Source organism: Trachinotus anak, unplaced genomic scaffold (assembly GCF_046630095.1).
Source record: "Trachinotus anak isolate AG129_WGS33_773 ecotype Australia unplaced genomic scaffold, CSIRO_AGI_Tana_v1 ptg000019l, whole genome shotgun sequence".
In the NCBI taxonomy this organism is placed as follows: domain Eukaryota; kingdom Metazoa; phylum Chordata; class Actinopteri; order Carangiformes; family Carangidae; genus Trachinotus; species Trachinotus anak.
The window spans coordinates 3,339,984-3,444,717 of record NW_027273870.1 but is presented as its reverse complement, the minus strand read 5'-3'; the positions used below and the strand labels follow the sequence as shown (position 1 = coordinate 3,444,717).

Genomic DNA, 104,734 nt, shown 5'->3' with positions numbered 1-104,734 from the left:
TTTCTTTGTTGTTCAGAGGCAGAAATTCATCATTGAAGACAAGATGATATTAATAACTGATCACACTGATGTAGCTGCGAGACATGTTATGTTTGAATTCTGGGAAATGTAGGAGAAGTTTTAATGAATGTTGCACACATTTTGTTTGGTGCAAGTCACTGTGTGTGTTCAACAACTACTTTTATTCTGAAGAGGCTGCAACAACATTATGGAATTTGAAAAAGCAAACCAATGTTTCTCTCAATAGCTTTACTGCACTGTTTTACTTTCATGGATATTTTGTCTCTTTTCTGTCTGGTTAAGTGGGTGGGGGCCAACCTGCTGATGTCAACACTGCTGGAAATAAAACAGATGAAAAAAGCAGATTTCTTCGTCTTTTCTTCAAAATGTCTTCACTTCATCACAAGCCAACTATTTTCCTCATCCAAACAAAACCTGGGATTTCCAAAAATATTGTATTTTCTTCATTGTCATTTTGGATGGATACTTGTAGATTGATGACGTGTAGGCTGGTAGTTTTATCCCCTTAAGATCAGATGTATGCGTGACACTTTTATGTGTTCGGTCTGTTCACATCTCAACATGCATTAATATAGACACACATTTCCCAGAGATGGGGTTTCTTCACATTCACAGGTGTTCCTCATTACCGCCGAGCAGACGGTAGCTTCCACACACATGTCACTGTCATACCTGGAGACGGGAGACTTGTTAAAAAGGTGGGAATGTATTTCTAATGGTGCAGGGGTGCACGTGGCCTCTTATCATTTGATATGTAACACATCAGTGATTCCTCTGCCCTTCATTCAGCTCCCTACAAAGGCATCAGTTCAGTCCTGTCCCACCCATAGACAAGGAGAAAGAGAGAGAGCGAGAGAGAGAGGAGGATAGGCAGTGGGTCCCAGTTTAATGTCATGTAAGTAGACAGTGAATTAGTCTGCACTGGTTTTAGCTATGTGGACCTAATAAAGTGACAACTGAGTGTATTTAAGTAGGCAAGATATGCAACATAATTTTGTCAACACATTAGAGTATACATGAAATTTATTCTATCATTCCTATTGGTAATAATAACATTGCACTTCACGAGTAAGTTGTTAACATCATTGGCAACAGTGCTAAAAAAAAAAAAGTCAGCTAGGGCAATGAACATGCACAGTCAGACAAGTTTTAAACAAAGTTTGAGTTTAGTCAAACGTATTAAATCCTAATAAAATTATACTAAACTGTAAAATTATTACCAAGACTGTAAACACCATCACAGACCACTGTCCTTATTCAGCTGTCTGTGCTTGCAATAGTTGAGCAGGCACAACATTTACTTCTGCGCAATGAGGGATTATTAGTGATTTGTACCTTTTTTTCTCTCCAAATACAGTAATGTCAGTGTGATGTAGTTTGTACAGTCTAATCTGAACTGAGAGAAATGAACTATGACAACAAGTAGCCTTTAATAAATTGTATTTATCTTTTAAGTGTCCTTGAAAAATACATGAGAAAACACCACATACTCAAAACACAGTAAGTAAAAGTACGTGGTATGTAGACCAGGAGGTCAGGTGTGTGTGTGTGTGTGTGTGTGAAACAGTGCGGGGGAGCAGCTTCTTATGGGAGAGCCACAGAAGGGTTTGTTGGCTTGTCGCTACACACAGCCAATGACCTGTCGCCTGTCACCGAGCCCCCGCCGTGTCTCTCAGTGTCTTCCTCTTAATTACCCATCATTCCTCTCGCGGCAAGGCCCCTCACAAATTACAGTGCATTGTCCCACGCCGATCAGCCTGTCATCACGCGGCTCCACGTTTCAGAGCGCGCCTCATTGTGGATGGAGAGCAGAGCTGGGGGGCCCAGGGAGGGACTCACAAACACACATACACACACACATACATATGCACACATATGCACAAGACCTTTAATGTGTATCTGCATGCACACCCACCGATTAATTTGAATAGACATGCATGCAACAAAACCATTAGTGTGTCCACATTCAGGCACACACACACACACACACACACACACACACACACACACACACAGGGGCCAGGCCCATTAGCTCTGGTGCCAGCTGACTCTGTGACCCAGACGGTTTTCTGCCATGTCAGCAGGACCAAATGACAGTGCTATGGTAGCAATACCCTCTCTCTCTCTCTCTCTCTCTCTCTCTCTCTTTCACACACACACACACACACACCAATACACAGCACTGCCCAGCAGAGAATCAGACGTCTTCTCTGTGGACTGCCTCACCTCCAGAGATGAGCAGAGAAGAAGTGACCCTGTGTTTGTGCCGCCGGTCAGCGTGTGCAGCAGGATTTTCCTCACAACGCTGCACACACGGTACACGCAGATGTGCTTGAGGTGAAAATCCTAAAGCTTTGATGGATGGAAAGCTGAATCCATCAGGGTACAATGAGCTTTAATTTTCTTTGTTTAGAGGATAAGGAAGTGTAGGCTATTACATAGAATTTTTCTTTCTGTAAGCAAAACCTACAGTTAGTCCATTTCTCTGCCTCAAACACATTCATTCCTAATGAAGTTGAAGATATTTTCATTTTTAAAAAAAGCTAAAAGAGATTTCTTAGCAACAGTTACTCAAAAGCAGTTAATAGGTTAATTGCTGGGAACTATTTTCAGCTGTGGATTAATACACATTTGTTGCTGGAGTCATTATTTACAGCAGCACAACTGTACAGTTTTTAATAGTTTTCATATGATACACAGACGATACTCTGATGTATTGTGTCCAAATACGTCTCCGATCTGCTTGTACGACATGAAGCATCCAGACCCCTCAGGTCATCTGGGACAGGTTTACTCACTGTTCCCAGAATCAGGAGCAAAAAGGGGAAGCAACTTGTAGTTTCTATGCTCCCCATCTGTGGAACAAGCTTCCTGAACACCTGAGAGCTGCTGAAACTGTCAGCTGATTTAAATCAGGGCTGAAAACATTATTTTTTGCACCTTAACAATAATACACCATGTATGTAACATTCTTTTAATCTTGTTCCATGTTTGCATTTGCTTGTTTTTAATGTTTTTATCGCTGCAGTGCATCTTTTAAAATAGTGTCTTAAGTTTCCAACCTGATGATATGATTTGTTCAGATATTTTTATTCTTCATTTATTGAAATTTGTTTTTAAATGCTATTTTAATGTCATCTTAATGTTGTATTTTTAATGTATTTCCATGCCTCGGTAAAGCACTTGACTAGCAAATTTATTTATCCTCAGTGTAATGGTACAATATTTTGTTGAGATCTTGTTGAGAGGAACTTGCCTTGGTGAGCTCATAGTGCAAGACAGGCATGTATCATGCATAAAAACATCTAATAATTAAAACATGAAATACATAATATCACCAATAATGTATAAAATATTTGTGCTACTGTGGAGTGAGGCTTTATTATTTTTTAAATCCCAGTCAACTTGTTTTTTTGTTTAAGTACTAAACTGACTCAAGATAAATTTTTTAGAGGTTGAGCTCCTAGTTTCTATTTTTGAGTTGAGGCGATGTTTCTTCACAGTTGCTCTCTCCTCCCGCTCACCTTGAACAGGTCACAGCCACAGCGAGAAAGATACTTGCGGCCACACCGTCCTTCAGCTCCATTCTCCTTCGTTCAGACTTGCTGCAGCTCTGTTTTTGTCTTGCAGGAGGAACTTTAGCTGCTCTTGAGTCTGCATCTGCCAAGTTGTTGCATCAGTTGAACGTTAAAAACCTATTGAAAAACAAACACATAGTAAACTTTAATTGTAGGCATTCGCCTTGGGTATGAGGGCTCGCAATTTTACTGGTTCTCTCTATTGTTACCTAAAATGCAGGCAAAACACTAATTAATAATCACAAGCATATGCTGGGTGAAGTGTGGAATTCTTTTACTGTGGCATTAGGTGCAAATGAGATTAAAAGTGCAGTAATGGCTGTGCAGACCCTCCATCCACCTCTAAGCACATCTGACGGCCTGTTTTTCTTGCAATAGGCAAAAATGGTGGTAACAACTTTAATTTGATTTCAAATGACATTTAGAATACATTATCACATTAATATCGCCAAGAAAACGGAAGGCTTACAGTATTTTTTGAGCAGCTCTTGAGCTCAGTTTTCGTACTGCGTCTGCACTGGAGAGTTTGTCCGACAGTGTTGCTAATATGACAAAAAAGTGCCATGTGTATGAAGAATCTCGCACCCCACAGCTCCCAAACAAATACCTCTTAATTATAAGCAATTGGCCCCTTCTTCCCCTCCGACCGCTGACTGGGACACATGAAAGCGTCGGTAATTGTAAGAGTTGCTGCGTTTATGTGGTGGGTGGGTTGGGAGGGTGGTGGTGATGGGGGGGGGGGGACTGAATGTGACGCGGCTGTAAAAAATAAAAATGGAGGGTTCTCATTGAATACTTCCCTCCTCTCTCTCTCTCTCCGTCACTGCCTGTATTTTAAGCAAGAGAGCAAGGGAGGGAAAAAAAAATCCATTTGGCACTGATTAAGGAAGAGGCAAATTTGAAGGAGGGGGCTTGGAGACCACAGGGGTTACACACATGTATCTGAAGCCACGACACTCCAGGCCCCCTCTAATTTAGATGTCTAAGAATTTGCTGTATGTGCTGCCTCATGCCAGTAAGTCTCAGCCTCACTGTAAATAAATGGCACAGGGCAGTGTGCAGTCACCCCCATTTGTAAGTCATTAAAATATTTTCTCTGTGACATATTAATTAGAGTGTTGCATTTGTGTCTTCTCGCCTGTGCAGGAGAGCCGGAGTTCTGCGTGCTTGCAAACAAATGTGTGTGTTTATTTGTGCCTCTGGCTTAATTCATGCAAAGTTGTGTACTGAACGGGGACAAGACAGCTCCACACCTCTTCCAGCCATCTGTAACTCATTGGCCTTGGTTTAAAAAACAAAGGCTCAGATGTCTCACGATGACTCGCGCTGGAAGTTTAACTGCAACTGCGATAAACGTTGCTCCTAACAAACAGGGCAGCGCTGGGAGTGACGCATCCTCAGAATATCCTCAGAAAATATTGATCAGACACCAAATTCTTGTCTACTGTTTGGTGCAGAACAAGTTGTTTATAGTGGGTTTTAGAGCGTTTTGGGTTTTTTTTGTTATTTTGCTGCTCTCAACTACTGATGGGAGCGATGAGACTTAACCAGAACAGTAAAGTTGTGGCTTGTAAAACTAAAACAATGAGCTGAAAGATGCTGAAACACTCTGTAGAGCTGAGGGGAACTGAAAAGCTGTGTATTCATTCTCAGTGGGCACATCGCTACAAGTGACATCTTTCACTTACTCATTTGTTCCAATATTAACATACACATATTGATTAGTGCAGCTTTAAAGACTCAAAAAATACTTATTTGTCGTTTTTAAACTGTTGGTAAAACACTGGAATTTCCAGACAAAAAGGAAAAAGAAAAATTTGGATGTTTTTCTCTTAATGCTTTGATACTGGATGTTCGTATATGTATTAAATCATCGAGATAACTCTGGGGAAATATACTGCAAATATGTTTACTTCTCCCTCATCGACTTTTTCAGAGATTAAAGTGTAACACAGTCGGCACGCTAATCTATTTCAGCCTCACTCCTTTTAACTGGAACTAATTGAAATTGAATTTCTAGATCTCTGCATCTCTTTCTGTCTCAGATGCAAGCACAGCGCTGATTCCCCTCTAGCGTATCTTCTGTCTCTTCATGTCGATTATCTTTGTATCTCTTGGCCCCGCTGAGAGAATTATGGCTCTAATAACTTTCATTCGAGGCCCCTGTAGCATCAGTAAAATGTTTACAACAAGAAGGCAGAGAGGTCCTTTGGTGAAGCCATGCATTCGTTACAGAGCCTTTGACTCAATTCAATGTGTATAAATATACCCATTTCATTATGGAGGCCGGTCAAATATTTGTTTCAGCGGTTTTCCCCCCATATAATGTAAATTGCTGCAAGCTGTTGCACTTGGAAAATGTTTTCTCATAATGCTTTTCTGCCTTCACATAAATCACAGCTAAATGTTGCATTCAAATGACTACAGACAGGCAATTTATTCTTGGCTTCCCCCGTCCCCCTTGAGAGAGGTTTGTGGTGAGAGGGTCGCTTCGGTTTTTAATAGCGACTGTCATTATTTGTTGACAGTTGTTCATCATCGTTTCCAAATTTATTGTGTTCTCCTGAAAGTATTTCTTTGTTTTGACCACTGTCAAATGAAGTGAGGGGTGAAAACATGTCAAGAATTAGGCCACTGTGAGACAATGAGCACATGAGATGACATCTTTTTTTTTTTTATAGTGAGGTTAGGGGTGATTCTTATAATAACCATCCTTGTGTGTTGCTGTGAATCTTGCTCAAGAGATACTCTTGTAAATATCAAGAACATTTGAACAAGAATTACTTGTTCTTCGTTCTTGTCTCACATTTGGCTCCCACGCTACACCACGCAACCAGAACCAGAGACCTGGAATCCCACCTCGTACCGACAGCGACATTTTCGTTCCTTTTACAAAGGAGAATAACTTAAATGATATATTATCTACAGTAAGAAGATCCAGCGGTGAAACTGTAGTTGCCTAATAACAGAGCACCACGACTGTCCCGTGCAGTGTGAGTTAGTGCTGCTGCTGAGCGGCTCTGTTGTCAGCCTTAACTGAATCTCAGTGGGGTTTGCCGACCGTCGGCTTGCTGTGTGAGTGGCCCCAAGTCACCCCAGCGAGGGATTTTGGGGGAATCTGTCAGCAGTGGCAAGCAGAGTTAATCCTGCAAAAACCTGTATATTAGCTGTCTGTCCACGGACGTCCTACACGATAATGACAGTGTGGAGCAGACGTGCAGCTGATGGCGGGTTGAGGTAGGCCTGTGCAAAGTGCACCCACTTCTGAAGCTGGATGTAATGAAGTGGACCCACCTGCTAATGTTGGAAATGCTGTTAATACAAGCTGCAGGTGGGGGAAAAGACCTTCATGTCAGGCTCCTTGTGGTAATTACATGCAGGATATGAGGGATTCAAACACACGTCCAACAAAGGCTGAAGACGGCGGATTTGCCTCTGAGATCTTTCCTGGAAGTCACCATGAAAATGTGAAAACGGGAAGTTCAGTGATGGTTACAAGTCAGAAGATGATGATATTTCATAAACAACAATAAAATGATATGTACCTGCAGATGATGCTGTAACGACGGGGGAGCAGATAAAAGGGGGCTGTCAGTATTTGCTTGGTCGCAGGTTTAATAAAATGGTGGATGTAACAGAAGCTGCATTTTCTCCTCTTGATATCTTCAACATTTCTGAAGTTTTACTGAAGAGCAGAGATGTCGCTTAGTGGCAATTACCACCAAAAACCAGTGACATGCAAAAACGTTAAATAAATAAATGATCATTTGGTTGTGGTGCATATGTGATGGTTTTCAGTGATTCTTGGGTTGTAACGCCTTTTTCAGGAAGCCCAGTCCCTGGACCGGGTCCCTGGAACATGTCAATGATTAGAAACTCATTGGGGGTTGTGAGATGTTGTCAGGGGTCCCAGAATTTGTAGCCACACCCCGGCCCTGCTCATTGGAAACTGGAAAACTTGTCATATCATTCAGAACAGCTCTTGGATATAAGGTCATGAGGAAAAAGCGAAGAGAAATCTGATTTGATTAATTTTGAAGATTATGTTGATGAGTCCTAATTCAGTTAAATCAGGAATGTTTGGCTCAGAGCTGATTCAGGGTCAGTTTGTAAAGAGCATTCAGAGCAGACAAGCAGCCAGCTCAATAAATAAGTATGAATATTTGGAGGGAGACAAATTTATCATTTTCATTTAACACAGGATGCTGTAGTCACATCATCGCCGTGTATTTAGAGATGAGTGGAGGAACATGTCGGGCAGCTTGCCGAAGAGAGAGCAGGGGAAAGTTTGCAGAAATATAGACCAACTCTATTTCTTTACATTAAGAGGTTTTTGGCAAAATAAAGTCAGCTGTTGTTTTAAAACATAATGGTGTTGAACTGATGATGAAGCGTAAGAAAATGTTCCCTAAACAAGAAAAACTCAATACTTCACTTTTCTATAGTGGCAGATAAATAGAGATTTCAAACATCCATCCAAACATTCAACATCAAAAGTCAAAGTCATTGCATTGTGTCATTTTCAGCAAAAAGTATTTCACTCAAATAATATGTCAGAAAGTAAACAGTGAATTATGAAGCAAATAGGGAGCGATTTCAGACATAGCCTCTATTTTATTGACTGTAAAAGAGAAATATAAGAGAATCAACACTGAGTGTTCTGGTACATTTAATTCAACACAGACACTGTGTTCCTTTAATTCAATGATGGAATTTGAAATGTGGTTTGTGTGTCAACACTGACACCAGCAGAGAGACGGGATAAGAAACACAGAGGGAGATAAAGACAGGACTTCCTGAAGTAAAGAGAAAGACACAGGAACCTCATCAGTAACAGCTCTTCATGTTGATATTTGAACATTGGCGACATCACAAATCATTACACACACAGACCACAAGCTGAACTCTAAAACTGCTAGAGGTGAAACAAGAAGAAGAAAAAGAAGAAGAATTAATTTTGATACTATTTTGAAGAGTGGCTCATTCTTTTTTCAACCATCATCATAAAATCATGAAGTCAAATTTGCAAAACAAAATTCAGAATGTGACCCGTCCATCAAGTTAAACACAAACAAGTATACAAACACTTCAAAGTTGTAGAAACGAGATGTAATTATGTTTTTCCACATGGTCCACTCTGATGTGAACATGGTGTAATTAACAGTGATGATCATAACGAGCGGTAAGCTCACAGACAGTTTATCCATCTTCATAAAACTACTGATACACCACAGCTCTGGTGTTTCACAACACACAAACCAAACCTCTTGTCTGAATACGTTTAGAAACCATGTTGACTGAAAAACAAATGTACTGTTTGGTAAACCCACTTTGGTTTAAGTATCAGTTTGACATTAAGTTTGTTTTATACTCAGAGTTTCCATCACTCAAGCTGCATTTCTGCTGCATCATGCTCTGCATTCTTCCTGCAGATGTTCATTTGTTGATAACTCGTCCCCTGCTACGTCTTAGCCGGCCGAGTCACGGATTCAACAGATCACCATTAATCACACCGTGACCTTCCTCTCAACCAGGCCCATCTAAAGCTCATTCATCCCCATTTGCCATGCAGCTCTGCGGGTCGATAATTGGCAAAGCAAAACACAGATTAAACCCAATTTAGAGGGTTTCATCTTGAAGCTTAGCAGAGACAGCCGGGCTCAGGCTGAACTGGAGTTCACTGCGCTCTGGTCCTCTCTGCCTGTCTGAGGCTGCACCGGGAGGGGACCGCAAAACCTAAATCAAACCAGTCTGTTCTCTGTGTTTGTGTTTGCATGTGTGTGTATGTATGTCTGTGGGAGAGAGAGAGAGAGAGAGAGAGAGAGAGAAAGGAAAAATGTGTGTGTGTGTGTGTGTGTGTGTGTGTGTGCAAGGCATGCAACAGTGCACTTCTCCCTGCAATGCCATCACTAATAGAAACCAACTTCCAGTGTTCAAACTCCATTTGCCTCCATTAACCTATTAGTTTAAAGTTTAATTGCAGGATGTCGTAAAATGATTTGGTCTATGAGTAATGACAATATTTCGGCTCTGTAATGGCCAGAACAAAGCAAACTAAAGCTAAGCTAAGCAAATCCCGTTGTTTTTTTCCTCACGGCATGTCTGGGCTGCAGCTTTGGGCCTTTACATCGCTGTGTCTGTCAGATAATTGTTTACTGGCAAGGTTTTTGTTGCATGAGGGCAACATCACGGCAGGATAACAAACTAATAACTAATTTCATGGCTTTTAAGTCATTTTAAAAAGGCCATCACGAGGATCGACTTTAAAGAGCAACTGTGACTAATCCGACAGCAGGTATTCAAGGTATGGACAGTTGCTCATACGGGGGGAAAAACAAGGGCATTAAGACAACTCGTGACTTTAAATGCTTTTAAGAAAACATGCACCACTTAAATTCTGTTTATTAAACAAGTGGTTCAAAATAAGCAGAGGGGGCCACATTCCTCTCTGCAACCATGGGAGATGACCCCTAGGTGGCAGCGTACCTCATGAAACCTCCACCACTGTAACAACATCACTCCAATCACAAAACCTCCTCAATCGTGCAAGCTTTTATTTGCCCCGCACGACAACGAAACTGGATGACAGTGCGTCCGAGCGCTCGGTAAGTTATGATCAGCTGCCCTGGCTCTCCGCTCCCACCCTTTAAACAGCAGCTTGATAGGATCTGTGAGGCACGCTGGGCATGTATAGTGTTACTCCCATCAAAGGGGACTGAATGGAGGATGATGTGTGTACTGCCTCTGCTTAGTGGAGGCATTTCCAGCTGGCGCCAGGGCAGAGGAAACCCACTGAGACACACAACAACACACACAGACACTGGGGTCAGCCTGGATTCACCCTCCCTCTCCTCCTCCTCCACCACCACCACCTCCTCCATGCCTCTTGGCCTCCACCACCTCCTCTTCTTCTACCCAAACCCTCACCCCCCGCCTTCACTTCCCAGGCCTGGCCGCCTCTCATCTGTTCTTTCTCTCTTGTTCATCCTTTTTCTTCTGTTTCTCCCTCCATCTCTCTGCTGTTTCCTTTTCTATTCCTCTCTTTCACCTCCTATTTATCAAACCTCTAACAATTGCACTTTCTCTAAATTAAGTTAAACAGCTAAAAAAGTTATTTGTGGAAAGTAAATAACAAGGCATATTTATTGATATACTTCAATTAAGTGTAGGAGCAACTCTAGAGTAATCATATGATTAATCACATGTATGCTTGAGCAGCACCAGCCAATCAGAGACAAGGATTTATCCTTCATCTGCCATCCTGCAAAAAAATTAAAAATAAAATTTTAACTTTAAAACATGAATTTTATTTGTGTGAAATTTTAAATGTTAAATACCAACACCAGTTAACTTATATCTTCAGCAACTACATATTAAATATTCATAACACATGTATATGACTATATGAAAAGGGATGAAATAAATGAAAGTTTTTGGCTTCACTGGAAACAAAATCTAAATCAATTTGAAGCAGCAAAGAACTTCTAGTGATAGTAGATGAAGCACATTTTAAAAATTCATATGACAAGGAGAATTTAATACCATCTTGCACCGCAAGTGTCGATAATGAATATGTTTGGAAAGTGACTGCGACACAAAATGAATAGAAACTTTGTCCTTGTACATCTTGCACATGTGAAGAATGTAAAAAAAAAAAAATGCTTTAACATCCTGTTAATGTTAAAAAGCAAAGAGTGAATGAAAACTACCTTACTCACCATGATACACTACAGATATTAGTCATAATGACCAACAATATTTTGCACTTTCACATCTGTCAGTTAAATTTAAGGACAAACAGTGAGAAGCCAATTAGCCTAGCTTAGCACAAAGAGTGGAAACAAGGGGAAACAGCTAGCGTGGCTCTGTCCAGTGTCAAAACTCTAAAGCTCACTGATTAACACCTTACATCCAGTTTGTTTAAACCGTTCAAAAAACAAAGTGTAAAAACAAGAAAATTGACGTTTATCAGGGATTATGCTGAAATTTCCACTGGTTGCCTGGCAACAACCACAACCCATAACCCCATGAAATACCCCAGCCATCTGTTTCTATGAGCTCCCATCTTTATGCTAAGCTAACTGGCAGCTGGCTGTAGCTTCATATTGATTGTGCAGACATAAGAGAGGTGTCAATCCTCTCATCTAACTCTCTGCTAGAAAGAGAATACGCGTATTTCCAAAAATGTCAAACTTTTTCTTTGACTTTGTGTGTTAAGTTAACTATTTTTACTATTTTTCCCTACTTAATTCAAAAAATGTTACTTTTGGCAGTTTGATAAATGCACCTTCCTGTCTGTTTTCTTCTCCTTCTGGTCCCTTTGATCCACATCTAATCATCTTTTTGATCTTAGCTTCCTCGTATTTGGAAACAGTGATGCTGCTGCAGAGGGAGCTGCATCTTCACGCCTCCTGTCTGATCAGCGTCAGATACACAGGGAAGAGAAGACGAGGAAAACAGTGCTTTCATCACCATGAATCCTCCCTGTTTCTCCCCAACGTTCGAGTGACATCAGGGTTTAGAGGAATCTGATTCTGGTGGGATGTTAACAGCTAAATGACTTTGACTCAGACCTCCTTCCCGGTTTTCAGGGGGAACGCTGGGGAAGGGGGGGGGGGGGGGGGGGGGGCTCCGAATGGTCAGGACAAATTAAAAAGCCAACCTGCTATTTTACTGTTCAGATCTGTTGATGCTATAAAGCGGGAAAATGGGGCTTGGCGGCCTTTACATGACTACTCGGGTGATTTTACGTGATTTTCCCCCGGCCCTGAATCCAAGCCTTTTTGGCACAACATGCTCTGTCTTGACCAAGCATGGGTTCTGTAAATGCCCTAATAAAGATTTTTTAGCACTTTATTTAGTTCCATGCCCTGGGCCAGCAGCGTCTAAAGTATGTCACCCAGTAACAGTGGAGAGAAGAAAAAACCCTAAAGGCTAAACAGGGCGTAATGTAGATTTAATTAACAAGCCAGGCATCAGCTCTCTCTCACACACACACACACACACACACACACATCAAGGCATAAACACACACTCCAACAAACACAGAAGCTCAAAGATGCACGTGTTGAAACACTAAGACACTCACACACAAACTGTAGCAAACACACACATTACTGTAGGTTAATGATTTCATAGTCACACACAAACTTTCTAACAACGCAACACACACTCGCACAAAAACATAACGCCACACATCCCTGGGTTTAGAGCAATGGTGTGAAAATATGTGAGTGTAAATGAGATGCAGACAGGCTCTCAGCAGTGTACCCAACAGAGAGAGAGAGAGGGAGAGAGAGAGGGAGAGAGAGGATGTGGCTTGGCTTTGAATTGCTAAACTAAAGTTTGAGGCGATGGAAGGAATCATATTCCAAATTCTATGCATACTGATCATCTCTGAGCAACAGAGTGTAAAAGGAGCTGTACGTTTTTCTTCTGCTGGTCATTTAGGACAAGATATTCTTTTCTAAAAAGAACCACAGAAACGTGATGTTGCTCCCTCGTGTAGCTGCAGTAGAGGTATTCACATCCTTCACTTGAACAAAACTGCCATTCAAGATTGTGAAAATGCTTCATCACAAGTTAAAGTCCTGCGTTTGGAATTTTACCTCAGTAAAAGTATGTCATTTTTATCAGGATATTGTGCTCTAAGTACGAAAAAGTAATATTTATCACTATACACAACAGCATTGTTAAATGGTTAACACTCAGCAATATGGGAGGAACAAATCAGGAACTAAGAGATAATGAGTCCTGCTGTCGTTCAGGAACTGCTTATGAATTACAAGTGACAACACAGTAAACACAGTAGCTACGTGTTAGTTTTATGAGATGATGCCTTATTTTACGTGAAGCGGCAGAAAAAGGGTAAGTTTACAATAAGACAATCCTGACGTGATGAAGGGTTACTCATAACTTCACATCACTTTACATGTAGGGGCTGTAGCTAATTTAGGTAATCAGTGATTAATGAGTCATTATTAGTTTGTGCCGCTAAGTATCTGATTCAGAGTTAATGAGGAATGACTCAGGAGGAGGGTTTTCAGTCGGTCACTTCACCAACCTGATTCACAGATACCAGTGTGTAATTTACACTAAGATACTATCTCCTGATCTGTTCTCAGATATCTCATCATCATCAATATAGTTATTAATTCAGGGTTATTCTAATAACTAATCGTCACCAATTCATCCTGATTTGTTCCTCACTTGTTCCTTTATAACTTCTCAATATTTTGTGTAGCTTATCACTAACTGTTTCTGTAATAGTGTAGTATTTGATTATTCCTGTTGATGCATTAAGCAGCATTTTACTTTTGCAGCTGGTTGAGGTGGAGACAATAAAACTATTCTTGTCAGGTAACTGAATCTACAATGAGTCAAATCTACATTGTAAGCTCTGTATCTAATATGTAAAGTAACTACAGCTGTCAAGTTAATCTATTTCCATTTAAGCTACTTTATATTTCTTCACAATCTGACATGTATAGTTACCAGTTACAATACTTTATGGATTAGTCTAATAAAATGTCTTGTCTTGTTGTTGAGTATTTATAACTTGGGGTTTTGATACTTTTACTTAAGGACACCAGAAGAGTACGTAAGTAAAATATCTACATAAGTATTTTCAAGTCGTGCATTTATCTTGCAACTATAGTTAGTTACTGATTTCACCTGCAAAACACATGATGGACTCTAACTGCTCAGGTTAGTCGTAAGGTTCCTGCAGCAGTTTGGTTAATAAAACCTCATGAATGTTTTTTGTTAAATCCAACCACCAATATTTCATCAGTCTCGGTGAATCATTAATTCTGCTCATTAGAGCCAAAGAATCCGAATCACTGTGAGGGAGAGAACTCGACACTTAAGTCATTTATTCCTGTTCAGTCAGTGACATCAGAGCAGATGGGTCTGATGTAAATGTTTGGCATCTGAACCCGGGGGACAAGCTGTGCTGTGATCTCACATTCCTCCCACTCACATGCAGACTGTTGTTTCAAAATAAGATGTCCACTATTTGAAGTAAAGGCCGGACAAAGAAAACTGATCAGTCAGACAAATCACAAGACTTGTCAGGTGACTGTGGGTATTTTCTGGTCGATAAAAAACAATAATGTCTGTTTTTGAATGATTGTTTTTCCTCACTTGTATGTAACAGTGCTGACATGATTTGCAAACACAGATTTTTCTTTTCAAAAGACACCAAATAATATGTACATAAATAGTCTGTTAATGAAATAAATAGAAAAATGTAAAGACTATAGACTTGTTTAGGTTGTACATTCTGAGCAATAATTACACCTCTTGCATGATTAAAGCAGCTACATTCATATAAGGATTATGAAGAGTTAACCCTGTGGTTATTACATGTACATGTTGATTTACAAGGCTGTTACAGAATATTTACAGCAACATAAATCCAAAATTAGTAGCAAAAACTCAGATGGAGCATAATTGGCTAGTTTTTACAATCACCTCACACACATGAACATATAGCATTACGGAAACGTAGAGGTACATATTCTCAAGTTTCATCCATAATTACAGTAAGTAGCACAGAGATTGTAACATAAGATTCTTCAAATTAAGACTTGCACAGTGGCCTGGGAAAGTATTCAGGCCCCTTTACTTGCTGCACACTTCATTGTGTTAATTTAGAACAGATTAAATGTATTTTTTGGTGATTAACTCCACACACAACCCAAGAAAAAACACATTTTTTCAGATTTTTGATGATTTGATACTTTCCAAAGCCACTGTGTGAGTCTGTTTTAAAACAGGCAGAATGCTTGTTGTTGTGTAACTCAAGTCACCTATTGTGTAAGAGCAAGGCTTGACTAAAAACACACTTTCAGCTGACCGTAATTTGCAGTTTTGAGATAATAAGATGAAGGATCAACTCATTTCATCAAATACTAAAATGGACAATTATAGCTCCCTGTCTTAATGGCTGAAGAGTGAGCACATTCACTCCCGATTTCATACATTCCCCTCGAAGACTAAATGAATAGACGGTGAGAGAACACGATGAGGAGTGATGAGGAGTGATGAGGAGTAATCTCATTAAAAACTTGTTATCTTCACTTCGTGCTCCGAGCTCTCACCTCGCTTCTCTTCTCTCTCCTCCAACTTCCTCAGACAAGTACACGAATCATACAGTGTATGCACACAAACACATACACACCACACATGAATGTTAATATGCATTTACAGTGTATTTACACGAGGACACATACACACACACACACACACACACACACACACACACACACACACACACACACACAGAATGCAGTTGGCGGAGTTTTCTCATGACTTAGTAACACTGTAAAAGTCAGGCACATTCTCCAACACTTTAATAACATTCCTGCCTCTAACCACAATAACTCATGACATACACACACATTCTCACACACACACACACACACACATTCTCACACACACACACCGCCACAGTTGGGTATTGGCTTATATTAAATATTAACAGATTATAACTGGGCTGAAGTAGAGTAAACTTGTGGTTTACATTGTTGATTCAAAATTTTGGCAGAGAATCAAACACTTTTAAGGTTTGGGAGCAGCAGTATCGGTAAAAGAGTCAATGGACTGTCTGGGAGAAGGAAAAAAAAAAATTCTGAACACACACACCCACACACACCCACCCACACACACACACACACACACATCATTTCCTTCTCTAACATCTGCATTTCCATCAGACCCTTCACTCCTCTCCCTCCAGCGCTCCTTTTGGCAGCTCGCTGCCTTGTTTGGCCACCTCAGCCTCCTTCAGAGCACTGATGACTGGTAACCATGGAGATGCCAGCTCAGGTCCAGTCCTCTTGACCTGGTTGAGGTGGCTGAGAGCAGCGTACAGCCCGGTGTCGGTGCCGCCGTGGACGCCTGGCTCCTGCTGCTGTTGCTGCTGCTGCTCTGTGTAGTACATCTCCAGAGCTGCCGGGGTGCAGTGCTTCTGCTGTGTTAACGGAGAGACAAGAATATCTTCATTTGTTTCTATCTAGGTGACACACTGCTCTGACATGAACAAAACAGAACAAAGTCTCCACCGGAGGGTCAACACAGATGAAACTCCGGAGAAGAGAGAGGTGAAATCACGGCTGAAGATGCCCACGTTCACATTAGCAGTTTCCACAGAGGTTTCTGTCTGCAGAAAGACTGTATTGTGTTGTGGTGCACGTCAGGGTCAAAACTTGAAAAAGTCTCAGGGTAAAAATGTCAAAGTAATTAAAACTGATTCCAGCAGCAGCAGCAGCTTTTTCTGGAGGGTTCACCTTGTTCAAATTTTATTTGCTGATGTGTCAAATAGTCACGGATGAGTACGGCTAATCTAGAGCGCTCTGCTTTTTCTATGACAAGAACATAGTGGAAATGTAATGAAACATGTAGAGACTGTCACAGGTTCTTCCTGCTTTGTGCAATGAGCAGGAGAAGATCCTGAAAATAAACACCAGCCCTGCTCAGGAGCTACAATCAGCAACAACAAACCAAAAGACTGGACAAAGCACTCCAGTGTCAAGGTTCTCTTACTATGATTTTCATCTGCATCTCATTGGTCTTAATCAGCAGATGGAGTTTGCTCAGTTTCTCATGGACTTCACTCATTTTCAACTCCAAAACTAGAAAGTGAGGCTTGAGTTAAGATTATTCTGTCAAACAATCTACAAGAATAAGAGCAAACTTTCAAGCTCAAATTAAAAGGTGGTCTGAAAAACATACTGAAAAGAGGAAACAAGATTGCAGAACATCAGGGACTGAAATGCAGAGAGGAGCAAAATGTGAAACAACAGAAGTAAATGTGAGGCAGTGGATGCAAAAAAAAAAAAAAAAAAAAAAAAAAGCAAAGACCAGCCTCAGTACGTTCTTAAATGTTCCGGTTCTTTAAAGTTTCACACCACAGGTTTTATGATGGAAAACCAATCATCAGTATAAAATGTTGCACAAATGCTGCACAAACCACTGCATCAACAGAAACCTGTATCATAAAGTCTTGACTGTAAAGTCAAAGATGGAGAAAAACAGATTCAGATCTGTTACTAACCTGTTACAACTCTGTGGGGAAACAAGTGAGAACAAATGCTAGTGTGATGGACAACCCGAGTTTTCCTTTCATAATCTGCCCAGCAAATGTTTCCACAAATCAGATCAAAGGAGTGAAAATGCCGTCTGACAAAGGAGTTTTTCTTCTTCTGAGTGCACAGATAAAGTTAAGGACTTACAGTAGCTAATACACCACGGCTGCCAGGCTCAGCCCTGTTTTCACTTAAGGAAAAATCATCCTTTGCGAGATATTGAGAAACCAAAATGTGCTTGTTTTTGAAGCGCGGGAAAGCTGTGCAGCATGAGACAACTTGGGTAAATTTAATCAAGCAAACCCAATGTCCAGCCTGAGCTGTGCTGACCTCACAAGCGTTTCCCCCTCGGAGGATCCACTACCTGACCTTCTCTCACGGTGAGGGGCCGAACCTCTCAAAAGCACAGCAGTGACTACGCCACCCTCCATCCTCTCTCCTCTTTTCATGTCTCCAACAACACATTAACAGGAAAAAATGCTGAAAGCAACTGTAACCGGCAAAAACTTCAAAAGCCTTGCCGGAAGGTCCCCCCCTCCCCCCTTCCCTTCCTTGCTTCCCCCCTCACTGTTAAGCCTTTAATCACAGTTTAGTCACGCTCAGCCCTAATTAAAGACCCCTCCAATTCACAGGCAGGCGTCCCAATCTCTGCCTGACCAGAAAGCGGGCTGTGTCGCTCCCTCTCCCTCCTTCTTCCTCCTTCTCTGCGTCTCTCTCGATCTCTCATTTTCTTCTGCGAGACAGGCTCTTTAACTAACACGCATGGCACCGCTGGCTCAGTACGTGATGCCTCCAAGGTGTCATTTGGAGATAATGAGTTTGGTTTCAATCTCCAGTTTTCTGAGAATCCTCCTGGAGTCACTGACGTGTGGGTGTGCCGAAAAACAGGGCATCAGATGAGCTGCACTGTAGACTGTGTAAGTTCCCTTTGAGTGGGTGTTGCTCAGCCTGATTCAGCCTGGATAATGTAATAAGAACCCTGATGTCCGGGGACGAGACTCTGATGTGAGCTGCTTTTGTTAGTCTCTAAATTTACTACAGGAAGACAATGTAGCAGACAGATATTTATCTTTCCTTTGATCATGTAAATCCACAAGTTTATGGATCTGTGTGCATATGTGTACACTCAGGTTTAGCAAATACGGTATACATGACAAAAACATGTGTGTGTGTGGGTGCGTGCCTACCCTAAGAATAAAACCCTCTGGGCAGGTAAGTTGGTCGTACCACATGGCTTTATACATGAGCAGGAGGAGCAGGCTGGTCAAGAAGGCCAACGTGATGAGGATCAGACCTGTGATCTGGACAACAACACACACACATGCACATGAACACACACACGCATGTAATATACACATACGTATCTTTATGTAATATACACCTCTTCAGCTACAAATATCATCAGTACTGAAAAGATGAGGCTGGTAATATAATTTTGTTATTAGTTGCTCTCGTACCTTGGCTTTCTCTGAAACATCACTGTAGAAATTGATATTCAGTTTCTTGATGTTCGGCACGTACAGCTTGTTCTTCTTCTTCTGCTGCAGCTGGTACTGTGTCGATGTCTTGACAATGATCTGAAGAAGAAACAATGATCTCTCACTGTTACTCTCCTGGGAAAAAAAGCTCAGCTCGTCTACTGTTAGCAATTATCCGCTATCTATCTCTCTGCTGAAAACATTGTCCTGCATGTCTAAAAATACATGTGCATCATTTGCAAGAGCAGCCAGTTTTAATTGATGTCTTAAACACACATTTGGGAGCTAAAAGTGTTTTTTATGTTAATGTTTTAACACCTTCTAATCAGCCTGTGGAACATCCCGTGCTGCTGAGTGCATCACCCAGCCGAAATATGATTGTGAGAGCTTTCTTTGTGCATTATGCATTCGATGAAGTGCTTACATCGGCATGGGCTGAGGCCAAGGTTTTAACCCGGTACAATAAGTGAGGGAATGTAAATACAGCGCTCTCAGTGTTGGGGCCTATGCTGCAAAGGTAAGTACGTCCACATTAATTTTAATGGCGTGTGTCCATCGCTATTCTGCAGTGAGATGTAATCTGTTGGCTATTTCTGCAGTGCTGTAAGGCATTGTTTCGTTGTGGTTGGTGTGCAACTTACAAATGCAGGATCTCAGAGGAAAACAAATGTAAACAGCAAGGCACATAAACACACACTGAACAGGCTGTACTTACTTTGTCTGCGAACGGCTGCTGGAGCTGGTTGACCTCCAGGGGTGTGATTAGGGGGATGTTATCAAAGCCGTCGTCCGAAAACGGCTGCTTCTCCAGCTTCTCAGACAGATTACTGCCCAGCTTCACCATGGCTGCTCAGCTGCCCGAAAATGCCTGGATGGATCTGGAAAGCAGGGACGGACAGCTCGAGTCAGACTGACTCAGACCGTGTGTGTTAGGACCAAATGTGACAGCACTGCCTGTAGTTTGAACCGAGGATCCTGCCGGGACATGGAGGAAGGCGACGAAAATGACAGTGTGATGTGTAAAAGCAGGGCACAATGGGAGTAATATATCACACCAAAAGAAGAAGCATTTTTAAGTTTGGCCGTGGTAGGAGAACAGCTCTGGAGATGGCAGTGTTGGTCAGTCCATCACTTCAGTCCAGACTGAAATATCTCAAGGCCTCCATGGATTGCCATGAAATTTTGTGCATAATCAAGTCAAAATTCAAACGTGTCCAGCACTTTGGTCTGTGACCAAATGCCTGCAAGATTAGTGGCATCTCCATCACCCGCAGCTGTTCTTTGTGTTGTGCTAATTAGCAAATGTAAGCAGGCTGTGAAGTGGTTATTCTTGTTAGCTTGTTCAATCAATCAATACAAGACATAAACTTAAACTTCAGTGTAAAAATGACAATTACTGGGCTCAGCCAAGATATAGCCCGACACATACTGTATCCAGCCTGTAAAACCTCACTGTGTTGTTTTTAGACTCGCGTTGTTGCATGGATTTAACTAATGATAAACAGCGTGTTAATTAGTGACCTTTAGAGGTGCTGAGAAGTGGATTGTGTTATGTTTGAGCAAAGCAAGGCTAGTTGTTGTCCCCTTTTTTCAGTCTTTATGCTAAGCTAAGCTAACTGGCTGCTGGTTCCAGCTACATATTGACCGTAGAGACATGAGAGTGTCATCTAACTTTTAGCAAGACAGCAAACAACCCTATTTTGAGCTGTTCCTTTAATATTTGCCTGGTGACTAATTCAATGAAGTTATGCTAAGCAGAATTATAATGATGTGGTTTAAAGTGGGGGCGTATTTAAATAATTGCAGACTTCAGTGTTGCCATACTCACAGGGAAGCCTGTTGTCTTCCTGTTTATCAAACCAATCAGTCTAGAATAAACATGTTTCATAACTACTGTGTATGATTCATCTTGTGTAACTCAGCCCCATCCCTTCCACCAGGCTGTTATCTTTAATCAGCGTGTAAATCCAAATGAGCCACCGACGCGGCTCCGAACGCCTCCCTGCTCTGGTTATACTCCATTTTCTCTCCCTGATCAAATGCTCATCTAAAAGTGGAGGGAAGAGGTGAGGAGCCACTTATCTCATTCACACAGTGCAACACAACACCTTCCCCCAGCCAAGGACCCCACGGGCCCGCTGACGCCAATGACTCACAATGATGATACACACTCCAGGAGGCGAAGAGCTACAGTTTTTATGCTGCAGGAGAAATCCCTGCTGCACAGGAAATGTGTTTTTGGAGGAGATGCAGGATCATTAACAAAGGCCACAGAACACATTTACTGTGGATGAATGATCCGCTAAAGAAGGGATTATACACAGTATACAGGCTGTCATCAAGTGAAAACCGTGTATGATAATACTGATGATTTTTAATGTTTAATGTTTTCATTTCAGGCTTTTCTGTTGGTTTAGAAACTCTGCAACATGCTTTCATTAAACACTCCCAGAATTTAAAAACCTGTGTTAATTCTGAACAATAGTTATTTTGGACTTCACCAGACCTACAAACCAATCAATCAGGAATACAGGCACAAAATAATCACCTCTGCTGTACGCTGTGTAAAAGACAGAGATGTGTCTGTTATTTGTTCACATAGGTTATTTCTTTTACATTTTAAGCAGTTAGAGAGCAGCTTTTGTCAGGTGAAAGATACGGATATTGAATGAGCATATTACTCAAGATTAGTGTACGTTGTCCTTGGTGTGTGGTGAGTGGGCGGTTCAAGTGGTCATCCGTGCTGACCACCATTTTTCCTCCCCACAGTTGGAGTGAAATGTGGGTTCGATGAATCATTAACAAATGAGGCGAGGGTTGCTGTCAAACACCCAGTGCTCCCGCAATCTGACAGGAAACAAGTCCAGTCACTGAAAGAGCTTTCACATTCACAGCCACCACTTTTTTTAAAATCCGTTTTATCCACTGTAAAAGATATGATGTGATATCAGAATGATGGCAGGACCTTACAGTTGAATTCACCGGGATACCTTCACGCTCACTCCTCAACAAGCAGGGCAGTGAAGACACGACTTTCTGAGGGTGAATACATGCTGTGTTAGGAATAGGTAAGAGCGGGCTGTTTGCAGCCTGTGCTTCTCAAGTTCTTCAGGGTTCACTGGCCATGCATATCTGAACTTGCTGCATTGAAGACTGCTGCAACAAGATGTGCAGGCTGTGTAACCAGAGGAATCAGAAAGCACAGATATACAGCAGCCACACATGAAACAGATAACAGGCTGATAAAACCCATTTTCTATGTAATTATGGTTCTGAATGAAGTGTTCCTGCAGCTCGATTTTGCATAGGTTATGTGGATGATCTTCAGTCTCACACTGTACATTTTTTTCCACGAGGAGACTTGTTTTGTGGACTTAATTAAAACAGCCCGAAGCCATAAATCAAAACATACTTATACAGACTATAATTGTGGCTTCTTATATAATGTGTCGGTAGCCTAGCGCAAATTACAACGCAGTTCAGCCTGTCACAGAAACACAGCCCCAGAACACCCAGATGAAGGTGGGATGCTTGTCAATTCGTCCCCTAAAGCAGGCAGATGGAAAAAACCGTGAACTATCTGCCCTAAAATCACCAGATCGCATCATCTCTCATGTATAGCGACATATTTTGGGCTCTTTATTATTATTATTATTATTATTATTATTATCATCATTTCTTTAAAAACCCGCAAGCGCGTCTGCACAATGCACAAAGAAACCACAGAAACATGAGAGAAGAGAGCATGAACTTACTGTGGTTCTCCGTGCTCTCCGCTCGCCTGTGGATGGGTCGGGTCGGACCTGGCGGATGCTGACGGGGACGCGGTGTGAGCGCCGGTTGCCGTGGTGATGCGTGATTCACGGCAGGACTGCGCATGTGATCCAGCCCGGAGCGGCTCCGTCCTCCGGAGGAAGCTGGCAGCGCGGCGTGAATGCGCATCTCGACCGACGCGGCTCACAGGGGCACTGTGGCTGATCAGGAAACTGCGTTTTTGTCTGGTGGGAAAATAATCATATCTGAGTGTTTGTCACCAGTGCGGTACGACACAGTGTGGTTTCCCTTAGAATGAACAAAAAAAAAAAAAAAAAAGAGGCTGAATTACAAACCACGCATTTATTCAGTAGCTGCAAAGTATTTAACCTTTATTTAAGTGTGTTTAAACGGATCAACAAAATAAAGAACAAAGGCCGAATTAAATAATATACTGTAAAATAGCAAAAGATAATAAATAATCTTACTATGCAAATGAAACTGGCTATTTCAACCCAGACTGAAAATACACTGACTCTCTGGACTCATGCAACAACTTATTCTGTATTTAGAATTAGTTTTGAGGGAATTAAAACTTTTTCTCAGTTAGGTTAGTTTTTGTAAAGTCCAGACTGAGATTTCTCAACATTTCCCTTAAATTTCTACACTGTCCTGCAGCATCATGTGTGCGTCTGCTGACCTCTGGAAAGTGTTGGAAAGTAACTTATTGACATTTATCCCAGAATAGACCACCATTCACTTTCTACTTCTTCTCCACTATTTTCTTTTCCATTTTCAATTTTATTTTGTAGATAAATATAATAATATAAACTGATTTCTTCATACAACTACTTTATAGAGTTCTATTAGTACATGCTTATATCCCAGTGCTTACAAATGCTAAATAGATGCTAATGCTAAATATTTACTTACATATTAATGTGTCTGTATAATCCAATACTAGGCCTACAGTATAGCTCTCTAAAAGGGGCCTTAACATTTCATACTTTAATTACATTTTGATGCTAATGTCTCTGATTTTTTTTTTTTCCAAAATAGAATTGAATTGTAATGGAGTATTTTTATTCTGAGGCAGTGAGTCTTTTACTCAAGTATAAGAAATATTCACCCAAGCTGTGCCTGTAGTGATTTTTGATGGTGATACCTAAAGGTAGGAAGGAAATATTCTTGATATGTTTCTGTGTAATATGTTGCACACATTTCACTTGAATGTAATATTAAGTTCTGGGGCTTAAAAACAAGAGTTGGTAATGATAGACAGGAGGTCAAAGGTCAGTGGAAGTGGTGTAGCTTAGTGTTGCCTTTGACCTAGTAAAAGATGTCCCGTGACCTGGATGACCTGAGGAATGTTCAAAGACACGTTCAGGCATTTCTGTACGTCTGGGGTATTTTCACTTAAACCGAAAGTGTCTCACTGTGAGGAGGAGTTAGGTGGAGCGGCTGCACGTCTCTCGGTGAAGGTGGGGGTGAGATATATGCAGAGGTGCGTGTCGGAGAGAAGGGAAAGACAGAGATGTTTGTGTGTATGTGAGTGTGAGACAAGCCTGTGTTCGAGAGAGACAGGAGAGAGCGATGTGCTGGAGAACGAGTGGGAAGCAGGAGCCAGGCTCGTCTGCAGATTTAGATCAACCTTTTCATGGAAAGAGGACTCATGCTGTTTCCCTCTTTGGCCGTGCCTGACTGTATGAATTCATTATGCCTTTAGGGGAGCACTCGTCCAAAAATCAGCACTGAACCCCCCGCGCCCCCCTGCCAACCCATCAATTGGGCCTACATTTATTATTTTGACCTTTCCTTTGCAGGGGAGAGACATCAAAGTGAATCCTCGACTTGTTCCTCTGTGAGGAGACGGAGGTGTCATCCTCACAGTGTGAGAGGCAGACTGCTGGCCTGCGCTGGTTTTGTTGCCAGTGAAAAAGAGAGAGACAGAGTCTGGCTCGACATAATTAAAATGAGAATCAATTAGGCCACAGTGGATGGAGGAAAACTGGGGGAAACCGGGCGTGTTAATGTGTGTGGGCATGCATGCGTATACTGTGTTTATAAACCTTTCTGACATCCTGATTATTTGTCATTTTTATCATCAATTCTTTCTTGAAAATATTACAAATTTTCACACATGTTCATTGACAAAAACATCATTTCTATTTATTGCAAATTCATCTTTCTTATAATCGTGACCAAACACAATTAGCTCTGTTTCTATTTATTGTGTGATAGTAACATAAATATAATTTTATTAGCTTAAATATTATTTTATTTGTATGACAATAATTTTATTCCTGTTCATATACAAATCTGAACATAGTTGATTTTTCCGTTTGTTCTAAAAAAAAAAAAAAGTGCCAATGAACATATCAAGCTACAATATGAAATCACATAGAAAAGCAGTTTCATTAATGGTAATTTCAGGACCTTTTAGCAAGTTTAAGCAGGCAAAAAAGTTTTCCTCGGAAGGACTGATGAAACAAAATCTGCTCCTACAGTTCACTACAAGCTCCAGAGATATTTTGCATTAAACTGGCTTCAGGTGGCAAAGTGATATTTGACATTTTAAGGTCAAATAAGATAAGAAAAATTAAATTAGTTTAGATTTTAACACACAATAATCATCTTAACTGATCACAGTATTAAAATTAAATCATTTCAAAAAATCATATGTTTACTCAGTTTAGACTGAGTTAAAATCGTGAGTTTGATGAGGTGAATGGACTTCCTTGTACTGCGCTTTTCTCACACTGAAAAAGCAGCACTTAAACTGTGGATTGTCGTTTTTATTTGAGGCAGAGCAGTGGTTAAAAGAAAAAGAACAGGCGTTGGTGTTCACCATAAATAATATAGGCACAGTGCTTCCTTGGGTCTCCAGTGTTTTCTGACAGCCGTTAATTTTGCATGAAAAGAATTTTTAATATGATGCAAAAGTGACAGGCCCATTTTAAGGATAACTACAGTTTTTTAAATATAAATTTTACTTCAGTTTAATGTAAGTTATGTTGAAGTTTGGTCATAAATTTACTTATTTCGCCTAAAAGTTACACTGGGGCCTCCACCTCCATATAATACATATCAGATCATTTTATTTTCATACAAATAACTGTAGATTTTCTATGAGAGGTGATGCATTGATTTATTCAGTGTGATTAAAGTGCCCAGTGCTCTTTGACAGGAAAAGCTTAGAAACTGCACAGAAAACAAAAAAACTAACAAAGCCAACTATCATAGTTAAACTCAGACCCTCATTTCCAGACCACACCTGTAAATGTCAGTGAAGTATACTGTAAATCAAGGTAACCTAAGGTACAAAGACACTTATTTTAGCAGTTTCTAACCTTAACATAGGGATGCATGAGACACTGGGGCAGGATCAGCAGGAAGCACCAAGTGTAAGATGGAGTCCTACACTGCGGCTGCTGTACTGACCGCTCAGCTTTCCTCTGTCAATCTTCTCCACGCTGGCCAACAAAGCACTAACCATCCATGTCTTCCCCCCTGGACTGAAAACTCGTCTTCTAGACAACATCGCCCTCTTCCCACGGAACGATTTAACCTCTCTTTGCTCTCTAAAAATATCCCCTGTCTCTCTCTCCTCTGGCTTCATTCTGCCTCCCTCTCAGCATTCACCCCTCGTCCTCTTGTCACACTAGTATAATAAGGACACTAAGGCCTATAGCTTTTCCTATTTGGCTGCTCGTGAGTTGTGGATAGTGGTGAATTTGGGCTCATTCTGTAGCAGTCCACTCAAAATTATGAATGAGCCTGAATGCCTGAAATAAAAGATGCATGATAATACAAAGAAAAACAGTAGTGGGATGCCCAACAACACTGGTGTTTGTGATTGATTAAATATCAAAACCTGAAACTAATCAAACTGGTTGATGTATGAGATGCCTGTAAAAAGCTCACATATTATGCTCATTGCAGAAACGTCTTTCTGTTCAGGCTTACAAACAGGGTCTTTTTAAGTATAACTTTCTAGGAGCAAAGTGCAAGAAGTTGTCAAAGTTTATTAGATCAGTGTCAACAGCTTTACCAACAGGGCCATCTAGTGTCTGATTATCCAAATAACAACTCCAGTAGAGGCCAAGTGAAGCTTCGAGTTCAATGTGAGCAGGTCCACAGTGGGCTGCATTAGTGGGTCAGTTGTTATTCATCATCAGCAGATGGCAACACCACATCAGGGAACTGTAGTGTACGTCAACAACTGTCACAGACTGATCCCAGACCAGTTTATTTTATTTAGTTTATTATCATGCTCCCCTGTAAACTTTACATATCACAGTTGTCCAGTGGAAAAACGCATCTCCATATTTACCCTCTTTTAAGTTTCATTTTATGGTTTAATAGAAACCTCCCACTTCAAAGTAAAAAAAACATTTATAAATACATGAGATACATGAGAGCTAAAGCTTTGGAGATACATGGTTTTCACAGGACAGCTATGGTAGTGTATTATAACTAATCATATAATAATGACGTACTGATGGAAATCAGGAAAAACCTTCCTTTTGAAAACAGGAAACTCACAGTAAATGCAGACATATTTAAAGGTTCAGTCAAAGCACGGTCACAAAGCTGCCTATGCTTCTGATCAGGTTTTGTTGATGTGGCCAAGAGGAATGGCAGCAACACTTGATACACAGTGCGATCTGTGTCAACTTTATGTCTTAAATTTGACATAGTTAAGACACAATTAATGCATGCAGTGAATAATAAATATTAAAAATCACATGTTTTTAATTCCTTACACAACTGAAACTAAACTAAGGATGAGGACATTCTGTGTTTTGTTAGCCTGATCTGACATTTAGTTTCACTTCATTCCTTCCTGTTGTATTTGAATAAGTGAACAAATCTGAGACGTGAGCAGCAGTTCAGAGGTCTGGGGCCGGGGTGACATTTTGTGGCATAAGCTGAAACTATACAATCAATGTGTCAATTAATGTTGAGTGCACTATTTGATAAATAAAAAAAATGACTCCGAACTGGAAAAAACAAAAAAGATAACAATATGACAGTGGTAATCAAAACTAATTAAAATCAGAGGTACAGCTTCTGTTCTGCTTGAGCACACAGCAGTAAATATGAATGTCGGGAAGACTGTTCCATTAACCTTCATTAAACAGATTTTAATACTACCTGGTGTAATATAGTTAACTATTTATCATGTTTCATAAGACAGTGATTGATTTTGATGCAGAACATAATTCTGCAAAACAATTGGTAATTACAGCATCAGGTGAATGTTGTAAAACTAGTCATAAAATCAGTCACTTTCTAAACAACAACCAATCCCCAATGCCGCAGCCCACTACCTGTGTCTGTGGCCAAGAACTCTCTAAAAACTCTGGAAAAGGTCGACAGACTCTCGGAATCTCAGAGGATTGACCTTAACCAAGTTCAACTAAATGGCTGAATCACCAACCAAGACATTATTTAGGCCCGACACGCTCATAAAGCCATCAAACTCATCAGCACCTCAGAGGACACATTCGTTTCAACATAGAGAAAAACAAACAATAAAGTCGACGGCTGTGTTGTGTACCAGTGGGGCATGTTAACACCTTGTAATAATGTCTGATAGCACATTAAACCACAGGTGAATTCCAGTCAAAGGTGTTAATAAACACAATAAACACATCAACAAATGATGCAACCGCTATTCCCTTTGCAGATGTGAGCCACGACCACAGCTGGCTCAGACAACAACAGCGCACCTCTCAGTACGGCGTCACAACCTCGGCGAAAATGGGACAAATAGATTCAAAGAAGGAAGAAAGAACTACAACTTTGTTTTATCTAAAGTTCGACCGTTTATATTAGCTTAATAGTCTCACATGAGCTCATGACAGGATATCAGTTCATCTTCTCAGTGACATGTAGAAGATGGACAACTGTGATTATCATTCACACACAGTTTCTCAGCAGCACTAAGGTACAAATAATACAAACTGAATTTTTAAAGTCATGAACAGTTAAATTGGTAAATGTGTAGAGCATACAGACGATTTGAAACCACTGCAGCTGTGACGGGAGCACCTAAGTGTTTTAATATTTAATACTAAATCAGTCGATTTAACAATTGTATTGAATCAACTGATTACACACAGCTGCAGAAGCACTCAAACACAAAGCTGATGGGACAATATCATACACAAACACAGGTCCCAGTTTGTAAGGTACTAAAAACTGGTTATGGCTCTGACTCAATAAAAGCTGAACCAAGGTTGAAATCCACTACTGAGCCAAACTGTGCCATCACCCCCCATCAGTCACTCAGGCTGTGTGTGTCAAGATCCTGAGGCGTCACGTGACCTTTCCTTCCCCCAGTTACACAGAAGACAAGTGCAGCAGTAGACCGCCGCCTGGCTGACTGCTCACACGTCCTCTCTGATCTTTGTGCCTGGGCCGTGGGCCACATGGAAGCCAGTGGCTTCTCCTAAAGGGCACTAACTGTCCTTCTATACAGCGCTGCCACACTGGCGCTGAGAACTGAACCCCCCCACCTCTCAGGGCTGCGTCCTCTGGCCAGTGCAGCCTCCTTATTTGAGACACAAGGGAGAAGAAGTTAGGGTTTGTGTTGTCTGTCAGTGGCTCATCACAGAGTTGGCTTTCAGAGTCGTAGATACCTGCTGAGGCTTCTTCATATTTTTGGCTGGTCTGGAACCAGTCAGTTAACAGCTGTGGACAAAGTGGTGACGGTATCTGGCCAGAACTATAAAACCACCTCCCGTCTGTTTTGGGGTCAGCTACATCACACACTGTTCCTCAAACAACCAAAAACATACAATTTTTCCAGGTTGGGTTTATCAATCTTAATAACGATGTGAGCAAAGTAAGAAGAAACTTACACAGGTCCCAGAGTGTCAGACACATTGGCTGTGGCTCCATAGCATTCCTGAGAAAAGAGAGGTGTGTTGGCCTTTTGTTGTAGTTTGTGGAGAAAGTGGACTGTGACTACAGGGGAATCTAGACGGCAGTAGCAGGATTCAGATGGGCAACAGACTGTGAAATCTGGGGCTGAAACTAATTATGTAGTCCAACATTTTAATAAATAATCAAGTGTTATATTTATAAAATCAGTTTCCCAGAGCCCAAGTTGTCAGTTCAGATTGGTAGTTTTCTCTCACCAGCAGTCCAAAAGCCAAAATTATTGGAGTTCCACTGATTTAAAACAGAGAAAAGCAACAGAAGCCAATATTTTTGCATTGATTGGTTGATTAAATACTTGCAGATGCAAATCTACACAGATTTGCAGAGTTGCAATATTGATGTTTCTGGATTTAATGGAAGTTTTGTTTGCAAGTTGCTGCTGAATTGAAGCTTCTTAGCTTTGCTTTGTCCATTCTCTGGTTTTCTCTAACAACACGAAAGATTCATCAAGGTTGTCTGCAAACAAAGGATCTGAAGACCGATTTACAAATGATACAGTCGTAAAACTGTCAAGATTGAAACTTGCATCTGTCTTAAAACTACAACAAAGTTGAGAGAAAAGTTTTCCATCACTTGTTATGAAAGCCACATGTTGCATCATGGAAAGAGATGGTGAGAGGGGAGCAGGAAAAGGGAGGAGGGGGGAAGGGGGGAAAAAAGCAAGGGAGAGGTGAGCAAGAAGAGAGGAGATGAGGAGAAACGTAAGTGACACCCAATAGGCTGACAGTAGAGGGAGGAGAGAAAAGTAGGAAGGAAAAAGAAAAGTAGATAGACATGAAAGAGCAGAGGAAAAAGGAGTGAGGCAGGGAGTGACGGAGAGGATGAAGAGGAAGGAGTAGGGAGCGCTGTCAGAGATAAATGAGCTACTGTGTGTCTGGTACGATCAGAGAGCTACTCAGCAGGTTCAGGTCAGCAGGTCCTCAGTGCTGGATGATGGACGAACTGGAGGGAGCTGAGCTCTGCTACCCTCAGCTCCACAACTCCTCCTGCAGGGCTTTAGTGCGTCCTCCCTCTGAGGCCGTCCTCTTCTATGCCCTCCTCTCCTCCATCACTGTGCTCACCGTGGCTCTCAACCTGCTGGTCATCATTTCCATCTCCCACTTCAGACAGCTGCACAGCCCCACCAACGTGCTCCTGCTCTCCCTGGCCACCTCAGACCTCCTCGTGGGGCTGCTGGTGATGCCGGTGGAAACAGTGAGGTTCACAGAAAGCTGCTGGCTGCTGGGTGATCTCATGTGCGCTCTGTCTTACATTATCGGCTTCACTCTCACCTCGGCCTCTGTGGGGAACATGGTGCTCATATCCATCGATCGTTATGTAGCTATTTGTTACCCTCTGCAGTACCCCAACAAAATCACTCGCAGCAGGGTCGAGGTGTGTGTGTGTCTGTGCTGGGCCTGCTCACTTCTCTACAACGGCTTGATCTTAAAGGACCATCTCAGCCAGCCAGACAGACAAAGCTCCTGCCACGGGGAGTGTTTGGTGGTGATTAACTACGTCCCCGGAGCCATTGATCTTGTGTTCACTTTTATCAGCCCCTGCTCGGTCATAGTCGTTCTGTACATGAGAGTCTTTGTTGTGGCGGTGTCTCAGGCTCGTGCCATGCAGTCTCATATTACAGCTGTTGCAGGTGGTTCAGTCACAATCACTGCAAAGAAATCAGAGAGGAAAGCAGCCAGGACCCTGGGCGTTGTCATATTGGTGTTTTTGATGACTTTCTGTCCGTATTACTACCCGTCTCTCACAGGACAGGACACCTCAAACAGTGCTTCATTTTGGCCCATTGTGTCCTGGCTGTTGTATTTTAATTCTTGTTTGAACCCTCTCATATATGCTTTTTTCTATCCGTGGTTTAGAAAATCTATCAAGTTCATTGTCACCCTCAAGATATTAGAGCAGGACTCCTCTCAGGCAAATATACTTTGAAGTCACTAAACACTTTTTCTTGACCTGTATAGAGAGAGCGTACCAAAATGAAACTGCTGTCGGTCCAATGTGAAACATCACAAGTGCAGGATGTGATATATGTTTGACTTCATGTTTGATCTCACTGACATCTTATATTAGATATTTATATCTTTCATATATTGTATCTATAGCTTATATATTTTTAAATTAATATCAAAGTCCTATTTCATTTGTCTCCTTTTTTGTCTAGCACCTCAGTCTGTCAGAATTAGTACTCAGCATAAATGTAGGAGCTGTTTAGTCTATCGACAGAAAGTTAATCAGAAATGTAATCACAGACGTAATCATGCTTTGTCATTTCTGAAGAATCAATGGCAAACATTTGATGTTTTCAGTTTCTTCTTCCTCTCATTTTACAACATGACTCTATAATTGTGAGCAGAGTTGCCTGTGTCACCTCACATTGTGTTTAGGGGAAAGAAAATGTTGTCTTATTAAGTCTTATTAAGCTTCAGGGAAATGTATTTTATCATTATGTCTGCAATTCCATTTAACAGGATTATCATCTTAACAAGTGAATTATGAATCTAAGCTTCCAGCAGTAATGCAAAACTAATGTCCAAACAATTATCAGGTTTATGAGAAAAATAAGTTTAACAGCAGACTTTATGACTTTGTGTTACATCTCTGTTCCAGGGTCTTGTAGGAAGGTAAAGAAAGTTTAGACATAACATTTATAAAATTAGCACCTAGGAAACTGCCTGATTTTGTTTTTTTAATGATTGTGTGAAAATAGACATAGTAAAGACATTTCAGTGAAACATTCTCATTTATTTTTGTAAAAATAAAGATATTTATATTAACTGTTTGGTTTATCAAAAACGTACATTAAAAACACTAAACAATTTCAACCAACAAAAACAACCATGAGCTTGTGTCCTTATCTCCTTGTCTGAGAGTGGGGCCGTCTGACTTCTGTAACGAACAGAACAAATAATGTGTCAAACATACAAGCAGGGAGTGTGTCTTCTTGTTTGAGCCATATGCCATGCATTGTGACTCATGAATACAAAAGGCAACACGAAGGAAATGCAGATGAGAGACAGTGCTTTTCATAAATCCAGTTTCTATAGATAATACAGAAAATTTAAGCAGTAGATCAGAATATTGAGAAACAAAATTCCAAACCTATAATAACTTGACAAAAATGAAAATAGGATATGAGATGTCCTGGGAATGGATCAGGACCAGTAAGTGTATGATAATAAAAGGTGAGATTTAAAGGGATATAAATTATTACTGTGTGTAAATACAAATATAAATACCAGGGATTTCATGTGGCCAGAAGTCATCACAAGCCGGACATCGTGGCTCTGATCTTCCTTTGAAGTACCTGGCCACACACGGGTTGTGTATTTTTATGCCACATGTAGGATTTTCACAGATTTGGCACTAAAAAAAAAGATACAAATCAGATTACATTAATTGAGTTAGAAAACCCATAAAGAATAAGGTAAGGTAAGATTTTACATACATGGTGAAGCAAAACTAAAATGATATCTGCAGTTTTCAAAGAATATATTAAATCATCATTTAACACGTGAATTCTTGCTCATTTCTATTTATGTAGTTTATGTAGTTACTGTGTGGCCTTTAAAGCAATTCCCTTCTTTACACTGTAATCATAATTATTATTACCCTTCAGATGCTTTTTTTGAGGGCTGGATTTGCCCATTTAGAGCCACAACCATAAAATGAGATATTGATTATTTTAATTGTCTTTCAATGACAATTTTGCTCAAAAGATAATCTTCATACTATCAATTATGAATGTAATCATGCAACTATAGCAGCCTTCAATTACACAGGAAAAACTGTTCTCATCAGTAAGGCATAGCTTTATAGCTATAGCTTTAAGTTTATAAATGATAAAAATTATAATTTATTTTATTCAGGTACTTTCAGAGAAAGAGAACAAAATTTACCTGGAAAGCGATGTTGTGACAGATTTGGCACACTTTGACCTGGTCTTGATACATTGTGCGGATATATGGCTCCATCTCTATAATACATCTGGTGGACAAGGTGTATTCGCCCCGTTTCTAAATTAACAGAAAGTTGTCAATGACATACCAAATAAACCAACATCCAATGATTATTTGTGTCGACCCATTTCTCATCGTCATGATTTGAACAGCATTTTGGGATTTGGGAATATGAACAAATCTGTGAAAGCTACACATGAGTTTCAGATGGTGCGGCTGGTTTATTTCTGTTGCTTGTTTTTATATTTTCATTGTAAACTAAATATTGCCATCTAATCTTTATCTTTCACCTCACTGAATCCTAAAACTGTTTCCTCTTTCAGTGACCTGATTTTTAAAGGGGAATCAGCTGTTTGATTGATACAGTATTTTACCTGATTGAGCCATTTGTCGTGCACGAGTCGGTTCAGGAGGTGCTCTGTCTCGCTCTTCTTCAGCTTTTTGCTGGTCAGGGTGTCGGTGCTGTTCAAGATGTCAGTGGAGCAGGCCTTGCCGTTCTCAGAGCCCACGATCAGATCCATCTGAGTTGGGACAGCTCAGGTTAGTCATGACATGATATACTGGTACTGACGATTATTGTGATATTTAAAAAATGGACCTGAATTAAATTGATATTGTGCTAATTGTACATATTTAATATTGTGATGGCAGATGTTAGGCCTTGTGAATATTTTATCAGTTCATCTTGTTGCTTTTTCTCTATCCATTAAGTATAAATGGTCGTTTGTTCGCTTTTGTACAGTTGTGGTTACAGACTCGTATTTGAGTCTAATGAATTACACTGATCAGATGACAGTGTAATTATTATTTTTAATAATTCTATATAACGGTTTTTAAAACAGCTCAACACTCTGATTACTGCTGATACATTAGAAGTTCTGCTCTCTTCAGAATAATTTCTGCATGTTGACATATATACATATACATATATAAAAATATAACCAAAGTTTCCCAAACTACAGCTGCCACTCAGCTCTATCTGGTCACTACTTATTGCAGTTAAGTTACATTTTGGGTGGTAGAAGATTGGTGACATGTGTGACATGTGATCCGATAAAAACACAAAGTTGGAATTTTATTAGGAGTCTGTTGCACTGGATTACATTACAGTGTGCAGGGTCTTCTGTTCTTCAGGTCAGGTCACTCACAAAATGTTGCTGTGCAGGAACGTTTCCTTCACTGAACTCACCGTTTTCCTGAACAGCTCCAGCTCGTTGTCGGCATAATCTGAAGACATTCTGGTGACGTCGGTCTCAGCCATGTTCACCTGGACAGGATTGGAGTAAAACTGTGATTAATAATTCCTCAGGAGGATCACTGTACTTTCAATGCAGACAACTGTTTTCTAACAGTATGGGTTTATAAAACTGTTTATCAATTTGTAACTAGTTGCAGAATTTCAAAACTTTAGCCTCTCGTTTGTTGTCACTTGCCATGAGATCACACAGGGAAAAATAAGTTTTTTGTAACCTACTGTAGTTGTGCTTCACATCCCTAAACCTGTATACTGTGACCACACAGGTGCTTGTGCTGTGATACTAAACTAATTACAAAACAGACCTTCCCACAAAGGCAGGAATTGAAGAGACTAACCAAGGCGTAGTACTGTTGACCGCTGTCTTCAGACATCCCTTTTCTAATCTGCATGAACATGGGCTGCAGCTTTGAGTTGATGGTCTCAATGAACTCGTCCAGTTTGTCAGGGGCGTACTGTGCTGCGCAAAAAAAAAAAAAAGATAACCCAACAACCTGGAAAACCTTGGCAACTTTAGTTTTAGATGTTAAATGATAATAAAGCAAAAATGTCACTTTTGTTTTAAGAAAATGAAAATGAAAGCCCATATCAATGTTAAATTACATAATAAATTGTGCAGTTACAGAAATACACTGGGAAGTCCCCAAATCCACTGCCTCTGAGTTTTGCTTCTTATAGTTCAATAGAGGAATAATTAATTGATCCCTTGGGGAAATTAAAAATATTCAAATTATGCTTTTCACCCCTTGTTTTAAGGTCATTTTGTTTTCAATTTCTGTCAGATTTAACATTTACAGAATCAAATGTCAGGCAAATTATTGGTCAAAAAGCTGACTTATTTTCAGAACCAAAATCATGTGTGAAATGTATATGTGCATAAATTCACAGTTTATTCAGTTTATGTAGAAAACAATGGAAATATTCTGTTAAACTTCTAGGATAAAAATTACAGTTTGCACAGGGGACTTTAGGTATTTCTACATTTATCACTCAGGGATCTGCACAGGCCTTGACTTGCTATAAATCAAGTCTCCTGATGCGCTTTCAGTTACTCTGAATTAATTGTATGAATATAAAAACACTCACTGTTGTGTTTTTCACAGCAATGCCGATAAAGTGCCCGTGCTCCTTGTTCATCAACAATGCCATTGGCCATCATGGTCTGTAGAAACCTTCGATGGCTGTCTCCCATCTGTCGTGACATGGCTCTGGACCGAACTACACACACAGAGTAATGGTGGTTGGATGGTGAAACACTCTTTCAACAGTCACATGTTTCACACAGAGAAATCCCCACAGAGGCTTAAGAAGAACAGTTTGGTTAAGTACAGTCTCGGACCCATGAGTAAAAGAGTGTTTTCACTTGAACTGGATCCAAAGAGGACATTTTCCCTTTTTACAAGGAAAACTGCTCATCATTCACTGCTTGTCTTTGTGTAATATCAAAGTAAACTGAGTACATTTGAGTTTTAGACTGTTGGTCAGACAAAACATTATTAGGGCTGCAGCTAATGATTATTTTCTATATCTATATAATGTTGACTAATCAATTACCCATTGCAATTTCCCACAGACCAAGTTTGCGTCTTCAGTTGTTTTGTCTTACCAACAGTTGAAAACCCAAAGATACTCAGTTTACTATTGCAGCCTACATGAGAAAGAAAAGTGTAGCTTCTCACATTCAAGATGCTAAAAACCACATAATACTTTCCATTTTTGATTTCAATAAACAACGAACAATCATTTTATTGTCAAAATAGTTGCAAATTCATTTTCTGTCAATCAACTCAACAATTATTGTTGACATAAATGTTGATATAAACAGGATTCAATTGTGTGCTAAATGTATTTGTGCATAATTTCAGAGTTTATTCAGTTTATGTCGAAAACAATGGAAATGTGCAGGACTGCTGTATTACACTGCTTTAATTTTAGCTAAGTGGACCTAATAAACTGCCGTCATCCGAGGGGTCACAGATTTCAGTGCATGTCAGATTAAAAGTGAAACGTTTGTTTTAAAGTTTGTTAGTTTTCCCGTTATTTTATTTTAACGGAGACCTGCCGATTAAACATGGCTAACGGTTAGCTGCTAACAGCTAACGGTTAGCTGCTAACAGCTAACTGCTAACGGTTAGCTGCTAACTGCTAGCTGCTAACGGTTAGCTGCTAACTGCTAGCTGCTAACTGCTAACGGTTAGCTGCTAACGGTCAATCTGCGCCATTGTAGAGACCTCGTCGGTTATCTGCGGTTTAATTTTACGGGGACTTGCGTTTTGAACACTTTGCAGAGAATAAATGCTAAAGTGATGAACAAGTTTACCAGCTCTCCTTCAGCAGTGCGCGCCTTCCTGTTGTCCTCCTCGCAGATTTCCGGTAGTTTGTGATGCACCGTGAATTACCGCCACCTGTGGCTGTGGAGGCCGTAGAAATCATCCATCAACCACCGGGGGGTCTGTTGTTTACCATGAGGGGGTATATCATTCTTTTCAAGTAAAGCACAAATTTGAGTTATTTGCTAGTGGTTAATTTAAAAAAAAAAAAAAAAAAGAACAATTGCAAGTCACAGGCTTAATCTAAAATCACGAGCAAGAGTCTATAAAGGTGCACAGGTCAGAGTCAAGTTACTAGTAATGATGAATACAGCTCAGCCTGTGCAAAGCTGTATTATGTTTCTGTGGCTCTGGGAAAGCTTTGACTAGTCTGTGACAGCTTGACAACTACAAAACTCTGAGCTACAAACTAGAGGTGTGGGGAGGTGCATTGTGGGAAATGTAGGATCCAGTGTTTTTGGATTATTGAGTACTTTTTAAAAGTGGAGGAAGCATATTACACATTTGCTTGTTGGAGATCTGCACTAACGCACTGATCCTTCCGGAAACAGAAGAGTGATGAAATAAAAGAATCGTAATAATGGATGGAACCGATTCATGGTTCCACTACTGTTCTTATTGGATTGCTCTCCTACCTGTTGGCACCACTTCTCCTAAAACCATTGCAAGACACAGACACAGAGTGAGCAAACCTGTACAAGTGAACAAGAGCAACATGGTACGACACCAGAGTCAACTCCACGCTGAAGTGGAGATTACTGAGAGCATCAGGAACCTGAAGCCTGAGGAGAGAAAGAGGCATCTCCGAGAAAAAATGTTCAGAGAGCTGAGAGAAGTAGAGATGGAGCGAAGAACAAGAGCCGCTCAGCAAGAGCTTGAGAGACGCAGGAGAGAAAAGGAGGAGAGAGACAAAGAAACTGAAAGAATGAAGAGGCTGAGAGAAGCGGTTGAGGAGGAGAGGAGGAGGCAGGAGGCCAAACAGAGAGAGGAGGCAAAGAGGAGGGCAAATGATGAAAAACAAAAACTGGAGGAACTTAAAAACGAGAGGCTTCGATGGAAAAAGGTGATGATGGTGAAGGAGGAGCCCATCACAAGACCCAGACTCACTCTGAGTGATCTGAAGAAGGAGCAGCAGAGGAGGCGCGAGGAGGCCGAGGCGGCTGAAACCAGCTTAAAGAGCCTGACCTCTGAGGTGAGCGGCCAGGAGCAGAGTAAAAGAAAGACTCTGATTAACAACTGGGTCGGAGAGCAGGAAACACACAGTGTGACTGTTCAAGAGGAGATCCACCCAACCGACTGCACCCACCGGCCCACTGCTGAAAGAGCCAGCCGCAGGTCTGGAACTGCATCGAGGTCCTCCAGGGCCCTGCACTGGCTGCAGAAGAGGCTGGAGTCTGGACTGTTTGTAAAGAAACAGGAGGAGATGGAGAAGAAGAGAGAGGCCAGCAGACTCACAGATCTGTATGGAAAGAACAGGAGCCACTTGTACGAGCAGGCCAACGGTTACTGCTTGTCCAGGAACAGCATCCTCAAAAAATCTCTCTTCTGAACATCTCTCCCCCTCTCTAACACCCCCACCCCCTTCCCTCTCTCTACCCTCCCTTCAACCCCCATCCCCTCTCCAACACCCCCAACCCCTTCCCTCTCTCTACCCTTCCCTTTACCCCCCCCCACCCCCCTAGAGTACGGTCTGAAGAAAAAGTATGTTGTCATTGTTTATGTTAATGTTTTTATATTTCTAGTCTTGGATGTAACTTTTGATATTGAATAAAACTTTATTACATTGAAAAAAAAAAGTTTCAGGCAGTTTTCATAAAAAAAAAAACATACATTTAAAGCTTTTCTTGAGATAAAACAGCATTTTGTACTCCCTTTTTGACTTGTGACCTCTGCAGTGTCCTTCATGTTTCAAATTGGTATTTTTTGCAGTATTTCACAGAAAATTCAAACATACGAGTATATGTGTATTTGGTATGAGACCACATGTTTTTCCTCTGTTCTCTCTGATTAATCATCTCACAACCCTCAGATTTAACTTGTGACCTTTTGTAGGGGCCTGGCCCCTTGGTTGGGAACCACTACACTACACATTACTGTAGATAAAGAAGTTAAAAGTATCTCAGTTTCCACAAGCTATAACTGATAAATGCTGCTTGTATTTATGCATCAGTATCGATCTAGTTATGTCATGCATACGTCACAGGGAACATTTTACTGCAGAATGAGTACTTTTGACACCAAGTACTGAAAATACTTTTAATTAAGAAAGATTTCAAAATAAGCTGAATGATGTGTACAGAACGGCTCTTTCTGAAGCCCAGGATACACTGTGGATTGAGTCAGTTGTATATTACTTACACAATGATTTTAATCTACATGAATTTTATTGTTGAAAACCAACAATTTGTGCTGCTGATCAACTGCTACAAGCAAACACACCCTGTATCTTTCATTTCAAAGTCATGTAATGGCCTGATAATGCTCATTAATATATTTATCCCAGTGACCTTAGTTTCACAAATGTCTCAGTTCTCTACTAACATATTTGGTTGCATCATGTGTTAAAGCCGGCAGATGTCTACTAACCTGAACAGGAACGCCCCTGTGGCTTGACTTGTTAAGGTGTGTGAACATGCTCCTTTGGTCGTAGGATGCACAACACAGCAACAGTTTGACAAGTGATTGCTTATTGACGTTAAATATATCCTTTAAGAATTTTGGTATCACGCTTTCATCTGGCAAAATATAACTGAATTTTAAGTCCCATTATGAACCATGCCCGTTAAACAAAGCGCTCCTACAAGTTACCATAAGATACCGTGCTGATATCATGCTGCAGAGGTGCTGGTAGTGCTTAATAGTACAGCCCACAATTGAGGGTCTAATTTTGTTGTATGAATCAGGTACCAGTAAAATACTTACAAGTTCCTACTGGTAGTGTTGGCTGTAATACAATATCTGTCTGTTTACCCCTTTTTACTCTTAATTCAGTCCTCAGTTGTTTCTTGTTCCAGCACTGTACCCTGTTGGTAGCCAGTATTCACAAAATCACCTGGGTATATTTTATTTCCCCTTTCCTCTAAAATGACTAGTTGTCACTACCTTGTTCCCCATAGTCTTGTTTTTGTCCACTTTAACTACATGTTGGTGCCAGAAGGAACCAGTATTTTATTGGTACCTCATTCATGATTCATCCAGCAAAACTACACTATGAATCATATGCTGCGTTATGAAGTGTTACTGAAACACTTTGTGGGATACAATGGGAAAGTTAAGATGATGATGTGTAATACTGTCAAGTTCGTTTTTTTTGTTCTGATTTATCAAACAGCACGTAATACAACCCAGATTTATTCTAAATGCTTTATTACTCTAACAAATTAAATAAGAACATATAATACAAGGTGTCTGAGTCTTTGATTACAATATAGCCTATTATCAACATTATTTAAATACAGTATCCAATGTCATCGAGTTTTACTGCAGCATTTTATCTAATGTTCATCAACGTTATCCCAAAACTTCTGAGGCCCTTCATACATTTCAAGTCCAATAGTCAGGTTATCATAATGATGCTTATCAGTGAAAAACAGTCATCTGTGTGTAAACACAGACACAAATAATTCGATTATTGTAAAAAGCATGGAATTAAGGTAATGGTGAGATCAAACCATTTACAGTCCTCTGATTTCCCCTTTAGATGACTTTATAGCATTTATTTGTTAAACTGGTCAATGTCTGTAATAATCTGTGGTAGTTTGTGTTCATTTTCTCCACTGATAAAATGAATCAAAACCACGAAAAGAAACTCAAAAAAACATATAACTGTTATATGTTATTTGGTCTCTTATTTGGTTTATGTCGACTTTGAAACAAAGTTGTAACAACATACAGTAGATACACAACAGGGTGTTAACAGAGTATTGTCTTCATGTGTTTCATCGAATTATTCATGTTTGTGCCAACACAGTGATATTTAGGATGCGTTCAGGAAATTGCAGAAGGGGAGAAATGTAACAACTTAATAAACAAACAACCACTTCCCACAGTTAAAATGCACAGTTTCAATTTTAACAGCCCAAGTTAAAAACACTGCTCCATCCTTGCTTCTTTTCTTTCATTGGTAAATCCCAAATTTGTTAAATTACAGGATTGCCATGGACAGATTGACATTGATGAGATTAATGCAAATGGTTAGAACAACCTTTCCAATGTAAACAGGAGATTTAATGTGCAAAAGTTGCTCCTTGTGTCTGTCCAGTAGGAATAAGACCTTTATGGGCAATAAAGCAAGGACAGGACAATGATCTCAGAAACTGGAAATACAGACGCAGACGTTAGCATTTTAACAGTTCATTTATAGTGAACTCGATCACTGCATGGAAAAATGTAAGATTGGAATACTGTCCTATTTGCAATTTGTACTTTCTGTGAAATGTGTTCACATCACCAACTTCTCTGATCAGGTGCACTACACGAATCCTTGACAGAAGCAAAACTCCTTGTCATCATTGTCAAGTCAAAACTGGACAAACAGAATGTGAAATAAAAAATCATCCACAATGTGATCAATCCTTAGTGATGTGGTTGAACAGCTAGGCATGTGTCAGTCATTCCTCCAATTTCCCAAATCTGACCACAAAGGGCTTCTTTTTTTAGCCCACCATTGCCATCACCATCGTCATATTTCTCCAAAGTGCCCCTTGTTGACTCAGTGTGCTTTTTGTCCTCTCTAATGTCTTTATCCTTTAGTTGGCAGCAGTCGGCTGAGAAAACACCAAACCTGAGGACCAAACATAAGAAGCGGAACTAAGTATGAAGCAGAATGAACAGATGACGATGACAACTTGTTTTTGCTACATAAAAATGGAAGGAAGCTTGGCTGTAAACAAAAACCATGAGGGCTGCCCGTTGTGAAACTGTCAGTAGAGACCCAGCAGTTTCCCTCCGACTGACTGAATGTTACAATCTTGTGTTTTGCTTGGCAGCTAATTGTGTTATTTGTGTTTGTGTGTTGTACCTTGTGTTCTAGTGGCTGGTAGGAAATTGTCCATGTGTGTTGATGGACTGTTGCAACTTCTCCTCTTTGGCCCTTCTGCTGTGGCAAATCTGTTGAATAACACAAGAGCCATCAACACACATTTCTTCTTCTCATCTTGTGTACTGCACTTCTGATAACATTCAGATTCATTCAAAACAAGATACTACGATTATCTTCACACGTATACTGCACTTTAGGCCTCTCACCGTTCTCTTCTCCATGAAGCTGGTCAGGAATTCGTCTATATCCGTGCGCCCCTCCAGAAAGTTTTCAGCCGTCTCCTCCGACTCCTCCTCTGCCTGGTGGGCTGCAACTTTTAACCGAGCCTGTAAAGTACTAAGACTGCAACTCTAGCAGGGAATAAAAAGAAACAGAGTAACAGACATTTTCAGTTTAAAGACATGTTCAAACATGTTTGGGTTGGGCTCTTTAAACTCGTCAATATTTTCTGCTTTGGCTTTTTCATTAGACAAGACAAACAACAATGTGGTCACAGCCTTCTTTCCTCTTGAAACTGACCAGTTAAAAAGTACTACAATGATTTCTCAGTTCTGAGCCCTCAAAATCAAAGATCAAAGACTAAAGATAAATGTTAATCATAAAATTTGAAAGCAGGTGAACAGTGGCTGTCTGTCCAACAATGTCTAACATCTGTGATGAGTGCAGCCTCTTACCTCACTGAGTTCATGCTGTCTCTGCATCTTTGTCTCAAAGGCCGACTTCATCTGAGTCAGCTGTTCGTACTGTCAACACAGCAGACAGACCCCTTGATCATTAAGCTCCTAGACACTGGCATGAATGCGTTTGTTGTGTATGTGTGTCCAGTTAACAGGAAATTATATGAGATCAAACCTTGTAGAGCATTTCCTGTCTTTTCCCTTCCAACTGCGGCTCCATCTGAAGGTTTTTCTCTGTACATGACAAAAAGAAAAGTGCAGGTCTTTGTACAGCTCAACTCCATTAGAGCTTCTATTTCATGACTGGCCAATGACGCAGGGGAGGAACTTACTAGCCATGTCCACTATGCTGGTGACTAGCTCTTCTTTATCACTGGTGATCTGCTTGAGCTGTGGCAAAGTCACAAAGAACTCCAGTAGCACATCTTCGTTTTCAGACATATCTGACAACCGGGTCAGACTGGTGTGGGATGCAGTGGGTAAGAGAACAAGAGAACAAAGACATGATTAAACTATGTCTCAGTCATAAAATATCAAAGATATTTGAAGTTGACAATATCTTGGAATACTTTACTTCATGTCACAGAGTTCAGGAAAAGACTCAGGAATTTCAGGCATCTTGTACATATGTCCGTTCAGTCCAGCCTGAAAGAGACACAAATAGTGTAAGAGAGTGACATCCTTCAGTGAACCTGGTTTCTACACTAGATTTGTCTAAACCCAACTGATGAGTTGTAGGAAAAGATAAAGCCATCTTATTCCCCTCAATGGCCTCAACCATAGCTGGATTGGACAATCTCAGTTTGTCAGTGTTTCAGAGATTTTAATCATAGACTTTCTTCATCTGTCTTGGTGAACCTTAATCTTAATCCTTGACTTTGCATTTGCTTTTCAAAACACTGCAGCTTGGAGGTGTGTTCCATGTTTACAGTGCTAAAAAATAAAAATGCAACTTTCTTCAAAATTCACTGGACCGTCCCCAGTGTGTGTGTGTGTGTGTGTGTGTGTGTGTGTGTGTGTGTGTGTGTGTGTGTGTGTGTGTGTGTTCACAGACTGGATGTTACCACCCACTCGTGTACATTATCCATCATCAGTGCACCTGTGAGTCTCCAGTAGGCACAGGCAGCGGCAGGTCAGAAATCAGTCCATATGGAGCTGGAGCACGAGGGGGGCCGTGGGCACTATCAACCCCTGGGTGAGGCATGGGAGCTGGAGAGGGAGCTGGGCCTGGGCCAGGAGGTGGCGTCTGACTGGGACCCACATGACGAGAACCATAGTGGAAAGCTTGAGTGGGGTAAGGAGCGATGCCTGATGGTTTGTACATACTGCTGCGATACATGGGGGAGGAAACAAGATCAAATGTATTTTTAGAGAAAATTAGATCAAGAAATATTGTTTTTCTTAAACAACTTATTTTATTCATTTTATTCACCATGTTTTAATTACTGGCCAAAATACTTCAATAAGACACATACTGCAAAACACATGAGTTTTCTGCTCTAATAAAAATATAGTTAGACACAAGTGTCTGATATTCTCCATGAATGCAAGATTAAACTCACTATGGAAAGCCAGTAGGACCAGTAGACATCAAGGCAGGAGGACTTTTCCAGAACTCGTCCAACAGACTCTGAACGACCTTACCCAGATCCGAGTGCATTCCAAACTACAACATACACAACAAGACGAACTTAATCCTTGAAGATAAAGTATGAACTAGCAAAAACTAAAGAAGTGGATTTTCTTAATGGAGAAGACAGGGAATGAGAAACAACCAGGAAACAAGACTAGGTCACCAAACTTAAATTAAAGACAAAGACCATGCTGTGATTTCAGCTATATTTACTTATAAAATGATCACTCAGGGAGAAAGTTAGAAGAGACAGACCATCTTTCTTTCTTTACGTTTTTTCTTTTGCCTTTATTACAGCTGCAGTAAGACAGAGACAGGAAAATTGGGAAGAAAGAGGATGACATGCAGCAGAACCCGAGCTGCTCCAGCATGGACTAAGCCCAAAAAGCACACGCTCTACCAGGGCTCACTGTCACATGCAGGCTATCTGTCTTAATTTGTGTCACACAGAGCACAGCTTCCGTCTGGGATCCATAATACTTTAGCCTTTATTTACTTCCAACTCCAGATCCTAACAGACTTTTATTAGAGGCAGGTCTTTATTTCTAACTCCCTTGGTTTTCTATGTAGAATTTGTCATAGTGATGAGTACAAAGCCTTATTACAGATGACTTCTCTCTCTCCCTCCCTCTCTCCTGCTCTCTCTGCTCGGTGTGTCAGTTGTTAGTTGTTTGTTTGAAAAAAAGTCTCCAAATCTAGCGATAATGTGCTAAGTTAGCAACACTGCAGACTGTTACCAACCCCCTTAATAGAACCTGTTTGCAATAGAAACTCAGTGCTGAGGTATTCCGTGGAAATATCATCAGTCAGCCAGTCAGGGACAGCCCCGCTGTTGTGGTCCAGCCATAAAAAGAGTTTACATTTCTACAGTTGTACACCACACCAAGTTGTTATAAGAAAAGATAAGTAATTTACTTGATTACTGTAAAGCCCATGTAAAACCCCAGCTGGTCAGCAATCAGACCCCCCCACCCCCACCATCTCTGCTTTGCTCTGCAAATTAGTGCTGCTGCTGTGATCAGGGTTCTGAAGTATGATGATTCTTAATTTGTGCAAGTAAACAACACATCTTAGCTTCAGAAACCTAAATGAACCATTTGGCTTTGGTTTAGAAATGAGAGCTAATGGCTGGGATGTTGTAATCATGAACAGAGGAGGTGGAAAACCAGACCATACTGTATGTTTCTCATAAACATAATATCCTGAAGACTTTTTCTCCTGGTCAAATAAAGATGACAGGCTCTGTGCTGAGAAAGCACAGTTGTTGTTTTTTTTTTTACCATTCACAAGGGTCTGAATCTTGTAAAGACCAAATGTTCACTTGTGGAAATCACCTTATTTTGACTATTTTCTGTTTCAGTTTTAGTCTGATGTGATTTAATTATCTGGGACGGAACTATGAGTAATAACCTTTCCTTTCAACCCAGGCCCTGTCACAGCAGTAGCGTTCCCATGCTGAGTTTTATGTTCAGTTTCTCTTCCTTTACACATACAAAACTATGAAAACCATGGCCATGAATTGAGGTTAACAACAATGTAAATGCACAAGAAAAGTTTTGTTACTGAGTGACAACAGTCAGTGTTGTGTCAGCTCACCTCTGCCACTGTTTTAGCTGTATCACATAATCATAGTACTACTACTGACGTGCTTCAGTGCAAAGATAAGCATACACCATGGCCATCTACCCAGCCAACAAAATGGCCAATAGTGGCTTTTTTACTTGTTTCATATCGCAGATCTAAAAAAAAAAAAAAAAAAAAAAAAAGCCAAAACATTAATCTACTTCCCTTCAATGTTCCTGGAAGCACCTGAAGAAACCAAATTGGAAACCACCAGTTTAACCAACCCACTCAAAATTAAAACTCAAAAGCCTAGGCAGCTACTTACATTAGTGATGAGGGGACTAGTGATCATGGTGCCATTATTGCTGTCAACTAAATGATGGCCAACAGGGGGGTAGACACTAAGCACCGGCTTCTCCTGTGGGAACTGAGGAGGTAGCAGTCTGAAAAATAGAAAAGAGCAAAGTATGCCACTTTAGCTTTTAGCTTCAACAAGATATACATCATGTGATATATATTAATATTGTAATATGATGACAATGTAATATCTATTTATCCCCATAGAACAGACCTATATCCCCTAAGGCTTCACAAGTGATAAAATTGGAAGCCTTAGCATCACTAACAGCTCTAAACAGCATAAAGAATTCAATAGTTCAATAGTTAAATAGTTCATGGTGTGGGGACTTAAACCAATGCAATTTACTGTTGCAGTTGCTAACTGGCTTTTCCTATCTTTCTTGTGTTTCTTCTCTAAAGGTCTTATGAAAATATGACAATTTTAATCTAGTACCCGGTGTAATGCACATAGTCCTTTGGATTTAGTTTCATTAATGGGTTCCCGTCCTCTTCTCACACTCCTCGCTTTCATAATTTGTAAATTGCTAATAAAACATACTTAACATACTGAACATAACTTTTAAGCACTATGCTTGTCATGAATGCATGTCTATAGGTTTGTTTAGAAATAGAATAAATAACATTTTTTAATTTTTTTTTTAAAACCATTTACTATAGCTGCTTGTGTTTATGTTATATTATGTTATAGTTCATGTTTTAAGTAGATTTAAGTAGATTAGACAGTGAAGCGCCTCTTTTCTTTGATGCTATTACACTGTGGCTGTGTGTGCAAAGATATACTCACATGTTAACACTGATGGTGGAGCTGTTGACTGTGAATGGTATTCTGTACTCAACATCCTTCTGGATCTCTGCAAGGCTGTTGAGAAAGAGAAACACAGAAATGTCATGATCTGTAATCTCGAATTTGTAGTCATGTTTGGTACAAATTGCAAAACTTATTATATGTCTTGCATAAATGTTTAGAGAGAGAGAGAGAGAGATTAATAAAGAGACCTTTATAGCCTGTCATCACTGAGTAACTCTATCTCTTAGTATGACAACGTAACAAAGCCTGTATTGTTATTTTGATAATTCCATTAACTCACACATGTATTGCACTTTATAAAAGCATTTCATTGTTATGGCATAAAAAAATCACTATCCCCGTAACAGTGTTACACTGCTTATATTTGAACTTGAAAGATGTTTTATTAATGAGAAAACTTTTTTTTTCATGCATTTTCTTTTTTCTATTTTAAAATCATACAGTTGTTTTTTTTTACCAATATCTGACAACTAGCAACTCCCATGTTCAATGTGCCCAATTCTGATCCCTGTATTTATATGTCTCATTGCATTACCACTGCATGACTATGATCCAATAGTGATATTCATCTGCAATCACTGAATGCAATGACTGTAATGCTGTACTATTTACTGTACTCATCAGTACAAAGAGTTTATGTCAACTCCACAAAAGAAGTCAGTGGCTAGTGGTGTTGATATTGGTCCGAAAGTCAATATCAGATTTTTAAACAATCTTATAATACGCCCAACAATAAGTCATTTATTCCCACAAAACTCAAGACATGGTCTGTTGAGAGCTGCATGTCAAGAAGCCCTGGCCTTACACCCTGTCCTGTACACAGTCTTTTAAGAGTTTGAATTCTCTTTTCCCGTCCGCTTACCCCTTAACATCACTGCCATGCCATGATCAGCATTCCCCACAGCACATTAGCCATGTGGTCTCTACAATCCCATGAACTATACTTCCATAGGAAACAAACAGTACCATCACAAACACTTTGTAATCCCCATTTCTTGCTCGTACACACACACATTATACATTACAGCAGGAGGGTGATGACTATGATTTAAGGCATCTAGCTCACAAGACATGTTAGAACAGTCTGTTCATGCCAGCAGCTCATGTCTCACTGAGTTGAAAGATAAAAACAAGTAAGTCACTGAGATGACAGAGCTCCTTAGTAAACAAAGGCTAATACTTTAATCCCCACATCTAATTAGAAGGCTCCTTCTGAAACTACATGCGTGACAAGTTGGCTGGACAAACACTAGTACGATCACAGAATACAGCCAACCGGTCACAGCTTGTGTCATAAACCCTAAAAATAGAAACTGTAAATGTCACTTGACTTCTCTTGATTAGCTAGCCAGCTAGCACAGCGCCCTGGGAAGCCACATCTAGCTCGTTAGCTGTGAAGAAAGGTTAGCAATCACTAGCCGTTCAACACTCACACGGCCAAAGCAGTGGCGTTGTTTTGACATATTTACACAATAGCAGGGATAAATGTGGACGAAAAACGAGGCTTTGAGCCTGACGCGTTTCCTCTGATTTTCCTGAGAACCAGGTGGCTAACAACGCTAAGTAAACATCAGCTGTGTGTGATAACCGAGTCAACATGTTCCTCTAATGAACATTAGATAAATGGCCAGGAACATCGTGATGGTCATACTCTCAGCTTGAGAAGATAATGTTTATGTTAACAAGCTAACAAGCAGCACCAGGCTATGGGTTTTAGGTGACCAGCCGCCGCGCACATTACCTGGGGTGAGCGGCTTTGAGTGACTCGATCTGCCGCTGTCTTTGTTGCTGTAGGCTGTTCAGAGGAGGGAGAGGTCCGGAGCCTTTGGACAGGGGGAAAAACCAGTTCATCCTCTCCTGGCGACCAACCACGGACTGAACTAGGTGACAGAAGCTAAAGGCCGACAACAGACGAAGACAAAGTGGAAGAGAAAGTGAGCATGAAGAGCGCACAGGGTACAGATTTCTGGTGCTAACCGCTGTTAGCCGACTACCGACACGGTTTGTTGTCCACACGATGCTCAGTTTGTAGTTACGTTACAAAGTCAGATAGCATATCCGCACTCGTCTAATAAAACGACAGCTCCGTTTTATCTCCGCGGATTTGTCTGTAATTTTAGTACTGTCATTAACACTGACAAAACGAGACAGTTGCTGCTCAAGGAAGACAACAACCTTGCGTGTAAAAGCTTCATCAACTTATTTACGTATTACGTCAAGCAGCAATTCTACGTCAAGCGCAACTTCCTGTTTTCACCAAGATGAATATTATAAATATAAAAAATGTAATTTATTTTTAATAGATTTCAAAGAAATTTCAAATACATTGTATAGAACCGTTCAGGAAAAAATGTACACGTCCTTAGAAATGTTATGATCCTGATTTTTGTATGAACCCTACCTTTCCGGACTTTCCGAGAGACCCTGCATATTATTCATAAAGTATTGTATTAAATTATTATTATTTTGCGCTTCAACATTTGGCTTAATTAATTTTGATTATTTTAATTTATTGCCCCTTTTGTTTTACGCATCGTTTGCTGTCAAAAACTGAAAACGTTTTTCCACTGATGATTATTTTGAGTATTAAGACATTGTTTTTTTGTTTTTTTTGGTGTGTTGTTTATTTTCTTTCTCTGTTTTTTCAGCAAAGGCTGAATTAATGTTTGACATACAGATAATAAATCAGATAATAATTTGGGATGACCAGATGCAGTTATTTCCATCTCATTAGATTGTAGAGTAAAAAGTATGCCCCATAAAATAGAGGCGAGATTCAACATTCAGTGATCAAGTTTAGTGGGATATTACACTGAAATGTGGTGTATTTATGTAACAGAAACATGACCACAGTAAGGACAGTGCTGGGTTGAATAGGAGGCCCTCAACCCTGCAAAACATGAGGACAGCACAAATGTTGTTAACAGCAGCTGAGTGACTGGGCACCTCATTCAGAGACCACTGGATGGCTGAGCCTGCTTTTGCCATTGTCTCATTCTCCACAACTGAATAATGTGGAAAAAAACACATAATTCAATGTCAATAAATCACCTTCTGCACATGCCCACACAGTCCTGGTAGAAGGTCAGATCAAGTGAAAACACCTGTGGGGGTGTAACAATTTTTTTTTTTCAACAGAAGAGATTCTGACATGTCACATTACACAGAACACAAGTGTAATTAATCAAACTAATCATGGCTTTCCATTTAGCTGCTTTACTTTCAGGTATTTCCTGGTATTGTTAATGCTGTCTCACTATCACAGTGTCATGACTTATTGTAACACTTGAATCCATCAGCGTTGTTGTTAATGTTATCAGTAACACCTGTGCTTCTCCTACTATGACTAGTCGAAAAGTCTGCTCAAGTTTGTGATTAATTTTGTTGGAAAACACAGTGCCAGTGAATTTTAATTCATGTAGTAAGTGGACAGCACAACACCAGACAAAGCCAGTCTAGTTCACATGTAACTGAAGAAGTTGGTTAATTCATGTTAGATGCTAAATAGACTGAGAAGTAGGCTATAGCTTTGTGCTGCTACATTATAATTCTATGAAAAGTAATTCACAGAATTCAATTGCTTGCAGGGCTGCTACACACTTTAGTATTGAATTACTATACAGATTATTATCTGTATAATATATAATAATATACCCATATTGAATATTTAATATAGTGAATTTCTGTCTCTTTTTTAAACTGATTTACATTCTTATTTTCCATAATTTTAAAACATACAAGACATTACAATCCAAAGAACAGCACTAATCACTATTCTACTCCTTGTGGTTAGCACTCCCTCAAATAATCTTGACCATTCCCTGAGCCACCAAATTTTTAAATACTTTAAGACTGAATAGGTAAAATATGAAGCCCGTTTCAAATCAGTACAGAACCTTTCATTACCACTTTAGTATAATTTTTTGGTTATCTTAATTTACTCCACTATCACAATAAATTACTACCACTCTGATCATATTCCCTCCACAAAGCAAAGAACAGTCATCAATGACAGAAAACAAACGAAATAAATCATTATTCTCTGTCCACTTCACGCTCAGAAGGGAATATCACGACTCATCATCGTGGTTAGCGAGACCATACACTTAAGAAACACATTTCTCAAGTTAAAAACTATAGAAATGATCCCTGAAAGTATAGTCTTAGTTTGAACATAGGTGAAAACAGCATCCCACTCACAGGACAATCATTCTCACTCATGGTTCAGACGTAGACAAGTCAATCATTATGTGCCTCTGATTGTACAGCTGTTACACACAGAGCATGCAGACTGGAGGAAAGCCATATTAAGAGGGGTAAGGGAAATGTGTGTGCAGAATGTTCAAAGATTTCAAAGTTACACTGACTGCATTTATTCAAACTGCATGTTAGCGACAAGTCAAGTGTCTAATTTCTCCCACTGTTTGGGAGAGGTAAATCAATCCCAGGTAGAAGCCCCATTATACATTCATGACCCTATACAGTTAGAGCTTTATCTGTTTCTATTTCAACCGATCTTTTTTGTAATCATCATCAGACCTCAAGCTGTTTTTGATAAGAATAAATGTACTATGGAGTCTAATGTTCAGTTGTTAATTTATCCTCATAATTCTGTTTCATCCTTCTCATTTTCTACAACAGAGGCTGTATTAGGCCCTTTTTGACTGCTGGTGGAGTAGAGAGCCAAAGTTAAACAGGAACTGTGGCCAAGAGTATTATGTGTTTGGGTTGTCCGTTCATCCATACATCCATTCTTGTGTATGTGATATCTCAAGACTGTCTTGAGTTAATTTCTTCAGTTTTACATAAATGTTCATTTGGACTCAAAAATGACCTGATTAGATTTTGGTGGTCAAAGGTCAATGTCATTGTCACCTAACAAAACATGTTTTTGACTAGAACTCAAGAGTTCATATGATAATAATGACACAAGTTGACACAAATATCTAATATGATAAAATGAAGACATGATAACATTTTATATTCAAATTGCCAAAGGTCAACTTCACTGTGACATAATAATGTTCTCTAAATACACTTCAGGCCATTATATTTCTAGCAATTAAACTGGTTGGCAGAGGCGTACAACTGCGAGGCAGTAATTCTTGTTTAAAAAACGATCTGATATAATAGTTGCTAATTCAATATTTATGTTTTTAGTGGCCTTTGACAAACCCCATTTCCAATAAGACCTAGATGTTTGTGGGCTAAATGTCACGACTTGACAGAGGAGGTGAGTCCATGAGCAAGTCGCTTCTGCGCTTGCAAAGTAACTGTTGTTTCACCCTCGTTAAAATCACAAAGGTTTCAATTTCTTATAGGGACTGCGGTAGTGGACACCAACTTGTCTGGGAATATGGACAGCAAACCCCAGGAGCAAGCTTCATTTTTTCAGAAAGGATGAAAAAAAATACTAAATCACAGATTAATGGAGCTGCAGATGCTAAGCTGGAAGTGGTATCACAATCTCTACTTCTTCTGAATACATAAATTCATTTTTTTAACATGAAAGTACTACCACTCTGATCATATTCCCTCCCTCAATACTCCACAAGGAAGCAAAGAACGGTCATCAATGACAGAGAACATATGAAATGAATCATTATTCTCCATCCGCTTCACGCTCAGAAAGGAATAGCACAACTCATCATCGTGGTTAGCGAGACCAAACACTTTAGAAACACATTTCTCAAGTCAATAACTATAGAAATGATCCCTGAAAGTATAGTCTTAATTTGAACGAGGGCAAAAACAGCAAGTCATTCACAGGACAATCATTCTCACTCATGGTTCAGAGACAGTCTCAACAACCTCCTCCAGTTGCTGCGCCTCGTCCAGTCACAAGGGTTTATGTAAATAACTCAGCACAGCACAGCCAATCACTGCATGACTCTGTCATACAGAGACCCCAGACAGGACAGAAAAACCATACTGAAATAAGGCATGGTGTGTCAAAGTCACACTTTACATTCATGTAGAATTGGGTCTTTCTCACATTTGTTTCAACTGATCTATTTTTTAATCACCATTAGACATGAAGTTGTTTTTACATTTGGACACTATTTAACATAGATTTTTTTTTTTTATTATATCATATTTGCAAATACCACAATCATAACCCTTTTGTCATATTTGCAAATGAAATTTTATGTACTACTTTTTAGTTATTGTACTGAGAAATGGCAATTTCAAGTTTTCTAGAAGCTGGACCCAATATCTACTTTGCATATTGACAAATGAAATTACAAGTTATCTGTACAGTGAATCTTACTCTCTTGCCTGAGATCACTGACTCTATATTTAATCTCAACTAAATATTTATTTCAAAGCAAACTATCCATAAAAGTTTGAACAATTTCTATGTAATTTCTTTAAGTTATAGACAAACATGTTACCACTCTGATCATATTCCCTCCCTCAATACTCCACAAGGAAGCAAAGAACGGTCATCAATGACAGAGAACATATGAAATGAATCATTATTCTCTGTCCGCTTCGCGCTCAGAAAGGAATATCACGACTCTTCATCGTGGTTAGCGAGACCAAACACTTTAGAAACACATTTCTCAAGTCAAAAACTATAGAAATGATCCCTGAAAGTATAGTCTTAATTTGAATGAGGGCAAAAACAACAAGTCATTCACAGGACAATCATTCTCACTCATGGTTCAGAGGCAGTCTCAACAACCTCCTCCAGTTGCTGCGCCTCGTCCAGTCACAAGGGTTTATGCAAATAACTCAGCACAGCACAGCCAATCACTGCATGACTCTGTCATACAGAGACCTCAGACAGGACAGAAAAACCATACTGAAATAAGGCATGGTGTGTCAAAGTCACACTTTACATTCATGTAGAATTGGGTCTTTCTCACATTTGTTTCTGTCTTTACATTTGGACACTATTTAACACAGAACATATTTTTTTATTATATCATATTTGCAGACGCCACAATCATAACCCTTTTGTCATATTTACAAATGAAATTTTGTGTAGTACTTTTTAGTAATTGTTTAGTGTATAAAATGCCAGAGCACTGAGAAATGGTCATTTCAAGTTTTCAAGAAGCTGGACCCCATTTCTGGAAACCTTAGCTATAGCATATTGGCGAGAATAACTACAATTTATCTGTGTAATGAACCTTACTAAGAACTCATTTTGAGGTAGTTTTGTATATTTGATTTATTTTATACATATATAGGCTACCACTCTGATCATATTCCCTCCCTCAATGCTCCACAAGGAAGCAAACAACGGTCATCAATGACAGAGAACATATGAAATGAATCATTATTCTCTGTCCGCTTCGCGCTCAGAAAAGAATATCACGACTCTTCATCGTGGTTAGCGAGACCAAACACTTTAGAAACACATTTCTCAAGTCAAAAACTATAGAAATGATCCCTGAAAGTATAGTCTTAATTTGAATGAGGGCAAAAACAGCAAGTCATTCACAGGACAATCATTCTCACTCATGGTTCAGAGGCAGTCTCAACAACCTCCTCCAGTTGCTGCGCCTCGTCCAGTCACAAGGGTTTATGTAAATAACTCAGCACAGCACAGCCAATCACTGCATGACTCTGTCATACAGAGACCTCAGACAGGACAGAAAAACCATACTGAAATAAGGCATGGTGTGTCAAAGTCACACTTTACATTCATGTAGAATTGGGTCTTTCTCACATTTGTTTCTGTCTTTACATTTGGACACTATTTAACACAGAACATATTTTTTTATTATATCATATTTGCAGACGCCACAATCATAACCCTTTTGTCATATTTACAAATGAAATTTTGTGTAGTACTTTTTAGTAATTGTTTAGTGTATAAAATGCCAGAGCACTGAGAAATGGTCATTTCAAGTTTTCAAGAAGCTGGACCCCATTTCTGGAAACCTTAGCTATAGCATATTGGCGAGAATAACTACAATTTATCTGTGTAATGAACCTTACTAAGAACTCATTTTGAGGTAGTTTTGTATATTTGATTTATTTTATACATATATAGGCTACCACTCTGATCATATTCCCTCCCTCAATGCTCCACAAGGAAGCAAACAACGGTCATCAATGACAGAGAACATATGAAATGAATCATTATTCTCTGTCCGCTTCGCGCTCAGAGAAGAATATCACGACTCTTCATCGTGGTTAGCGAGACCAAACACTTTAGAAACACATTTCTCAAGTCAAAAACTATAGAAATGATCCCTGAAAGTATAGTCTTAATTTGAATGAGGGCAAAAACAGCAAGTCATTCACAGGACAATCATTCTCACTCATGGTTCAGAGGCAGTCTCAACAACCTCCTCCAGTTGCTGCGCCTCGTCCAGTCACAAGGGTTTATGTAAATAACTCAGCACAGCACAGCCAATCACTGCATGACTCTGTCATACAGAGACCTCAGACAGGACAGAAAAACCATACTGAAATAAGGCATGGTGTGTCAAAGTCACACTTTACATTCATGTAGCATTGGGTCTTTCTCACATTTGTTTCTGTCTTTACATTTGGACACTATTTAACACAGAACATATTTTTTTATTATATCATATTTGCAGACGCCACAATCATAACCCTTTTGTCATATTTACAAATGAAATTTTGTGTAGTACTTTTTAGTAATTGTTTAGTGTATAAAATGCCAGAGCACTGAGAAATGGTCATTTCAAGTTTTCAAGAAGCTGGACCCCATTTCTGGAAACCTTAGCTATAGCATATTGGCGAGAATAACTACAATTTATCTGTGTAATGAACCTTACTAAGAACTCATTTTGAGGCAGTTTTGTATATTTGATTTATTTTATACATATATAGGCTACCACTCTGATCATATTCCCTCCCTCAATACTCCACAAGAAAGCAAAGAACGGTCATCAATGACAGAGAACATATGAGATGAATCATTATTCTCCGTCCGCTTCACGCTCAGAAAGGAATATCACGACTCTTCATCGTGGTTTGCGAGACCAAACACTTTAGAAACACATTTCTCAAGTCAAAAACTATAGAAATGATCCCTGAAAGTATAGTCTTAATTTGAATGAGGGCAAAAACAACAAGTCATTCACAGGACAATCATTCTCACTCATGGTTCAGAGGCAGTCTCAACAACCTCCTCCAGTTGCTGCGCCTCGTCCAGTCACAAGGGTTTATGTAAATAACTCAGCACAGCACAGCCAATCACTGCATGACTCTGTCATACAGAGACCTCAGACAGGACAGAAAAACCATACTGAAATAAGGCATGGTGTGTCAAAGTCACACTTTACATTCATGTAGCATTGGGTCTTTCTCACATTTGTTTCTGTCTTTACATTTGGACACTATTTAACACAGAACATATTTTTTTATTATATCATATTTGCAGACGCCACAATCATAACCCTTTTGTCATATTTACAAATGAAATTTTGTGTAGTACTTTTTAGTAATTGTTTAGTGTATAAAATGCCAGAGCACTGAGAAATGGTCATTTCAAGTTTTCAAGAAGCTGGACCCCATTTCTGGAAACCTTAGCTATAGCATATTGGCGAGAATAACTACAATTTATCTGTGTAATGAACCTTACTAAGAACTCATTTTGAGGCAGTTTTGTATATTTGATTTATTTTATACATATATAGGCTACCACTCTGATCATATTCCCTCCCTCAATACTCCACAAGAAAGCAAAGAACGGTCATCAATGACAGAGAACATATGAGATGAATCATTATTCTCCGTCGGCTTCACGCTCAGAAAGGAATATCACGACTCTTCATCGTGGTTAGCGAGACCAAACACTTTAGAAACACATTTCTCAAGTCAAAAACTATAGAAATGATCCCTGAAAGTATAGTCTTAATTTGAATGAGGGCAAAAACAGCAAGTCATTCACAGGACAATCATTCTCACTCATGGTTCAGAGGCAGTCTCAACAACCTCCTCCAGTTGCTGCGCCTCGTCCAGTCACAAGGGTTTATGTAAATAACTCAGCACAGCACAGCCAATCACTGCATGACTCTGTCATACAGAGACCCCAGACAGGACAGAAAAACCATACTGAAATAAGGCATGGTGTGTCAAAGTCACACTTTACATTCATGTAGCATTGGGTCTTTCTCACATTTGTTTCAACTGATCTATTTTTTAATCACCATTAGACATGAAGTTGTTTTTACATTTGGACACTATTTAACATAGATTTTTTTTTTTTATTATATCATATTTGCACATACCACAATCATAACCCTTTTGTCATATTTGCAAATGAAATTTTATGTAGTACTTTTTAGTTATTGTACTGAGAAATGGCAATTTCAAGTTTTCTAGAAGCTGGACCCAATATCTACTTTGCATATTGACAAAAGAAATTACAATTTATCTGTACGGTGAATCTTACTCTCTTGCCTGAGATCACTGACTCTATATTTAATCTCAACTAAATATTTATTTCAAAGCAAACTATCCATAAAAGTTTGAACAATTTCTATGTAATTTCTTTAAGTTATAGACAAACATGTTACCACTCTGATCATATTCCCTCTCTCAATGCTCCACAAGGAAGCAAAGAACGGTCATCAATGAAAGAGAACATATGAAATGAATCATTATTCTCTGTCCGCTTCGCGCTCAGAAAGGAATATCACGACTCTTCATCGTGGTTAGCGAGACCAAACACTTTCGAAACACATTTCTCAAGTCAAAAACTATAGAAATGATCCCTGAAAGTATAGTCTTAATTTGAACGAGGGCAAAAACAACAAGTCATTCACAGGACAATCATTCTCACTCATGGTTCAGAGGCAGTCTCAACAACCTCCTCCAGTTGCTGCGCCTCGTCCAGTCACAAGGGTTTATGTAAATAACTCAGCACAGCACAGCCAATCACTGCATGACTCTGTCATACAGAGACCTCAGACAGGACAGAAAAACCACACTGAAATAAGGCATGGTGTGTCAAAGTCACACTTTACATTCATGTAGCATTGGGTCTTTCTCACATTTGTTTCTGTCTTTACATTTGGACACTATTTAACACAGAACATATTTTTTTATTATATCATATTTGCAGACGCCACAATCATAACCCTTTTGTCATATTTACAAATGAAATTTTGTGTAGTACTTTTTAGTAATTGTTTAGTGTATAAAATGCCAGAGCACTGAGAAATGGTCATTTCAAGTTTTCAAGAAGCTGGACCCCATTTCTGGAAACCTTAGCTATAGCATATTGGCGAGAATAACTACAATTTATCTGTGTAATGAACCTTACTAAGAACTCATTTTGAGGCAGTTTTGTATATTTGATTTATTTTATACATATATAGGCTACCACTCTGATCATATTCCCTCCCTCAATGCTCCACAAGGAAGCAAAGAACGGTCATCAATGACAGAGAACATATGAAATGAATCATTATTCTCTGTCCGCTTCGCGCTCAGAAAAGAATATCACGACTCTTCATCGTGGTTAGCGAGACCAAACACTTTAGAAACACATTTCTCAAGTCAAAAACTATAGAAATGATCCCTGAAAGTATAGTCTTAATTTGAATGAGGGCAAAAACAACAAGTCATTCACAGGACAATCATTCTCACTCATGGTTCAGAGGCAGTCTCAACAACCTCCTCCAGTTGCTGCGCCTCGTCCAGTCACAAGGGTTTATGTAAATAACTCAGCACAGCACAGCCAATCACTGCATGACTCTGTCATACAGAGACCTCAGACAGGACAGAAAAACCATACTGAAATAAGGCATGGTGTGTCAAAGTCACACTTTACATTCATGTAGCATTGGGTCTTTCTCACATTTGTTTCTGTCTTTACATTTGGACACTATTTAACACAGAACATATTTTTTTATTATATCATATTTGCAGACGCCACAATCATAACCCTTTAGTCGTATTTACAAATGAAGTTTTGTGTAGTACTTTTTAGTAATTGTTTAGTGTATAAAATGCCAGAGCACTGAGAAATGGTCATTTCAAGTTTTCAAGAAGCTGGACCCCATTTCTGGAAACCTTATCTATAGCATATTGGCGAGAATAGTTACAAGTTATCTGTGTAGTGAACCTTACTGAAATCTCATTTTGAGGCAGCTTTGTATATTTAATTTATTTAATACATATATAGGCTACCACTCTGATCATATTCCCTCCCTCAATGCTCCACAAGGAAGCAAAGAACGGTCATCAATGACAGAGAACATATGAAATGAATCATTATTCTCTGTCCGCTTCACGCTCAGAAGGGAATATCACGACTCTTCATCGTGGTTAGCGAGACCAAACACTTTAGAAACACATTTCTCAAGTCAGAAACTATAGAAATGATCCCTGAAAGTATAGTCTTAGTTTGAAGGAGGGTGAACACAGCAAGTCATTCACGGTACAATCATTCTCACTCATGGTTTCCTCCGAATGTCACACAGGACTAAAATGAACAGGTAGTGAATCGTAAACGAAGTATAACCTTTCCAGAACCTTGTTAAAACCACTTTAGTTTACAGCGCTGTTAAAGCTTTTGATTTTATATCGGGATTTTGTACCATTAAACCCACAATGCTTTGCGAATTGAGTCACATGTGCAGCATACGTATATTTTAGAATATCTTTTTTCTGTCAGACCTGTACGAGCCAAAACCCTCATCACGGACAAGACTATTTTGACAATTCAAAACAAGACAAACAGGGATGACGCTTTAAAGTATTAAAAGTATTTAAGTTTAAATTTACAGGCGATACACACTGAGCGGTGCGTCGTTTATAATGTTCCTGACAGAAAGTTCGCAAAGAAGTATAGTTCCGTTTAACACACCCGCCTCGTTTTGAGAGCTTTCAGCAGTGGTTAATAATACAAATTAAATAGATATATATCGACAAAATCTACACAATTTGATCACATCACGTCGAAAGCTATCCAACCTTTTCTAAAAAGTTTTTTTTTTTAACCGGCAGTTGGTTTGTTACGACACACGGGGGCAGCATTTCATCAGCTAACAGTTTGACAGGTTAACTAACGAAGACAGGGTAACTAATGAGGCCAGGTGATATAGTGCAAACTTTTTCACCTACCTAGTTCGATAAACTACACATAAACATTGTAGTTTATGCACAAAGCAGACATAATTACAAAAAATTAACCGAAAGCGACGATACGAGAAAAGCTAACACACCGCTAACACATTAAACGCTAGTTAGCTAAATAGTTTGTGCTACAAATGCACCGCCATCTTTTTGGTGTCTAACTTTGTATTATACCACATTAGTTTCAGCATTAACACAACCAACTTACCCATATAGCAGACGTTGGACTGCAGCACATTTGTTATTTCTGGCAGGTATATTCTTAACACAGTAACTCAGGAGTCACATATCTGCGCCGTCAATTAACAAGCATTGTGTAAAAGGTGTTACTGCGCATGCTCAGTGAATACGCGTATTTCGCTGGTTTTCCTAAAATAGTTTATTCATGCATGAAAATTCATTTAGCAGGTGCACTGATATGACAAATACATGACTTATTGCAAACAGAGAGAAAACAATTTACATTATGTTGAATAACTTGGCACAGACCCAACATTCCTTACACATCTAGACCCCTTTCTTCCTTTCAGTATATTCAAATTATATATCATATTTCACACTAAGACATCCAAAAATCATATTCCTGAATTTATTAATATATTACAACATTAAAGACTGATTAATTACACATAGTACTTATAATTATTGCACGCTTTGTGGTTCTCTTGCCGTTGAAAGCTACACAGTGATGAAATAATTGCTGGAAGTCTGTTCTGTTGTGACATTTTTCAGGTGACAAATGGGATGGACAGAAGGCACCTATGTAGAAATCTATGTCATATATGCAACTAACACTCTCAAACACAAAACAGTAGGCCAAGACAATAAGGATTCTGTCAGGTAAAATGTTGAAATTACATAAAAAAAATCTCTTTCCTTGTCTTTCATGTTGTAGGGTGTCACTTTCAGGTCAAAAACATCCCATCTAGTAATTAGTATTTATATACTCTCAGTGCAATAAAACGCAAAAGCTATACTGGGTGTTAAAGATGAAACAAAATAAAAAAGGAATTGACATGAAAAAATGAGCTGAAGACAAAACATAGTCAAAATACGATGATTTAATTCTACAATTTCAATGTTCTGCAGTATGTTAATATACTATTCTATATTAATTCTATATGGATAATGGGATCATTATGACATTGATTTTATTATATAATTTTTGTTGTGCTCTTTCAGTTGTTATAGTTTGTAGAGCAGCAGTTTGGCAAATTATTGTTCCCTTAAAAAAAAGCCTAGACTACATTTTTGGTAAGTAACTGATCATGTCAGTCAGTCAATCTTACAACGTGCTTAGTTATATGTCTATAATATTATTGTTAAATGACTTTGTATTTTAGGCTGGTCAGTTAATTAAGCTAATAAAAAATACTCTACAGCTAATGCAGTAAAACAAACAAAGTAAGATAAATGCATATAAAATAAAACATAATCATTAGGTGCAGGTCTGTTCTGGAGGGGAGGGTGCAGTGCTTGGCCAATAAAGTTTAATTCTAATTCTATTTTGTCTTACTACACTGTAAATCATACTTGGGATGACTGGTATCAGATCAAGATGACTGGGAAAACATGAACCATAAAACGGTCATTACTTAGCAGCACAGAGTGCATCAGTCAGCTGTGTGCAGTCATGCGTGTGGAGTTATTTTCTGCTTTGGAGATCTGCCCTTGAAATGAAGCTGTTGCTATCTCAGGCCATTGACTTTACAAGTCAGAGCTCAATCTGATTCATTCCATCATCAGAGTTTTATTTATCATCTTCCTTCATTTTTTTCTGCCTTCTGTCTGTGTCCTTGTCTACGTCTCCTTTTCTTCTAGGACTCCCTGTACCTCCTCCAGAGCTGGTGCACTTGTCTTCTGGCCTCAGAGCGAACACAGCTGGAGAAGGAGGTATAGTGTTGGCCCTTCACCTGGTGAACACAGAGCAAAGGGAGGCAAAGTCATGCTGGGAGCAAGAAGTCAGTTTTTTTTTTATTTATACTATAGCTACAGTGATAACAAGAGTTGTTTCAATAACTAATAAATATACATTCAGGGGTGCTTTTTCTTGACCTCATCTTGTTTCTGGATGAAAGTGTTGAAGTGGGGAAAAGTTTTCAAGAGTACAACATGTAATTTTGAGCTTTCTCACATTCTAGATTCTCCAAAATGAAGACATCCAGGAAACCACTGTTGAAACTCTGTGCAGCTACTTTTACACTGAAGATGTTGAAAATATGACAGTTTTCAGCAAGTACAAGTGACTGTAAAAGCCTGTAAAATAAATGCTGAGGGTTTTGGTAATTGTAATTATGTGTAATTACAAAAGAGAGACTCCAAAAGTCCCTCACCACATGACCTAACTCACATTTACCCATGTGGTTAATGCATTGTAGTGCAACCAGGTATCAAGTCTAAACCAGTATGATTAAAGTAAGACAGGTGAGTGACAAGTTTTAGATAAATGGCATTGTTGTACTTTCCTAATAGAAGTAAAAAAAATCATACATTACATTCAATGATGGGAATTTATCTAATTTATTCAATTTATTCATTTAATCCAATCATGCTACTGTTGATAAAAGTCATTTTCAAAGTCAAATAGACAAGACAGGGTGGAAAGGTGAGACATATTATTATGGCTACTGCTGTTATTACTTTCACAAAATCAAACTGTAGATATAAAGTACAAGAATAAAATAAAAATGAATGAACTTAATCTAACTGTTCTGTTGTCGTTGTTGATTGGAAGTGATACTTATCTGCTTGCCAGCTCCTTCTTCAGACAGGACTTAAAAGAGGTGGCACGCGCCACAGCTTTATAGCCCTGAGAGGTCAGTAGATAGACATCATGACAGAGGACAGAAGGAACACAGGGAAGGTATAGGAGACACAAAAGAAAGAGGGGAGGTGGGTGGATTTGAGTAGAGAAGTAGATGGGTGTCGGGATGATGATGGCAGCACAGATGAATGTGGCAAAAAGAGGGGAGAGTGAGGGTGCACAAGTACAGTAAGGAGAAAGGAGGAGAAAGAGAGAGATGGAAAAAGAGGACGTTATTACAAAGCCAAGACTGTGAGGCCAAGACAACATCCAGAGAAGCTTATTGGTTTGCTGTTTTGCAATGTTAGTGATTTTTGCAGCATTTCAAGCACATTATATGCTTGTAAGTACCTGGCATGTATTTGTTTCACCTCTGTAGAAAATAAGCCTCTGATTTGTAGTATTACATCAAAGTACACCACTAGAGGGCAGCATCCCTCCTTGGGAACAAAACCATGACCATCACTTTATGTAATTCACTGAAGTTGTTACCGGCTTCTTCCTAAAATCTGCCCCTCTACATGGCACTTACATAGGTTTGAACCCCTGAAAAGCTCCACAACCTTTTCAGTATTGTGCCATTTATATTTAATATCCCTGCCATTTCACTTAAATTTTTTGTCAGTCTTAAATGTACTCCGTACTTGTAATTTAAATGCATGGATTTGATTCTATTCAGTCTGGTCTTTGCAGACATAAAGTGTACCTGTTACCTTTGATATTCCCAAAGCTCTTTTTATGTGTTGTTTCCATTTTGGCCATGTTATTCATTTCCTGTAATTATTTGGGGTTTTTTTTAGCAGTGGTAATTCAGCGCAGTAATTGCCTTTCTTCTTTTAAAGCCTATCTATAATAAATGAAGACAAGCTTTTAAACAGCAGGTTGGTCTAGTTTTTATAAAGGTTTTTACTCAATGGAATCACCTGGGTTTGAACCAGCATTGCCCCTTTTTATAAAAACAACAACAATCAATGCTGGTTGTTTGTCCTATTCAGATTATTCACTACTGACACCGAACTCCGAGGCTGGATGTCGTATTAAAGGAAGAAACACTTCCGTCGTGTCCACCTTGCTGTGAATAACTGTGATTCACCCTCCTCTTTTCAAAGTGGAGTTCTGCATTTTATCTAAGAGAAATAGTTCAAGGACTAAAAGCACTTTAACAAAACTAGCATTTATCTTTGTATCTCTCACACACAGTTCCTCACCCTGGCTCCCCTGTGCAGCCGGTCCTTCATGATGCCGATGAACTCCTTGTAGGACAGCTGATCGTCGTGATCCACATCAAAGATCTTGAAGATGGTGTTCACAAGGTGACGCGTCAGCTTCAGCCCCGTGGCTACATACACTGCTCTCGCAAACTCATCTGGTAGGAGAGAAAGTATTTTTGTAGGTCACTCCAAGCTAAAAGGAAAAAGCACACTACAGAGACCCTCAGTGTCTGCAGCACTGGTTCCCACTGCTCTCTTCCTACCTTGTCCAATGGAGCGAGCTGCAAAATTATACATCTGCATGGCAATCGCAAAGTCCTCAAGGTTGTTGAGAAACTGGAAGAAGGATCTGAACTCATCAAAGGTGATTCCCTGAAACACCAGAAAAAAAGCAATAAAACTCAGCAGCCAGCTCAGAAACTGACTGAAGGGAGAAGCACTGACAAAAATGTTGTTCTCTTGGAGAACTTCAAAATGATGATAATGACTGTTTCAGAGCAGACTGCCATCCAAAGTCACCTTGACACACGTGCATACAACATTCCTTCACTCACATCAGCTCTAAGATCTGAAATATTAACAAAATCAACAAAATAAAAAAAAAAACAACAACTCAGAACCAAGAGATTCCATGAAAAAGACATATTAATGACATAAGAAGTCATTAATGACAAGATTGTCTGTGCATGATACGGAAAATTCAATCAGCAGTCTTCTAGCAGTGTGTCATAACCCAGAAGTAGCTGCATTCAGTAATAAGCTGAAGCCATTCAACACGTAGCTGGCTGTTCAGACGACATGTGATTTCGACGAGACAGTGAAGCTGTGAATGATTTCCTTTATATAAAGATATTGTGCTTTCACTAACATGAATGACAAAATCTAATTCGGTTTTGAATGACTGTGCAAAAGTGCCACATGCTCTTAGCTATGCATCGAGATTACTCTAAACCAATTATACTGACGTCTAGACTGATAACAAACATTGTACATAAAAATAAAATCCATGAATTACATGAACGGATGCAGATTACTGCAAAATAAACAGATAAATGAAAAGGAACAAGCCAGCAGTGTATCTTAACCCAGCCATCCTTTATGTGGAGAAACAAAAAGAGGTGGCGACCTAAGAAACAGCGAGAAAAGACTGACAGATTGTAACTGCAGGTTTAGTGTTGCACGAGGCAGAGACCAACCTCCTGCTTCTTCCACAGCATGAAAAGGAAAGAAGGGGGGGGCAGAAACAGGTGGGTTGCATAAGGACTACAGGTCAATGTGTAGATAGATAGACAGATAGATAGATAGATAGATAGATGGATAGATGGATAGATAGATAGATAGATAGATAGATAGATAGATAGATAGATAGACATTCACATGTAGCTGGAAGTGCTGTCAAGTGTGTGTGAGTGTTTGTGTGTAGTCAAGTGAAGCAGTGGAGCGCTGAAGTGTGGAGAGCCACAACAGCCTCAGGTAGAGACAGTGGTGGGAAATCAAGAGGAAGAAGAAATTGAATTGAACAGATGGATAAAGGGTTAGGAAATGTATCTGGTGTAATCTCAAGAAAAATGGTTTATTTTATTTACTGATTTTCACGTCAGTGTGCTCCTCTGTGTGTGTATGTACTGTACCTTCTCATCAGGTATACACTGGCGGACATTCTCCAGGTAGGCGCTGATGTTCTCCACATTGGTGAAGCGCAGCAGGATTTTGGCGAAGTCTTCCTCGCTGATGGTGGTCATTCCTTTAGAGTAGGTCAGAAACTCAATTTCCAACACTTCTGTCTGCAGGTTATCCATAAACCTGAAGAACAGACAGGAATGGAGGGGAAGGAGATAGTAAACAAAGATTTTGCATGTTTCTGTTTTGTGATTTGGTTAAGACTGAATATTTGAAGTACCTGTAGAAGTCATCAAAGGTAAGCTCTGCCTTCCCTTTCTTCCCAAAGAAATGGACCAGCAGGGTGGTGTCAATCGTGATAGTCTCATCTGCTCGCTACGAACCATCAGAGAGGGAGGAGTAACAGAGAGGATCAATGAGTGACTTATCAATAAGCTTTGAGCATTGTGATTGGAGGAGAAGCGGTGGGCAGGATAAATCCATCATCAATCCAACATGGCGACTGTGGTGCCAGGCTAGCAGGAAGCAGGTTTCTGCTGCACGTGTGCAGAACGTGCACCGGATGAGCAACAACAAACTATCAATCAAATGAAATCAGCTCAGACATACAGTCAGCGGCCATTGTTACGTCAACATACCAGTCTAGGCAGCATCAACAGTATCAGTTTCAGTAACATGAAGTATGTGCAAAATAAAATGGGGTAAAGAGGTAAAGTAGACAAAGGCTTCTGAATGAAATAAGGTGAAAGGTATCGAGCACAATTTTCTCCATGCAGCCTAGACTGGCGAGGAGTGTTGCTGTAGCAGAATGAAACACAGACCAACAGACTGGTGAAGACACAATGGAAAACAGAGTCATGCCGAGAGTCACTGAGCCAGTGATGGAGATCAGCAGGAATGTAGAAAGAAGGACAAAGTAAGAGTAAGAGGTGGGAGAAAGAGAGAGGAGGGAAAGAAGACGTTTGGAAGAACAAATAAGGGCCAAAGAGACAAATACATAATGCTAAGCTGGCAAACGTACAGACACATTAAAGCCACCACATCCCATGCATTTGTCCACAAATGCCACATTGACACACCTGAACAGAACCTCAAATCACAAACAGCAGTAAAAACAAAAAAACCCACATAAGCACAAATGCAGAGAAAGTGAGCCGATTCCACCTTTTTCCGTCAAACAATGACAATCACAGGTGCAACTTCACAACTTTTTCTCTCTTTTTTCTACACTATGTGTTTACATATCCTTTTATCCCCCTAGCATTCTTTGCGATTATGTGTTCGCTCAATTATCCCAGTCATTCGAAACCCATTCAACAGGTTTTGTCCTGTTTATACTGGTCGCTCAGGCCGTAATCTGTAGGTTAACACTCTGGTACTTTTTAAGAGCCTTAGAGTAAAAGTGTGTATTTCACTGTTTGCCTGTGTTTATGCTCGCTAACATGTCTATCTCAGAAAAAGGTGTCAGCCAGCACCAGGGAAGAAAGAGAGGACCTTAAAAGCTCATCATTTTTCTCTCTCCCTGCCATGCCCCACCCAGCCAATCCCCCCCCCAGCCCCCCATCCCTCCACAGTGTCCAATCCATGGCCATGCTGAGGAATATGCAGACATCAGATCGGGAGAAATCTCATGTCCTTTTAAGGGGTAAGAGCCTTTATGCCATTTCCATCAGCATCATCATAATTATCATCATCTCCACGATGCCATTCGTGGGTCTACCTCAAGGGTAAAATCCTAAAATCCAATGTGGGACAAGAAGAAAATGTCAAACAAGATAACACAGGTTTTACCAAAGGAAAAAAAAAATTGTGTCTTTAAGTCAAGACTTATTTTTTTTGTACTTGTTTGGTGCAATACAGTGTCATTTCTAATCAGAAATAAGCAAATGAATATGACAGAGCTGCAGGGATAATAACTGAGAGAAAAACTTTGTATATTGAGCTGGATGAGACGTAAGAACTGTGTAAAGTTCAGGTTACGTTACAACGATAGTGTAATTTACAATCTTGTGGGAATTTTTTCATTATAATGGCGAAACAGATGTGAAAAGATAATGGCTGCATAAAGATGCCAAAACCTGCACTAGTTTCTAAAATGTAAAAAAATCAATTAATTAATGGTTCCACTTTTTTTTATGTTACGCTTAAAATGATGCACTTCATGCCAGAGTGATCTTTATCTTCGCAGATTGTTGAATTTGAATCTTTTTCAGATGCCTGTAGGGTTAGATTTTTTGATCTTCTTTCCTAACTTGTTGATCATATCATCCCCAGTTAGGAACCGCTGGGAAAGATGATCAGTGAACAAAAAACTCCACTGGAAAAAGTCCCTTCTGTAAGCATTCAAGGCAGTCAGCCAAATCAGATTATGGATCTCAGTTTTGTGTACTTGCATGAACATTTGTAATATTCTCCACAGTGAGATGTTGTGGATTAAGGCGCTAACCAAATGCCAAATAAAATTCCCTCTAGTAGATCTTGCTGTAATGGATACAGTTTGGAAACTCACAGGATAAAAACACCCGCTGGGAAACAAACATTAAAAGTAAGTCCTGTGTTCTGACGACCAACATCAGTGTATCCCAGCGTTCTGCCTGTTTCTGATTCACGTTGCCGTCTGGTCTTTCAGACATTGATTAGGGACGGAAAGAAGATTTCCTTCATCCAAACACAGACAAACTGAAACAGTTACAGACTTATCATCTCATTGTCTTGTCTTCTGTGTCTCACTTACTTGAGGGTCTTTTAATTAAGCCTCTGATTATGGCCAAACAGGACAACACACTTTTTACTTCTTTGTCTTATAACTGACTCATAACTTATGCCTTTGTGACACATGAGCTGTTCATAACATCTAGACAGCAGCCAGATGGCGTGTCTTGGACTCTCTTGCCTACTATTTGGACATCCCTGTTGTTTTTTCCAAGTCTAAAACTGTTTGTTTCTCTTAAAACAAGAAAATTACTTTGTTTATCTTTGGTAAATATGTATATATAGTATATATGATTATTTAACATGAGATTCACAATGAATCTGACCACTTGACTTATCAGTTGTTCCAGGAAGTTTTATGGTTTCTCCTGATTGCAATCCCTTGGAATTACTATGGGATTGTTCCCCATGAAAAAAAAGTGAGTGAAGCTGGTACTGAGTGAAAATAAACACTTGGTAGAGTAAGTTTAACTGAATTCACAAAACTAAAAATTCAAAATTCAATAATTATTAAAGTAAGTAATAACCTACTGTATCTATTCTATCATTATTAGACTGGTATCTGGCAACTGCTTGACATTATAGATAGATGACAGATGTTTCTTTCCTAATAGAGTTAGAGATTGTTTTTATCAATACATCGCTTTGTTATTTTCATGAAGATGTCTTACCAGAGGAAACCGGTGCTGCTGCAGAATTAAACTCTGCTGCTGCAAATGTCAATGCTTTTTTCTGTTTTAGTTCTCTAAGCTAATTATCAGTGTTTCAGCAGGTTCAGTAAAAAATATTGTTCTTAATATAGGCCCTTCAAGAACCCATATCAGTGTAACCGTGGTTAAACGTGATGCCAAACTGATCATAACAAGCTTATCATTCCTGGAAGTGCGGTATCCCAGCCGTGAGCTCATCCTCCCCATGAAGACATAACGGTTACCACTCCCACAGGGCACGAGCCAACAGCTGGTGCACGTATTTGTCCATCTATGTGTGAGTGTGTGTGTGTGTGTGTGTGTGCGCTTCAACAGACTTTGATCACAAAGTCAAAGATAAAAACAGTCATTACTGATGTAAACACTAAACAGTCTTCCTCATCCTCTCTATCTGTGAGTAATACCTTGGAGGAAGAGCTCATTGTCGGTCTTCAGTCCAGTCAGTCAGTTTTTCAGTCAGTCCCACCTTCCAGGGTAAAAACAGCTCACCCTCCTTTCCCCTCCCATGACGTGGCCTTCTTTCTCCCTGCACCTCCATCCTATCTCCATCTCCCACCTTCTCTCTCTCTCTCTCGCTTGCTTTTTCTTTCCCTCTCTTATCACTTCTTTCCCCTCTCACCCCGCCCCTGATCTGATTACTCTGATTTCCTTTCACCTCATACCACCCGTCAGTACCCTCTTCACTTGACAAACAGAGGTGATGTGCTCTTCCCTTCCCTTCCCTCCCCTCCCTCCTTCTCTGCCTGTCAGTCAGTCCCTCCTTCTCCAGACAAAAGCAAAGAGGAATAATGGTGACTAATCTGTTGAGTAAACACATCTTTCTCTAAATACAACCTTCTTTCTTTCTTTTCCCCTAAATGTGCCTCCCAAACCTCTTTTCTCTCCACCCACTTTGTTCCTGAACATTTGTTCTCCCTGCTGACCTGTGTCATCTTCTCTCTCTCTCACCTGTTTGTTGTTGCTCTGATTTTATCTCTTACCTGTTTTTTTTCTTCCCTTTACCCTGAGGTTTTCTACTTAAGTGATTAATTGTCCTTACTTTGTTTCTCATTTATTTATACTGTTTTGCTTTTATTGTCACTGCTGCCTCAATTTTTTTTTGTTTACTTAAATGCATGTATTTTGTATCCCTCACACTTTTTAATGTCCCTGTTTTTCTTCCTTTTATTTTCCTCCCCCTCTGTCTGATTCGTCCGTTCTGTCCGTCCGACATCCCGGCAGATGAAAGGCTGCTGTGTAAAATACAAGGTCAGCCCCATTTCACTCCACTGTCATTACCTCCACCTCAGCTTCCGCTGCCACCTCAGTGCACAGCCTGTCATTACGCAGCTAGCCTGCTAGCGCTGCGTTAGCTGTTATTAATCATTACAAGCACCTTCACCTTGTGTTCGACATATCAGAAAGGCAATCTGAGATGCACATGAATAAGCCTATGAAAAGGTAAAAATGACTGAGAATTTTCTATGAAGCATAAAAGGCAGATTTTAACCTGTTTGTTTTTCACAGATTTTTAGTGGGACTGAAATGTTTGCTGGTCAGTCAGTCCACCACTTTGATGCAGACTGAAATATTTAAACTTGCCATGAAATTTTACAGAGATAAATGGTCCCCAGAGAATGAATCTTACTGACTTGGGTGATCGCTTGACTTTTTCTCTATCACCATTACAAGGCTGACATTTTTTGTTTTTTAGTGAAATGTCTTGTCAGTCTCTGGATGGCTAGCCATGAAATGTAATACAGACACTCATGATCCCAACAGGATGAACTGCGATAACTTTGGTGACCCCCTTACTTTACAGGTAGCGCCATCATCGGGTGAAATTTTCACTTTGTCCAATTCACATTCCCACCAGGCTCAACTGTGCTCTGTGTTTAGTGCTGATTAGCAAATGTTAGCATGCTAGCACACTAATCTAAGATGGTCAAGATGGTAAACATTAGACCTGCTACACATCCACATGTTAGTATTGTCATTGTGAGTATGTTAGTATAACGATAGCATTTAGCCCTAAAGCACCACTATGCCTACACACAGCCCCACAGAGCTGCTTCCACGGCTGTAGCCTCTTAGTCTTGTTTTCTATTTAATTTTGTTTTCTAAAAAAATACCTAAATGCGTGATAAATAACATTTAAGATGTCTAATCTTTGACACAGAAGCTTTTGAGGGTTGAAAGAAGGTATTTAACCTGCTGGCCACACGTAGTTCAGGTAATTAATTAATTAACTAATGAACTAATTGGTGTGACTTGCTTAAGTCAGTGATATATAAAACTCTTTTTACCCTAAATGTATAGACTTTTGTAATTCAAAGTGAGCAACTTAGTCTCATAAAAGCAAATAAGTCATATATTCTATGTGATTTATTTTTAGTGTGTGGTGCTAAAATGAGCAGGGTTTTTGTATGTGCTCTGCTAATCATTACATACCAGTGTCATCAAACATGTTGTGGAGTAAACTGCGAATGATCTGACACCAAAGCTACAACACTGGTCACAACACGGCACAAATAGTAAGGCACAGATACACATACAAAAGCAGAATGACGAGATCAAATGACAGGAGGCAGGTGAGAACCAGAACAGGTAATTAGTGTATGGAGATTACAATATCTATCCTCTAACTAAAATGAATGGATCAATAATGTTACACTAGCACACCTCACCGAAACAAAAGGTACTAGAACAAATATAAAGGAAAATGATCTTGTTACATTTGCTCATTGGGAATGAATGACTGACACAATGAAACAGGTCAGAATGGAAAGAATTTTTTTGGAAGAGGCTCAGATTATTATCCCATGCAAATTTATCAAGTGAGTCATATTAAGACAATGATTTTCCCACAAATTTCTCTCAGTATTGGAAAAGATCGATATGATGGACATTATCATGTTTACTACAAGGAGGCATTTCACAGCTCATCTAAACAGAAATGACTTAATATGGGGAAAAAGGAATGGATTGACCATCCAGTTTCTACACTCTACTGAGAGATAGTAAGGAATATAATCTGATGTGGTAAAGGACTGGTACAAAAGGTGGGACAAAAAAAAGAGGAGATTAGCAGGTATATCTAAAATAGCATTTAGGAAAGAAAGAAATAAAAGGTGACAGATGAGTCTAGGTACATCATCATATCAAGCCAAACCAGAATGAAAAGTTCTTAACATTTTTGATTCTTTCTTCTCTTTTATCAAGGAATATTTTGAAATAGAAAATTTTGATATGAACACTGAGCCTTGATAAAGCAAAGCTGCTCCAAAAGTTTTTGTTATTTTGTTACATTTCTGATGTTATTCTGGCCAAGCTTGATGCGTCCTCATTAATCTGAGCCTATGGGGATAGTTAGAGGATCCACATTAACTAGAGGGACCTGAAGATGAGGAGTGAAGGATGAAGTATGAAGGGATAAAGGGACAGAGGACAGTTGGGTCTATGTACCTCCGCCAGGTCAGAAAAGAGGACTTGACTGGCACTTCGCCTCAGAACGTCCCAGTAACTCCGCGCCACAAACTCCTGATTGTCTTTTTTTAGCACCTGTGGGAGCGGTCAAGCAGGGCCAGGGTCAGTTCACCTCCAACTAAACCACTTCAGGAAGTAAACTCCAGCCTCCAATATCCACTCTATCAGTTCTTATTACATATAAACAGATGTAGGAAGTTGATTTCCTGTTTTTTTTCTTTTTTAATTTAAAAACTGCTTTTAAAGAACAACCATATACATATATTCATGAACAGTGAATAAGCCAAGCAAGGCAGATCAAATAATGAACAATGATTAAACTGTAAAATACAACTAGGGGAAAGCGAAATAAAGCTAAATGTTTGAAATTAGTGTTCAAATTGCAGTGGGCTACTAATATCCATTTGCAATGTTTGATTCAATTGTGATTTTACTCAATTCGCTGTAGCAGGTAGCAAGCATAAAAAACATGTTCAACAAGGGCAGAGATGGAGAGAGGAAGTGTCAGATTATACACAGACTCTTGTTTTCTACGTGACAAATACAGCAGAGGACATTAATAATAAATGATTTAATGCTCTCCAGTGCCACTGTTAAACATACGGAGTGGTTGATGAGGGCTCTGCTGTAAGGCTACTATATTCAAATCACTAAAGTTATTTGCCTTTGTGCTGAGTCAGCAACAAAGTCAAGCAAAATTTGAATAAAAACCCCGGATCTCTGAAGCAAATACACAATTTTTACACACTAATGAAGGTTTTTGTCTATTCCCTCTAAGATATTCAACTAGCTCAACATGTCACTTTCCCTGAAGTGACAAAACAGAGCAAAAAAAAAAAAAAAGGCTGGCCAAGCACAGCACTGAGCTCCTGACCACCCACCTCGTCCTCCTCTCCAGGGAGAAGCAGCAGCAGCCATTTTAACCTGACCCTGCACTGCTCTTAACTTCACAGTGACAATGCAGCTATCCATCACAACACTGACAGGGCAGGGAGTGTCCTCTGTGTGTGTGTGTGTGTATGTGTGTGTGTATGTGAGATAGGGAGAGACAGAGAAGGAAAGACTAGTGGTGGGAGGTCCACAGTTAGTGGACAGTACATCCTCCTGATATTCCTTCCACAGTGGACTCCATCTCCATTAGAAAATCATTACCAGTCAGGGTGGGCAGACTACTACAGTCGTTCTCATTGTATCTCAAGTGAAAATTAGGGACAAAAAAAATGACCTAGGAGTCTTATTTTCTGCACATGTAAAACATTTGAACATTAAATGTGTCCAAATCTCACCCTTTCCATTATTTCTATACTGACTTTGGTTCAGCAGTTATCTCCAGCCCATTACACAGCGGAATATGTAATGGGTTTCCCTTTAATAGAAATTTAAGAAAGTCTTTTGTATTATATGTAAGAGAATTCATTCTTCTCTCAATTGATTTTTTTAAGTAACCCATTTAATTTCGGATGTCATTCCTCCCACAGATCGCCAATGTAACCTATTTGCTTTCTTTAGAATGGAAATGTGAATGTGCTCAGACAATAGAGGCAACTTCACGTCTCTAGCCAAGACCTCCTTCAATAAAAATCTCCTCTCTTTGTACTATCAACCCCCCCCTCGCCCCAGCAGGGACACACACACTGCTAAACAAACAGCGAGCGCTGTAAAACGGTCTGAAATGAACAGTGTCTGATTGTGTTTCGAGCTTTAGAGTGTCTCAACTCATTCTAAATCATATCACTCTCTTTTTGTAAGAGTACATCTCCCCTGACCCCTTAAATCTATTACTCCTTCTCTGCCATCCCTCTCTCCATTCATCCCACCCTGTGCCATCGTCCCTCAATCAATCACTGATCAGCTGACCTGACAGATGGACACCCTCTCTTGAGTCTTTCTCTATTGCTGTCTCTCTTTCCATCCATCTATCAATCCTTCAGAGGTGCCTAAGAGTTTATTTTACTAACAACAGAGGATCAAGGTAGACTGGTCAGGACACAAAGTGGGTGACAGGAGCATTAAATAGTCCTCTAAGTATCTAGCTTGTAAGCCAGATGCCCACCAGGTCACAAAATTGTGTGCTCATAACAGCAATTGCCAATAGTTGCCAATAGCCCAGCATTTTTGGAAATTAATTTATTAGCTTTCTTGCCGAGACTAAGATGAGAAGATCACTGTCATTCCCATGTCTAAGCATAATACTGCACATCAGACGATTAGCTTAGGATAAAGAATGGAAGCTGGAGAAAAGAGTGAGTCTGTGAGCCAGGGCGGACTCCAGGAAGTCACTGCACCCAGCCAACAAATAGTCTGGTACATGACTTTCCACAAAACCGCAATGTGTTTCAAAACTTTTTTTGTAGGCAATAAACAAACGAGCTACAGTGTTTTAATTAGTGATCATTAGAGGTGCCTTTAGGCTGGTTGTTGTTAGCTTATAGTTAGCCTGACAGAGCCAGGAGAGCTGTTAGCAGCATTTATGCTAAGCTAAGCTAACTAGCTGTGATTTAGTATTTAATGGACAGCTATGAGAGTAGTATATATATATATATATATATATATAGAGAGAGAGAGAGAGAGAGAGAGAGAGGTCACAAGAGGTTGCAGAAGTTTTGACATGTTTTTTGCAAGATATCTGTCTTACACCATTGTTGTCCCCACAAAGCTCCCCATCACGTTTTTATTATTAATATTGTTTAAGTATACTGTCTTTTTCTATCACGTGAAACACTATCAGAAACACCTATCTCTATGTTCCTCTCTTCACCCCTCCATCCATTTCTTTAACGTCTAAAGAAAAGCAGAAAGGAGACTAAGGGGTTATGGTTTTGGATACATACGCTGTTCATGGGGGCAACCTGATATCCATACAGCTGCATACTCTAACACACAGAGAGAGACACGAGGAAGAGAAAGAGAAGGACAGAGCATGCAGTCAGAGAGGAGGAGGGAGGAGGAGAGAGGAGGAGGAGAGAAGGTAAAAGACATGTTAGTACATGCAAAGAAAGAGGCTGTGGATACACTCTGCAGAGGGATGTGTCATTTTCAACACATCTATGATTCCTCTTTTAGAACAACACACACTCTGCGTTTCAACACCACACCTCCCAGACATCGGTGTCAAACCGTAACTTTTTCCCCCTTAACTCTCTGTGGATTTCCTCTCAGTCTCTTCAGCTGTGGATGCTACCACTGGTCAGGCCACCTTCTTTATTTCAGATTAACTATATATCTATTCCCGTGAAGTCTTGCTTAGAACAGCTAATGTAGAAATTGTATCACAGCGCCATAATAATCAGGCTATGAGTTTAAGGCAGGCACAGTTTGACCTGGTACCCATACACATATACCTAAAAACACTTGTAATTTATGCTTATTAATAACAATTACTATAATAAATCCCATAATGGTAACATGCAGGACAGTAAAAGCAAAGTGCCCAGTGCTGTTCCTAAATATCAATGTCACAGCTGTGCAGAGAAAGACACATCTTTTTGAGAGCGTATCCGATATAACAAGTACACAGTGGATATAACTTACTACGATACCACGTTGTCAAAAACAGTCTCTATAAGGCAGCATGCAATCAAACATGGTTACATGAAGGGTTTAGCTAACTCCAATATCAGCGTAAATACAGATGACAACTTGGATGATGATGTGTCATTTTCAATACATCCACGTGTACAGTTCGACACAGCACTCAGCCTCAGCTCCAGCCTCAGCAGCCTTAAAGAGGTGACGCAAGAGGTGTTGTGCCACATTATATTCATGGATGTATTAAAATGCCAAAAGCATTTAAATGCCTTTACACTAATGTTTTTAATATTTACAGTTAAATTAACTTCAATAAAACCATTTTTGCATTTCAGGTTTACCACACTGATGATAGCAGCATTACTGACGTCCATGTCCATACAGACTTACAGTCCTCTGTCGTTTCTAAGGTTAATTATCGGAAGAATTGAATTTTACATCCAAATGTATCCATCCACACACACACACACGCACAAAATGACAAACTAACCTCAAAACCAAGTCTGAACTCTAACAAAGCCCTTTGATGTTGTGAGAACCGGCGAAAATGTCCTCACAACAGTGATTTAAAGCCAAAATGTGTCCACACAAGACAGACATGTACACACACACACACACACATACACACAAACACAGACAAATCCCGTGTTACCAACTTGCTTACCAACTGTGCTGACTTTTCAGCATCACCTTTCCTTCCTTTCTTCTCATTTTTCTTGCGGAAGATCTCCTGTAGCTGTAATGAGAGAAAGAGTCAGGATCTCACCGGCAATTCAAGGCCAGATCTAAAGCCCCGTTTGAAGCTTAAATATGTACAAACATTCACTGAGTTCACAAGGTCATCCACTCGTTCAGGCTTTTGACAGAATGACTCAGAGAGTGTTGGTTTTCTAGTTTGGCTTTGGAATTGACTTATGTTCACAGATATTAAAGGATAAATCAATGCTGAATCACATATGACAGGGAACTGCAGCTGCAGCCACGATAACTGCAGGTTTTACATTTTATACATAACAATTTTTCATTATTGATTTCTATTACTGGGTTAACACATCATGAAGAGATATATCTCCAAGAACATCATCAGACAGTCATTGTGTCTGATGTCGTTCATTTGGGTTTTAGTTAAGTCAAATATTCCTTTTGTCACTTTTTGCCAACGTCTAAATTCAAGACTGCAGAAAAGTCAGAGCCCAGTGCCGAACTCTCAACGTGGGAATTCATTTTTGTTCCCACACCTGTCTGCTCCCACAGGATGATCCATCATTACCACCCACTCCTGCTGATGCACCATCCCGCTCCCACCGGCCTCCACAGAGATTCTGATCACTTCCCTCCTGCAGCAGTGATTTTGATCAAAAATCTGTTTGTCCCCTTCCGCAGGGAAAAAAATAGTGTCTAAAAAGTAAGACACTCACTTGTTTAATAAGCCACCTTTAGAAAATTTGAACTCAAAAATCTGCATTTTTAAATGCCTTAAATTTGAAAAAAAGGCGAGTGGGAGAAAAACATTGATTTCATTGTTCTTTCCCATAGAAACATGTACAAACATGATAATAAAAATGTCAAACATCAGAGCAGCAAATTATCAGTGTCAATAGGTCAAATTTAGACGAGAGAAAGTGTTTTTTAACATTACTATTACATAACTGATTAAATGACGAGTCAAAAAAATTGGTATCATATTTGTTGCCAGCTGTTTACTGGAGGGTAATGTAATTAAATATATAGTTTAGGGAATTTTAGACATGTTCCTGTGCTAAATGTGAGACAGTGATGGCGACAACAACGTGTGTGTGTGAGTCTTATAGTATCTTAGATCTTAAAACAGTATTTTTCATCTAGAAACTCACATGAATGCAGTTTTAAGAAGCTCTACATTCTCTAAACACCGTTATTCACCTCACACTCACCGTCAGTACAATTAAAACACAAACAACAATTCTCTGTCATGATGGGAGCAAAAAGTGATGAATATTAACATATAAATTCAGCCGAGGATGGATTTTCTCTCAGTTGTCAGCGACTCACCACCAAGAACTCCCTCTTGTCCACCATCTGGTTGCCGTCTGCATCAAACATATTGAAAGCAATCTTAAAGCCAGCATGGGGCTCTGGAGAACAGAGAGGAGAGCACATAGGGTGAGTGTGTGTGCATGTGTGCATGTGTTAAAGGCAATTTTAAATCCAGAAATAGCATGGGAAGAAGTGGCATATAGGATAGACAGGAGGCAGAGAAATCTACTGTATATGCACTGGGAGCTCAACCATTAACATTTTGATTTTTTTGAATATGAGAATCTCAATCAGACTACCTGATTAAAGAAAATATAAAATATATTTAAAAAATTGAAAAAGATATATATTTTTATAAAGAGATTTTTTTAAGACTTAAGTTATTTTTCTTTATCGTCCCCTCTGAATTACCATGAATTGAACTAATCAGACAGCAATAATACAAACCCTCACCAGCTTCCTGATTAAGGTGGACATTATAATGCCCTCTCATTTAATGTGGACACGTGCTAAGCTTTTTAGTAGATGCAAGAAATGTTTCTGTAGTTTTCATTTTATTCCCTCTAAAGAAAGGCATTGACAGTTTGGTTTCCAGGTCATTTACAGGAGAGAAAAAGACTTTAATTCCTGATTTTTAGGGAAAAAAGAACAAATTTACATCATGCAGTAAATTGCTGTTCTCAGAAAAAAACATCTGCCTACATTTAAGTTTTGAAAGGTTATAAGTAGAGCTTATTTCTTGTTCTTTTTTCTCTGTAGCTCTCTTCATTTCTGTTTTATCCCAAAGGGGAAGGGGAAAACCACCAGATTTAGGATAGACAGGAGGCATAATTGTGTCTTGTTAAGTTCTGGGTGGGCTAAGGTCACTCTGTTCTCTCAAAATAAGAATAGCAAACTGCTGAGGGAAAGCAAGGGGAAGACTGAAGGTGAGGCTGAATGAAAGGAGGATGTGATGTAGAGACTGAACTGACTCACTTGTCAGGATGCAGAGCAGGAACAGGTACTCTGTGTATGAGATGATGCCTGGTAATGAGACCAAGACAGAGAGAGTTAAAGAAAAGGTCACACACACACACACACACACACTCAGTGTTTACAGATGTTCAAAGACCATGGGCCCCCTGACACGCACACACACACACACACTAACACACATAATCCTTCCTTTCATGAAGATAGCATCTTCAAATGTGTCTTCTTGGAGCTGAGCTGCCGACAGCCATTTGCCACACACCGTTTCTTTTCCTACACCCCGAGTGTCTAAAGTAAAGGCACTGGCTGGTAGGGGTGTGTGTGTGTATGTGTGTGTCTTGTGTTTGGATAAGCAAGTGAAAAATGTTTTAGGAGGTGATTCTTTCTTGCCTCAGGCCCATTTAGGAATCTCTATAGCACCATCTCTCTCTCTCTCTCTCTCTCTCTCTCCTTTTTCGCTTTCTGTCTGATCGCTCAGATAGTTCAGGGTGACTCGCCTGAGTGTTACGGGAGACTGGCTTCCTGTGTGTGTTTATGTGTGTGTGTGTGTGTATGTGTGTGTAGGTGAACATGACACTAGGTAGGAGCAGTGCGAGCCTTGTGTTTTCCTGATGCTTCACTGCTTTGTGTAGAGGAGCTGGTTTGGAACTGAAGTCTCTTTTCTCCATGTAGCCTGAGCTGTGCAAAGACCAGGAGATACACTCTGGCACCACTCAGGTTTCGACAACACATTCTGCATGTTTACACTCTCACACTGTGAGTCAGTGATATACTGCTGAATGAAAAAGGTTGGTAAACTTTGATCTCACGAAGGAAACAATTATGAGTATGAGGAAAAACAGTGTCCATTTATGATTTTGGTTGTATTGAAAACACACTCTGCTAATTTAACCAAATTTGATACAACAATCAGTGTTTCCATTTATGTATTTTTTTATCTAAATATTTATTTATTTGTCCTACTTATTCATATTATCTGATGTAAGCCTTATGTCAGCCTATAAATGTGCTAATCATTATGAAAAGGTCATTATTCTCCACTATATCATATCTATAATTACATGACGAGTTAAACAAGAAATCACTGTTAAGCATGATTTATGACCAGAAGTGACTTAAGTACAAAAATCAAACTGATCACTGTGTCTGTGCTGTTGGTTTATTCTTCCTAAAAACAGGGCTGAACAATGACACTAAATATTATTGAAATTGCAATACGGACACGTGCAGTTTCCAAATCACAGGAGCTGCAATTTTTTGGATGGAGCTAAAATGTGTCAACATAAATGAAGCTTTGTGATACTAAAGAAATGTTACTGTCGACAAATCATGTTCTCCAACAGTAAAGGAAGCTGCTTGTTTGGTGCAGGTCTGTTAGAGAAAAATTAAGACTTCATTACAAGAACATGTAATAAATAAAATGACATTAAAATCATAACACACCAGAATACATGAATGCATGAATGTTGCATGTTAAGGAAGGTCAGCAACTGTGTTGTGGTTGTATCTAAACATACAGTGACACAGTAATACAGTAAGGATTTGGAGACACCAACATATGGGATGGTTGGTTATAAAGTTATTTTACCACAGGTCAAAGGTCAAAGACAAAACACGCACTCATTATACGATGTAAGATATGTCTATACAACTGGTCTGTCTGACAGCTGACGACGTGGGTTTACATTTACTATGAGCTGTGAGTCTGTGTCAAGTAGATGCCCAGTATGCTACAGTAACAATCACCTCCCCATAAGACATCCACTGTTTCTAAAGCAGTGTAAAACCATTACTGTGCCCAGTTACTGTCTGAAACACTGACAACCAATGCTCACATACTGTGCAGCTCACAACACACACACACACACACACACACACACACACACAGAGTCAACAATGTTCAGACAGGCAACGCTACACATTCCTCTGTCTGACACACACCTCTGTCATTCTCAGAAATCCAAAGCCATTCCAAGGATTTTAACTGTCCTCGCTCATCGTTGCGTGTTCGGACATCAGCACACACACACACACACACACACACACACACACACACACACTCACACACAGCTTATTCACAAAACTTATACGAGGGATGACATTATAAGAACACAAACAACAAATTAGTATACAGAGAGATAAAGCTGAATGCTGACAGTGTGTGTGTGTGTGTTTGCGTGTGTTTGTGTGTGTTTGTGTGTATGTGTGTGTGTGTGTGTGTGTGTGTGTGGTCTTGGCAATATGCCACTACCAGTTTGAATAGACATGCACTGTAATTACCACAACAGCTCTCTCTTACCATGAAGACTGAGCATGAGTTTACAAACTTTCTCTTTTCCCTTGTTTCTTTCTTCTGTCTGCTTTGTCTTCCTGTACACACACACACACACACACACACAGTATATCTTCTCCTCTTTATACCTTCCCCTATTTCACTCCCTCACCCCACACATCTTCTATTCTATTCTTTTCTTTCCTCATCTTTTTCCCTGCTCCCCTTTCTACTTCCTTCCATCTGTTTTTTTTACTTGCTCTGTCTTTTCTCTCTTCTTTTTTCAATCCACCTGACTAGAGGATGGAGGTAATTCTCCTGTGTACTGGTCCCTGAACGCAGCCTCAGACGCACTAGATACAAGGTGTAAAACATTATCAAGACAGTGGAGAGAGAGAGAAGAGAGAGGCAATGCATCACATAGGGTGTGTTATATTTAGCATCTCCCAGTGTGTGTCTGTGTAATTATCACTACAGGGACCCACTCCCAGACTGTTTGATTCCTGTGTTACACACTCCTCAAACAAATGCTTTAAATAGAGGGAGCTTCTCTCTCTCTCTCTCTCTCGCTCTCTCTCTCTGTCTCTGTGGTGCTGCCTGAAGAGGAGAAGAGAGGTGTGGAGAGGAGAGGAGTGGAGAGGAGGGGAGAGGAGAGGAGGGGAGAGGAGAGGAGAGGAGAGGTTGTTTGGCTGTAAGGAGGGACAGCATGGCTGACAACCCTGGATTAGAGCCACCTACAGTGACACACACACAAACTCACAAGTACTATTTAGTCACACATCAGCAGAAACACACTGGTGCACATACACACAAGCAAGTGTACTGAAGACCTGCTCCTCATATTAGCAGGGCATTAAAAATGTACATAAACAATTAGTGAATTAGTTTATTTAATATGTTTATATATCAAATTAAACTATAATGGTGAAAACCTAATGCGCTGACATTCACTGACCTTGTTATTATCTGACTGCTGCTTATTTACTCTGCTAACAATTAAGTGTTCAGGAGTCTTGAAGTGTGCGTGTGCATTTGTGTTAGTGAGTGCAAAGGCGCTCAAGGTGCCTTTGCGCCGGTTTTCCTTGTGTGTGTGTGTGTGTGTGTGTGTGTGTGTGTGTGTGTGTGTGTGTGTGTGTGTGTGTGTCTCCGACCTCGTTCTCTCAGGTTGCGGAATAATTTCGAGGATCCTCTCCACACTGGGGGAGTTTCTGACAGGATCTTCTCCAGCTCCTGATGCATACACACACACAAAAACACACACTTTCAAAAGTAAAAACTCTGTTAACACACAAACCTTGACCTTCAAACTTCAGACAGAAACACCGAGACAATAGCATGCCATGGACAAAAGGGAAGGACACACTACAAACTATCCATCTTCATGTGTCATTTATTCTAAAAATATTATTTTTGTGCAATCAAAAGAAAAAAATAGTTATGGCTCATTTTGTTTTAACATTTACAGAACAAAGGTTTGGACACAAGATTTTGTTCTGTAAATGTCAAAACAAGAAGTGAATTGAAAGTATAGTGTATCAAGTTATATGTGACTGTGATTTTAAGAGAAAAGAAATGAGATGTGCATGTGCAGTGGGCCGCACTGAAGAAAACAAAGAAACTAGATTTTTTTTATGCTAATACTATAAACAAATTCAACTCTGATCAATACCACTGACCACAACAAAGCCACAGTTTTGTTGAAGCAAAGCACCAGATTTTTAATGAATCAGGCTGCACGTTAAAATATATTTTGCTGTTTTTTAAATATGCATTTAAAGTTAAATACCAAAAAGTAACTATTTATAACTTATTATAACACATTAAAGTGTGAAAATGTAAAGGGGTCTGGATTTCTGCAGCCAGTCTCTCAAACACATGTGGACTGTTCTGCGTAGTCTAATGCCACAACTTTGACTCAAAGTGTATACAGTGCATACAAAGCCTGCAACAGATGTAACATGCAACAGATGCCTGCAACGTGGAGGAGCAGACGAAAGAAGCATTAAGAGTGTGTCTCCCACCTGTTTGGTCAGGGACCTCCAGGGCCTCTTGTCTGCCAGGGAACAAGACAAAAGAAGAGAGAAGAAGAAGGGAAAGAGGAGAAGAGAGTTTGGGTGGGCTCGGTCAGATAGCATCTGTATGATCTAGAAATGGGTCTTAATGTGCCCGGTACAGTCACAACACACACACACACACACACACCAACACACACAGACACACTTGCTATATATACACTGTCATCATCACAGGCCCATTTGTACGGTCTAAAGTGCCCCGTGCTTGTCTTTGTAGTATGTGGAATGTCCCCGTAAAAGCACATACTACTTTTGCTCTGTTTTATACAACAAAGTTCATCTAATTCAACTTCAAAGGGGGCATTAGAGGATGTCGGCTGCTGAGAGGGTATGTGCGGCTGTATCGTGTGTCAGTGAGCCACAGTAGATGTAAACACACACATACAGGTGCACAGTTTGCACGCAATACAATCACATGCCTGCTGAACAAGGGAATGGTGGCTCTTTTGGACGGGTGTTTGTGATAACCTCAACCTGTGAGGACATTTTTAAACCAGTCTGTGTGTGTGTGTGTGAGAGAGAGAGTGTGTGAGTGTGTGAGTGTGTGTGTGTGTCTGACTAACATTAACCTCAGACTAAACAATAGCTGTAAAACCATCTGCTTTGAGGCTGGCTGGCGAGGACTAATCTGTTACGACTGGCAGCGGGCTGACAGAAACAGCAAAGACCTGTTTAAACCCAGGATTTTAAAGGGTTTTAAAACTCGGTCTCAGTCTCTTTTACACCTGGCACTGACAGCCATATTGGGAAATCGAATTCAGAGATCAACAAAATCAACATACATTTAAATTTAGCTTTAGGCAAACAAAGACATATTTACAAAAAATCAGTTCACAAATATGAGATACAGTCCAGATACAAACCACATGTTAATGCCAGATAAACATGGGGCTGTGGTAATAACTATAACAGTACTATCTTTGTCTAATTAAAATAAAATAATTGATACAAATGGAAAATTTAATTTCTTAACAATCTTTGTATGTTTTCTAACTGTAGAAGTTTTTTACAGTAATGTACTCTAATGTACTGGACAAAGACAATTCACTGTAACACAAAACACAAGAGTAAAGGATATGTGTGATACATACTTCTCGGCTCACTCATGGTGACCGACTCGATGAAGTTCTGCGGAGTCATGTACAGCTGCCCTTCATACTCGACAGAGCTGAACATGCGGAAGCGATGCTCATGGGATGACATGTACACGTCTCCGTCTTCAAAGTCAAAGGGACGTGCCTGCAGACATCAGTAAGGCCGTGAGCAAGAGCAATCATGTTCTGGTTATTGCGATATTATTGAGAAGATCACATTTAGTGAAAAGTTGAAAAGCTGATTTCTCCAGCTGTGATAGCTCTCTGTGAAAGGGGGGGGGCGCCTGTGCCTCTCATGCAGACAGTAGAATTTGAACTGTAAGCATCTCTTGAGTGCTTTTGAACCTCCATAATGAGGAGATCCATCTATTCTTGGCATCAACTCTCTCCATTTAGCTCCCTGAGATTATAAATAGAGTCAGCACCTCTGGCGCAGTGCAATAACATTAGAACAGGGGCACACACAGACACACATGCACACACACACAAATACTTTGTCACTACTTTCTGCTTGATTAGCGCCTCTCTCTCTCTCTCTCTGTGAGCAGCCAAGGCTTCAACTTGATTAGCTGCAGCGTAGGAGAGCTGCTACGCTGACAGATTGTGCTGCAGGAAGCTGTGTAATTAGCAGAGAGGTTTCCAAATTTAAACCTGTTTGGCCGCAGGGCCCAGAGCACTGAGGTTCCTGCTCTGCTCAGCTAACATGCTAATGAGCACACAGATTCATTCATAAAGCTTTGATGCTGCCTTCACCAAGGGGGCTTTTGAAGGCATGAATAGGAGATGAGTGTTAGGCTTCATAGGAATGCACTGTAATCAAGTGTAAGAGCACAGATACCCATGGCTCTGACTCTCACTAATGAATGAAGTTTACAAAGTTCTGCAGAGGCAGCTGGGTTCATGTCCCATGCTGCACGACATGATGTAAAAAGCAATGTTAGCTCCTTGGGAAAAAAAAAAAAAAAAAACTGAAATAATTGCCAGTTATTTGAAATTACTCACAGTGCAGTACACCGTGTTCCTGTGCAGTTATAATGTCATGTAGCCACAACTCAACCTGTTTCTGTTGCCTGGTCTTGTCCTCCTAGCTGCACAGCAGATGCTCCAGGTGTTTTCCCCTCAGGCAACCCAGTATTCTCTGTTCACAGCTGCAGCTCTTCAGTCCATCCTCCTGGGTTTCCTCACATCTACACTGTCTGTCCTAATTCTAACCCTCCTCCATTCCCTCCCGACTTCAAGTTTAGTTATTTCAGTTCAGTTACATTACAGTAACATCTAGCCAGCCCCTGCAGATAGCAACTAGCTCCTGAATCTGAGGTGTCAGAGACTGCCGACACAATTGCCAGGCATGACACAGTCTCAAAGAGGAAGTAGCTGTTCAGCCTGATGCTGAATCACAGTCAGGCTGGCCCCTTAAAGGGTAACTTCAACAATTTTACACATCAAAGTCTATTTACAAGTGCTGGAGATGACTGCAAAAGTGAAAGAAGTTGTGAAGAAGGAGCTGCATCAAAACTGCTTGTCTTCAGGAGCAAGCCCAAAGAGCCAAATGGTTACAGCATATGCACAAAACAGCAACACCTCTGGTTCCAGCTGGGGACCTTTGTACATGTCACCCCCCCCCCCCCCTCTCTCCTTGTTTCCTGTCTGCTTAATCACTATCAACTGTTCAATGAAGGATTAAATGCCAAAAGCATAGTCTTAAAAAAGGCGAAAATGCAAATCTCCTGCTGCCATGTATATGTTTATTTTATCTATACTGAGCAGAATTTATTTAGGATGATTTGAAGTGTGTTCATTTTGGTACATGTAAGTATGGGACTGGACTTGTTATCAATGGAAACTGAATACCCTTATCTTACTGATCACATGCATTGCTATATTTCCAATGGTTATTTGCCTAATGTCTCATGTCTTCATGATATAAGGATGTAAACATTCATATAAGCGTGCGCTGAATATGACAACTCAAATCTTTTTTGAATAATCTGTTGTCTTTGGCCTGTGTCATTCAGAAGCTAGTGCTTTCATTAAGTGATGATGTAACATCACATGGCTCTGTGGCGCAATGGATAGTGCGTTGGACTTCTAGGCATAAACTAAGTGATTCAAAGGTTGTGGGTTCGAGTCCCACCGGAGTCGTATCATTATGCTTTAGTGCTGTCCCTCACCTGCAAATCACTTTGGGAGTGTTTGCCAAATGTGAAGTGTGTACATACATAACAAGTAGTATTGAGTTAAGGGCTGAAGTAATTATTGGGTTTGGGGCATTTAGCACTTGACTGAGAAATTGTTCTTTAATTATCCATCTTTATTTTGAAAAGGAATTAAAAAAACAAAAAAAATGTATTCAGGACAAATTTCTAAAATTCATATCAGTGACCAAACAGCAGCTGGAGCTGCGGGATGAACCTGAACCTTCTTAAACCTACTTTTCAGTTTCTTCCCCTCTCTCTCTCACCTGCACATGGGCTGGCAGTTCTGGTACGAGGAGTTTATCTCACTCTTTAGTTCTCATCTTATGTCCCTGTTAGTTTAACTTTATTCATCCTTATGGAGATGTGAGACTAATTTGGCTTAATGCGTGAAGGTCTAGTGTTGCATTTGCTTTCTTTCAGATTCAACAACCCATGTGCATCATTCTCCCTTATGCTTGTAAATGCATTTCCTTTGATCTTTGGAGAAAATAAACCTTTGTTCAGAGAACTTGAGTTTCATGGCTTTATTTCCATAGATATGATGTCCACAGTGATAGTCAACTTGTCATCTCTATAAGGAACTAAGTACATTTACTCAAGTAATGTAATTTTATCTTTTGATTCTTTCAGTATATTTTGTTGCTAAAAGTGGGAAAGTAAAATTATGAAATAGAATATTTTTTCATTTGCGTTACTGTTACTTAAAATACATTAATATAATGTCTTCCACCAGTGCTCACTGGTTCTTTAAAACAAACACATAGCTGTCTGTTCTCAATTAACTTAACATTATTGCTTATTTAGAGACAACAGGAACTACTAAGTTAAGCTATTCAGTAACTTATAAATCTTAATAAATTGGCCAGTGCTGGAAAGTAACTCAATGCATCTAGTCCAGTACTGTAATGTAGGTACAATTTTGAGGTACTTGTACTTTACTTAAGTAATTCCATGTTATTTTAGTATATATTTCTACTACACCACATCTCAGATAATTAATTCAAAATATACTCAACAAATAATTTATGATGCATCATTATAGACCGAGCTTCCCAGCAGTGTAAGTAGTTAAAATTACCCCCACCTTTACTAGTGGCATCGATAAATGATGCCTCTACATGTGCAAACATTTCAGGCAGTTTAGATGTTTCTTATCTATGACACAGTGCCATCAGGAAGGTGTTTGCTCTGTCCCAAAGTCCCTCTGCAGGATGACAATGACCCCAGATATGTAGCCAGTTATGAGTTATAATGGCCAGAAGTGTTTTTGCAGAACATTATGATGTCACAGTGAAGTTGACCTTTGACCATTTGGATATAAAATGTCATCATTTTATCCTATTAGATATTATATATACGCAATATATATGTTAAATTATGTCAGAATTAGCCAATTAATTTGGGAGTTATGGCTAAAAATTTGATTTGTGAGGTCACAGTGACCTTAACCTTTGACCTTTGACCAACAAAATTAAATCAGTTTATCTTTAAGTCGCAGTGAATGTCTGGAGAAATTCCCTCAAGGCGGTCTTGAGATATCACATGCAAGAGGCCAAAAGACACTGAGAAAGCCTAAATCCACAGAGGAACTGTGACAACTTCTCCAAGATGCTTGGAACAACCTACCTGCTGAGGACCTTGAAAAGCTGTGTGCAGGTGTACCAGGGAAATTTAAAGGCACAGCATGGTCACAGCAAATATCAATTTGATTTAGGTTTTTTTCTGTTTACTGCACCTTGCATGAAATTCACTGATAAATAAAAACTACTTGTGACATGTCTTTGAAAGTATCCTCAGTTTTTACTTCTAAAACTCAATATTATTCTGAAATGGGTCACTCTGCACAATGAGCACTTTTACTTTTGGTACTTTAGATGTATATTTCTGTTAATACTTTTACTTCATGACTTCTGCTTGCACCTGAGTATTTCTACATTGTGGTACTCTTAAGTAAAAGATAGAAGTACTTTTTTAAACCACTGGCATCTAGTGCGTTCAGCTGTGAGCAGTCCCAGGTATACACAGCTGTAAACAGCTGCACACAGCTGCCTGCCTCCTCCAGTCGTGATTTCAGCACCGGCTCGAAAGGAGAGCGCCATTCCTGCATCTGCGCACATCGTCCTGCAGCCAAACAGTGAGCGAACAGTTTCCACTGGGCGTGCTGGGGATGAATGACACAGTCTATCCGGCCGAGAGGAAAACACGTACACTGCCAACCACAACATGGCCACAGAACAGAAGTGGCCCCGTCGAACTGGGCCTGTGAGTCTGACTCTAGAGGCAGGAAATGTGAAAATACGCAGCGCTCCTCTGCGCCACCTCCACACCGAGGGCCCATGTCAACACGGCACTTTTCCTGTCAACAACCTAACGAGTCGCTACGTGTCCCTACATCCCTGTGGCTTTTGTGTTGCCGTTTCCAGCGCCAGTCCCGCTCCAGTCAGCCTCCTACCTTCTCCTTGGCTGCCACGGTGGGGATGGACGGCAGTAAATCGTTGATGCTGCGTCTCTCCATCCTCTTCCTGCCTCTGCCGCTCGTCATGCCGCTGTAGAAGCAAAGCGCCGCCGCGCCCCCGGTTGCAAGACACATCCCGACTGCCAGACGCCTCCGCGACCGTCCTCCACCGGTCTGACCGCCGACGAGCTCGGTTCTGGCCGCCGACCAGAGGTTGACCTTACCGGCCAGCGCTGCCACTCTGCGGAAAGCGGCCATCGCTGCTGCTGCTGCTGCTGCCGCCGCTGCGCTGCTGTGATTGTAAGTTTGCAGGCAGCACAAAACTATCGCGGTCCTCTGCTTTCATCGCGAGATGTGCGGCCTCTCTGCTGATGCTGAGGCTGAGAGCAAAGTCCCGCACAGTGGAGATGTTTCACAGAGAGAGGAAGGTAGTCAAAGATAACCCCCAGTTTGCATGACCAGGATTTAATAATTTTCCGATCCCAGACTGTGGGGGGTGGGGGCGGGGGTGGGGGTTGGGGGGGGGGGGGCAGGCAAAGAACCCCATTGGTTATTTGTGCTCGATTAAATATCACATTCTCTTAAAGATTAGAAAAACAACATGCACACATACACCTCTGAGTATTTGAACAACAAAGAGGGAGTAACATCAGACAGGACCAACATGTAGATATGTAGGACAGTTGGTAACATCTCTCATGGGGAGACACACATGTCATCAGGGGCTTCTTAGGGGGGGGGGGGGGGGGGGGGCAGCAGTGGTGCCGTTTTGGGAGGTTTAATGGGGTTTGTAGTTGTCATCGCACAATGTGTCTATATTATGGCCCCCTCCCTCCAAATTTTCTTGGGCATTCCCAAACATTAGCCTCCTTTATGGTGCTGGGACAATGTGCTTATGTCTCAATTTGACACGATCACAATACTTGGTTGCCAGTTCAGTATTTATTGTGATTTTTAAGGATTGCGATTCTAGTATTGTGATTCCATTTTTCAATTTATTGTGATTTTTCTTTACTTTTTAAAATCTGTATACCATAGGAAAAAAAACTTGAATCATACACTGCTAGAGACTACATTTCATCAGTTTTATTTCCAGAACCAATTCACAACACATCAGTTTTTCTGAGTTTTATTTCAGAGGCATCAATTCTATAAACCCCCTCTGTTACCGGGAACACCTCGCAACAGGTCAATAGGCCATAGGCCTATACATTAGTCTTCTACATGTTAAATAAATAAAGTGGTTATTGTTGTAATTAAGTTAAATAAAGTAATGTTATAATAAAGTTAAATCAAGTACAGTTTTGAATCAAAGTGGAACCACTGGTGTTTTATTCTGAAGTACCAAGCTCATCAAAAAAAAATCAAGAAGAGTGATTCTTTGACTGGAAATGATATTTTACTGACCTGAGACCCTTTCAGTTATTTCACATTTTGTTATGTTGCAACTTTATGCTAAAATTGTTTAATTACCCCATAATGACAAATGAAAATAGAATTTTAGACATTTTGCAAGTGTATTAAAAAGGAAAAACTGAAATATCACATTGCCATAAGTATTCAGACCCTTTGCGATGACATTTGAAATTTAGGAGATGGGAGAAACTTCAAGAAGGACGATGGTGGGCCCTCTGTTGGGTTCTATAATCTCTAACAATGCATCATATTTTACAAACTGACCAGATGCTTGTTGTGTGAAATAAAACTAGTACTATGGCTGTAGATGTTACAAGTAAATAGTGCAGTATTACCTTCTGAAATGTTGTAAAGTGGAGGTTTAAAGTAACATGAAATGCAAATACACAAAAGAACTGTCATATCTCTTTGAAGTACGCTCCCTAAAAACTGCAATTTCCACCACTGCATGTACTGCCAAGATAAACTGACATGCTGCTGTGACACACATTCACTTTGCAAAATTCAAATCACATTCAAAACCACTCAGCAAAGCAACATTTGTTAATATTCTTCAATATCTCACATGATGAAAATCCTTGTCTTCACGCTGTAATCACCATGACACTCATCTCATCTTTACATGTGTGACTTTCTAACTGACTAACAATGTCAACATTTCTCACTCTTCACTTTTCATCGAGGGTCAGTGTGGTGTCAAATTTCCAGTGGGAAGTGCAGGATGAAAGCAACCAGTGGAGAGCAGATATCAAACGAATATCAAAGATGAACTCTTCATTTAAGTCTTCACATGTAGGACTAATGTTAACCTGATGGGGCTTTTCTTATGGCTTTGATGCTGAGAGAATAAAGTGGAGAGGTCTAATAGATGGGCCTGTCACCTGTTCACACATGAAGCACTGTGGATCACTCTAACCTACAAGCTCTGTTTAGCCAAACTAGATCAAACAATGACTATCAAAACCTCTTGGTAGAAATAAACCCTTTAAAGGGTCAAGTACAGCAATTAAGCCCTTAATTTGTCCCTTTGATTTCTATTTTGTTCATAACCCAAGTTTGATTAGCCTATTACTGTGTCTAATTCTGGCAATAGGTTCCCTAACAGGGTGATTGATGGAGGTTAATTCAAAATGACAACTACAAAATTCAACCATTTGAAATATTTGCATATTTACAGAGATCCAAGCTGAAACACATTATAGACCCTGCACACCCTCATCTGAACACAGTTTATCCAATAAGGCACAAAGTGCATAAAGTGGTCTCTTATTCATTTTCTAACTGGCAGCTTAAATTATGATGAAATTAAACATGCCTGTATTTTAATATGGCCCGTCTGAACCCTGCTCTCAAAGACCCCAGGAGTTCCCCAGACCTCGGTTTGGAAACCACTTGCATTAATAACCTCTAGGCTACTTATTCAGTTATTCCATTATCCAGGCTTTCGATTAGGCTGTAATTTCTTTGTGTGTGTTATATGTGTGTATGGGTGGGTGGGTAGGTGCATGGTGGGGGGTGTAACCCTGGGGGCCACCTCCTCCTCATTCTCTCCCTCCATGACTGCCTTGGTGGCTACATGGTCGGCTTCACTCTGCGTCCCATGCCACAGTCAGAGCAGCAAACCTATAGAAAACGTATTTTAAAGCAAACCATGTGACCCTGGGAAATGTTCACTTGCACCGTGTAAAGTGGAAATGTGGCGTTGCAGTTGACGTCTTCATTGTGGCCAGGTCGATATCCAATACATCAGGATCTGATCAGCCTGGAGGCGATTACGATCGATCCTGTCTCCTTTTTTAAAAAAAGTTCCCTTTTCTTGCCGGTCATGAATACTAATGAACCGAGGGAAACGGGGAGAAGGACGCACGCCACTCACATAGACGCCCTCTCAGTCTCTCTCTCTCTCTCTCTCTCTCTCTCTCTCTCACACACACACACACACACACACACACCTCTGCACCTTCAACTCATTTATCAACGCGACTCCCAAGGGAGGGGGACAGCTGGGTGAGTCTGTAGCTGCCAAGATCAATAAAATACAGGCCGGAACCTGGGCCCCTGCGCCCCTGGTTTACATCAAACCGGCCTAAATCACACATGTAAGCTGCAGTTTGACCCGGTGGTCGTGCAACTCAGATCCGAATGTAGCCCATCAAGAAAAGTTGGAAATGAAGTATTTAACCAACCCTGGAGAGAAGTCTTCTGGGTTCAGTGGTAACCAATCATTACTAGCTGCTCATCCAGGGTTGACCAAAAGGGTGGGCAAGTTTTGAGTGAGTGACCACAGGCCCAATGACCATCAGTGCAGTCAATTTAATATCTTATCTTCATATGATACCACAGCTGATGATGGTCTAATAGAAAATCTGCATTCTGCAATGAGCTGAGATGCGTTTTCTTGCACAGCCCACAGCCTGCCTCGGGTGATCAGCGCATTATGATCAGGTGCTGCTTATCTTTTGAAATCGGACAAATGGCCAACGTTCAAAGTTATGATCAATGAAAAGATGTAAATGCTTAACGACCTGCGTTTATTTACACATGCAGCGAATGAACAGCTACGGGTGTTTTCTTTCTTTTTCTGAAGCCCTTCAGGTGTCAAGTGTCGGGGTATTTTCTAAGCTTGCAGTTCAAACAGGTATATTCCCTTCTTCTGGTTATTATTGCCTGATCCCCTTACAAGATCCCCGCACTTTGAAGCCTCTGCAGGTCTTTGATTCGTCTTTTTAAGACCACAATTAAGGATATACGGGCTCCCGCGCTGTTCAAAGCATCGTGGAGAGATCAATGAGGGGATTGACAGTCAAGTGATGTCGTTTGCACAGGTGTGTGTGTGTGCGCGCTGCACGGCTGTGTGCATGTGTGTTTGTGGTTACATAAAACGGGGGCAATAAATCAACATCGGAGTGCGAAAATTACGCAAATGGGGGCTTTCCTCTGTCTCCCGCAGCACCTGAGTCATTTGGAAATGGGGGCGTGAGGCTGTAAAGCGTTTAGGGTAATGGCAATATCACTTTCAAGCTGTTTGACACACACACACACACACACACACACACACACTCTGTTTCTCTCCATGCCTGTGTCACACACAAGTTGTTGCAGAGTTGCGCACTCCACTGTGACTCTCACAATCTCACAAACACTCAACCGGCAGGTGTCCGCAGCACTGCCGAGGTGCCGGTGAGCAACATCATTATTGTGTCGATATGAGCTTTCAGGGGGAGCAGGGAAAATAAGCCCGTCAGGCCAATTTTTAACAGAGGTTTTTAATTTCCTCTCCGAGTCCCTGAACTGAAGATCAGAGGTGAGGCAGGGGAGCGAGGGGCGCGGGGATGAAGGGGCTGCGTTTCAAACGGGACCGAGATGAGCCGTAAAGGGAGGAGGTCGGCGGCGCATTTGCATAAAGAGACAACTTAGGGTGAATTTCTGTGCGGAGCTCTGCTTTATATGGGCTGGATGCGGAGCGCAGCGTGCTGGCGTTACATCCCGCTGCTGGGGGAGCTGAGACAGCAGAGAGAGAGAGAGAGAGAGAGAGAAAACCCTGATGTGCACAGGAGCAAAGGGGAGTATCCCGAGGTGAGGAGGAGAGAGAGGGCGCGCACAGAGGACCGGACAGAGGGATAAATAGCAGCAGAGGAGAGGAGCTGCAGCCGGGGACACCTGCACACATGAAGATACGGCGGGAGCTTGATCCCACTGCGACCACAGTCTGATCAGGCCGAGCGCGCTCTCACTGGGGATTTTCTCACGTTTTTCTTACGTCCAACTTTTCTTCTTCTCCGCCTCACGGACTGGCCCCCGCTCGCTGGCTCGCACCGAGGCTCTCTGCTCATCACTCGGATCTCGACCCGGATCTCCCTCAGTACTCCGAACCGGATCGGGGGTCTTATCTGTGATGGGGGCAGCGGCCGAGGTCGGGAGCTTTGCCAACGGATTTCTGGACAGCTTTGGTGCCGCGGGTGCCGCTCCGGCTCCGGTTGGCTCTCATTTCGTTCTCACCCCAGCCGGGGCGGTGGACTACAACTCGGTAACCGGACTGATGATGGGGGGGCAGGGGCAGCAGGAACACCTAGTGTCCGCGGAGAGGCTGTCCCGGAGCCTGGCGGACCTCAGCCATCTGAAGGGGATTCTAAGGCGGCGGCAGCTCTACTGCAGGACCGGCTTCCACCTGGAGATCCATCCCGACGGCACGGTGCAGGGCACAAGGAAGGACCACAGCAGATTCGGTAAGAAGCCTTTACAGTTAAAGCTATACACATCATCATCATCATCATCATCATCATCATCATCATCATCATCATCAGTAGCCGTGCAAGTAGAATTTGTAGTGGTTTATTGTGAAATGTATGATACTGGATCCATTATAAGATAAGCTACAGTTGCTGAGACAGGTATTCTTATGGTGGAGATATTGAAACACACTCACTCAATCAAACACACACACACACACACCGACAGAGAGAGAGAGAGAGAGAGAGAGAGAGAGAGAGAGAGAGGTTAAAAACTGAACAAAATGTAGTGTAATGCCGTTTGCTATTCTGCAAAAAACTGGATTAAAATTCAATTTAAATGGCAAATAACAAAATAACGTAGCTGTACCACCCACTGGAGCACCCGCTTTACATAACCATGACATATACCCATGCTACTCCAGCCATAGGATACTGTGATGGCAGCTGATGCTAACCTTTAGTCCATGGTGCCACTAATGCATCCAGTGAAACAGAATTTCTTTCAAGATAAATAAGCTTTCCAGGTGGGACGATAGTTTACGTTTGCACATTCATACCACATTTCCTCTTTGAGATTAGATTGGAAGCTTTTCTTTACTTTTACCAGCTTATCTCCAGTTATCAGTATAAACACCTGCAGATCAAAAGTGTACCTCTTAGAGAGCTGCAGGGCTTTAGCACTTCTGGCACTTGATTTATTCCATCTGAGACTTGGATATAACTTGCCAGAGGCCATTCCAGACACCCAGCCTTGCTTGTCAGAGTCAGCTGGTGTCTGCTGGTGTGTATTTTTGCACACAGAGCTGGTAAATCAGCCTTCTTCACATATGACCCTCTTGGTATATATGAATTATTTTAAAAATCCATGATATGATATAATACATGATATATAACCCTTGGCAGGATTAATGTCATACTGTATCCAGTGCCTAAAAGGTGCTTTTTGAAGTCACCCTTATGTGTTTCACAGTGTTGTTGTGGTTGAAATTACTTACTGTAAAATGCTTTGGACAAACGTATCTGCCAAATGAACGTAATGAAGTGTGATGTATTGTATGTGCAGGTATTCTGGAGTTCATCAGTCTGGCTGTCGGACTGGTCAGCATCAGAGGGGTGGACAGTGGCCTCTACCTCGCCATGAACAGCAAGGGAGAACTGTACGGATCGGTGAGTACACGCACTATTAAACACATGCTAAAGAATTCATATTCACTTGCACACATATTTCAATTATCTGATGTGTAACCCCCTGCCAGCAGGTGGCACATTTTGCAACATAAAATTAATATTTCCTTTCTTTCTTTCTGCAGGAGAAACTGTCAGCAGAATGTGTTTTCAGGGAGCAATTTGAAGAAAACTGGTACAACACCTACTCCTCCAACATCTACCGGCACGGAGAAAAAGGTGCATTTTATTTTGTCGCTCTGAACAAAGATGGGACGTCCCGGGATGGAACGAGGTCGAGGCGGCACCAGAGGTTCACTCACTTCTTACCGAGGCCTGTAGACCCGGATAGAGTACCAGAGCTGTACAGGGACATCCTGGGCCAGAGCTGAGACTGATGGGGTGCTACTTTGACCCTGTCAGAGCTGGGGTGAGCTGAAAAGCAAACCAAGTGCACCTAATCTTCTTCTTAAGGAAGCTGGGAGATCTTGTTGATCTAGACAAAAAGGATCATAAAAAGTGCACCAAATCAACACTCCCCATCGCTGGAATGGAAGAAGGAACCAGACCCTCTTTAAACCAGACTGACCGTGGAGTTTGACTGAGCACCAAGGATCTTCTGCGGAAGATGTGAAGGCCCCTTGAAAGACACAGAAGCTCCCTTGACCCTTTTATTGGCCTATGCAGAGGCCCTGGTGGCCAAACAGATGTTCTATGGATTTCCTTTGAGTTTCCACTAATTAAATCCAACTACCTGCTAGTCCAAAGTGCATGTTCAAGAGGACAAAAGTGTGGAACTCATAGTTGAGAATAACAACTGGCTGCTAATAGCTTTCTACTGCTGTGGCTGTTGAGTCTTGTCATTTTCACTGTTTTCAGTAGGGCTTTTTATTTTATTCTAAACACTACTGTGGCTGCTATGTAAACGATCTATTAAAATGCATAATCCAGTATACAGAGTGGCTGGTTTACACTAAAGGGTAGTTTCATGCACTGGAAAGCAGCCATGTTTGTTCTGGGAAACGGGTCTGTATCGGGCTGACTGTCGTGATGACATGGATGAATTCTCTTTGAAACTGCTCCAAAGGCAGAAGCTGCTCAGAAATGGGACTTTTCTGCAAAGTGCATGAGGAATAACAGAACAGGTCCGGTGGCGTTTTTTATAAGGACTTCCTCTGTGGTTTCCCGTGGTGGAATACTGCGTGTTCTGGTGGAACTCTAGAGACTCAGTCTGGAAACCAGTGAAGGAATTCTGTCGTTCTCCCACTGACTGCACGGAACCAACAAAGACACCTTGACAAACACGCTGACAGATTTTATTCTTATTTATGAGGTTTTGTTACCTAGGACATACAGTATATTTATTTCATATATTTATTTATTTTGAGAATATATTTTTGCAGGTATGAGATAAAATAAAATAAAAAATATCCAGAACAAGACATGAGAGGTTATTCTTGATTTTTTTTTTCTTTTGCATTAACACAACATATGGACTACTTTTATTTTGAATTCGCACTGTCTGACCAACTGTGTTGACAAGTGAAAATGTAAAATGATAAGTTTAGCTCAAATTAAGTCACATGAACCATATCAGTTAATAACAGCAACAATTTTTTTACTGCCACAAGTCCATTTGACATCTGTATCTGTACTGATTTGAGTGATGAAATCTGTTTGTTAACAAAGGGAGATAAAATTATTCATTATGCCATCATTTATCTGGAGCTTAATTTCCTAACCTTAAAGATGTTGTTGAAAAGAGTGAAAAAATCCGTTACTAGGACCCAATTATCAGTGAATTCCAGTTGTTTTTTTTTACTTTAAAAAACAACCTGCTGAAAAATGCTGACTGCAGAGGCAGCTTTTGGTGGTGATCTTGGCTTTGTTTCCATCTTGGCTTTTTATAAAAATCAATCCGCCTCTTCTTTTCATTATCTTTGGGAAATTGGAATAAGGACACCACACCATTGGTGTTGGGGCATCCAGGAAAGCGATTTAGCGAATCTGGCTTGCAGTAACTCGAGATCGAGCAGGAGAACCACTGATGCTAATGTGTTCCATATTTTTATACCGTTATACCGTTAGAGGAGGGGTATGCTAACTGGGGATCTAAGTGCATCACTAATCCCCTGTTTTTGAGCCTGCCCAAAAAATCCTCAACTCCACAATTCAGCACCACATAGTTTACAGTCTTTTCACACATTTTAGGATGTAATAGTTCTCTAAAATGTTTTCATAAACAAATCTGCGAATTTGCTTTACAGGATCTTTAAAACTGCAGTCTGGAGATTTTGTATTGCACTTCATTAGAGTTGGGGGACTTGTTAGGGACAGATTAAAAAAAGAAAAAAGAAGAATGGTCCAAGTCATTGCAGCAAAGACACTGATATGTTGACTATTATTCATGTGTCAAAAATTCTGTTTATCAAAAATAGCGTAATTCCCATGACACAGCTTCATAGTGTTTATTTTTGTTGGTAAATGCCCATGAGTTTCAAACTCCAAACCCCAGTTTGCGTTAAATATTTGTTGTCACAAAGGACATTACACAGCTGTTGCATATGGTCTAGTAAATTGACTTTGACATATAATATCACTGGAGTAGCTGTTTAATGTACATTATCTATCCATATGAAAAATTATCCACAGCACACACCTGTGTATTGCAGACTCTCTGTTTTTTGAGAAATTTGCGATGGGATTGTCGTACCTGCCGTGGGTGACGATGCTCATAACACATATATCACAACTTATTTACACTTTAATATATCAAGTCAAGAATATGTTCATTAGTATCACTTGCTGGCACAAATCCCAGGATCTTCAGTCACCAGCTGGCACGACCTCCACAAGAGCAAGGCATCCTTATACAACTTTATGCATCCCTATGACTCTTCTTTTGCTCTTGCAGCTGAGGGCAGAGGGCAACGTGCAGCAACACCAAGAGATAGTTAAGACAGGATATGAGCTGCTGTAGCTAACACAAGCAAGCTGTTGGGTTTCTCCATACTGAAAGAACAGTGCTGTCTCAAAGCAGCTCTGTGCAAATGTTAAGAAGAGAACATCCTGGTTCAATCCAGCAAATGGGTCCATGTCTGTCCAAATCAGCCAACGTATGGCTCAAGCCTGAATTTGTTAATGCAAGCAGCTGTTATTAGCTGTTATTGGTGAAAAGGACTGTGGGCCACCACCAGTATGGCTACCTCGTTAAAGGTCAGACAATGCTACAACACAGAATAGCATCATCTCGTAGCTCAAATAATATCCAATAAAAATAGAGACCCAGGTTGCATGGTTGGCTTTGTCTCCCTCTACACCAGCACCAACAGCTAAGGGCGTTTTTTGTGATACTGTGAACTGATCCTTGTGGTAAAGTTTGTTTTCAATTGCTAGCCTCAAAAAAGAAGGAGTCCAGGCTCAGTTCCAGTTACACACCTCTGAAGATGGACCAACATACTGTAGAACGAAACAACCATTAAACTACAGACTCCTCCATGTTACTCTCTTGGGTTTCATGCATTTTCGACTTCCAAATTGTTCTGTTTCCATTGTTAATATGGAAATGGTTCATAGTATGGCTCAACTAAAAGATACAGACAGAGTAATGGGGAAGGAGGAGAAAAATAACATGAAGTCATCAATGTGAAGAGACAGCACGCGCTTGCTCTGACAGACACTGCAATTAGACAAGTGACTGGCAGGACGAGTGATCCGCTGCACTCTTTCATCCTCCCCTTCACCATCCCTTTATCTCTCTCTTCGTCTGCCAGGCTTGGGTGAGTCATCCCTTGTTCTTATGACACCTGAGACAGAATTGGGCAGATGTCACTGAGGTATAGGTGAGAGAAAGAGAGAAAAATAAAGCACAGGAAACGGAAAGAGGAGTGCTAGAGTTACAAATGAAGCAAGACAGAGAATGACGACTATGAGAAAGACAAAGGTGCCGGATAATTATTTTGCAGTCTATCGCAATACAAAATACAACTGAAGCCATAGTTAATGGGATATTTTCCAGGTTTCAAGCATTATGCACTAAAGGTCCGTTTAGTAGTTGTTCTGGAGCTTTTGATCACACAAGCTACTTTGGCAGATGGAGTTTTTTCAGTTGTTGTGGAATTGTAAATGGTTAATTCTCTATTTCTTTGAGCACTTTAAGGACTTCTCACCCATTTTGGCCTCAAAGTTGAATTTCAAACGGCCTTCGTTATGTCACAAACAGCAAACTACAACAAAAACAGCCTGACCTCATTTAGCAGCAACCCTGTTTCCTAGAAATTTAGTTTATATACAACTAAACTTTTGTAGGAAACATAATTGCCACTGAATTACACTTTCTATTCATGTAATGGTGATGTGTTGTTAATTTATGTATGTAGCAAATTGCAAAAATGTGGACACTGAACATTTCAGTAAAATGTTCACCATATGTTTGTTTATTCTGTGTATTTGCTGCCAGAATATCTGATCTTGCAGTAAAATACTTGTGGTGACTACAACATTGTTAAACGTATTTATGGTTATGTTTAGATTCTTGCAGCAGTTGTTCATGGTTAGGAAAAGATCATGGTCTGGTTTAATACAGAAAATGTTCACAGCAACTTCAGATATGTGTTTATTTACAATTCAAGGAGATATTTGCTGAGTTTGCTAACTTCAGCACAAGGTTGACACCTGTCCCAGTTTTACTGGAATTTCTCATAAAATGTATATTCTTTCACGCGACATGAATTGTTACTAAAAAAAACTTTTGCCAGTGAAATTTGAACTCACAATGCTTCTTCCAGACTGGTCAGTGCTAACGTTGGCTATGTAGCAATGGTAAAACTTACAAATAGCTCCTTTAAGCAAAACCACAATCTTTTCTTAACCTTAACCAAAGGTTCAGAGTTTGGAGGGTGACACCGTTTTCACTGCTATAACATAAGCTGCAAATGTTAGCCTGTCCAGCTAAGTGGCTTATTACTTACATTATTAAAACATATTATTAGCTGACTACATTATTATGTGGGGTTACAACTTATGTTACAAAAACCCTGCTCAGGTCTGGGACATCCACAGTGTGGTATTTTATGTGTAGCAGCTGGTTCTATATGCTCTCAGAGTTCAGTGTAACATCAGTGGCTCTGTCCTTGGAGGTTGAGACCAAACACATCAGTGAGCTCTTATATTCAAAGATAAATATTTAAACAAAGCAAAACAACTGCCCGATCTTAAATGTTCCCTTATCATACTTTGTACGTACAGGCTAACTTGCTCTATGCAGTACAAAGCAATGCTTCCCCTTCATTTCCACGTTCCATTCTGCATAAATCATCAGTTGGTGAGGATATTGATTTTTTTTGCCAGGCAAGTGATAGCTTAGTCTCTCTTAGCTTGATATTATGCATGTAGGCAAGATCCTTTTTTAACCAAGCTCATGGAGCTAATAATTAGCAACAAGTTCTACGACCTGAACGATCATATAGGTTGTTTGACCCTATGATACGACCTATGTGAAGATACCATCGATAACAATACAATAAACAATTATCAATATGCAGTTAGGATGGGGATCAGTTATGGATTGGTAAGGGTCAGGCACAAAAACCATTCAGTTTTTTTGCTGATTGTGACATGATAGTGTAAATAAAGAAATATTATTACATTTAAATGGTTTAGGGTTAGGTTTAGATTAAGATTAAGATAAAGACTGAGGTAATACTCTGGTTGTGGAGTGAAACTGGAGTAAGCATAATTCAGTTACCAGAGTTCAGTTACTTGTCAATCTTTTGAATTACTTTGGCACACCTTAAGCCCTCTTCGCACGGGACTAGAATTACTTGGGGATCACGTGTGATTTAGGGATTTATCCCTCTTGTAATGTGTAGTAACCTTTGTTCTACTTCGTACAGGCTAAGCGCTCAAATAGGCTGCATAGCGTTGTGTGAGTGAAGTACAATGCTTGGACCCCCATCTGTGGCACCCAGTGGCCCATGTGTACTGAGGATGAGACTGAAAAGGCTCAACAAAGCATGGCTGACCTTACACAGCACTGAAGCAGAGCTCAGTGCTACCTTTTTTACTAATAGGCATCTGCCCTGTCTTGGTTTGACACTGAAGAAGCACCACTTCTGTCACATCCGTCTTGAAACTGTTTTATTTCTCCAGCTGCATTTCACATCAATGAGATATTGCTATAAAAAGGTTGGCGCCAGCATACAGGCTCATTGGCTCTGCAACATGTTTCAGATAAAATTACAGAATACTGCAGTTCACATCTGTCCAGTGGTACAGGCTAGAGCATGGTTACATTGTGTCTAGTTAAGACACGGTTCAATGTGTATCTAATCCTCTGATAGGGGTGTACAGTGTAGATGAGAGGAAGGGAACATCAGAAAGACAGCGGCTGAGTACCAGCATACGTACACTGAGCGATAGTGTCAGACAGACAGAGAGAGAGTGAGAGAAAATTAGCCGAGAGAGAGAGAGGTATGACTTGAAAGTTTGTAAGAAACAGGTGGGTTTCCATGAAGAAGAATCAGGGAAAAAAAAGGCTGTATGTGGGTTCTTAGTGTTGCCGGCCTGTCAGGCTGCAATCTTCCTTTGAAGAGTGTGTGCGTTTGCAGGGAGGGGGGAGGCATGTTTATGTGAGTCAAAGTGACTGCATAGATTCATGTCAGCACAACGTCTGCGTGTGTGTAGGTGTGTAGGTGTGTGTGTGATCTGTGAATCTGTGTGAAGGTGAGCCAGGGGTTCTCCTGACTTGAGGGCTGTCTGACTGATGTGTGAAGGCCCATATGTGTGTTTGTGTGTGTTTATGTGTGTGTTGTACCCTGACTCCACCCCCCCTCTCTCTTCACTCTCTGTCTGTCCTCTGTGGGGTTTTCCATTGACTGGTTAGATCTCCACTGTTGGATCCAGCGGGTAATGGTCCATGCAGAGATAACCAGAGCAAAACAAGTGGAAAAAGGAAAACTGGTGCTGCTTCAAAACGCTTAACGTCTTTCCTGTTAGTCTGCCTAAAAAGCTCATTTAAAATGAGATGTTTTTCTCACTTTGTTGTATAGACTGTATGTTGGTGCACATGGCAACATATTCCTGTTTTTACCCCAAAATAACAAAACCTTTAAAGCCCAGTTTGCTTCAAATGTATTAGCTTTTGTCCTGTAACAACATAGTGCATTTATGAAAGCAACACCGACAGCAGTTTGAAGTTAGTGTGTCTGTCTGTGTGTCTGTGTGTGTGTGTGTGTGGTCTTTTTGTTTTTCTCAACAGGCAGGTGTAGAAGTCAGTGATCTCTGCTGGTACGAATCTATGGCTGGCGGTGTCCACACAGGTGTTCTTCCTGCAGTCCTCAACACACGCACACACGCTTACGACATGCGTGAACTGTCTGTCATCACTTTTCTGTGCCTGAGATTAATGGTGCAGCGGGAGTGACTCAGCTGTGGTGAATTCAGACAAAAAAAAAACAAAAAACGTGTCCTCTCCAAATTCTTAGACGTACTAGACACCTATGAACTCATCCAAATAGCAAATGACTAACAAATGATTTCAACTATGACGTACCATGATCAGTCTACAAGCTGACGTCGTACAGCCAACCACTGTTCAAACCCACACAATTTAAGATTTAGTTCCACTGATTATCCTAAAATTTTAAAGATAACAAATTCAGTATCAGGTGTTTGTGTCATTTAGTTTAAATATAAGGTTTTCAAATGTGTTTGTGACTGAAGCATCTCTACATGAACTGGGCCTTAATCCATGTGTGTTAATGACTGAAGATGAAGCTGAAGAGAAAGATCTATTGGCTACTTGACTGTGGGCAGGACATACACCACACTGTCTGGTGTAAAAGTTGCATGTTTTGTAGACTAAACTCCTAACTCAAACAGTATAGTGTCACACTACTTAAACTTTTTCTACTGAAAAAATGGTTTCTTTTAAAATTGAACTAATCAGTAATTTTATATCAACAATGGGCCAAATGACTGTGCAGTGTGAAATGTGTTGCACCTTGACAAACCCACAGAAAAGAATCAGCAAGTCCACAGTTCCTATCAGCTCCATAGAACATTTTAGCATCTTTCAGCTCATTGTTTAGATTTCACTTTGTGCCACTTTACAGTTCTGGTTCACTCTCACTGTCATCCACCTCATTTTCTGCCACAGTGGGCCTCTGCTTTCAGGTTAAAAGCTCCAAAATCCCTCTGCACACTACTGGCCCAGCAGTAAGTGGA

The 104,734-nt window shown here is 40.2% G+C and overlaps 6 protein-coding genes, 10 non-coding genes and 1 pseudogene across 28 annotated transcripts; 3 read left to right on the top strand and 14 right to left on the bottom strand.

Moving 5' to 3' along the window:
* Window positions 1-14,443: 14,443 nt before the first annotated feature.
* Window positions 14,444-23,187, bottom strand: caly (calcyon neuron-specific vesicular protein). 2 transcript variants are annotated; one of them, XM_071505297.1, is made up of 5 exons: window positions 22,923-23,187; window positions 19,883-20,045; window positions 19,147-19,266; window positions 18,877-18,990; window positions 14,444-16,572 (listed from the first exon to the last, which is right to left on the bottom strand). In XM_071505297.1, exons 2-5 carry the CDS (start codon window positions 20,009-20,011, stop codon window positions 16,324-16,326), a joined length of 612 nt encoding a protein of 203 aa, XP_071361398.1. In that variant the 5' UTR covers window positions 20,012-20,045; window positions 22,923-23,187; the 3' UTR covers window positions 14,444-16,323. The 2 variants fall into 2 exon arrangements, with proteins under 2 accessions (XP_071361398.1, XP_071361397.1); XM_071505296.1 differs by having other exon boundaries at window positions 14,444-16,575; window positions 22,923-23,181.
* Window positions 23,188-30,495: 7,308 nt separating this feature from the next.
* Window positions 30,496-32,443, top strand: LOC139635851 (trace amine-associated receptor 13c-like). The gene has a single exon (XM_071503365.1). The coding sequence runs from the start codon at window positions 30,730-30,732 to the stop codon at window positions 31,795-31,797; it is 1,068 nt and encodes a 355-aa protein (XP_071359466.1). The 5' UTR covers window positions 30,496-30,729; the 3' UTR covers window positions 31,798-32,443.
* A 146-nt stretch (window positions 32,444-32,589) lies between these two features.
* Window positions 32,590-37,593, bottom strand: nsmce1 (NSE1 homolog, SMC5-SMC6 complex component). 3 transcript variants are annotated; one of them, XM_071503367.1, is made up of 8 exons: window positions 37,400-37,593; window positions 36,166-36,297; window positions 35,418-35,539; window positions 35,014-35,091; window positions 34,199-34,345; window positions 33,765-33,881; window positions 33,105-33,231; window positions 32,590-32,754 (listed from the first exon to the last, which is right to left on the bottom strand). In XM_071503367.1, the coding sequence occupies exons 2-8, from the start codon at window positions 36,281-36,283 to the stop codon at window positions 32,720-32,722; spliced, it is 744 nt and encodes a 247-aa protein (XP_071359468.1). In that variant the 5' UTR covers window positions 36,284-36,297; window positions 37,400-37,593; the 3' UTR covers window positions 32,590-32,719. The 3 variants fall into 3 exon arrangements, with proteins under 3 accessions (XP_071359468.1, XP_071359469.1, XP_071359470.1); XM_071503368.1 differs by having other exon boundaries at window positions 35,418-35,534; XM_071503369.1 differs by lacking the exon at window positions 33,765-33,881.
* A 3,165-nt stretch (window positions 37,594-40,758) lies between these two features.
* Window positions 40,759-60,901, bottom strand: vps37a (VPS37A subunit of ESCRT-I). 2 transcript variants are annotated; one of them, XM_071503363.1, is made up of 13 exons: window positions 60,774-60,901; window positions 49,233-49,385; window positions 47,468-47,542; window positions 46,649-46,766; window positions 44,690-44,793; window positions 44,227-44,455; window positions 43,702-43,772; window positions 43,460-43,587; window positions 43,303-43,361; window positions 43,125-43,193; window positions 42,657-42,800; window positions 42,430-42,518; window positions 40,759-42,192 (listed from the first exon to the last, which is right to left on the bottom strand). In XM_071503363.1, exons 2-12 carry the CDS (start codon window positions 49,340-49,342, stop codon window positions 42,438-42,440), a joined length of 1,188 nt encoding a protein of 395 aa, XP_071359464.1. In that variant the 5' UTR covers window positions 49,343-49,385; window positions 60,774-60,901; the 3' UTR covers window positions 40,759-42,192; window positions 42,430-42,437. The 2 variants fall into 2 exon arrangements, with proteins under 2 accessions (XP_071359464.1, XP_071359465.1); XM_071503364.1 differs by lacking the exon at window positions 60,774-60,901 and having other exon boundaries at window positions 44,227-44,452; window positions 49,233-49,727.
* Window positions 51,455-51,656, bottom strand: LOC139637181 (small nucleolar RNA U3; annotated as a pseudogene).
* Window positions 53,008-53,223, bottom strand: LOC139637179 (small nucleolar RNA U3). Its single transcript, XR_011694556.1, has one exon. It is a non-coding gene; the product is annotated as a small nucleolar RNA U3 (small nucleolar RNA).
* LOC139637190 (small nucleolar RNA U3) lies at window positions 53,885-54,100 on the bottom strand. Its single transcript, XR_011694566.1, has one exon. It is a non-coding gene; the product is annotated as a small nucleolar RNA U3 (small nucleolar RNA).
* LOC139637177 (small nucleolar RNA U3) lies at window positions 54,694-54,909 on the bottom strand. The gene has a single exon (XR_011694554.1). It is a non-coding gene; the product is annotated as a small nucleolar RNA U3 (small nucleolar RNA).
* Window positions 55,503-55,718, bottom strand: LOC139637178 (small nucleolar RNA U3). Its single transcript, XR_011694555.1, has one exon. It is a non-coding gene; the product is annotated as a small nucleolar RNA U3 (small nucleolar RNA).
* LOC139637192 (small nucleolar RNA U3) lies at window positions 56,312-56,527 on the bottom strand. Its single transcript, XR_011694568.1, has one exon. It is a non-coding gene; the product is annotated as a small nucleolar RNA U3 (small nucleolar RNA).
* Window positions 57,121-57,336, bottom strand: LOC139637176 (small nucleolar RNA U3). The gene has a single exon (XR_011694553.1). It is a non-coding gene; the product is annotated as a small nucleolar RNA U3 (small nucleolar RNA).
* On the bottom strand, window positions 57,998-58,213 carry LOC139637180 (small nucleolar RNA U3). Its single transcript, XR_011694557.1, has one exon. It is a non-coding gene; the product is annotated as a small nucleolar RNA U3 (small nucleolar RNA).
* Window positions 58,807-59,022, bottom strand: LOC139637191 (small nucleolar RNA U3). The gene has a single exon (XR_011694567.1). It is a non-coding gene; the product is annotated as a small nucleolar RNA U3 (small nucleolar RNA).
* LOC139637186 (small nucleolar RNA U3) lies at window positions 59,616-59,831 on the bottom strand. Its single transcript, XR_011694562.1, has one exon. It is a non-coding gene; the product is annotated as a small nucleolar RNA U3 (small nucleolar RNA).
* Window positions 60,902-60,920: 19 nt separating the features above from the next.
* On the bottom strand, window positions 60,921-90,076 carry micu3a (mitochondrial calcium uptake family, member 3a). Of its 9 annotated transcripts, XM_071503354.1 has the most exons (15): window positions 89,694-90,074; window positions 85,041-85,188; window positions 83,896-83,927; window positions 83,026-83,104; window positions 79,606-79,653; window positions 78,646-78,728; window positions 77,279-77,350; window positions 75,918-75,959; window positions 73,066-73,161; window positions 66,480-66,574; window positions 66,211-66,382; window positions 64,843-64,951; window positions 64,577-64,734; window positions 63,310-63,374; window positions 60,921-62,481 (listed from the first exon to the last, which is right to left on the bottom strand). In XM_071503354.1, the coding sequence occupies exons 1-15, from the start codon at window positions 89,952-89,954 to the stop codon at window positions 62,475-62,477; spliced, it is 1,467 nt and encodes a 488-aa protein (XP_071359455.1). In that variant the 5' UTR covers window positions 89,955-90,074; the 3' UTR covers window positions 60,921-62,474. The 9 variants fall into 9 exon arrangements, with proteins under 9 accessions (XP_071359455.1, XP_071359454.1, XP_071359458.1 ...); XM_071503353.1 differs by lacking the exon at window positions 63,310-63,374 and having other exon boundaries at window positions 60,921-62,478; window positions 89,694-90,076; XM_071503355.1 differs by lacking the exon at window positions 60,921-62,481 and having other exon boundaries at window positions 63,306-63,374; window positions 89,694-90,076.
* Window positions 87,098-87,185, top strand: trnar-ucu (transfer RNA arginine (anticodon UCU)). The gene is given in 2 exon segments: window positions 87,098-87,134; window positions 87,150-87,185. It is a non-coding gene; the product is annotated as a tRNA-Arg (tRNA).
* A 4,400-nt stretch (window positions 90,077-94,476) lies between the features above and the next one.
* On the top strand, window positions 94,477-97,950 carry LOC139637108 (fibroblast growth factor 20-like). Its single transcript, XM_071505657.1, has 3 exons — window positions 94,477-95,338; window positions 96,408-96,511; window positions 96,655-97,950. Exons 1-3 carry the CDS (start codon window positions 95,008-95,010, stop codon window positions 96,898-96,900), a joined length of 681 nt encoding a protein of 226 aa, XP_071361758.1. The 5' UTR covers window positions 94,477-95,007; the 3' UTR covers window positions 96,901-97,950.
* The last annotated feature ends 6,784 nt before the right edge of the window (window positions 97,951-104,734 follow it).

Excerpts from the sequence above, each read along its gene's own strand:
- LOC139637108 (XM_071505657.1), top strand. The coding sequence starts at position 95,008 with ATGGGGGCAGCGGCCGAGGTCGGGAGCTTTGCCAACGGATTTCTGGAC. Across the intron at positions 95,339-96,407 it reads GAAGGACCACAGCAGATTCG|GTATTCTGGAGTTCATCAGT; the intron begins GTAAGAAGCCTT and ends TTGTATGTGCAG. Across the intron at positions 96,512-96,654 it reads AGGGAGAACTGTACGGATCG|GAGAAACTGTCAGCAGAATG; the intron begins GTGAGTACACGC and ends TTCTTTCTGCAG.
- vps37a (XM_071503363.1), bottom strand. The coding sequence starts at position 49,342 with ATGAACTGGTTTTTCCCCCTGTCCAAAGGCTCCGGACCTCTCCCTCCT. Across the intron at positions 47,543-49,232 it reads CTCAAAGCCGCTCACCCCAG|CCTTGCAGAGATCCAGAAGG; the intron begins GTAATGTGCGCG and ends CTTTCTCAACAG. Across the intron at positions 42,519-42,656 it reads GCTTCATGGAGAAGAGAACG|ATTTGCCACAGCAGAAGGGC; the intron begins GTGAGAGGCCTA and ends GTTATTCAACAG.
- nsmce1 (XM_071503367.1), bottom strand. The coding sequence starts at position 36,283 with ATGTCACGACAGATGGGAGACAGCCATCGAAGGTTTCTACAGACCATG. Across the intron at positions 35,092-35,417 it reads GTCAACAGTACTACGCCTTG|GTGAACATGGCTGAGACCGA; the intron begins GTTAGTCTCTTC and ends AATCCTGTCCAG. Across the intron at positions 33,882-34,198 it reads ACGACAAATGGCTCAATCAG|AAACGGGGCGAATACACCTT; the intron begins GTAAAATACTGT and ends CTGTTAATTTAG.
- LOC139635851 (XM_071503365.1), top strand. The coding sequence starts at position 30,730 with ATGAGCTACTGTGTGTCTGGTACGATCAGAGAGCTACTCAGCAGGTTC.
- caly (XM_071505296.1), bottom strand. The coding sequence starts at position 20,011 with ATGGTGAAGCTGGGCAGTAATCTGTCTGAGAAGCTGGAGAAGCAGCCG. Across the intron at positions 18,991-19,146 it reads ATGTTTCAGAGAAAGCCAAG|ATCACAGGTCTGATCCTCAT; the intron begins GTACGAGAGCAA and ends GTTGTTGTCCAG. Across the intron at positions 16,576-18,876 it reads CAGAGGGTTTTATTCTTAGG|CAGAAGCACTGCACCCCGGC; the intron begins GTAGGCACGCAC and ends CCGTTAACACAG.
- micu3a (XM_071503353.1), bottom strand. The coding sequence starts at position 89,954 with ATGGCCGCTTTCCGCAGAGTGGCAGCGCTGGCCGGTAAGGTCAACCTC. Across the intron at positions 79,654-83,025 it reads CCGCAACCTGAGAGAACGAG|GCATCATCTCATACACAGAG; the intron begins GTCGGAGACACA and ends TCTCATTACCAG. Across the intron at positions 64,735-64,842 it reads AGCTCGCTCCATTGGACAAG|ATGAGTTTGCGAGAGCAGTG; the intron begins GTAGGAAGAGAG and ends CTCTCCTACCAG.